General features: G+C 34.8%; 22 protein-coding genes, 4 long non-coding RNA genes and 1 pseudogene across 26 annotated transcripts in view; 14 read left to right on the top strand and 13 right to left on the bottom strand.

The window, feature by feature from the left end:
• Positions 1-815: 815 nt before the first annotated feature.
• On the bottom strand, positions 816-2,973 carry LOC106426782 (protein SHORT-ROOT). The gene has a single exon (XM_013867515.3). The coding sequence runs from the start codon at positions 2,747-2,749 to the stop codon at positions 1,148-1,150; it is 1,602 nt and encodes a 533-aa protein (XP_013722969.1). The 5' UTR covers positions 2,750-2,973; the 3' UTR covers positions 816-1,147.
• A 5,666-nt stretch (positions 2,974-8,639) lies between these two features.
• LOC111213868 (BTB/POZ and TAZ domain-containing protein 5) lies at positions 8,640-10,687 on the top strand. Its single transcript, XM_048745007.1, has 5 exons — positions 8,640-8,926; positions 9,058-9,324; positions 9,425-9,555; positions 9,669-9,975; positions 10,062-10,687. Exons 2-5 carry the CDS (start codon positions 9,085-9,087, stop codon positions 10,506-10,508), a joined length of 1,125 nt encoding a protein of 374 aa, XP_048600964.1. The 5' UTR covers positions 8,640-8,926; positions 9,058-9,084; the 3' UTR covers positions 10,509-10,687.
• A 3,700-nt stretch (positions 10,688-14,387) lies between these two features.
• On the bottom strand, positions 14,388-16,616 carry LOC106426794 (probable N-acetyltransferase HLS1). Its single transcript, XM_013867525.3, has 3 exons — positions 16,067-16,616; positions 15,573-15,748; positions 14,388-15,490 (listed from the first exon to the last, which is right to left on the bottom strand). The coding sequence occupies exons 1-3, from the start codon at positions 16,226-16,228 to the stop codon at positions 14,617-14,619; spliced, it is 1,212 nt and encodes a 403-aa protein (XP_013722979.2). The 5' UTR covers positions 16,229-16,616; the 3' UTR covers positions 14,388-14,616.
• A 3,035-nt stretch (positions 16,617-19,651) lies between these two features.
• LOC125580502 lies at positions 19,652-20,546 on the top strand. The gene is made up of 2 exons (XR_007318213.1): positions 19,652-20,107; positions 20,213-20,546. It is a non-coding gene; the product is annotated as an uncharacterized LOC125580502 (long non-coding RNA).
• A 9,322-nt stretch (positions 20,547-29,868) lies between these two features.
• On the bottom strand, positions 29,869-32,468 carry LOC106426854 (formamidase-like). Its single transcript, XM_013867583.3, has 7 exons — positions 32,138-32,468; positions 31,825-32,062; positions 31,546-31,736; positions 31,159-31,394; positions 30,838-31,081; positions 30,654-30,761; positions 29,869-30,147 (listed from the first exon to the last, which is right to left on the bottom strand). The coding sequence occupies exons 1-7, from the start codon at positions 32,354-32,356 to the stop codon at positions 30,019-30,021; spliced, it is 1,365 nt and encodes a 454-aa protein (XP_013723037.1). The 5' UTR covers positions 32,357-32,468; the 3' UTR covers positions 29,869-30,018.
• Positions 32,469-32,617: 149 nt separating this feature from the next.
• LOC106426855 (formamidase) lies at positions 32,618-34,969 on the bottom strand. The gene is made up of 7 exons (XM_013867584.3): positions 34,575-34,969; positions 34,263-34,500; positions 33,998-34,188; positions 33,564-33,799; positions 33,238-33,481; positions 33,054-33,161; positions 32,618-32,871 (listed from the first exon to the last, which is right to left on the bottom strand). The coding sequence occupies exons 1-7, from the start codon at positions 34,791-34,793 to the stop codon at positions 32,749-32,751; spliced, it is 1,359 nt and encodes a 452-aa protein (XP_013723038.1). The 5' UTR covers positions 34,794-34,969; the 3' UTR covers positions 32,618-32,748.
• A 3,506-nt stretch (positions 34,970-38,475) lies between these two features.
• On the top strand, positions 38,476-39,724 carry LOC106426820 (LOB domain-containing protein 39). Its single transcript, XM_013867551.3, has 2 exons — positions 38,476-38,896; positions 39,017-39,724. The coding sequence occupies exons 1-2, from the start codon at positions 38,713-38,715 to the stop codon at positions 39,502-39,504; spliced, it is 672 nt and encodes a 223-aa protein (XP_013723005.2). The 5' UTR covers positions 38,476-38,712; the 3' UTR covers positions 39,505-39,724.
• Positions 39,725-42,151: 2,427 nt separating this feature from the next.
• On the top strand, positions 42,152-44,789 carry LOC125580503. Its single transcript, XR_007318214.1, has 2 exons — positions 42,152-44,314; positions 44,416-44,789. It is a non-coding gene; the product is annotated as an uncharacterized LOC125580503 (long non-coding RNA).
• A 908-nt stretch (positions 44,790-45,697) lies between these two features.
• On the top strand, positions 45,698-47,367 carry LOC125580504. Its single transcript, XR_007318215.1, has 2 exons — positions 45,698-46,794; positions 47,036-47,367. It is a non-coding gene; the product is annotated as an uncharacterized LOC125580504 (long non-coding RNA).
• A 1,126-nt stretch (positions 47,368-48,493) lies between these two features.
• LOC106426801 (peroxidase 50-like) lies at positions 48,494-49,272 on the bottom strand. The gene is made up of 3 exons (XM_048746096.1): positions 49,075-49,272; positions 48,759-48,959; positions 48,494-48,682 (listed from the first exon to the last, which is right to left on the bottom strand). Exons 1-3 carry the CDS (start codon positions 49,270-49,272, stop codon positions 48,494-48,496), a joined length of 588 nt encoding a protein of 195 aa, XP_048602053.1.
• A 1,280-nt stretch (positions 49,273-50,552) lies between these two features.
• On the bottom strand, positions 50,553-52,274 carry LOC106426871 (peroxidase 50). Its single transcript, XM_048745009.1, has 4 exons — positions 51,936-52,274; positions 51,652-51,852; positions 51,400-51,565; positions 50,553-51,151 (listed from the first exon to the last, which is right to left on the bottom strand). The coding sequence occupies exons 1-4, from the start codon at positions 52,140-52,142 to the stop codon at positions 50,745-50,747; spliced, it is 981 nt and encodes a 326-aa protein (XP_048600966.1). The 5' UTR covers positions 52,143-52,274; the 3' UTR covers positions 50,553-50,744.
• Positions 52,275-55,996: 3,722 nt separating this feature from the next.
• Positions 55,997-58,539, top strand: LOC106426857 (ribonuclease III domain-containing protein RNC1, chloroplastic). The gene is made up of 4 exons (XM_013867586.3): positions 55,997-56,917; positions 57,479-57,683; positions 57,750-57,950; positions 58,026-58,539. Exons 1-4 carry the CDS (start codon positions 56,118-56,120, stop codon positions 58,431-58,433), a joined length of 1,614 nt encoding a protein of 537 aa, XP_013723040.1. The 5' UTR covers positions 55,997-56,117; the 3' UTR covers positions 58,434-58,539.
• Positions 58,540-58,746: 207 nt separating this feature from the next.
• Positions 58,747-60,973, top strand: LOC106426858 (cyclin-B1-1). The gene is made up of 7 exons (XM_022694405.2): positions 58,747-59,021; positions 59,222-59,394; positions 59,463-59,633; positions 59,709-59,831; positions 59,915-60,322; positions 60,392-60,573; positions 60,652-60,973. Exons 1-7 carry the CDS (start codon positions 58,982-58,984, stop codon positions 60,812-60,814), a joined length of 1,260 nt encoding a protein of 419 aa, XP_022550126.2. The 5' UTR covers positions 58,747-58,981; the 3' UTR covers positions 60,815-60,973.
• Positions 60,974-63,586: 2,613 nt separating this feature from the next.
• Positions 63,587-70,099, top strand: LOC106426864 (suppressor of RPS4-RLD 1). Its single transcript, XM_013867593.3, has 23 exons — positions 63,587-63,847; positions 63,922-64,031; positions 64,145-64,842; positions 64,935-64,979; positions 65,116-65,217; positions 65,291-65,371; positions 65,628-65,694; positions 65,806-65,906; positions 66,000-66,107; positions 66,386-66,456; positions 66,546-66,602; positions 66,908-67,013; positions 67,100-67,180; positions 67,410-67,496; positions 67,599-67,805; positions 67,982-68,307; positions 68,444-68,530; positions 68,631-68,730; positions 68,806-68,897; positions 69,009-69,050; positions 69,139-69,229; positions 69,306-69,403; positions 69,483-70,099. Exons 1-23 carry the CDS (start codon positions 63,723-63,725, stop codon positions 69,769-69,771), a joined length of 3,171 nt encoding a protein of 1,056 aa, XP_013723047.2. The 5' UTR covers positions 63,587-63,722; the 3' UTR covers positions 69,772-70,099.
• Positions 70,100-77,070: 6,971 nt separating this feature from the next.
• Positions 77,071-78,038, top strand: LOC106415009 (lysine-rich arabinogalactan protein 18-like). The gene is made up of 2 exons (XM_013855970.3): positions 77,071-77,686; positions 77,829-78,038. The coding sequence occupies exons 1-2, from the start codon at positions 77,240-77,242 to the stop codon at positions 77,916-77,918; spliced, it is 537 nt and encodes a 178-aa protein (XP_013711424.2). The 5' UTR covers positions 77,071-77,239; the 3' UTR covers positions 77,919-78,038.
• Positions 78,039-80,064: 2,026 nt separating this feature from the next.
• On the top strand, positions 80,065-81,061 carry LOC106426823. Its single transcript, XM_013867554.3, has 4 exons — positions 80,065-80,223; positions 80,340-80,454; positions 80,545-80,605; positions 80,751-81,061. Exons 1-4 carry the CDS (start codon positions 80,193-80,195, stop codon positions 81,027-81,029), a joined length of 486 nt encoding a protein of 161 aa, XP_013723008.2. The 5' UTR covers positions 80,065-80,192; the 3' UTR covers positions 81,030-81,061.
• An 8,090-nt stretch (positions 81,062-89,151) lies between these two features.
• LOC106353555 lies at positions 89,152-89,977 on the top strand. Its single transcript, XM_048745011.1, has 4 exons — positions 89,152-89,182; positions 89,311-89,425; positions 89,508-89,568; positions 89,643-89,977. Exons 1-4 carry the CDS (start codon positions 89,152-89,154, stop codon positions 89,913-89,915), a joined length of 480 nt encoding a protein of 159 aa, XP_048600968.1. The 3' UTR covers positions 89,916-89,977.
• Positions 89,978-90,215: 238 nt separating this feature from the next.
• LOC106426787 lies at positions 90,216-92,146 on the bottom strand. Its single transcript, XM_013867519.3, has 5 exons — positions 92,005-92,146; positions 91,609-91,835; positions 91,211-91,518; positions 90,697-91,133; positions 90,216-90,616 (listed from the first exon to the last, which is right to left on the bottom strand). The coding sequence occupies exons 2-5, from the start codon at positions 91,821-91,823 to the stop codon at positions 90,449-90,451; spliced, it is 1,128 nt and encodes a 375-aa protein (XP_013722973.2). The 5' UTR covers positions 91,824-91,835; positions 92,005-92,146; the 3' UTR covers positions 90,216-90,448.
• A 229-nt stretch (positions 92,147-92,375) lies between these two features.
• Positions 92,376-95,746, top strand: LOC125580505. The gene is made up of 2 exons (XM_048745010.1): positions 92,376-92,675; positions 93,230-95,746. Exon 2 carries the CDS (start codon positions 93,235-93,237, stop codon positions 94,969-94,971), a length of 1,737 nt encoding a protein of 578 aa, XP_048600967.1. The 5' UTR covers positions 92,376-92,675; positions 93,230-93,234; the 3' UTR covers positions 94,972-95,746.
• An 874-nt stretch (positions 95,747-96,620) lies between these two features.
• LOC125580847 (uncharacterized protein At3g43530-like) lies at positions 96,621-97,699 on the bottom strand. Its single transcript, XM_048746097.1, has 3 exons — positions 97,619-97,699; positions 97,034-97,529; positions 96,621-96,961 (listed from the first exon to the last, which is right to left on the bottom strand). The coding sequence occupies exons 1-3, from the start codon at positions 97,697-97,699 to the stop codon at positions 96,621-96,623; spliced, it is 918 nt and encodes a 305-aa protein (XP_048602054.1).
• Positions 97,700-98,524, bottom strand: LOC125580848 (uncharacterized protein At3g43530-like). Its single transcript, XM_048746098.1, has one exon. The coding sequence runs from the start codon at positions 98,522-98,524 to the stop codon at positions 97,700-97,702; it is 825 nt and encodes a 274-aa protein (XP_048602055.1).
• Positions 98,525-103,337: 4,813 nt separating this feature from the next.
• LOC106353585 (agamous-like MADS-box protein AGL66) lies at positions 103,338-105,782 on the top strand. Its single transcript, XM_048745013.1, has 8 exons — positions 103,338-104,345; positions 104,505-104,552; positions 104,676-104,697; positions 104,807-104,868; positions 104,986-105,034; positions 105,151-105,212; positions 105,322-105,421; positions 105,571-105,782. The coding sequence occupies exons 1-8, from the start codon at positions 104,161-104,163 to the stop codon at positions 105,652-105,654; spliced, it is 612 nt and encodes a 203-aa protein (XP_048600970.1). The 5' UTR covers positions 103,338-104,160; the 3' UTR covers positions 105,655-105,782.
• Positions 105,783-105,897: 115 nt separating this feature from the next.
• Positions 105,898-109,152, bottom strand: LOC106426780 (cytochrome P450 81F1-like). The gene is made up of 2 exons (XM_048745012.1): positions 108,205-109,152; positions 105,898-106,594 (listed from the first exon to the last, which is right to left on the bottom strand). Exons 1-2 carry the CDS (start codon positions 109,084-109,086, stop codon positions 105,977-105,979), a joined length of 1,500 nt encoding a protein of 499 aa, XP_048600969.1. The 5' UTR covers positions 109,087-109,152; the 3' UTR covers positions 105,898-105,976.
• Positions 109,153-124,292: 15,140 nt separating this feature from the next.
• LOC106426783 (cytochrome P450 81F1) lies at positions 124,293-126,275 on the bottom strand. The gene is made up of 2 exons (XM_013867516.3): positions 125,308-126,275; positions 124,293-125,044 (listed from the first exon to the last, which is right to left on the bottom strand). Exons 1-2 carry the CDS (start codon positions 126,187-126,189, stop codon positions 124,430-124,432), a joined length of 1,497 nt encoding a protein of 498 aa, XP_013722970.2. The 5' UTR covers positions 126,190-126,275; the 3' UTR covers positions 124,293-124,429.
• Positions 126,276-131,714: 5,439 nt separating this feature from the next.
• LOC125580849 lies at positions 131,715-133,630 on the top strand (annotated as a pseudogene).
• Positions 133,631-135,077: 1,447 nt separating this feature from the next.
• On the bottom strand, positions 135,078-136,480 carry LOC106434131. The gene is made up of 2 exons (XR_001286705.3): positions 135,729-136,480; positions 135,078-135,648 (listed from the first exon to the last, which is right to left on the bottom strand). It is a non-coding gene; the product is annotated as an uncharacterized LOC106434131 (long non-coding RNA).
• Positions 136,481-136,885: 405 nt separating this feature from the next.
• Positions 136,886-138,302, bottom strand: part of LOC106369756 (glycosyltransferase family 92 protein At1g27200-like) — a 2,036-nt gene continuing 619 nt past the window's right edge. The window contains exon 1 of the mRNA XM_013809875.3: positions 136,886-138,302. This exon is cut by the window's right edge and continues 619 nt beyond it. Coding sequence (XP_013665329.2) covers positions 137,159-138,302 — 1,144 coding nt within the window. The 3' untranslated portion in view covers positions 136,886-137,158.

Below are 138,302 nucleotides of genomic sequence, written 5' to 3' on the forward strand. Positions count from 1 at the left end.
ATGTGTAACTATTTATTTCAATTATTTACCTTTTATGTGATGTTTTCTAAATAAAAACATGATGGGTAAGGGGGGCAATAAACATTTTTAAGTGTATGCATGTGTAATCCATTGAGGACATAATATATGTGTGGATCAAATAGAAGACTTGTCCCTTTACCTCTTTTATAAAGCAAAAGTTGAAGATGCATTATTAAAAAGCCAATAATTTAAATAAATGGTATACGTTAAGAACGACAAATAAATAAGCCATGCCTTGCTGAGTAATTAATCATCTTACATAGAATTAACGTTGGTTTTTTTGTTTGTTCAGTACATACCAGTCCCACGTATCAGAATGTGAACTGAGAGAATTGTTAATAGATAACACTAACCATTACAATACTGTGATGTTGCCTAAACATAACATTTCTTGCATTGCTTGAACTTAAATATATTAGCCGCTTGCCAATAGTATTTATAAAGTGATAGTTTCAGATTAGATATCATCAAAATTCCAATGTGTTCTAAGTTTGTACATAGTTATGAATAGTCATACTAATACAATTTTAGAAGCGTGCATGCCAGCCATTATAGCTACATTCACGAGATTCCACAGAAGAGATTCCTCAACCAAACTAGCTGTGGAATCTCTTTGCAAGAACCAGAATGAAGTGAAGCAAAATCACCTCTCTTTAATCAACAAAGCTAATTTGAAGTACTGCTGTTTGTCTTATACGTTCTGTCCATTATGAATTCCAGTTAACTGAATCATTCAATGTAACACAGTAACTAATATCAAAGATTCACGTATTAAAAAGGAAAAATTCAGGATATAGTGTATGAAAAATAACTTCATCATAAAGGAAAATACAAAATTATATTCTTTCACATAAACCAAACTAATCACAAAATTTAATCCAAAGTAGAAAGCAAAACAACATATATTAAAAATAAAACAAAAATCACGAATTTGTAAATCCTTGAAACCCTCCACCTCAATGATCATAGCTTAATTAGTTATACTCCAAAAGCAATTTTCAAATTATGAACGCATTATCATCAATAGTAAACTCTCAATCTTTAAACCCATCATCAACCATCACCATACGTGTGAAACTATCTCAACGAACAAGCGTGCAAATATATCAAATAAAAACCAACCCTATTACATTGGCCGCCACGCACTAGCCCAAACCACCGGCTGATCTCTCCAACAAAGGAATATTCCGGTGGCATCAGAGCACGGTACCATCGACCAGACTCCTTCTTTATACCTCCTCAACAAAGCTCTGACGTCATCCGCCACTTCATCACTATACCCCACTGCCCCAAACCCTCCGTTCCTCATCCTCCTCGACCACTTCCTCGCCGTCTCTCTCCTCTCCGTCGAACCCGACGGCTCACAGGCAATCAAATCAACTATCGCACGTCCCGCCACACGTTCAAGCATCAGCCTCTCGTTGCTCGTTCTCGGAAAACTCTCTTCCAGCGACTCGAAGCAAACCCTAAACCAACGCAGACATTCTCCAAAAGATCTCAAGAACTCATCGTCAAAGCCTAGTTCTTCTCCGACAAGGTCAGCTTCTTCTTCGACCACGGTCACAATCCTCGGCCTTAACCGTCGGAAATTGGATATCACAGCGTCTCTAGGGTTTCCACGAGGCATGATCCCATGCATGGCGCCTACGCAGTTGATGGCCAAGACCTCGTCTGATTTAACATCGAGCTCGTTGAGATCAAATTCAGACAAATCTCCAACGTGGTGAATAATGTTAAATTTAAAAGGAACTCCCATGAGCCTAGCGAACTTCTCCATTCGGTTTCCTAGCTCTTTCATCATCCGATGCGACGCCGTTTGATCGTTGACGTATTTATTAGCGACGACTACTGTGGTTAGCCTTAGGTGTGGCGTATCGTCTGACCTCGTGGCTAAAGCTTCTAGAAGCGTTGGCCATTGAGTGCAAAACGTCGAGCTTATGTCAACTATGTGGATCTTTGCCTCTCCGTCTACTGCTTCCAAGATCGCTCCATTTGCCGCCACGTGTCCAAACGTGGCCCACGGGCTAACCTCTTGGAACTTGAGCACGGTCTTGCGTGTTGACTCGAAGGAGCAAGTCTTCTCTGTGGATGCAGCGGTGACCATGGTTCGGTAGCATCGTTCGCCTGAACCGGTCATGCGGTTGAAGAGAGCTTGGAGGAAGTAAGAAGCGAGTTTCTGCTCGGTATCTCCGTAAGGTGAAGAGAGCTCGTTGAGCGTCCAGAGTATTTGTTGCGCACGTGCGGTGTCTTTGTCGGAGAAGGCACGTGCGGCTTCGAGGAGGATCGAGTCTGCCCATTTGGCATTGGATGAGAAGTCGAAGGAAGGAGGAGTTTGAGGGATGGAGAAAGCGGAAGGGTCATTGTGGTGGCCGGAGGAGGAGTACGGTGAGGCCAAGGCAGCTGCTGCGGCGGTGGAGGGAGGGGTTGATGAGGTGGCGGGATGGTATTGGGTGGGAGTAGTGAAAGGAGAGTAGTAGCTATTAGGGTTGTTGTTGTGATGATGGTTGTGATGAGAGGAAGAAGAGGAAAGGTCTTCTTCATCCATGAATAAGTTGTAGCATTCTTCAACAAGGTCGTTTGGTGGGAAGTTGTTGTGGTTGTAGTGATAAGCAGTTTGTGGAGAGCCACTAGTGGTGGTAGAGGTTCTGCTTAACGAAGATTGATTTGTAATAATGCTATCGGATTGTTGCTGTTGTTGGAGACTGACTAACCTAAAGAGAGTATCCATTTTCTCTCTTTTAATATGAATAAGAAAATAATAGAGGACAGACAAGAGAGATGGGAGACCCACAATATCTAAGATTTAATACTTTGTTATGTATATTGCATCAGCATCATGTGTTGTTTATATATTTCACTTTCTTTCCTTTTGTTTCGGTGGGAGTGGGTGAATCTTTGATGAAGATGAGTTGTAGGGAATGGGTTTGGTGGTCTTTGTGAGTTTTATAATTGGTACTAGTAAGTTAAAAGAAAGAATGGAGCATGAAAAGAGGATATTTCTGAATCGAATTGTTGTCCCATGTTTATCTTTTGGACTGAATAGATTGTTTGAATCTAATTGGGGTTAGTGAAGACATAATTAGAGAGAGAAGAGATGAGTCTTATTAAAACAATACTCTTTAACTCTTTTTGGCTAATCAAGAATGTTTTTTTTTTGTTTTTACTATAGCCCTAACTGATGATCAATCAAATTAAGCATGGACATAACAATCCTACTAGTTTCACAGTTTACATTCTACAGAAAATATTTAGTTATTTATAACTTTATAGTGGTTCTACGATTTACCACTTCTTCAATCTTGTCATAATATATAACTTATATATTATTTAGTTACATGGAATGGATTAGTTAGATAGTTTGGAGGTTTCATTAAGTATAAAAAAGTTCTGACAAAAAGAAAATGAGAAAAATTAAAGAATAGTTTCAAAATAAAGAAGAAAAAGATAAGAAGGTCGATATCATGTAATGGTTTTAGTGGGTTTCGCTTTCCTTCTTTTTCACATCGATCCACCCGAGTAACCTCTCCTCTTATTTCTTCTACTACAATACATCTCTCTCATGCAACATTGTATTTACGTGGATCATTCATCACGCATATAATATACATGTATGATGTATCGTCTGAATATGTGATTCTGGATACCTAGAAAAGTTGAAAACGACATACTTGTTGAACAGTTGTATAGCACAACGAAAATATCCCAAAGGCGTATGGCTGTTTGCTTATATATAGGCCAAATACATGAAACCAAAGTTGTTCAAGTACTATCGTAAGTGGTGTAAAATAGAAAAAAAAAAGACTTCTCTATACATGCTAAATCAGCAGAACAAGAGAAGTTATAATGTGTCCTTAGCTACTTATAATTAATTTCAAATTACCGAACCAATCGAAATACAAACTCCTTTAGAAAAATTAGACAATCTACGATAAGTTACACATAAATATCAACAATATGTCATGTACAAAACCACTATTTTAATTTTGATATATTTACGTAATAGTTTCATACATAAATATATATTTAGTCGTAGACGTAGACATATTTTCTTAGAACGTTTGGAATCATTATATCGACCCACATAACTCTTCTTACAAAGTATAACATAAAGACCAACAAGACAATATAGACTTTTGAAATACTATAATAACCACCATTTGAAATACTTTTGGCCTTTTTATTTGGGGGGTGGGGGGGGGGGGGGGGGGGGGGGGGGGGGGTGGAACTGGGAGGCTTCATGAAACATTTTGCATAATACAGTATACCATAAGATATCCTGGTTTACATACATGGTTAGAGAATTTACATAGAGACATGTGAATATATAATGTTTATAGGTGTGAGTGAGTGGGAGCAGGCGTGAAGAAAAGCTGACGGCGTGCATCAACATCATCAAAGTTCCACATTTTCTTTGCCTCCTAACCTCTCCCCATTCACTGCCACCACTTTTTTTCCTTTTCTTTCTTCTTCTTCGTCTACACTTTCTTTACTACTAGTATTTTAGATTTTTTCATTTCATTCGTACTTTATTTTGCTGTTCACATTAACCCGTAAGAAACCAACCCATGTGTCATATTCCATTCCCTTTTATAAACAAAATGGTGTAATTATCATCTCAGGAATCTAGGGCATTCTTCTTTGTTTTCTTCTCCTTCAATCCTATTGTTCTAATTAAAAACAATCTCCACTGAGTCATACCATTTTTGTATAGATTCTGTATGTACCTTTCAATTTCCTCTCTTTGAATTTCCCACCTGATGGTTTTATTATTATTCGCTATATCCTTTTCATATTTTTGTGTGTTTTGTTCATTTTATACATATATGTTCATTGGTTTATTTTATGCATATGCGAAACAGCGAACCCCTAATTAGCCAACGGCACTTAATGCATAGCTCATCATGATTTTCTCGTTTGTCTCGATACAAAGCAACAAAGAATTATTGTCTTCCCCAAGCTCATGCCCTTTGTTGAATTTCGTTTAAAATCCCAAGTCTCAACTCTAGAACTGGATCATTTGACTGACACGTACCACTACAAACGGAAGAAATCATCAGTTTAAAAAATGCCCAACGGAATTGAATAGAAAAATATTTGCTATTAAGAAAAGTCGTGATATTAACCTTTTTTTGGTTAATGAGTAACGATATCACGTAGCTAATTGATTAGTTAGTAAAAAAACCACATGCTCGCGAATCCTGATACTCTTCCGTATGTTATCAAATAAAGCTACGTGACAAAACTTCTGACTAATTCAGATGTATATATGCCATGTCGCCTAGTTAAAATTCTGGACCAATAAATGAACAAAGCGATCAAGTATACTATAAATGTACAAGAATAGATTAGTGCGTAGGCTACACACAATGTCGTAGATATACCTGTCACGAGTCATCACCTCACCTCTCGTAGTCGTAGATCAAGCTCTCTTGAGTTTCTTCTACAATTATTAGAAGGAACCCCACATTCTGCATCGTTGTCCCTTTATTCGAAGCCTATCGTATTTTGCAGTTTAGTTTCCTATATCATTTCTCGAAATCTGTTCTTGCGTTCTAGGAAAAGTCTCATCTTAATCCTGAAGATCCAGCTTTCGGTTATGTGCCAGTGTATCTTATGCATTTGTTTTTGAGTTGGTACATGACATCAACCGACATGGCAAAAATAACTTATGCACACCCCTATGTCTATCAGCATATAAAACATGTTTATGCACTAATAATTTGTTTGTTATACATATATACACGCTAAGATATAGCGGAGTACTATACATAATTTTGCATTGGCAGTGCTTAATTTTATGATTTTTAAGATGTTTTTTTTTCTTTTAATATGGTTTAAATTCATGCTTTGTTTAACTATTGTGTCATCGTTCAGTAAGGCATAGACAAAAAATAACATGTAGGTCTCCCATCAATCACATAAAGGTGAAAAGGGACTTTTGGGTAATCAATTTCGTACCAAATTGATATATATATTGAAACAATATATAACAAATGATGTAGAAAGATCCATCACACATTATTAAGACTAACTCAATCAACCTAACTCGAAAAGTTAATTTTGACATTCCCACTGAAAATGTATATAAGTGACACCAGGTAATGTTTTTCTTCAGTTCTAAGTTCTAACATATACTACCAAATAGTAATCATCAGTTAATGACAGAATGTTTTAGTTGAGTTGGTTTCTCTTTTTTTTTTTTTTGAGTTACGTTTAGGCGAATTAGAGAAGCAAATATGTACCAGAGCCCATAATCTGTAAGGCCTTAAAGACCAATATAGAATTAGGCCGTATGAGCAAAGATCACAGACACATATAGACGATGAAGGAAAACTTTGTTATATATATACAGTAAGAAAGCCCACTTAAAGCTCACTAAATGCCTTCACAATGGAAGTAAATACAGACGGATAGATTTCGATCCGTGCAACCGTTGCAAATTTATAGTTCATATACAGTAACTTAATTTATATGTTTTGAATTTTCAGTGATAGCATATATTAAATCACGTGATATAAAATTCTAAATTGAAAAATCTTATTGATTAAAGATAAAAAATGTAATTGAAAATTATTATATTAAATTAGTATCGTAAATTTAGTAAAATATTGTACATGAGATTAGTTATAATTACAAAAATTAATTAGATATTTTAAAATTTTGTTTTAGTTAAAATGAAATACATATTTAATTTTCAAATAAACACGAAATTAACTAAAAATTAAATTTTTTTGTTTAAGTGAAAAATGAAATATACATTTATTTTAAACAAATACGAAATTTATTGAATATTTAAAAGCTTTATTTTAATGAAAAATGAAATATATTTTATATTGTAAAAAAAATATGAAAAGATTTTTATTCCGATACAATTTGAGAGAAAATATAGAAATATCAATTTGATTTGTTTGTTATAGAATATTCAAATAGTGAAATATTTATACAAAAATTAATTTAAACAACTTTCTAAAGGTGGTCCAAATTAAAAAAAAAATCACACATGTATTAGGTCATGACTTCTGTTTTAATAGTATAGACGAAGGATCTAAAATCCGCTCACGATTTCTTTTTTAAATGACTAGGATATGACACTTTAATTATTATAATATTGATTGAATCTTAAATTATAGTATGGTTTAGTTTAATAAAACAACCAGGTTTATGTTATGGAGCTGCTGACATCGAACATTGTATATTTAAATATATTTGAACGGTTCACATTTAGCAGTATTATTCTAATTGAATGGGCGAGACTTGATTATATATGCTTACCAATCAAGATCTTCAGCGTATTATCCAGAATGAAACATGTTATCCAACTTCCTATCCTCTCTCAGTGCTAAGTTTTGATCATGTTTATATCGATGTCACGAAGCTCACATCTTTGTAAATAAATACAAGATATAAAATTGGCAAGAAACAAAGGAAAATGGGCATTTAATTCCCGAAGTATTTGAAATCGATAGTTTAAATACCCAAGTGTTGCTCGCGCATATTTATTTTCCATCATATTGTTGATGTATTTCATGTTTATATCACTTTAGATGATTTTTAAACTAATTCCAAGTTTAAAAGATTCATAATTTGAACTAATATACAAGATACTAATCCTGGAAAAGGATTTTTTTCTTTTAGTTTTTAAGAGCATATAAGATAGTATAATTACATTTGCACTGTATTGATGTTGTACAATATATGGTTGTCTAGTAGAGATAAGTACATATGATTGTCTAAAGTAGAGATCCAATGTACAACATATAATTATATAAACAATATGAAATAATCCAAAATGGTTTTATAAACATGAAATAAATTAACAATACAAACAATACAATGCAACTATAATAAAATAGTGTTGTTTTTAATTCCTAAATATTTTCAATGGCAAATTAAATACTCAAATATTATATGCGCATATTTATTTTCCAATTAATCATTGACTGCGCAAAATTATGATTAGAATATTCAGCTGTTAAAAAATTGACGGAAACAGTTATTTTATGTTTATGAGTTAACTGTTGACTGTTTCGTTCTCAATTTCGTGTAGTCAACTATTTGTTGCCGAATAAATATGAACGAGTAATACTTAAATATTAAAATTGCCGATTTAAAATATTCCGGGAATTAAATGCCATTTTCCCAAGAAACAACACAATATATGAAATGATTTTTTCGGTCATATATGAATGATTTAGTCAACAAACAATTAAAAGTTTACTTTTTATCCTGAAAAAGAACGTGTCATTGACGAAATGAAAAATGAAAAGTTCAACCTTGAAGATGATTAAATTTAAGAAAACACAGGTGTACCTTTCCAAGAAAGTAGTCGCCAACCATTATGATGCAATTTTGGATTTTTGTTTTCCTTTTAATTATTTTAAAAACACTTGGATATAATGTTTAGACAGAGAGGAAATAAATTAAATATTCAAAAATAAAAGTAAAAATGGATATAGTTTTCAAAAGTGAGTGATACAGAAAAGGTCGTCCTACGTGGATGTGAATCAGCAAGTAGTTATCCCTTCTCTATTTGTAACTAGGTCAGCTGGGTGGGACCCAATTTCGACGTGTTACACAGTTCACATTCCCGAGTTTCCACCATTAAATATACTATTTTAATTAATTTTATCCGACCAAGATAGAATTATAAATTGGTCTTTGCCATTACTTCCTTCCCTCTCCGATTTCTCATTCTTTCCTTCTTTTTTCTATCGCAGATAGATAACGTTTTCTTCCCCGGCAAAATATTTCTACCTTAGATTTAGAAATTCAAAAACATAAAAGAATTATAGTTTAGTTGTGAATATAGAAGAAAATCATTCTTTTTTATTTTCTTCTAATCTGATCTGCAAGTGAAGTTACACAAATTAAACTTACCAATATCAGAATTCAATTACAAAATCTTGTAAGTCCTCGTGTTATTTTTCTTCTTATATAAATTTATCAATCTGTTTCTCTAGATCCTAATTTTATGTTTGTTATTAGTTTTAATTAAGTAACGTATCTGAATCAGATTTCTTCTATAACTTGTTACAGAAGAAAAACAAATTAATAGAAAAGGATATGGAGAACATGGACGTTATCTCACCGGAAAACGCCTCAGGGCCACCATCACCACCTCCTCCTCCCGTAAAGTCAAACTCCGGTACGATGTGGAAGAAGTCAACGCTACAAAAATGCAATATCTTTGCTTCTAAAGCTACAAGAGATGCATGGGATCGTATGTTTGACGAAGCTCATGGAGCTGATGTTTTGATTCATACGGATGATAATGGCTTGATCTACGCGCATTCTAACGTCATCGTAAGTTCTTTAGACACGTTTTAATCGAATAATTGAAATATGAAACATTTTAATATTGAATATTCATCTAATAAAGCATATGTTATAATCTATTAATCAGGGAATGGCTTCAGATGTTATCAGAGGACTGATGAAGCAAGATAAGACAAACTCCCGACGCAAATCAATCTCAATCCTCGGAGTTCCTCACGACGCTGTTCGCGTTTTCATTCGCTTCTTATACTCTTCTTGGTAAATATATCTTCTTCTTAATCACCATAACATCTTTAGTTATAATTATTTTTAAAAAGAATCTTTGGTTATATAACAGTACTTTAACCTAACTCTTTTGGTTTCATGTGCAGCTACGAGAAACAAGACATGGAAGATTTCGCAATGCATCTTCTCGTACTATCACACGTCTACGTGGTTCCGCATCTTAAACGAGTTTGCGAGTCGCACTTCGAAAACACTTTGCTCAACGAAGAGAACGTGATTGATGTGTTTCAGCTAGCTCTTCTCTGTGACGCTCCTCGTCTCGGTCTTCTCTGTCACAGAATGATACTCAAGAGCTTTGAAGAAGTCTCTACTTCTCAAGGATGGATAGCGATGAAACAAAGTCACCCTAGTCTTCATAAAGAGCTCTTACGCTCTGTTTCTTACGAGCTTAACGTAAGAAAAATAAACAAACCTAGGAACTTATGTCTTGTTCTTTTACTTTTTTTTTCTGATTTAGTTATGTCTTTTTGTGTGTACAGAGCTTGAAGCAAAGAAGCAGGAAACAGAAAGAGATACAGACATATACTCAGCTGTATGATGCAATGGAAGCTTTTGTACATATATGTAGAGATGGATGCAGAGAGATTGGTCCAACAAAGATCGAAAACCCGCACGTGTCTTGCGGGTTTCAAGCGTGCAATGGTTTGGAGATGCTGTTGAAACATTTGGCGGGATGTAAACTGAGATCAATCCCTGGTGGTTGCAGCCGTTGTAAGAGAATGTGGCAGCTTCTTGAGCTTCACTCGCGTATCTGCGTAGACTCGGAGCAATGCAAAGTCCCTCTTTGCAGTAGCTTCAAGGAGAGGATGAAGAAACAAAGCAGGAAAGATGAGAAGAGATGGAAACTTTTGGTGAAGAATGTTTTGAGCACCAAGAGAATTGGAGGATCTCCTTTCTTTTTGCAAGCAATTGATGTTAATATGTGACATTATTATTTCATTTCATAATAGAGTTAGAGATTGCATATATGTAATATACATAGGTAGTAGATTCATTGTAAAGAGAGAGATTTTGAGATTTAAACAATCTTCACTCTCTAGTTACATCACAAACCTCGTTTAAAAAGAGTGTATCTGATCATAATACCATAAGTGTTTTGGAAACCCATCAAGCTTAACATGGTACCAAAGCACGATCCACATCGATTCGGTCCAAAGTTGATCCTCGATCCTTGTCCAAGATTAACGCTTAGGGGCGTATTAAAGACAAAATCTCTCACATTGGTAGTTAGAAGAGCTCTTTATTAATTTATAAGATAGATGAACAAATTCATCTATCACCAATTAGTTTTAGATTGAAAACCATCAAACTTAACAGTGACATGGTCTTATGAGCTTCCTTAAGTATCTCAATTCTGCTTCTCCAGATGCCTAGATGACTAAGTCTTCTTCTTCCACTAACAAGAAGCATTAGAAGAAACATAAGCAATAAGAATAAGGAAGCTAATAACAATAATATTAAGAAGATAGTCATTTTACTTAGTCATATAGGCCATAAAGTGCTTGAAAACGCTTCACCTTAACGCCATTGTTTTTGCAAGTGAAGACAATGCTTTGATCGCTACTATTTCTAAACCTTCAGCTTGGCCTTCCTTAAAGTTTTATTCTACAAAGACTATATCCTTACTCCAAGATTTTTTGGATTGGAATGTTCAATTTCACACTCCTAAAGACATCAAAGGAGCTAAGCTAATTGCTGATAGTGTGATCAAAGGGAACCGGTTTCACTCATACATTGCAGTTGGGTTCCCTCTTTGGCTTAGACATTTGTTTAGTTAATGTCTCTAGAATTATTATCTGTTAGTCTGTAATCATTCGGATAATCACATTCTGTGTATTATAATGAGATTCAGTGTGAAAAAAAAAGTCATTTTACTTTTAAAAAAATTCAAATAACCTTCTATGATTCTCCATTAACTTAATAGTTTTGCAACGAATCTTCTCCAAAATTGCTCCGCAAGACTTACTCATCATGTTTTGAAAGAAGACTACTACGGCCCCAGTCGTCATTCAAATAAGACTACTACTGCCCAAGTCGTTATTCTCTCTTGGACTTTTGATTACATCACATTATATAGTCGATGCATGTCTAGCGTCATAATAGTTTCATTGTTTCTTTGTTTTTTTTTTTAATATTTCTATACTCCATATAATAAGAGTTCATTGTTGTTTTGAAAGTACTGAATTCATGATTGCATGAATGAATTTTTAATAGAGTTTTTGAACATTAAATTTGATGATGGGAAAATAGAAAAGGACGCTATTGTGCTAGTCTAAAATTTTATTACATATTAAATAGCATCTTCAATTTCGCTCTATAATCTACTCTAAAATAAAATTTAGAATAAACAATGATCTAATCTCATTCTATTTTCAACTACGTATAGAATAAACATTGATTTACTTCGTAATAGAATTTTTTTTCCATTACTCTATTTTTCATTTCAAAACAGAGTAATTATAAACTCAACTTCATTTTAAAATTATTCTATGTTGAAAAAATGAAGTTTTATATCAGAGATATTCTAAAATATCTAAATAACATTTTAAATATATAATTCTTATAAAATATGTTTTCTTTGAATCACACATCCTATATACTTCTACCATCATTATTCTTTTTTGGTACTCTTGAGGTAGACAAAAATGATACTCTTATTTACTTCGCCACCGTCATTATATTTAAAATCTCCTTTGTGGTTTTTTTTCTTATATTATAAAAAAAATATTTAGCTTCACTAATGTTACATCATTTTCCTTGCGGACGCACTCGCATAGTGAATATTCTCTTCGAATAAATATCGCGGCCATGTTTTTGTGGGGGATATATGAGAATGAGATGTTTGTTTGGGTGTGAACAAAGTGCTCGTAATTCTTTTTTCTCGTCTAGATGTTCATATACTAGTGCTTTTGTGGCCTCGCGTCACATCTACAATATATGGATCGTTAATTTTCCGAAAAAGAAATATAACTATCAAATTGTTGCACTGGGAACTTTCATTATGTTACATTATGATTCACAAGATCTTCTACTTGAGAACATCGTGAAGACTTGCCTCTTCTTTACTACCTACATAATCTTTACAGGAAATTATATTTGGTCCCTAGTTTTCAAAATAGCTTTAATTTACTTGAGTATATACGGTAAATAAATATGATAAAATCCTTCGTAACCCGCCTGTTTCAACTCCATTAAACTTATCATTTGGGCTTTTAGTTTGTACTTGTCGGTGAACTATACACATACACATACACAAAATCACAAATCTTTGAATAATTAAGACTACAACTCCAAAAGAAAAAAGAAACAAACTAATCGGCATCTTTAGCAAAAAAAAAAAAGAAAAGTAATCTGCATGCATGTCCTAATAGAAGTTAGAACCAGATCAAATCGGATCTGATTAACCATCAAAACATCCTTACATATATTGCTAAGAAATGCTAAATGAAATAAACTCACAACAGCTAAAAACCAAACCTCCGGTCAACATACGCACGTACGTATATGTGACAATCTTTATAACTTTTATTTTGTTCAATCTTTATAACTAAAATATAATATTCAAACACAAAGTAGTAAGTTATCTCCACATGTCTTATGATGCGATGAACAAGACCTTATAGGTATAAACTATATCCCTGACTCGTTCAGTGCTCACGACTCGACAATACCTCTTTTGGACAAAGACGCGTTATTAAAACCCGATTCAAAGGTTTCAATCATGCTACTGCAAACAACCAAAAGAAACATATAAATCTATCAGTTTAACATCATTGGATGGAGAAAAAGCGTGGTCCATGACATTGATATTCATATCATTTACACGTAAGACTTGCGATATCAAAATGTGTTTTATCCTCCATCCATCAAGGATCAATCTCGAATTAGCAAAGTACTAAGAACTAAATCCCACCTAAAAAGAACAACTAAACTAATATACATCATATTATACTTTATTTACTCTTAAAAATGTGTCTTTTCTCTATCTAGTTTGAATGGGATTTTCTAGTGGGTGTTCAAAAAGTGTGTATAAATAATGGTTTGGTATTGGTAAGATTATCTTTTAAACCTGGATTTTAAAACCTACTTTTACAGGTTATGACACAATAGTGGACGTTATAATTATTGGTAAAACATTCTGTAGATTCATATTCTCCTACTATCATAATTGTTATTTTGTCTGCAGTACGAGAGCATCATTAACGCTACAACCGTGCGAAAGGATCTTAAAAGGAAAGAAAATTAATATTATAAAAATATATATTTTTTTATTTTTTTTATAAAACAGAACCAATAAATATGTTACACATATATGTGTAGCACCGTTTTTTAGGGCATTCGCAATGGAAATTCTTAAGTAGGAGTCTTTAGGAAAAAAATAATTAAATAATCAGTAGATTCCACCAAAAGTTAAGGATTCAATCCTTAAAATTCCTAAATAATGACTCTTTCTTAGTGAATCCTTGCACTATTTGCGGGTCTCCACGACTACGTGACGGTTCGTAAATGGTCATTTTTTTTTTTTTTTTCAAATCCAAAAATATCCAGGATTAATCCGAAATGCCCTTATCGCTAAGGATTCCAATAAATTTCACCGTTGCGCATGCTCTAAATGTTCTTAATTAAGAACCTTTCAATTTTCTCTTTCCTAATTTTTATTTATTTTAATTATTTAATTTTTAGAAACTCGTGTTAAGATAATTGCGGTAACGCGGCTCTGATAAGATTCGTACAGAATGTAACTACTTCATTCAACGTATTAAAACGTTCATGATACTACTCTATATAATTAAAATATTTTAACATAGCCAGAGAAACAGTATCTTAAAAAGCTAGATCCATTTACAAGACAAGAAGACACAAACCCAAAAGTGGGAGATATTGCCTCTTACCACTACTTTAACACCAACACTAACAAAAACAAAACTAAAAAGACCTAACAAGAGATCTTAAAAGAGTTTAAAGAGATCAACTCCTAATATGACATGGAAGGTTATAAAAACTATTATCAAGCGTTTTAAGTTTTAAAAGACTTTAAAACTCCCTAGGGTCCACAAAAACAGAAGCGCCAGGTGGCGATTTGGTCCAATCACCAAGAGCGCCGTCACTGTAGTCATCTCCAAGTCGTTTAATGCACCAAAGATCCTCTTCGCACGATAACACTTTCCAGTGTGGTATCCCTCGCCGCAACGGCTCTTCTCCGGCGACTTCGGTCGCCAAAACGCCGCAGCCTCCTCCCTTGGCCAGATTGTGAGCGTATCCGCACAGAGACTTCACCATCTTCGCCGCACGTGGACCTTCCCCACCAATCCCGTACATAAAATGAAGCCCAAACGGTTTAAAAACCGAGGGTATCGAAGGGAGTTTCAAAAACGGTAGCGTTTTGTCAACCACACGGGTCGTTTTAGCCACCACACGCCTCAACAGCGACGCACCACGAACCTCTAACCGGAACGAGTCTTTGCAGTTCCAAACGCTCAACACGGCCCATGACTCTAGCGGGTACTCGAGGAACTTAGCCGAACCGGGCCATGATCCAGACCCGGATCCGTAACAGCTGCCACGTGGCACCGCGACGAATGTCCCCAGAGAGAGTTTGTTATTCAGCACCGAATCAATATCTCGCGGGAAAAACTCTGTTGTGTTGAACCGGAGTCGGTACAACGACTCTGCATCGACCGGGTCCAATTTAATAACTGTGACACGACGCGAGACGTTTACTTTGTGAGCGTAAACCGGATTGACCAAAATCGACGGTTTACGAAACTCGGTGTAACCGCATTTTCCGGTGAAGAGGTTAACCGAAGCTTTGTTCTCGTTTTCAGTCGCTATATACGAATATTCTGCACCGTTCTGCATGAACCATGCTTCCATCATCTTCACGAGCTTAAACCCTACGCCTTGCCTCCTGCATAAATAATGAGTGATGATTAGTTTTAATTTACCTAATCATTTTACATGCGTGATTAGTGGGAATAACGGAACGTTACCTATGAGAAGGAGAGACACGGAGCCCCAAAACGTAGGCGAGTTTAGTGTAAAGTGGCTTAACGGTGTCGTTTTGGGACTTATGATTTAAATCGAGTTTTTTGCCACATGTAACGGTTTTGATACAACCTCTAATCATGCCCACTATCTCCTTCTTCTCCGTACCAATCTCGGCCACCTATCACAGCCATAATAAATTTTCCGTTATTAAATTTGTCATTTTTCTTAATCTTTATTAAATACAAAAAACTTTATGAGGGTGGCTACTCCATACAATTAGTTCAGAAAATATAAATGATGGGCTTTTTTATCATATCAAGAGTCGGAAGAAACATATATGGCTACAAAAATAGTTAACTTGAAAAACAAAATTAAAATTCTGTTTATGGAAATGTTTTTAGAAGATAAAAATCGGTTTTGTTTTGTTTAAAAGAGAGTAGGAAGACGGAATAACAGAAGAAGAAAAAACAAATATTGGAAGGCAATAGTAAATTACCAACATAAGAAAATAAGGTGAATGTCGGATCCTACTAATCGGGTCACCCAAAAGGTCGGTGAAGAGAGAAAGCTTGCCGCTTGGACCAACCTCGCACCGTCGCTCAACATCCTCCACACCGGCTAAGTCTCTGCTCGGGTCGTATTCTCTAACCACCGTCATATTTTGCTTTGTTTAGAGAGAGAGAGAGAAAAACAGAGCAAAGAGAAAGAGAGAATAAGTTAGAGGACGAGTGGAGTAGATAGGGTTTTATATTAGATAGGGAGGTGAGTGTGTAACTGAGAGAAGTGAGGGAAAGAGAAGCATTTATAGAAAGCTAGATATATAACGTGAGGTATAAGTAATGAACAGAGAAGCTACAAGAGTTTATAGGATTTGGATTTAAAAAGGGAATCGAAAAAGACTTACAAAAATAAATCGGCTACTTTTTTACTTATGATGAGGTTTAAAAGTTGGAGAAGGCGAGTAGTTCATGATTGAAAGAAGCTTAAAGTTCTTCTTCTCAATCCTATGTATAGCTTCTACAGTACCCATTTTGTTTTACTCCTTTTTCATAATTAATGCTTTTAACCGGTAACTGAAGGGCTCTTCCTTTTGTTTATTTAGCGGATTAGGAATTATTTTAAAATATATCCACCAAATTTTATCTAAAACACTAGCTCGCCAACAAAAAAATGTCATCATCACCAAAACATGTAATCTATAATTACAAATTCTGAGTTAATAACGCTGTAATGTCATCATCACCAAAACAAAAACGATCAAAATTTTGATGTTGGATGGGGCAATGTTTTGATCGAGTTTTCAATATTATACAAATCTTATAGCCATGCATGGATGATTGGCTTGTTTTTGTATATATAATTAACTACGGTTTCAAATAAGAAAAAACACCATGACCGAATATATTCCTTTTACTATTTTCCAAAAATTATTTAGTACTCATTTTACTACAATAGGTTACTGGAATAAATATGTAGAGATGCGTTGTGAAATACAGTAAACGTCTTTAATGGGCATTAAATCTCTAATTATTAGAAACATGAAATGTAGTTTTCCTCGCGAAGTAAAATAGCAGTAATGAGGATGAACAGGTTAATAATGGTGATTAAGACGAGCATTGATGTCGAACACTTCTTTTTTTGAAAAATTGATGTCGAAAACTTGCCCAAACGGAAGTGTTGTAAGTGGGAGTGAGAAGTGGAAATGGCGGCTATGTCTCCGTTAACTCACTATGGTTTCTCTCTCTATCTCACTCTCTCTAATTTTCGTTTTCCTTTGCCCACAAACTCACACATATCACCTTTCACATCATCGCTCTGAATGCATTGCACCATCTCCAAAGTAATGATTTACGTTAACATTTGTTTTTTTATTTTAAATGTTGTATATGTAATCAACCGTTTAATTATTTTCTTCCTATTATATACTACTACTAGATTGCTTACGATAGTTGACATTGTTTGAATGGGACAATGTTATGTTGTTTTATGAGAAATTTGGCGACATGTACGTAACAAACCCAAAAACCAACAATATAGCCATAGCATTAAGAAAGTTATGATATTTATGAAATAATTTTTATATTGTCTTTTCTTACTTTCACCTCTTTCTTTTAATTAACTTCATAAGTTTAAAAATTATTTATTTGAGTTTCTTAAATAACTATAAAAACCATAGATTTTTTTCTGTATATGAAATGTTTTGAATTTTGTAAAACTAACATATATTTATAAATTGTACATATATAAGTTATAATAAAATGTTTGTCTATTCTATTAACGAGACATAGAATATAATTAAAATTATACAATATGTATTTGTTGTATTTTTCCCTGTATTTAATTTTTCAATCTTCATCTCTATTCTTTTCCATCTTTCCTTCTTTCTATGTATATTTTTTTTTTCTTTCTCTCTTATTTTTTCTTTTTCCAATATATAATGTTCAAATAATAGATTGTTGTATTATATTTTATTTACGAAATATAGAATAAAATTGTAATTATCCTCTCTCTCTCTCTCTCTCTCTCTCTCTCTCTCTCTCTCCCTCCCTCCCATATACGTCTACATACTATACTATATGACCATCACATATAGAATAACAAATTGTTTTAATTTGTATTATATCAACCAAATTTGCTTTTTCATATACTATATCATGCTAAACCATCTGTACTATGAACAACTATACTCTTTTATATTAGATATTATGTTTATTCCATTAAACATCTACAAATAAATAATATAAAGAAAATTAAATTCTTCTTTATTGTTAAATTTTTGTTTGAGATATCTATTATATATAGATAATATAAATAGAATGATATATGTTGTTGCGTGTGGCATACAAACGCTCACGCGTTACGGAGGACTTCAATATCTATTTACGGGGTAAAAAGACACGACTCCCAAGTCACACTACAAGAAAAATTGAACATTGTGACTAGATATTATGACAAAAAGTTTGGTCACAATATTGCGACAATTTACATACGGGGTAGTGACTAAATTTTTTTGTCACAAAATCGTGATTATTTTGTCACAATGTTGTGACGAATGTAAAAGTAACAAATGAAACGTTGCTAAAAGTTACAAAAAATGTGACGAAGTGGTTAGTCACAAGTATTGTTACGGAATCGAGACTAGAAGTCGTCCCTACTAGACACGATTTCATGGTTTACATAGTGTCATCCAGGGTGACCAAAAGTTCGTAATCATATCATCTCAACTTGTTACGGGGTTGATGACTTTTAATTTAATCATAATTGTAATATAAAATATTACTATATTCCATCACTATTATAAAAGCGATATTGCTTTAAAATTCAGACTCAAAATTTTATCTTTTCAAATTACTCTCACATCTATAATTGAAACCCCAAACAACTACCCCAAACTCTAATCATTAAATCATAAAGATTAACCTTACACTTTAAGTAATAAATTACAATTGCTAAAATATGCGTAAAACTAATATCTAACACTCATACAAAATTATAACATTATAATCTAAACTTTAACCTCATACTTTATATCTGAACCTCAAAATGTATTCCCCAAACTCTAAACCCTAAATAATAAAGATAACCCTCGACACTTTAAATCATTGAAGTTAAAATCATAATAACCAAAATATAATCACTAATTATATATAAAAATATTTAATAAATTTACATATAAAATTTAATAAATTTAGTTAAAAATATAAATTGAATTCACTACGTATAATATTAATAACCACCAAATTTAATATTTTATAAATCCTAACACCAAACATTAAAACAAACTTGAAATCGTATACCCTAAACTCCAAATTCTATATCCTAACTCTATATACTTGAACTTATAACTTTAAGTCATATAAATTAAATCACAAATCCTTTTAACAAACCTTAACTTTAAACATGTACATGAAACCCTATACCCTAAACTCTAAATCATAAATTATGTCTTAATCTTTAAAAAAATATCATACAATTTTAAATATTAAACTATTACACCAACATATAACCATTGATTAAGAATATTTTCATTAAAAAAAAACATATAACCATTGAATACGTACACAAAATTAATCTATCTCTATCAAGCAAATCAATTAATTAAACTACAAAACCAAAACTTAAACAAAACTAAATAACCATGTTTTGGTTTTGGCTCCAAATTATTTGGAATTGACATTAAATATTTTAGGTTTCCCACGTAAAAAAAAAAGGTTTCCCATGTTTTGAGAATTTGCTCTATCTCATAACCCTATTCGACTCTTATTTGGCGTAGCCTCCATCTACTCTTTTCTCTCTTTCTCTAGCAAATCAACAATCCTTTCAGATTCTTCTTTTTTATTCAGTTCATCCATTTGATTCTAACTCCCTCTTATGTTCTTCTCCCTGAACATCTCTTTCTTTATTTTTATCTCTCAGCGATTTTTAGGATTCAGATTTCAAAGCTCTTTTCACTCACTAATGGTCGAAACTTTTACCCTACTGCTTCTCAACGACTCCAAGGATCTGTAATGCCAATGGAATTTACTAGCTAGTCGAAGTATGTATCTCTCTCAGTTCCATTTCTTTTTCGATTTAATATGTTACTTTTTCAGATTCTAGTTTGGTTCATTTGATTTTATCTGATGTTAGATTTCGGATTCAGATGCAGATACAACCACTACTTTGTAGTAGATCTGACCACTACAGTGTTAAAGGCTTTCATCGGGAGTATATGAACAGCCAATGATGATGGCGGAGGTGTAGACAAGGGCGGAAGGAGAAGGAGGTAGTGGTGTGGGAGACCAGGAGTATACGAATCTCGTTTGGTTGCTGTGGTTTGACGGAGGCAAAGGAGGTGGTGGTGTAGGAGACCAGTTTACCCTAATTTGCTTTGCTTTGGTTTGTATCATATTTGGTTTCTAATACCAGGTTAATTTTTGTAACCAGTTAACCGATATGTAGTTTGGGTTGTCAATAAAATATATTCTAATTACAAATTTCTTTTTTATTTTTAATTAAATTTTCTTTTAACATGAATTAGCTTTTATTTAATTTATTTAAACTAATTAGTTTTATAAATAGAATTAAAACATATAAAAGCCACGCAATAACCATAATTTATTTGGTAAGTATTTGTTAATTGCCACAAATACGAAGTGACTACTTAGTTATAAAATGTAACAGATGTGTGACAGAAATATTGTCACAAATTGTCTCGTACTTACTAACGTATTTGTGCGTAGCACTTTGTGTCAGTTTTGTGACTACTTTATCTAGTAACAGTTTGTAACAAAACTGATACTATTGTAATTGTCTCTATAGTTGTGACATTTTTATGACTAAGTTGAATTTGTGACGACTTTATTGTGACCTTTCAAAACCGTCACATATCGGTCACAATAGATAATTTGTGACAAATTATTTGTATATTGTGACTAAAAACATTGTCACAATATCCATTTATTCTTGTAGTGTCATGACTATATTCTTAATTGATTGGTCTCCTACGAATATACACCAAAAAGACCCTTGTTTTATAGTAGTTTTATTTTAGATCATCTACTATCATTCGCTTTTATGTGTGTTTTTAACCTGAGTTGTTGTATACTCTATCACATCTGGATTATGCAACTATTTTTCACATCAATAACAAAAATTATGATAGTTTTATTTAAAATTTTCCACCACAATAATTTTACATATATTTGCCTAAATCACAAAAATAATTTTCGTCTAATTTGTAATAGTAGCATGTTTGGCATTTGTTTTCGATGTTACTATGATGACAATACAGACTTTCAATATCTGACCACAGAATTAATACTAAGTTACCTATGCCAACTTTGTAAAAGATACACATATATATAATTGATTTTCTGTTGTTATAAACTTTAATATCACTACAAAATAAGATGTATAAGTGGTACAAAAATGTAAACTTAGAGCAATGTATCGGTGGAGTAAAAGAATCTTTAACTCATTGTTATTTTTATTTCTAAATTCTATAACAGGAAAATAGTGGTTCAACCCATTTCTATTTTTCTTTAAATAAAGATTGATATTTCTCCCCTCTAAATATAAAGTTAAGATAGCATTCTGTATTATATTCATGTATATATTTTTTTTCAAAATAATCTTTTAACTTTAAAACTTTTATATCTATAACCAACAAGATACCTTTTTAGAAAAATACAGTTTTTATAAAAATAAAATTACACTTTTTATTCACATAATAGTATTTTTAAATAGTTTAGGGAAAGTTATAATTTTATAAAAATCTTGTAAAAATTAAAAGTAAATAGGGTTAATTATCAACTTTCATGAATAATATGTATTTGTTGTAAAATTAAAATAAAATCTTTTGAAATTATTTTTCTTTAAAGACAAAAATAGAAAAAATATATTGAAAAAAAATATATCTTTATTTTAAAATTATTCTATTTTAGAGGTAAAGATAAGGAAATACACGAAGATGTTTCACAAGATTTCACCTGATCCAAAAGCAACATACAGTTTCCAAAACATCATGTCGTCATCTCCATTAACTTTCCGAGATGATGTTCGGGTATCTCACTACCAATACACTTAAAGACTGTGAATCCATGAATAATTTGTTTGTTGATTGTGCAAAACGTTGTTCCGGAGTATATCGTAACATGCACTCATGCCATCTTTCTAAGAGTGTGGAGGGAACCCCTTTAGAATGCAATCTGGTCCAGGAAAAAAGTTGCTTCAAATTTAGAGCTATAATCGGAAGTGATTATTGAAGGTTCGTAAGCAACTATTTGGTTATAATTATCTGATTATTCACATGTATGCATGATGGTATGTTTGTTGAGTGATCTAACGATAACCAAAGGGTACATATATAATGTGTTTACTTTGATACCCAATATAGATAACGAAGAAATTTTGCAATAATGTGCTAACATATTCGCTTAGCTCCAATACTAACTGTTCTTTACAAATTAAGTAAAAACTGAAATATCATTTCGATCACTACAGTAGTAATGAATTTGTAGTAACTATGTTCTTGAAAACTATCATTCAACGTTTATTGTGTAACATTTGTGTTCTGTCTGCTCTGCCGCGAATTATGCATTTGCAATACATCGTACTATTTGAAACTTCAACAATAAAGCCACGTACGTAGAGCGCATGGGGATCTGATCCAATAACCATGCGATGGTTACACGGGATAATGACTTAGCAACGTAAGACCATGATTAATGGAAGTTCTGAGAGGTGGAGTTATTAGAGCATGATTATTGGAGGGTTTTTATAGTGGAATTCTTAGCGGAATATAAGAACACGTCTCTTAACTTTTAACTAAAAAAATTAAGAATTGGCTCTTAAAACTTTTATTTAAGAAACGGTTCTTAATTTTTTTAGTTAAAAGTTAAGAGACGAATTCTTATATTTCGCTAAGAACCCCACCCTAAAAACTCCCAATAATCATGCTCTTAGGTTGTACCCGCGTGAACATGATCTCCATCCGATAGACGTAAAGCTTTAGCTAGTACACGGAAGTGCATACCATGTATTTAAGAATCGATTCTTAACATTTTTCTTTGTTAAAGTTAAAAACTGGTTTTTAAATTACGCTAAGAACTCATCCCTAAGAACTCCCGTTAATCATGGTCTAACTGTTACATAATTATCTAACATGGAAAAACCAATACATCAAACTTAACTCAAGGAAGTTTTAGAAAAAAAAAAAAAAAAACTCAAGGAAGTTGATAAACGATATATTGAGACTTGAATCTTAAGACTGGTCAAACCATGCAGAAGCCAGACAATAATTTTTGTTTTACCGACTTATGTCGGATAGTGTAAAATGACAATAACGTCCTTTTGTGTATATTTATTTGCTGAGAAAATGTAAATCTCAGCTGCGAATGGCGAAAGAACAAAGCGGCCGGGCAGAGGAAGTGTCAGTTCAAACATTTAAATCCTAACTTTTATAGTAGTAAACTATTTTTATTAGGTACGTGCCTTATGCTTTGGAAGACCACCAAGATAACATTATGTTGGTGTTGGCTATCCAGATCCTGAAACAAGCTTACGAATTATCTCTATACGCATAACGTCTAGGTTTACGCACTTATACCCGAATATGTCAATATGCGGTGATGTAATACCATACGATAGATACATACTTCTACGAGTTAAAATCAAATTTTATCTCTGTTGAGGTAACGGATACATATACATATTGGTTGTATATATTTATTAAGGTTTTTAGCAAGTATTATTGCAAGCAAACTTAAACACACGAACATAAAATTCACATAGAAACTAAAATAACTTTCCTCTGAGATAATGTATTAAACTATCTTGATGTTCGGTACATGTGTTAAATTCAAACGAAGTCTATATATAATACTATGTTAGTGTTAGTTGGAGATATTTGGTCATTAACTTATATCAAACTAAGACCGGATGTTCCAAGAATTACTACCAGCTATCGTCAAAGACATTAACTTTTAGTTTGCGATTATATATATATAAGAGTGAAAATGTAGGAGTGTGTGTAAGAGTGCATTATAGTAGGGAGAATAGTGGACGATAATTAAGAGTGCTTGAAATGACGTTTCATACAGAATCACGATGTTTGTGGCAGGAACAATCAGAGATCTGCTCTATGAGAAAATCAGAGATTTGTATAACCTTTTCCAATATACACTAAAATATCTACTAGTGATTATCCATTCATTTTCTTTTATTTGGAAAAAAGCAAAGTTTATCTATCAAATTAGCCTAGTCTCCTTTATCCAGAAATCTGGTTAACAAGAAGATTTGTTATCTATAAGTTCTTAGCTAAGCAAAATATATGTTTTATCACGAAACCACAAAACTAATATCAATACGGCAGTGTATTTGAATATACTGGTTATGTATAGTAGAACTATATAGTTCGTTTGAGCTATATATTATATACTAGATTTTGATCCGCGCTTAAAAACGCTGAGTTTTTTATTATAAAAAAGTTATATATGAATTAATGTTTTGAAATTGTTATACATTATTATTTCAGATTTCATCTATACATTTTTATCTTACTTTTTCATATGATTCTACAGTTTGTCGGACATGAAAAACTAAATCCGAAACCAACCTGAAAATCCATGTACAGTTCGGGTCTGAGTCATGGGAAAAATACCTATTCAATATCTAACAATTGTCGTTATAATAATTGTTGATCGTGGTTATTTATTAAAATGTAATAAATTTTAAGTTGTTGCTATAATAAAGACATGTTATGATATTTGGTTTTATATTATAGGTTGGACTAAAAAATGAAAAGGTTCAAACAACTTTTATAGGTAGATTTGTTGTGACTCATTCTCTTTTAATAGTATGGATATGGCTCAAACGAACTAAGAGCATCTCCAAAAGACACTCTATAACTTCAAATATGAAGTTTTTTGCTCTCCAAAAGGAAACTTCAAATTTAAAGTTTTGAAGAGTGAAACTCTATATTTGAAGTTTCACTACTCAAAACTTCAAATTTGAAGATTCATATTTTTGTTTGCATTTTGGTCCTTAGAGCATCTCCAAAAAGGAACTCTATTTTGAAGTTTCCAAAACTCTATATTTGAAGTTTCCAAAACTCTATATTTGAAGTTTCATTGTGTTCTTCTCCAAAAGTAAAACTTCAAACCTAACTTCAAAATTATTTATATTTTACACTATGATCCTTATATTTGTCATAGTTGATGTAAATTCATAAAACTTCAATAAATAACTAGTACATATATATGAATATTACAGAAATATTAATTAAAAAAATCTTACACTAAAATATAAAATTATAAATAAGAGTACATAATTAAATATTAAACTGCAAGAAAATACTACATTATTCCAAAAAAATATTTCCGTAATGCTCCCATATATGATCAACTAGTGCATTTCGAAGTAAGAAATGATTCTCTTTATTTTTTATTTGTAGATTACGAGCCAAAAATTGTTGAAATCGGATATCCTCATAATATGGCCGCTGATAGTTTGAAATAATCAAACGAAAAAATCCTTGATCTTTTAAACGAAAGTACAACAAGCAGGGAAAAAGGTCATGAGATGATTGAATTACAACTGAAAAATGAAGCAAAATGTTAGCTTTTAAAGAAGTAAAAAAGGAAAATAAAATATTGCTAAAAAACTTAGCTTCTATCGATGATGTTAATATTCGTGAATACATTCGATCTGAACAAGAAAGAATCGTACGAAAAAGGCGTCAAGAGCAACAATAACAACCATCTTCGGTTACACAAAATTTGTTTGAACAATATTTTGGAGATTTGGGAGGTTCCAGAGCAAATTTACCAGACTATTAGTGTTGTTATAATATTTAAATTTGAATAATAATTATGTCTTCATGTGTCTTTTGAATAAGTTTTTATTATGATTTTTTAAAATATTCTTGTTGTTTAATTCTAGTTTTAAAATATTATAAATCTTGTTTTAAAATTTTTATTTAATTTCATGTGTAAAACTTAAATTTATAAAACAAATTAGAAATATTTATGAGATATAAAAGTTTTAAGGATTAAAACAATAAACAAAAAAATATTTAAGAATTATAAATATGATGTCTAATTGTAAGGACCAATACGCAAATAAAAAGATGAAACTTCAAATTTGAAGTTTTGAAGTTCCTTTTTAGAAAGCAAAAAACTCTATATTTGGAGTTATAGAGTTTCTTTTTGAGATGCTCTTACAATTACATATTACATTTATGGTTCCTAAACATTTTCTCATTTATCATTTTAATCCTTAAAAATTTTATATCTCACAAATATTTTATTTTTTATAAATTTAAATTTTACACATAAAATTATTATTTTTTGCCAGCCACATAAAATTAAATAAAACATTAAAATAATATTTAAAGTATTTTAAAACTAGATTTAAATAACATCTATATACAAAAGAAATAACAAAAGAAAATCTTTTAAAAAATTACATGAAAAAATAACTATTACACAAATTTAAATATTACAACAACACTAATAGTTAGGCAAATTTGATCTGGAATCTTCAAAATCTCCAAATTATTGTTCAAACAAAATTTGTGTAACCGAAGATGGTTGTTGTTGTTGTTGTTTTTGATGTTATCCATATGATTCATTTTTGTTTATCCACGAGTATTAATATCATCGATAGAACTTAAGTCTTTTAGCAATATTTTATTTTCATTTTTTACTTTTTCATGTTTAATGTATTTACAAGTATTAATATCTTCCTATTTCAACAATTTATAGCTTGTAATCTACAAATTAAAAATAAAGAGAATCATTTTTACTTCAAATGCACTAGATGATCATATATGCATTATGTAAATAATTTTATGGAATATTATGGTATTTTCTTAACTTTTAATATTAATTATGTTATTTCTATTTGAAATTTTATATTGTAAAATAATATTTAACTAATTAATATTGTTGTAATATTTTTATATACGTGCTAGTAAAAGTTTTACGAATTTAAATCAATTATGACAAATATAAGAGCCATAGTATAAAATACAAATAGTTTTGAAGTTAACTTTGAAGTTTTTTTTTGGAGAACAATACCTTTAAATTTCAAATATAGAGTTTTAGAAACTTCAAAATAAAATGTTTTTTGGAGATGCTCTAATTCTGAATTTTTTTATAATAGTTTAGATTTTTTTCCGGATGGATATTATATATAACAATATAAAGAATAAAACAGTGATAAAACTATAATCATAAGCGTTGGCAAAAAGGCTTATCTAAAATACTAAAATTCAAATAAACAATCATGTATTTGTTCCTTGAATTTGAAACAGTAAAGAACTCTGGCAATGGCATTAGAAAATGCATAGTTAAAGTGTGAATAATTGAACTCTGACGTCTCTTAGTTTTTTTAGTTAAAATCTAAGAGACCGTATCTTATATTACGATAAAAGATCTAACCTAAGAGACCTACGATAAACATGCTCTTAAGGTTTATTTCTTAATTTGGGTGAAGAAAAAATAGTCAAAGGAACAAGATGGGACTTCTGCTAGCAGTTGCAGGTTTCTTGTTTACTTTAGGTGCCTCTTGGCTATAACTCGGAGCTTCCCTCTTTCTCTTATTCCAGAATCCTATTATTGTACTGCAAATCGTTTATCTTGGCACTATATTTGTACACTCGTATAATAGGATAAACAACCATTATAAATTCAGAAATCGAATTTTCGGAGACTATTAAAGCAACTCCATTAAGAGTATGTGAGTGAACATTTCACTATTAAAATAAATACAAAAAAAAAAAATAGTAGAGAAGGTGAGATGGGGTTTTCAAATGAAAACTTACGAAAAACCTATTAAGACATCTCCGATGGAAGTTTGACCAAAAAAAAAAAAAAAAAAAACATCTCCAATGGAATACTTTTTTTTCTTTTATATTTTAGTGTAAAATATATAGAAAAAAAGTGTTATATTAGAGATGGTTTTTGAACTTTTTAATACCACGTATCTATTTATTGTTTACCCACATTGATTTCATTTTCATGAAAGTTTTAAATTTAATTATATAAACAAATTATACTAAAATAATAGTATAAAATTGTTGAGATACGTGCTTTGAGATACCAAAAAATAAGGTTGCTCTTACATCTTCAATAGCTGAACAAGGTAATCATCTAACATTTAACCTTAAAACTATATGTATCGTACAAATACTAGTTAATTAGTTGGATCCATATGAAGTAACTGTTATCGTGAGATACTATTAGACATTAATGCAATTGACGTGTATTGCAATGCAGAGAACATGCTACTACTTCATAGACGAAACAAATTCTGCTTTAAGCCGTTCGATTTATCTACTTTTTACCTTTCCGATAATTATAATTTATTAATTATCGGATAATTATTTTTCAAAGGTAAATGTATGTAATAGTAAGATTATATATCAATTATCTAATATTTATCAGACTAAATTTTGCACCGGCAGTCGTACACTCGTATGGATGCCAAAATATTTGCAATGTAAATAAATATTTTCGACTTGTCTTTGGATACGGATGATAAAAGAGAGTCATGGAGCGATGTGTACTGAGTACCGACGATAAAAATTGTAGAAATAATTACATATATCCATTTCATCTTCATCTTTGTGTCTCTGGTTCGTCTTGTCAAATCAAAGCCCATTCTATCATCTTTTTCATTATCATGATAAATTTCATCATCCATACACATTTGCGCGTGCATGTGAGAATGAGCAGACGACAAACGTAACCGATTCTCTCGTGCTCTTTCTATTACACATGCCGTAACCATGTTAGCTCAAAATTTGGTTAAACAGTTGGAGAGATATACGGAAAATATTGATTAAACCTTAATTAACGTTAAAAATCTTGATCCTAGGCTAGCACGGTAGCACCGTCAATCTTTTACAAATTATGTTAGAATTGAAGAGTGGGACAAAAGCAGATCTCTCGCACAAGCAGTTCTCCTGCAGTTCAATATTTTTGTTTTTTTGTGAAAAAAAACGGGAAATCTGCGTACAAATCTCATCCGCTAACATTTGGTGGTGTTGATCTGCTTTTTTTCTTTCGATAAATAATTTTTGTTACAAACACTTAACTTAAAATATATTTATCTGATTTTATAAATAATGTACGATGATCAGCTCAAACTATATAGCTCACATTAATACTATTTTTTATCATTTTAAAATTATAAAAATGATGTCCAATCGCCGACAAAACACAACATTTTCTAAAGAAAAAGATATAAATCTTTCTACATAAATATCGGCACGGATAATAATTAATATTTTTTTATGTTTTAAAATAGTTAATATATATATGTAAATGATTGAACAACAAAGTTCTGGAGACAATTGAAAGCCCTTTTTCAGGAAAAAAACAAAGTTCTCGAGAAGTTCAATAACTAATTTTATATTTTAACAGAAACATTTACCACACTAACCTAATGAACCTGGTTGACAAAAAAAAAACCTAATGAACCTAGTATGTAAGAAAATAATTCTTTTTGTAAGCGCAATCATCAATAAATCATTATAAATTTATAATCATCAAGATCTATATCCATTATAATTAAAAGCATAAATTATACTGGATTAGTTAAAATTCTTATTTTCTTTATTATTAAATTACTTAACTTCTTTATTTATTTATACGTAATAGATTTGAGGATCCCCAGTGGGGTTTAATGGGCTCTTACGGGCTTTGCTTGAGAGACATTTATTAATCGAACAGTGCCATCTTCTACGTTGCCAAAACCTTCGGTTAAATCAAAGCAGAGACATTTAAGGGGAGTTTTGATCAAAAAAAAAAAGACATTTAAGGGGAGTTATATAAAAATTTAAGCTTTTTGATGCGATTAATATAGAACAACAGGGTGCATTTGTGACTATAGTAGCATCTTATTGACTTCTCGTTTCTTAGCTATATCTAAATATATGATTGCTTATACGGTCTCTAGGTGTTAGCTATAAGACGAAGAACTTGGATTCCTTGTAGTTTCAAGTTTGCCATCATATGTACTCTTCATAACGTCTGCCTTTCTCACTATCCGAGGTCCTGCTGGAACCTTTCGAGTCTTTGGCCGTATATCCTGCGTGAACACAAGAAACCGTTTAATGGTTTGGCATATGTTTCTTTGTTAAATGTCAAGAACAGAATAAACCCTGGTTCCTCTAAAACTTTACCAAAATTTTGGTTAGTTCAGTTTGATTCGGTAGGTTTTCTAAAATATAGGGTTTTTGTTTGGTTCATCAATCGGTTACTTCGGTTTTTCTCCTTAAAAACAGAAAATTGTATCCAAACCATACCAAAAATTTGAATGAACCAACCAAATTTTGAACCGAATTTAATCGAAATAACAAACTAATTGAATTTAACAGAAATTAATCACATTTAAACCAAAAATCTAACCCAAATAAAAAAAATTTGGAAGTATTTCAAAAACCGAACTGAATTTTATTGTAGGTTAATTCGATAAGATTTATGTTGAATCGAACCGACCGAAAATCAAACTACCCGAACCGTATAATCCGAACCCGCATGCCTGTCTAAAAGGTTTTTGAGTTAAGTAGTAAAAAGAGAGTTGTGGTTTCAAACCTGATCAAAGATGGAAGTGGGTATTGCAAGTGTAGCAACTGCGTTCGGAGAATCTACTATCCCAGATATTCTCCCTTCGCATGGGCAACATGAGAGTAAGAGGTATACCTGTACACACCATTGTTTCTTTAGTAATTTTTCTCTCAAAGACAGTTTTAATGCTGTGTGATAGAAAGATCGGTACCTGTTCTTTTGAGTAACCAAACTTGAACAGATAGTCTATAGCATTGAGAACCGCCCTCTTGTAAGCAACTGTTGCATCAAGATAATGTTGTCTCCCGCTCTCATCTACACTGATACCCTCAAAGACCAGCCACTCTGAGAATCTTGGTTCCACTGGACCTATCTCAAATATCGGGTTTACATGGAGAGGGGTTGGTCCCATTGGTGTAAGGTACTCCTTCATCCCGTTTCTTATGATTTCACACCTATTGGTTCAGAGTTTCTTAGTAACATAGCACAAGAAAAAAACAAGAACATATAAGAAAGTCTGTACGTTACATACTTGAGTTCTAGGAAGCCACTCATCTCAATGGCTCCGCAGAAAGAGATCTCACCATCACCTTGAGAGAAATGCATGTCACCAGTGCTTAGATTAGCACCTTCCACAAACACTGGAAGATATATTTTAGAGCCTCTGCTTAGGTTTTTAATGTCGCAGTTTCCTCCGTTTTCTCTTCCTGGGATTGTTCTTGCAGCCTCCTTCGCAATCCTTTCCCATTCCGGTGTTCCCTCTTCCATCTACATCAGTTCAAAGGTAAGTACCATTTTAGACACTTGGAAAAACTTTCTCATGACCATTCGGACGAAACTAATATTACATGATGTGGTTTCGAGCTCCGCACTAACCTCCTGGTATTCAAAAAGTAAAATAAAATAAAATACAACTTACATTCCCTAGGAGACATCCTTTAGCTATTGGTAGGTTTGCTAGTGGCCTCTGATGCACAACCTCACATAGTGTTAGGGAACTGAGACCACTTTCTTCTAACTGTCTTTCCCTTTCATTCCATATTCTCAAAAGTTCTTTTGATGGTGCAGTGCCAATGATGCCTGGGTGTGTCAAACCTGGAAACCTTACTCCTGCCAAAACGTTATGTGTATAATCAATGTACCGCCTCATAAAAAAAGTAGAGCTAGTAATGTACATGGATGCTGTTTGTGTATGTACCAGGAATCTGAGGAGAGTATGCATAGATCCCTTCAAAGTACCAAATAGCTTTGGTAGCACAAGGGAAATGATCAGTCAAGAAACCGCCACCGTTCTCTCTATCAAACGAAGCAGTGAAGCCCCATTCATCTCCTGGTAATGGACCTAAGTTGCATATCTCAACAGCAAGAAGATCACCTGGCTTTGCTGCAACACCATCCTCATCAACAATCCTAATAGGTCCACTTAGGTAATGAACCTGCACACACAATCACCAATAAAATGTTATCTATATGCAAGGTTTACTTATGTTTCTCCCTTAAAACTTCCTTACAGTGGAGAGGTCTAGGCTCTTAATATCCTCAGCAGAGTCATCATCTTTGACTGCACCTCCAGTCCAGTCAACCATTTCCACCCTAAAGAACTCACCAGCCTTGACCTCACCAACTGGTTGTATCTCAGGATGCCATCTGTTATGCAGAGGCTGTTCCTGCTCCCATGGCCTCTTCTTCAAATCCACTTTCACCACCACTCTCGGAGTTGCAGGAGCCATTAAACCGATTTCAGTAAGTACAGTAACTTCTATTCTCTCTTTTTCTTTTTTTCTCTTGCAATGGGAAGAGAGGAATCATTGGTTTGGCAGATTCCTTATCCACAAACTAAAGGACAATAGACTTTTCTTTATGGCCTTTAACTTTCTTTCATCTTTGTGTCTGTGTGGCAATGCATCGATCACAAGAAGTTGAAAATGACATTTTGTTGACTTATGTCATAAAGAGGGTCTTATGTTATATGATTATATATCCATCGTGACTGAGGAATCTTTTAGTCTATTTTGTTTCATTACTTGAGTTTAGTTTCCAACTTCCAACTAATGAAAACCACATTTGGTCACTTTATTTCAAAACATACAGCTAATTAAATATTACAGACACATTTCATCAGCTATGTTGAACAGCTCGGATTCTTTGTAATCGGAAGCTTTCCATCATATGTGCTCTTCAGTACGTCCGGTTTCCTCACTATCCGCGGTCCTGATGGAACCTTCCGAGTCTTTGGCCTAATGTCCTGCATGAACATACGAAAGAATTAAACATGTTTGACTATTCTTCAATTGTTAACTAACTCTTGAAAAATCCGGACAAAGAACAGAGTAATCTACGGAGTTGCTCCTCGGAGAATGGGTTCGTCTGACCAAAACTTGTCTAAATAAATGGTAGTTGACCAAAAAAAAAAGACCAATCTCATACCTGATCAAAGATGGAAATAGGTATTGCTAGTGTAGCAACAGCATTGGGAGAATCAACAATCCCAGAGATTCTTCCTTCACATGGACAGCATGAGAGCAATAGGTACGCCTGTTCACACCCATTTTCTCTTTTGTCAGTTTCTAGCTTTTACTTCATTAATGTATTAATTATGATTAACCATGACCTGTTCTTTTGAGTAACCAAATTTGTAGAGATAATCTATGGCGTTAAGAACCGCCCGTTTGTAAGCAACTGTTGCATCAAGATAATGTTGTCTCCCGCTCTCATCAACACTGATACCCTCAAAGACAAGCCACTCCGAGAATCTCGGCTCCACTGGTCCTATCTCAAAGATTGGGTTCACATGGAGAGGAGTAGGTCCCATTGGTGTAAGGTACTCTTTCATCCCATTCCTTATGATGTCACACCTATTCATGAGTTTGAAAAAAAACTTACTCTTGCATCAAAATGTTGGAAGAATACTGCAAAAATAAAAACTTATGTACATACTTGAGTTCTAGGAATCCATTCATCTCAATGGCTCCGCAGAAGGAGATCTCACCATCGCCTTGAGAGAAATGCATATCGCCAGTGCTTAGATTAGCACCTTCCACAAACACAGGTAGATATATCTTAGAGCCTGTGCTTAGGTTTTTAATGTCACAGTTTCCTCCGTTTTCTCTTCCAGGTAATGTCCTTGCAGCTTCCTTTGCAATCCTTTCCCATTCAGGTGCTTCCTTGTCAATCTACACAAGAGGGTTGCTGTAATAAGAGTTCCCTAGAGATCTGAGTTAACTACTTTGGCTATGTTCTTTTGAAAGTCGCAGCTAACAGCGACTGGTCATAGGTTGTTGTTCGTTTTGTTGTCTAGATTGCTATTCGCTTTGATGTCGGGCGTATATCGCAATTTTAAGTAACTCAATAAAAGGCTAGCGATCACTTACGTGCCCTAGGAGGCATCCTTTAGCCTTTGGTAGGTTTGCTAGTGGCCTCTGATGAACAACCTCACATAGTGAAAACGGCTTAACACCATTTTCTTCTATCTGTCTCTCCCTTTCATTCCATATCCTCAGGAGTTCCATGGATGGAGCGGTGCCAACGATTCCAGGGTGTGTCAAACCCGGAAACCGTACTCCTACACATGATGATGGTGAGCTACATGAACAACAAAGATCCAATCAAAAGAGATGGAATCTGATGTGATCTCACCAGGAATCTGAGGAGAGTAGGCATAGATCCCTTCAAAGTACCAAATAGCTTTGCTGGCACAAGGGAAATGATCAGTCAAGAAACCGCCGCCGTTCTCTCTATCAAACGAAGCAGTGAAGCCCCACTCATCTCCTGGTAATGGACCTAAGTTGCATATCTCAAGAGCAAGAAGATCACCTGGCTTTGCTGCAACACCTTCCTCATCCACAACCCTAATAGGCCCACTTAGGCAATGAGACTGCAGACACAAAGCACCAAAAGAAAACATGACTTATCTATTGACACACATGATTCTAACTAAAACCATCTTACCATAGAAAGGTCTGCGTGCTTAATATCGGCTGAAGAGCTATTGTCCTTAACAGTACCTCCCATGCAATCGATCATCTCTACCCTGAAAAACTCACCAGCTTTAACTTGTGCTACTGATGGTATCTCAGGATGCCATCTATTATGCAGTGGCTGTTCTTGCTCCCATGGCTTCTTCTTCAGATCAACCTTCACCACCACTCTTGGAGTCGACGGAGCCATCTTGTATCTCTCTGTTTACACTTCCTAACTCAACTTCAATAATATCTCTCTTTGTTACAGTGAAAATAGGGACCATTGGTTGTTGGGGATATGTTATCTTATCTTACCACGGCTAAAACGCCAGTAATATTGCATGTTTCACCATCTCGTGAAGACTTCACTTTGAATCTAAAGAGGTGACACCTTTGTTTTTCTCTGAACCAAGTGGATAGTATCGTAAGATAAGATACACGTGTGTGACGTGTTGATATTTCTGTGGAGGAGAGAAAGTTGAAATTGACATTCTATTCACTTTTTTTTTTTTTTTTTTGTTCAAATGACATTCTATTCACTTATGTTATTGAAGATTCCCTAATTGTAAGAGCATCTTTGTACTTTTAGTTTTTTTTTAATCCAATATAAATATAAATATTTTATTTTAATTTATTTTGTTGTAAATTATAAAATAATAATGTAAAGTATATCATGAAAATATCTATAAAGAGTCTGAAAATATTCAAATGAAAAATTCATCTCATTTGCTAGTTTTCATTATATTTTATTTGTTTAATCATATGATACTATCAATATCATAGCTAGAAGCCTAGAATATCATGGCTACATATTTTTGTGGAGCAGAGGATATGCTAAAGTTTTGAACCTAATAGCATTCGACAGATTTTGTCCAAAATATAAAAGTATCTTGCGAATCTTTGTTCTGGTTTTTGTTGTTCTGCGTTTTATGTGGTTGTGGCTCACACTCTTGGCGTCATCGACTTTTCTTTCCCTTGCTCGTCACAGTCCCGGCTCATTAATTTTTAGTTTAATTGATTATCTTAAAATACAAAGTACTTCTTTTAACACAAATGGATAGTTCATTAATTCATTATGGATAACTAAATTCATGTAAATTTTTATTAAACGTTTCTAAAAGGAGACTTAAGCTAAAGACAGCCTAGAGATCAAAATCACACAAGAAGTTTCACTAGCAAAATGTTAGATATGCCCTTCAAAAATATAAAATAATTGTGGCCTAAAATCCAATGTTTCGTGTGCTTTTAAACAAGGAACGGGCCGCGATCGTATTTGTTTTTTTTTTCTACTGATACTAAGTTTATTTTCAGTTGAAAGCTATTACACGTGGTAATCTTTGTTTGAATGCGCCAATGTGGTAAAATCTCATTGTTAGTAAACAGGTTTTGTTCAGATGAAATTATGCATTCAAATAATTTTCTTAATTATAATTTTCTTTTGGTTAGTCCTATTAGAAAATAAAATACCATAAACAGACATAAATATATATATATATATATATATATATATGCATATGTTCCATTATATCAATCAAGTCAAATCTTAAAAATAAAGTATCATTTTGCCAAATTAACTATGATTTTAAGCAAAAATAAAATAAAATAAAAATAACTATGATCGGTTTACTTTTTTTGTCCATATAAAAAAAAGTCATGTTTACAATTTTTTTCAACATGAAAACGAAGATCTGATATAATAGGATCATTCGCATGCTAATAAAATAGTATCATAATAGTTTGATTGCTACTTGCATGTTACCTTTCAGCCAGTTTCAACTGTACGGAAGACAGAGCTAAAAGCTATTTTGGATAAGTATGCCACATAAGAAGTGATAGGAACTGTTATAGAAAATGTTAAAATTTCATATCTAATTTACAATCGTAAAGCAGAAAGTTAAGATACACTGGAAGATTTTCTTCATGACCATTACAAAAAGAAACTATAAAATCATGTACTAGTTGATCATTTGATTGTCATCATATATCGTTCTGATAAATAATTTTCTTCAATCTGGAGTGCTGGAATGACTACTATTGTATGACATCAAGATTTGAATGAACTCAGTTTGTCTATTATTTCACAAATTATGCAAGTTAAGTTTTGTTATTCTTGAACAATTTTGTTATTATGTCTCTCTATCCAATACTTTTATGCGCTTATTGTATTTATTTGTATGCTTTACATGCATGAGCCCTATATGTGTTGCTTATTACTTCTAAAAATATCAACCAAATACTTTGGACTAGTGTCAATAAACTATGATTCATTTTGCAGGTAGACATGTCGTATCTATAAAAGAATAAACCTAATTATACTTTAAGTAGTAGTTTGAGACCTATTCCGACAAAGAGTGGAAGATGATGTGGGCTAAATTTTCTCTAATTACGTCAGAATTGTTTTTGGAAAATTCGCCACTGATGAATTTGCAGCAAATCACTTTTCCAATTTTTTTAATTTTCTTTGTATAAAGGAAAATAATTTGATTTTAATAGAATACAAAAGAAAATACGAGAGAGACACCACACACACGCAGAGAGAAGAGCTTTTGGACATGGCGAAGGGTCAATAACGGCTTTTGTAGACTCGTAGTTCCAAGAGATTGCAAAAACTTATGCTGTGTCGTAGGTACGTAGAGTCAAATGTAAATAGTAGTCAACATACAATAAACTAAACAGCCTTTTATAGTACTTGAACTTATAAATAGTGATTTATGATTTATATAATCTGGATACACATGAGTTTGTAGAAGGCGACGAGGTCATGACTCATGGGCACCACGTTCCTCTCTCGTTATTAATACATTTCTTTGATAGCTCCAAAGTGATTGGAAGTACATGAAAGTAGACTGATGCAAGTTAAAGCGTTGAGCAATATTGTGGATATTATAAGATTTTATGGACAAGATTTCGAGTGTACGTGATTTTTTTGTCTATTCTTAATTCAAGTTTTGTATATGTGAAAAAACTAGTATTATTGATTGGTTATCCGGGTGATCTTACTGTTGGTCTAGCTACTAGAGAATAGTATATAAGAATACGTATCAACATAACCACAACACTTTGTCGTCTCTCTTGTTTCTTTTTTCTTTCTTTTACACTTTGTCCTCTTGTGATTTGCTTATTAGTTTCATAATCTTTTTTTGTATCAATAATGCCCTCCAAATGATTAAACACTAAAATGCATATGATTCATTCACCACCCAGCACAATCGAATCATCAAGAAACACTCGATAACTACCAATGAACACCAAATAACTCCTACTTTTTTTCATTTTTCTAAACTAAAACATCTCATGAGAATACACACCACAAATTGTACCAATAATTTCATCAAATCCACGTGCACCCCATCGTCTCCTGACGTAAGATTTGTATATTCCTTTTTTATCTCTATCAAATCCCAAATTCAGCTTTGTTCCTTTTCTTTGTAGTACTTACTGAGTGAAAAGAATAGAGTAGTACAACCTAACGAATATTTTTAAAACGCAAGAAAGTAATATTTAAAAACACGAGTCTGAGTCAGCGACAAGTGTTTGCGGAGAAACGGAAACGCTCTCTTTTCCCCCAATGCCAATACCTTTGGAATCACTTCCCAAACGCTCTCCTTGCTTGTAGTGTTGTCCTACTTTATTTTGTTTAGTTACTTGTAAGTACAACATAAATTGTTTAATAGTTTGAGTGAATTACCTACTATATTATACAATTTCTAGTCGTTGTTTCTATCTTACCACGTATTCTTGATCCACGTAAATATTTGAAGGTTTCAAAGTTATATCAAGAATACCATAAGCGGTTAATTAAAGACCAAACTTTTTTGAGTTTCTTCTCTTTCCCATAAATTTGAAATATTTTTATTTATTTATGCATATTATATACAGAAAGGTTTTAAATAATAATAATGGAAAAGAAAGGACAAAGGAATAAAAAAGAAAACAAGTTGACACACACTCTCTTTTATTATTCACTTGCCTCTATAAATCCAATCTAGGCCTCTCTCCATCTTCTTCTTATAACTTGTTTCTTCTCCTCTATCAAATCAGATCAAAACTTGTGTTTCTTGCTCCCAAAATATTGGATAAATATTCTCATAAGTTTTGAAATTGTGTTTCTTTGTTAGCAAATAAATATGAGTTGCAATGGATGTAGAGTTCTTCGAAAAGGTTGCAGCGAAACATGCATCCTTCGTCCTTGCCTTCAATGGATCGAATCCGCCGAGTCACAAGGCCACGCTACCGTCTTCGTGGCTAAATTCTTTGGCCGTGCCGGTCTAATGTCATTCATCTCCGCCGTACCCGAACCAAACCGCCCTGGTACGAGAGTCTTTCTATATTTCAGAATATAACACGCAACATCATTAATACAAGACTATTAGGTTACAAGATTTGATTCCTTTTGTAATAACTTGAGATTTATTTGTTTGTTTTGTTCAGCTTTGTTTCAGTCGTTGTTGTTTGAAGCGTGTGGGAGGACGGTGAATCCGGTTAACGGAGCGGTTGGTATGTTATGGACCGGGAACTGGCACGTGTGCCAAGCGGCGGTTGAAACTGTTCTTCGCGGCGGAACTTTACGACCTATCTCAGATCTACACGAATCTCCTTCGTTGAACTCCTCAGATGAGTCTACCGAGATCTGGCGGATGCAGCGTCCAGAGGGTTCCAGGAAAGAATCTTTGGTCAACCGTAAACGATCTAAGACCGAGCGGTCTGATCCGGAACTGAACCACGGGTTAGCTCTAACCGGTCCGGTTGTCCCGGCTCCTTTTCTTCCACCGCCGCCGTTTAGCAAGGCGGTTAATGGGGATCATCCGGGAAGTCCATCAGAGGAGTCTGTAACGACGACGTCGTGTTATGAATATGGAATCAGCGGCGATGGATACGGAAACAAAAGAGAGAGAAAGTTATTAAACCTTTTTGTTTAAAACCGACGACGCAAACTCTTCGCACTCAGTTTTTTTCGACGGTCCTTTTTAGGGCTTTTTTTCGGGGTGAAGCCGCATAATTATTGGCTAACATAATTATTTTCTCTATCGAGAAATATGATAATTTTGGTGATATAATACTTTGCGGATGATGAGTATTATAAGTTTGCTACTTAGCTAGCTAGCTACACATACAATATAATGGTTCCAACTTCCAACCTTGAATATTGTTTAAATTATTAGCACAACATAACTAAATAGAGAGAGAAAAAACTACGTAGAGAACATTAGGAATCCCAATTAGGAATCCCATTTTAATAACGCATTTTCTCTACTATAAATAATGATTGATCAAGAAAAAAACATTAACGGTTTTCATTCGAACACACATGCAAATTACCTCCAACTTGTATATGGATGCTGTGTTTAATCCTTTTATATAACGGTAACTAGTTACTTAGAAATTTGTTTTAACTTTCTGATCCTTTATTGGCTACAAGAAAATGTGACATTCTTTACTTGACTACAATCTGCCATCGACCAATGAACACTGCGAAAAGTTACTTAAACATTCTTTACTTAATTATTTCTCCGCCAACTTGGTTGTTTTTAATTAAATTATTTTTTCACTATTTATGAGCCGGTTCATATGAAATATAAATATCCTATACGAATAAAATCCTATATATAATTGACACTCGATTTGTTGAAGAAGCAAAACGATAAATTCGGTTCCCATGGATTCCAAATTTTCAGGTGAGTTTAGTACAATAGTTCGCAATATTATAAATTAATTTTAATAGATAATTAAATTTAGAGGATGATTGGTAGTTGCTGTAGGTGCTGCCCACAGTCCTATTTATTTCTAAAGCATCAAATTCAGACCAATCAAGTTTTAAACTTTTTTTTGAAACCACATCTCTAGAAATAACCTACAGCTGTATAAGTGCTCTACAGAGCCAAATATCCAAAGCAATTTTTTAGTGATTTCATAAAATTCTACAGCAATAAAATTTAAAACCACAACAAAAAATCTGTACATTTTTTTCTACAGCAAAAATTTTAAAGTTATATCCATTACCAATCGGATCCTTAATTAAATGGTACGATGGAAATTATGTCTTCCGGGGCCGGACGGTAATTAAATGGTACGATGGAAATTAGGTCTTCCAGGGCCAGACGGCTTTCGGATGTGCAAAGAGTCATTTCTTCTCATCAATTTAGTTTAGAATACACTAGGGCTTTTTAGCAAAAAAAAAAAAAAAAACAGTTATACACGCATAAATAGGTCTGGACAAAAAATCAGAACCAGTTAACTGAACTGGAACCGAACCGAAATATTCGAAATCAGAACCGGACCGAAACCCTCAAATATCCAAATAATTTATGTATTTATGTATCTGAAATAACATAACCGAACCGAAAATCGAATATATAAAATATAAATTATATATGCATATAACATAACTAAATATATATTTATAATTTAAAAATCTGTTAAGAGTATCCAAAAATACTTAAAGAAAACAAATTATTATAAAATATTTGAACTATCTGAAAGTATCTGGATAGCTTTATCCGAAATATCCAAAGTAATCCGAGATTTTTATCCGAGTCATCATAATTGTTCGATATTTTAATATCCGTTATTTTACCCAAACTACCCGAAATAACTTGAAATAACCAAACCTGAACCAAATGAGAACTATTTTTTTCTAGTTATTTCCCAGTTCCTAATTTTACTATATGAAACGAAGCGAACCGAACCCAAAACTATCTGAACTGAACCTGAACCGAAAATATGTCATGTAATAAATAGATCTTCTAGGCCCCTACATTATCTACCCGAAATATCCAAAATATTCGAATTTAACCGAACTGATATCCGAAATATCTAGATCTACGCATAAAGGCTGTTGGGAGGGGGGACGGGGTGCGGAGGTAAAAGAAAAGATTATTTTGTGACAAAAAAATCTTTTTTTCTTTCGAATTTATCTGACATAGCGCACCAAAAATCGTAATAAATATAGCGCTTTTGTTGTATAACATTTTATTTTTATAATTTTTCTGAACAGTAACTTGTATTTTTATTTAACTATTTCTGCCATAGTACGATAGTTATATCTTAAAATAAAATGGATAAATTAAACTATATTAATTTTGAGTACTATGGTCGTGTAATTGGTTGACATATATGTTGAATTATCAAGAAAATTGAATGTAAACATGTGATAATTGAAAAATCTATGCAGAATTGGTTGACATCGTTCATTGATGCGGTTGCTTCCCTTCGACACTAGCCTCCATTGATGATAGCCCATAAAACCTTCCTAGTCACATGTCATACCTTGGTCAAACCACCTATGTTACAATAGATTAGTAGTTACATTAACGCTTTAACAAAAATCAAAATTACAGTAACGCTTCAATTTATATATTTGATGCTAAACATGATATCAAGGCATAATTGTTCAGTGACATAAACCATCAAAAGCATGATTAAAGGTTCCATTATACATTGTGTTCCTTTGACCAAAAAAACATTGTGTTCCTAAAAAGGGGTACCATAAAATGACCCATCCTGCTGAAATAACCACCTCATCTTCTCTATCTCCCATATCCTAGCAAGAAGATTGTTAATGTTATTGCTTGCTGTTATATGTTTTTGATTTTTTCCTATTAAATGGTGAAAAACTAAATGAATAAAAAGAGAGGCTAATCTGTTATTAAGAAAATTATAACTAATAACATGAAGAACAACTTTTTCTACTCGAATAATTGTAGATTTTAGTAACATCATAGCCGTTTTAAAATCAATTTTTTTTTATTCAACGACGATCTACAATACAACTATACAAGTACACAATAGAGTGAAGTGTTTTTCCACTGCGAGGTGTTTCAAGTTTCAACATCTTTACAACGGGCTAGTCTCTCTCCTCTTCGTGCGGAGATGAAAGCCCTATTCTGAGAAATGGAATGTATGAGAAACTTACGTCAATTTCAGGTTACGTTCGCAACGGATTGTTCTCAATTGGTGAAGATGGTTTTGGAACCAGAAGAATGACCAGTTTTTGCAAGTTATTTGGAAGATATTAAGATCTTGAAAGAAAGGACGCATCTATGTACCAAGGATCAGAGGTCATCTATGTACCAAGGATACAAAATTCAAAGGCGGGTAGCCTAGCACGCAGTGTCTGGAAGCAATCGTCTTTCGTCGTTCATATGGATCAAGATCTCCCGGTTTGGTTCACAGAATCAGTATGAATATATAGTTGATGACAAAAAAAAAAGCAAATTCAATTAAAATAATAATTATTCTAGTCCAATGGCTAGTATTTTATTGGACTGTGGGAGGCAACGGCATGCTATTTTCATTTTTTTGTGCAAAAAGGATATTGAGACTGCTGCAAAAAGGAAAATTGAGGCCTATATATATTTGTTATCAGAACGCAAGAATCAATTATTTCCTTTCACTTTCTTCTTCTTCATATTCTTTCTCCAATTACTCGGGGCAGAAAATATGTAGCCAGATATGGAATACATCGTTTATAGAGAAGAGCTCGCACGGCTCAATGTTGTACACAGCAGTGAAGACTAACTCCGTAGCGATTAGAGAGTTGCTTGAAGGAGACGATTCCCATGGAAATAGAGTCTACACGGGTACGCTTCCTCTCTTCTTGAACTTTTTAAAATAGAAACAAAACGTTTTACTAACCATAAACTGATTTGGAATCTATCTATATATATATATATAGACCCAATTTGTTGAGATCGCAGAGAGCATTAACATTGAATCTCTCTTTGTAGTTATGGTCAACTCTGAGGAAAAGACAAAGAAGAGCAAATGTGACTCCTTTCTTGGCATGTTCGTTGTATCTTTGTCACTTCTTAAAGCTTTCAGTTGTACCGTAAGACAACATCATTTGGTCTATTAAATTTTCTACATATTTAGATGGTTTTCACAATCAAATTTATTTTGTTCTTTCTGGATAATTTGTCTCTTGACTCTTGAGTAAGGAAATGAATTAGATATATTCTCCTTTGATTTATGTTTGTATAGATAACAAACTGAACTCCTGCATAAAGTTACAATATCGGAGTTTCATGACTGCCTTTTCATATGTTTTCTTTGTATGCACATGCTTTCATGGCAGAGATAGTGGATAGTCAGGCTCTCAAGTCGCATTCATGATGATGACACCATAGACGAGAGAAGACATAAAGCTAGCTACAGTTTTGAAAACAATAAAGAACTTGAATGTTGAAATTCCATATGTCTACTTCGCCGAAAATACCTTCTCATTACGGCGTTTCTTGCTTCAAGAAACCAACCCAGCAATGCTAGATGCCTGGATGTTTTAAAAACAGTATGTATATGTGTTTCTGCTTTGGCGTATGTTTCTTAACTGAAAATTATTTGATTACTGAATTTGATGCAAGTGTACGTATGATATCTGAATAGAATCTGATGTTTTTTCTTGGTGATGTTTCCTTCCCGGGCCTCTGAGAAATGGATGGAAAAGAAAGAACTTGCAGAGCAGGAAGCAGTCAAGAGCCTGAAAGCTTTCCGCTGGAGAGACTATTGGCAATGCTCCAGTGCGTGCGTTGTGTCTTTAGGAGATTCTTCATTTGGTGAAGAGGAAGTAGGAGAAAAAGAAGATATGGGGAACGACAAAGAGAATAACATGTTGTATGGTATATTCTGCTTCAAGTGTTGAGTCTTGCAAAATTCATAATCAAAAGCCGAAGCCGCCCGTTAGAAGGTTCTTTCAGGCACCGTTCCATGGTGTCTCATGATCCGTCTCTGAAGGTAACACACTTTATTTGCAACTATAGAATCTTATAATCATAGGGTGATACAAAGATAATCTTCTTATGCACCGTGTGTTTTGCCATTGGTTTGGTTTATAGGTTACGAGAAGCCTGAGCTTTCCACTGTCCAAATACTTCTACAGCAAAGTGTGGCAAAAGATTTGACAGAACTAGAGGTATATGTCTTTGTTTCTAAACACAAAAATAATGTGGTATATATTCATCGAAAAGTTGCGATGTGGATGCTATGCATCTAATCAAGATAGGCTTGATTTTGTTATGGGATTCTACGACATTAGAATTTAGTAAGAGTATAAGAATAGCTAAATAACTTTCATCGTTGGCTTATACATATGGCTTTGTTTTTTGTTTGATTAAATGGGCTATATAGTGGATCTTAGACACTGATGATAGTATATTAGTGTTTTCGCCACTATTTTGGACAAAAATTCAAGTAAGTATTTTGGAAAATCGAATCACTTCCATCTTCATCTTTCTTAGGGACCTCGCCACTGTGATGTCGATCTATGTTTCATGTAGTTGCTATGAAGGTGCGGCAAGTTACCGTAGTCTGCATGACTACTTTTAACACCAATGATCCACTTTATCTCATTCAATACACTTATGTACGAAAACTAAACCTATAAATAAGGGTGTTCGATTCTCACAGATTCATCAAATTTTTCTTCTCAATTATTATAATCTGTAGAAAACCAAACCCTATTGCTTATGCTCCCTGAATTGAAAGCAGGTTGTTATTCGATGGTTCCTACTATGACAGCTTCCTCGGACGCCGGTGAAGAACCAGTGATGAGACTCATCAAGAAACATCTTTCCGTAAGAAATACATCTAGATCACTCAAATGGAATAATTAATCTCTCAAAGGAAAAAAAACTAAACAAGGATCAACAAGAAGTCATGTGTTCCAAATTTTGATGTTATATATCAAAAACAAATTCAGAAAAGTAATACCTTAACATTCAAAATATATCTATATAAAAATAGAATGAACTAATTTTATCTATATAGACTATTATATTCTTTATTTTATATTTTAAATTTAAATATGCTTATTGAGTATCTCAAATGAATATCATTTTTAATATATAGAGACAATTATATCATTTATTTCTATTTTAATAATGTACTTATTTAATTTTAAAATGAATATAATTTTTGTCAATTAATTAAAAAAGTTTTTTCATCAAAAATACTAAAAATAATAAAATTTAATACATTTATATTTTGAATATTTCCAAATATGAATTTTAATTTTTAAATAAATATAAATACAGTAACAAACATTTTCATAATTATAATATTTTAAATATGCATATAAGTTTCTTTTAGAAATATATATATATATATATATATATATATATAAGCATAAAAAAAATAATTTTATTTGAGGATAAAATACAATCAATTTTTTTAGTAACATTTATTTAAAAAATTATAATCAATTATTTTGATACAGTGGTTAACTTTATTTTCATATATAATAATACATATAAGATTCTAACAAACATGTATATTTATAAATAAAAACGACAGTTTCAGATTATCTATTTTAAAATATTTAACTATAATGAATAAAGTTATTTCTTTTATATCCTGTAAAGCATTAGTTTTAAGAAAAAATTATAAAGAAAAAGGAAAAAGAATATTTCATGAAGCAAATATATAAATGAAACAGCAATAACTTTATTTTACTTATTCTTTATTAAATTAAAATAAACATTGAAAGAAACTAAATAAGTATAATTTAAGATATTATAATAAGTATCCATCATATAAATTCGAAAATGAATATTAAAAAAATATTGTGAAAAATTTATGAAAAATGCTATTCTTAGTCAAAATATATCAAAAAAATTTAAAATACAATTATTATAATAACTTGATTTATTTGCCCGCCCGTAGGGCGGGTTTACCCTAGTGTATTATAAAACGGTTTTTTTTTGTCAAAGCATTGTTTTCACTACAATTTATTTTTAAAAAAAAAACTTTCAAAATTTTAGGGGGAAAATTCTATATTATTTGATTGATAATGAAAACTTAATGTGTCATTTGTGAAAAAAAATTAGAAATTACATCCTGTCATTAATTGATTGTTAGAGATTGTATATTTCTTTTGTCTTGACACTTTTGATCATTTAGTTCTACTTATCAATCTTGTAATAAAGCAATTTTCCCTCTCTTATTTTCATGTTTTCTAAAGCAGTTTTCTCTCTCGTTTTTTCTTTCTAAAATCAACATCAGATTTGCCTTTTTGTTTTCTACCTAGATTTTTCTTACTTGCTTTTATGTTTTTGTTTCCTTTGATTCTTTTGCTTGTTTTAATTTCTTCTTTGCTTTTACTGGATAAGAGACATTTCTGCTAGTGGGAAAGGGAATGATGTTAATAATGTAAAGAGGATCAAAGTTTATATGGACAAGGTTGAGCTAGAGCATTCAAACATATGTGTTGATATAATGTGAGTGTTGGATGAGCGTCTCATCCTCCTACACACCCTATCAGATTGGGTTTGACCTTGAACTTCTCTGTCTTATACTAAGAGATCATGAACTCACCTGAAAGGTTTTAGAGATTGTTTAGTAACCAGGAACCTTCGAAGATTCATATGTTTCAGGATTTGAGATTGTTTTTATTATTTATATTCAGGGCCACCTTTCTGATAATTAATGTAAAGAGGATCCTTTTTGTTCTTGATGCAGTGAACTGATATATGTGCACCCGCTGCAACGTCACTGGACAAACATGTTTCAAGAATAACTGAACTTGCGGTGAATATTGTAGAGTTCCTCTGTTTCATGTATCATTATTGTGTATGATGATGTACTCTGGTTTGACCGTTTGAGTGTATTGCATCATCCTGATGCATGTCTCAGACACTGTCTCCTTGTTTGTAATTTGAAACTCATTACTGTCTTCAGACACTGTCTACTTTCTTACCATTTGTCATGGATCCAAATGTAAAGTGATAATAACCTCTAAAAGTTTATGTAATTTTTTTTTTGTTAAAATTAAAAGATAATAATTTGTTGAATGATGATGATGACTATGACAGACTTTTATATTTAAGAGAATAGCATATTCTTTAGTCATCTTGTTTCTAATTTATTACTCCATCCGTTTCAATATAAATAATATTTTAGAAGGAATATTTTGTTTCAATTTACATAAAGTTTTGAAGTTTAAGATTAACTTTAACTTTATTGAAAACTAGTCAACCAATTAGATTTTGTAGTTTTTTTTGTAATTAGTTAAATGATTTTAAAATTATATATTTACAAATATGTTTTTTTTTTTAAATGTAACTGTTTTAATCTTTGTGTACAAAGGTAAAACATCAAGTATTATGAAACGGGGAGTATATTTCATTTACGCATATTTTACTTAATTCTTTTTTTTTTGAACTTTATTTATTTTTTACTTAATTATTGTTAACTTGTTTTTTTAACCTATTGCACATCACGATGAACTTCCCAGGGTCGATGTGTCTATTTCACGTTCTCAGAGTTTTGCCGCATATGCCCGAGTAAAAGAAAAATGATATTCATTACTATCCTTTAAAACTCAATAAAATTATATTCTAATTAAGAGTTTCACAATTGCTACGGATATTACCATCACGGCCTGTTTTCACACCAACGCGACCGAGCTTGATCATGGAGTTAACGAAAGCTTGATTATACAACTGTCCATTACTAGCCCATAAGTTAACAGTAGGCTTGGACCTAGGATCGGTAAACAAAGCTTGGTCAGACTTGAATAATCCTCTGCCTTGCTGCAAGTTTTGATAGTATACGTTGTCAAATTTTCCCGGTGTTATTGGATCCATAAATATCTCTTTGCGCGGATCGACGTCTTTAGGGCACAAATCTTTGAGTTGTGGTAAGTAAGTAGCGTTTATACTCGGGTCTTTTTTGACACCGTGAATCCTATCCAAGACATTGGTGCAATGAGCAAGTCCAATCGTGTGTGTAATATCATATATATTACATATATATATATATATATGTAATAAATTTATATCTTAATTTAGTTATTTCTTTTTCTTGGTTGAAGCTCGACTAATCCTTCACGGTCTCAACTAAATAGTCCACTTAAGAGATTTAAACACTATTTTTGTATTGTTGGTTGGATAATATGTATGCCATGATGATGTAGTTTCAATCAAAGGACAGAATCTTAGCGGATAGAGCAAACATATCGTCAAGACTAAGCCCGTTTTTGGCAAAATGTGAAGTGAGTTTGTTAACATCGTCGGTTGGTTGTGGTAGCATTCCCTCGACACTAGCCGCAGTCGAGGATAGACCATCCAACCTCCCCAATTCCACGTCGTACCATGGTCCACCAACCTATATTAAATTAAATTAGTATTTTATGAAATTTTCTTGATGTACGTAAATGTGGTATTATATAGGGTATACGAACAATATTAACAACGTCACGCGTGGCTATCGTGATAATATCGGCGCAAGAAACTTTGTTACGACAATTTGGAACGGCGTCAAGAGCTTGTTTGGCTTTAACGATGGCGTCAAATCCATCTCCTGATAATGATAGATTGTCAGGATGATCCTTCTCCGCTTTATTATATTTAGTAGACTCTATCATCACCGATGCATCACAACCCTATGAAATTAAGCTTATTAGACAAATAAAATGGCTTGGTGTTCAAAAAAAAAAAAAAAAAAGACAAATAAAATGGCATTAAGCAAGAATTTTAAAGATAAAAATATATTTTTACATTGACGAAACAATCATGGAAGTAGAGACGGAGAACGACGGGAACAGTGATGGAAGATTGTTGGATTTTTTGTCCAAGGGCGTTTCTGACTATTTGTTCGACGTTGGGGAAACTTCCGGCGTAAAAATTACGGCGGAGTTGAGCGGAGGAGAGGTTTAGTGACAGAAAAAGAGAAAGAAGAAGTGATAAGAGATTCATCTTGTTCGTGGACGTTTCTCTCAATTGTCAGTCACTTTCTCTCTTTTTATAAGCTTTCAAGTGGGTGATTACAAATATATAGATGCATGAATGGACTGAAGGCCTGAAGGGGTCTTAAATTTGTCTTTCTGTGATGAGAGCACAAATACATGTATATCCAAATAAACAAATGTACATGATCATCATATACAAACACGTTATAGTTAAAGGTTGACCAAAACATTCCATATAAATGGAAGTAAACCCAAATATATTTTTTTGGTCAATAAATAAATAATGCCAGCTATTATAGAAAATCACTTTTTATTTGAACGTGTGAATCCAAAGCACACATAATATTGTCGTAAAAATACAAGATGAATAAACCGTTGCTACAAGCCTGGGCCTTAATATCCCAAAAAATAAGCTACACAAAAAACGTTGAAATTGAAAGTTGAAACACTATATTACTAACGTAGAAGACATGTCTTGTAGCAAAAGCAACCTATCGACAACCACGAAGTGAATTGGGCATTAACGAAAGAGGCCAAGCAAAACCGTTTCTGGAAAGATTAGTCAGTCAGGTCATAGGTGATTGATAGGTCTTAGACTTATTGGTAAAATATGGAATCAAAATAAGTTTGGGAGGCAGAGAGTTCCCCATGAAAGCTCAGAGAAGCTTAAGGAAAGAGAAGATAACTTTATTATGAGTGTTACTCTGCTTGGTTACAACGATAGTGGTTCATTACATTATATAGTAGAGGAATGACTAAGACAAAGGCAATTAGGGCACAGCTCAACATGTGACAGCACACAGCTTTAAGGAATCAAAACGGTTGAATAGCTGAACATCCTGGCTCTAATAGCATGAAAGCTCAGAGAAGCTTAAGGAAAGATTGAAGAAGAAGATAACTTTATTATGAGTGTTACTCTGCTTGGTTACAACGATAGAGGTTCATTACATTATATAGTAGAGGAATGACTAAGACAAAGGCAATTAGGGCACAGTTCAGAATGTGACAGCACACAGCTTTAAGGAATCAAAACAGTTGAATAGCTGAACATCCTTAGCTGGCTGCGTCGTACAGAGACCGTGCTTTGGCGTCATGTGAGTTGTTCCCCTGTTACCGTTATAAGAGTGATCAGTTGGCTTGATGGACTGCGATGTTGTAGACTGGGCTTTGGTAGATGTCGAAGCCTCTGTTGGAGTTAAAGTCTTCGGGCTTAGACCCCCATACATACCATCGAACATTTGTGGTTTGAATCATATTGATGAGATATAGCTTATTTGAGAGTCAATGCATATGAATCAGATTTATTAAGAGACTAGGATTCTAGCAAAGGTATACAACTTTAGGTTTGCATTTTTACTTTTAGCAAACTGAAACCCAAAATTGAGACTTATTATACTGGAGCAGAACCAGCATCATGAAACCATCCTAAACAACAACTGAAATTGAATAAAAATAGAAGAAATCGATGAGTATTTAAATTCAATTGAAGGCTCCACAATCACGACGGATATTGCCATTACGACCGGTTTTAACACCAACACGACCAAGCTTGATCATTGAGTTAACAAAAGCTTGATTAAACAAGTTTGCATTATTGGCCCATAAGTCAACGGTTGTCTTTGACCGACGGTCTGTGAACAAATCTTGATCTGACGTGAACAATCCTTTCCCTTGTTGCAAGTTTTTGTAGTAAACGTTGTCGAATTGTCTAGGTGTTGTTGGGTCCATGTTTATAGCCACCCTTGGGTCTATGTTTCTAGGACATGAAGCTCGTAACTCTGTCACGTAACCTTTGTTAACTGTGGGGTCTACTTGCGTTGTCTTGTTGAAAGTGTATATCCTGTTGAACACTTTGGTGCAATGGGCGAATCCTAATGTGTGCGCTCCTGTTTTCAATATCGAACCAAAATTATATTAGGACCATAGATTTTAAACTAAACGGATGTACTAGATACTATTTAAATTTAAATTTTAAAATTGAAATATATTAAGAATTAAATTAATATTTGGTTTATTATGAAATCACTTTAAAGAAGTTTGTTATTCTAAAACCAAATCAAATCCTAATCAAACTAAACCGAAATATTTGTCATGTTAAGTCACCACATATAAGTTTGGTCCGAATGAACAATACCGGAGAGAGCGATCATCTCGTTAAGATTAAGGCCGTTTTTGGCAAAAAGTGAAGTGAGTTTGTTGACGTCGTCCGTCGGCTGTGGCAGTTTCCCTTCGACGCTAGCCGCCGTAGACGATAGCCCATCAAGCCTTCCTAGTTCCACTTCGTATCTTGGTCCACCCGCCTATAAATATTATATCATTTAGCATTAAAGTTAATGATTATAATTCGTGATTGATGTAGTGAATATGATAGTGATGAGTTACGAACGAGATTAACGACGTCACGAGTAGCTATGGTGAGAATATCAGCGCAAGAAACTTTATTACGGCAATTTGCAACGGCGTCAAGAGCTTGTTTAGCTTTAGTAACGGTGTCGAATCCATCTCCGGCCAGCGACAAGTTATCCGGATGATCTTTCTCCGCCTTGTTATTACCGGTCGATGCTATCATCACCGAGGCATCACAACCCTAAGACATTAAATTAATTTCATAAGTTAGACCCAAAAGAAATGAAAATGAAGTTAAAACAATAAATCAATAAAATGGTTTACATTGACGAAACAATCGTGGAAATAGAGGCGGAGAGTAGCGGGGATGGTGGTGAAAGTTTGCTGGACTTTTTTTTGAACGGCGTCTCTTACGATTTGTTCGACGTTGGGACAGCTTCCGGCGTAGAAGTTGCGGCGGAGTTGAGCGGAGACGAGGTTCACGGTGAGAAAAAGAGAGATAAAGAGCAATAAGAGATTCTTCGCAGCCATTTTGTTGTTTAAAACTATTTAAACTCGCTTTCTGTCTTTTTATTGTGATTTCAATTTTGTGTTTATATATATATAGATTACATGAATGGAGTAAAGGAACTTATACAGTATGATTTTCTATAGTGGGCACAAGTAGCACCGGCCAGCTTGCATTTTCATTATTATAAGAAAAAAAGACTAAATACTATTATAACTTTTGGCATCATTTTAAGGGTCTTTGAACGAATGTTTAAGTATTATAATTTTTATGGTTAATTTCAAATCTATGATTTATGTAATTAAAAACCGTTTTACGTACACGCCATTATTTTTTTGTACTTTATCATTGTTAGCTTGTCGATGTTATATTATTAGTTTGTCTATATATTGTGTGTGTATGATCACAAGGATTATCTATATGAGGGAATAGAAAGTGATGGCGATCGAGATTGATAACGATGCTTCACTTAGCATTGCGAATAATTGTGTCATATAGCCACCTTGAATCTTTCTCATATCTCAACCACTACTCCTGACTGCTATACTTTTCTAGATACATATATTAGTTAATTAGTCTTAATTAACTACGATTATCTTTATTTTGACAAGTAGCAGTATAATGCCTAAAGATAACAGAATGAAGGAATCTCACGGTTTCATAATTTTTTTTACTAACCATACAATAGAGTTTTGGATCTTGTAGTCACCAAGTTACACACGGATTAATTAGCTACATATCTAGGGAAGAAAGCTACAGATTGTCCAAATCAGTTGACATGATAATGGGTTTAATTATGGCTGTCTTTTTTACGCTATATCAACAGCTACTGTTTTATATATATAGTTTTTTTTTAATCTATGGTGGAGCGATTGTTGATTTAGACTTTAGTTGACGTTTTAAAAAAGAAACAAAAATAGTTGACGAGAACAATTCTTCAATTCAGTCATTCAAAAGGGGCTACTCCATGCAATGCAAGTAAAGGCAATCACGCTTCTATTATTTATCATTTAGTATACTTTTCCTAAGAAACCCATGTCCTTTTTCTATTCCACAAAACATGATAAATCATTTCACTATATATGCCTTAAATGGTTTCTGTAAAAAGTAAAGTAAATAAGAATTTTATAAGAATATGCAATGGAATAATTCATTTACATTATTTTAACTTAATTTTTTCAAAGGAAAATAAGAAAACAAAGATGTAAGCTCAGTAACTTGGTCTTCACAATTTTCAAGCTGTCTCCTAGCTCGAGGTTGAAAATTGTAGAGATTGCCAATCAATTCCAGTGATACATTCCATGATATCATCTCTTTTTTTTTTATCATATACAGATATACTATATATATATATTAATCGTGCCTGTATCGAGATAACAATTTCCCATTAACTATAATTTGCTAATTTTGATCGGGTCATCTGGTTATTAAAAATTTACCCCCTGTTTCAGAAAGATGTACTCCATATTTTAAGATTTTCATACTCCCTCAGTTTCGATATAATTATCATTGTAGGAAAAAAAATTGTTTCAAAATAAGTATCGTTTTAGTGTTTCAATGCAAAATTTATTAATAAAATTATCCACTTTATTTTTCTATTGGTTGAAATATAGTTATTTTTATAGGTTGTGTTTTTATTTTAAAAATACACAAAATCATATGTTTTCTTAGTCTGTGTGCATAAACATAGAACGATAATTAAAATGAAACGGATGGAGTACTTATTAAAAAAACATATCACATTTTAGTTACCAATACATTATTTTTCGTAATTAACTATTCCCCGTAGCTTTTAACCAATATAATTTTAATAAACACAATTATGTTTTTTGAAGTTTACAATTTGCAATTAATTTATATATTGAAAATGTAAAAAATGTATTTTTTAAACAATTTTGTTTTTCTAAAACATATATTTTTTAGAAACCGAGGGATTATGATTTATTTATATACTGTATTTTACACATTAAAAGCAAATGGTTGAATCGTCTTCCTCGAATATATGCTTTTATAAAAAAAACAAGTAATCACTGCAGACAAGAGGAAAGAACAGATCAGAACGCAACAAAACAAAAATACAATTCTTATTTATTCTTGTGGAAAGGTCATTTGTTAATATAACATTCAATTTGGATAATAGAGATTAAGCAAGTCAGTCCATAATTGGTATTATTTGTATCCACCAAAGCTTTGGCTATGATTAAGGGATGTGTGCTGAACAGTATTAAAAGCAGAACGGACGCAATTACATGAAATCACCATTCATCACATCACTTTTGTGGATTAGTAAACAGTAGTGGAGTCATCTGCTCTACAGCTCTGTAAGTGGAATTGCAAGTTTTGCAATATGCAACATTTAATCACTTTTGAAGGTGACAATAGTCTGGTCCCTAACTTGATCAAAAGTAAAACAAAGAAACTTTAACCTACCGAACTGGATCCGTGAAATCAGAATATGACAATCAAAATACAATGAAATAGCAATAAGATGAACTCAAAGAAGATACTCAAATATTATATTTTGTTGTTTATTTTTATGTTTGTCCTGTATTTTAACAATCTCCGCCAGGATTACACAGTTTCAGGTTAATAATATATGACAGGCTTTTACCGTAAAAAAAAAAAAAACAAATAGCATTGTTCTACTAGAGGCCCGATCGAAAAAAAGAAGAAGATAGGCATGTTAATTGTATCCTATTACATTATATATTAGATATACTACAGCCAAAAAAGTAACTAGATATATATCATATAATGTTTTGTTAAAAATAATATTCATAAATATTTATTTAAGGAAAATATATTTAAAATGAAGCTTATGCTTTTGCATTGACAAATGTTTTGAATTAAAATAACACAAATGGATGTAAATATACTAAAACGACCAAAATGGGAGGACTCGTGCGTCTTCTAGTGTTTGATATTTATAGTATTTATTTCTATACAATTCGGATTATCATGTGCCATGTGGTCGAGAGAACAAAGAGTAACACGAAAGGGAATCTTTTTCCTGTAAAGTGTATTTTTCAATAATATTGATCACACTATTGAATCTCTGCTCTATTGCCATGATTACATGTTTCTCAACTCTTCACGGTTTAGTTTCACTTGTCCTCGGAAGTTACTCGTGCTGTAGAGAAAGTACGAGTATCCAATGTAACAGAGATTCGAAGAAAAATCTAACTTATACTGGATTAAAGAAAAAAAAACAATTCAAACCATATTTGCTGCAAAATTATAAATTACAAAACTTTGTTACATCGTCAAATTCACATCTCTTGTTATATCGGGTTCACCAAACGGCGCATAAATCTGCTTATGTAATAATATGCCTTTCGGAAATTGTCTACTGATGTTAGTTTATTCCAAATTTGTATTATGAGTTTGAGCAGTTCTATCGGCAAGCTCTTCAATGAGTTTTTAGCATTTAAGAAAAAAGAAAAATAAATTAATTTTGGTGAGAGAACGTTGAAAGGTTCTGATTACAGGGTTTTAAGAATCGGTTCCAAACTTAAAAGGACAGATGTCATTGCAGTAGTGTTTCAACTGGTTTTGGAAAATTAATACATAATTAAATTACTATAATAACATTATTTTTTTTGTTTTAGAACCTTTCACAGGTTGTAACCGATGGAAGATCAATAAAATTCTAGTTCTGTCGGGAAAAAAATTACAAAACTACTTATTACGAAGGCGAACTGAATCCAATAAAAAATAAAACCCATAACAAACAAAATTTTCGATAAAGATGGTATGCAGGCTCAATAAGAAGAATCCAATATGTCTCACTGTAATATAATGGGCTTTTAAATGGGCTTTATGGACCCAAAACATTACACTAAAAAACCTTTGATCCAGCAAAGAATCTACACGGTATCGCGAAAATCTACACCTTATCCAATGGAACACAGAAGCACTCACTCCTATTCACCATTTCCTTTCTCTCCCTCCGCTGCAATCAAAATCGCGCCTTGCGCGACCCAAGTTTCTACAACTCAATGGAGCTTTGTTCTTCATCATCTCCATCCTCTTCTCTCCACCGCGTCTCACCCGAAAAACTCTCCTTCTCTTCCTCAATCTCTCAGTTCCAGCTAAAGCCCTCGACTTTCGCCAAACCCAGACTCCAAATCCTCCGAATCCACGCCTCCCTCGCTTCAGAGACTCAGGGACTCCCACGAGACAGCCCTCAGCGTCTCCTCAAGGAGCTAGCCCAGCGCAAACAATCCACCGCCACTCCCTCCAAGAAGAAACTCCCTCCCAAACGCTTCATCCTTCGCCCGCCACTAGACGACAAGAAGCTAGCGGAAAGGTTCCTCAACAGCCCGCAGCTCTCTCTAAAGTCTTTCCCTTTACTCAGCTCCTGCCTCCCTCCTTCGAACCTCAACTCCTCCGACAGAACATGGATCGACGAGTACCTCCTCGAAGCCAAACAAGCCTTGGGATACTCCCTCGAACCTTCCTCCACCCTAAGCGACGAGAATCCTGCGAAGCATTTCGACACGCTTCTCTATTTAGCGTTTCAGCATCCTTCTTGCGACAGGGCACGTGCGAGGCACGTGAAGAACGGGCACTCGAGGCTTTGGTTTTTAGGGCAGTATGTGATCGAGCTTGCGATTACTGAGTTTTTCTTGCAGAGGTATCCGAGGGAGCCTCCGGGGCCTATGAGGGAGAGAGTGTTCGCTTTGATTGGGAAGAGGTTTCTCCCCAGGTGGATCAAAGCGGCTAACTTGCAGAATCTTGTCTTTCCTTATGATGATATCGATAAGTTGCTTAGGAAAGATCGTGAGCCAGTGGTTAAGTAAGTTTCCTCTCTTGTTGAAGTTGAGAGTTGAATCTTTAGTCAAGAGTTTGAGTTTGAGTTTTATCTACTTTTGTTGTGACATGAAGTGACTGTTGTCTGATTCTCTTTAAAAACTTGTTTAAGGGAGTTATCTTTAATGTTTAGACATGCCTAAGTATTTATCATACTCTTGTATGTAACTTAGTTGCTAAGAGCTTTTAGCTGGTTTGAATATTTATCTCTTATGATAAGTTCAATAATATAATAAAAGTGTTTCCTGAATGTGACATATATTTACTACTTATCCATAGTTTAGGTTGATTTGAGCTGAGAATTGGATCTTAGACGAGAAATTGAGTTTGTTGTAGCATGAACTGATTGGTGTCTGATTCTATTCAACAACTTGATTAGTGAATTTAACTTTTATGTTTAGTTGCTAAGATCATCGTTTGTTGCCAAATATGAACATTAAACTCTTTTGATATGTTCAGTATATCTGCTTCCCATTATACTATTTTGTATCCCTGTGACATATACTTGCTACTTATCCATGTTTACTTTGTCTTGTTTCCACGCTAGATCTGTGTTCTGGGCTTTGTTTGGTGCAATCTATCTATGCTACGGGATGCCGGAAGTGTACCGTGTGCTTTTCGAGGTGTTTGGGATGGATCCGGACGCAGATGACTGCCAGCCTCGAGCTAGGAGACAGCTTGAGGATGTAGATTATGTCTCTGTTGAGTTCGAAGGCAAGAAGCTAGGCTGGCAAGATATTGCTACGTACAAGGTAAATGAATCAAAAGCTACAAAACACACTGTTTAAGTACTTAGACTGATGTTTGGTTTCTTTCAGCCTCCTGAAGATGCTTTGTTCGCACACCCGAGGCTGTTCAGAGCCTGTGTTCCACCTGGAATGCACCGTTTCAGAGGGAACATTTGGGATTTCGACAGCAAACCCAAAGTCATGCAGGCCTTAGGATACCCTTTACAGATGAACGATAGAATCCAAGAGATAACCGAAGCGAGAAACATCGAGCTTGGACTCGGTTTACAGGTAAAGAGATCAATGAACTTTGTCATGCACTATGTTAAACTTTCCTTCTTTTTTTAACATTTTCACTTCCTTCAGCTCTGCTTCTTGCATCCTTCAAAGCACAAGTTCGAACACCCTCGGTTCTGTTTCGAGAGATTGGAATACGTGGGGCAGAAGATACAGGACATAGCGATGGCGGAGCGTTTGCTGATGAAGCACCTAGACGCGCCTGGCAAGTGGCTGCAAGAGAAGCACAGGCGTTTGTTGATGAACAAGTTCTGCGGTAGGTATCTGAGGGAGAAACGTCTTCACAACTTTATAATCTACTCGGAGGAGGTTCACGATCGGTATGAGCATAACCGGAGACTTAGGAATCCTGCGACGACAGCTGTTCAGCAAGCTATTCACGGACTAGCGTATACCGTCTACGGAAAGCCTGATGTTCGGAGGCTCATGTTTGAGGTTTTCGACTTTGAGCAGATTCAGCCTAAAGCTATCGTCTGAAAAAGTCTATTTTACGTGTAGCATCTCCATATTTGGTATATGTTGGTGTATTTAGAGATACTTAAAGACATTTGATTTGACTATTTACGTTTCTTTTTTAGAACTACAGAGTTAATCGTGTTTGATATGAATCAATTCAAAAATGAGATGCATTACATCAAAAGCCTTTTGTTACTTGTGTAGGTTGAGGGAACCAAACATTCAAATTCAGACAATGGAGCTGCCAGGTATAATAACTCTCTCTACATGCTGCCAGCCAGTTTTCATCAAACAGACCAAAGCACTTAATGGGCTTTTGGGCCTTATGCAAAAAGATATTCTCGTTATCTATAGCCCAAGATATTCAACCCTAAACGGATGAGCATCAGTTTTCCACCGTTGGATGAAGACTCCATCGGCACCGTTGAAATCAAAATTAGAAAAATCAGACCGTTGGGAGAAACCGCTCATCTTCCTCAAGAAGCCTCCTTTATAGAGGCCCCACTATTTTAGTACTAATCATCGGAAGAAGAAGAAGAAGAAGAAGAAGAGAGAAAATACTAACGAAAATGATGGCGTCTCGATCGATTGTTCCTCAGCAAACCACTGGTACAGAGATTGATCCGAGATGTTCTTTTGATTTTTTTTGTTTTAAATCGGTTTTATTATCAAAACTCATATCTATAAATCTGAAACTCTTGTTTCTGGGTTTTGAGTTCTGTTCTTGAATTTCTTGTTATTTATAGTTGTGAATTAATTTTTAATTTACTGAATCTAAAAAGATGTGAACTTGGTTGTTGTGTATGAAGGTGATGTTGTTGTGATAGTGGAAGATGATGATGACAAGAAGGCTGCGAAAGGAAGAAACCGCCAGGTTCTTCGTGATATAGGCAATGTTGTTCGACGAAATCACCCAAAGAACAACGACCCGGCTAAGATCAACCATCCTCGTACACGCTCTCAACACGCCCCACTCGTTGAGGTAACACATCTCAAAGTTTGTGTAGATCTGTTAATAGCTCATGTTAATATCGTTTTTGGCATTTGCAGCTTGTTAAACCTGTGGCGGTACCAAAGCCAAAGAAAAGAGCTGAGAAACCAAAGGACGTAGAGGTTATAGAGATAAGCTCAGACAGTGATGAAGAACTTGGTTTAGTTGCTGTCCAGGAGAAGAAGAAAACAACAGTCTCTTACACATCTGTTCTCACCGCTAGAAGCAAGGTTAACATTTGACTAATGATTCTTTTCATGTTTGGTCTCTTCTGTAAATTTCTGTTTGCTATTTATTATTCACAGGCTGCTTGTGGTGGTTTAAAGAAGAAAGAAGAGATTGTTGATATCGACTCTGTTGATGCTAAGAGTGACCTTGCAGCTGTTGAGTATGTGGAAGATATCTACAGCTTCTACAAGTCTGTTGAGGTTCCTACTTAAACTTACTTACTCATTCATGAATCTTTCCTTTTGTGACATTGTGTTAATGAAACTTGTATAAACATTGGCAGAGTGAATGGCGTCCAACTGATTACATGAGGTCACAGCCTGAGATTAACGAGAAGATGAGACTGATTCTCGTTGAATGGCTGATAGATGTATGCGTCAGATTCGAGCTAAACCCTGAGACGTTTTACCTCACCGTTAACATCATGGATCGGTTCTTGTCTGCTAAGCCTATACCTAGAAAAGAGCTTCAGCTGGTTGGTCTCAGTGCGCTTCTCATGTCATCCAAATACGAAGAGATCTGGCCACCACAGGTGGAGGATCTAGCTGACATTGCAGACCACGCATACAGTCACAAACAGATTCTGGTGATGGAGAAGACAATACTGTCTACACTCGAGTGGTACTTGACGGTTCCGACACATTACGTCTTCCTCGCACGTTTCATCAAAGCTTCCATTGCAGACCAACGAGTAAGAGATCTTTTATTACAGACTGGTTTTGTCAGTTTCTCAAACTGGTTCTTGTTTTATGTCTTTCAGATGGAGAACATGGTGCACTATCTGGCTGAGTTAGGAGTAATGCATTACGACACGACCATAATGTTCAGCCCATCACTGGTTGCTGCAGCTGCAATCTACGCAGCGAGATCAGCTCTTCACCAAGTTCCCATTTGGACTAACACTCTCAAGCATCACACCGGCTATTCTGAGACTCAGCTCATGTGAGTGTGTGTAAAACAAAAGATCCTTTTCCATCTTCATCAAGCTGATTGATTGTTTACACAATGATGATGAAACAGGGATTGTGCGAAGCTATTGGCGTTTCAGCAGTGGAAGCAACAAGAAGAAGGGAGTGAGAGTAAGAAGGGAGCTTTACGAAAGAAGTACTCCAAGGAAGAAAGGTTCGGTGTGGCAATGATCCCCCCGGCCAAATCTTTGTTGACCGGAACCGACTCTGCTTAGGAGTTATAAGACCACCCACCCCCATGAAGAAGAAGAAGAAGATGAAATAATCTACTACTAGATATGGCTTTTCATTAGATTTAAAGTTTTGTACAAGTCTAATGAGTTACTTTGAAAACATATTCTCTATTGAATGAATCCAAATGCTTCTTCTTATCATCATGAATATTCGTATTTTTAGTTGCCTCAAGAACAAACGAGGAGTTATATAACTTATAAATAAACCGACCGGTCGAGATTTGGTTCAATTTCCACGTTTCACATCAGGTCTGAGGTAATTAATCCATCGAGAAGACGACAACTCATGCCACACCTCAACAATCCTTCATTACATGCATACATGGATAGACATAAGATTACAGAACCAGAAGATTTCAAAAAGCCCAAGGAAGACCAAGGCTTTAAGATCAGAAACATTACCAGCTTGGTTAGGGAGAGATCTCCAGTTCTTATGACCATACTTCTGAATGAAAGAGATGAGTTTCAGGTCTTCGTCGTAGCTCCATGGTCCTCTCTTCACTTTGGTTTTGTCACAACATGGCGCTCTTCCTTTGCCCATTTTCTCTACTCTCTCTCACACACACTTTTTAGTTTCCTTTTACCAAATCAAGTTGGTCCTATGTGTATTTATACAAAAAATTGGTGTGTGATCCTGACTTTTAGAAATATGTTATAAACAAAAGACAATGACAATGGTCAAATCAGATTTGTTTAAATTAATTACTATCTATATTTGTGGTTGAATGTCACATGATTCCTTCTTTCCTAATTGTACACTTACCATTTGTATGTCAAAATAAATAGTAATTATGTTATAAAATATTATCCCACATTGAATTATCAATATGTTTTGAAATTTCAGTTGAGTCTCACAATTCCTAGTCAATCTAAAACATCTTAAAATGCCTATGATGATATAATTGTGATTATATCGTTCTATAAAAAGAATTGACTATTATTAGAGATAAAGTGCTCTGATACTTATCTTTTGTTTTTTCATGATTACTATTAGAGATAAAAATTGCTCTGAAGTTCATTACTTTTCTTTATGCCAATGAAGGGAAGAAATGCCATTCTTTGAGGTTTGCTTGACTTGAATGTGAATTGTGAGACATGTTCCTTCTACTCCCAACCCTTTTTCTTCTTGGGTCAAGTTAACCAAGCCAACTTAACATAACTATCTTGGACATTAAAATATATTTATCTTTATATCTAATTTGGATATTTTTATTTGTATGGGGATGTAGTTTATACGACAGTGGATAGATATCATGCGTTTAGAAAATCGATCGGAAGGTTAATAAATTCACTTTCAATTGATTATATTTAAAGTATATAATTGTTTGCTTTATATATTAACTGTAGTATTTTATGACAAGTAAGTATATTCAATTCGATTTTTATAGGTGCATAGAAAATTTTGGCGATGAGATTCGTTCTCAAACTTGATCAAATGTATGTCGATAGATGTTTTTTTAATTATTTGGAACTACTTTCTATAAAGACAGCTACTTTATGTATGATTTTTGTTTAACCATTCAATTCTCTCTTAATAGGAGATCAACGATAAAATCTTCAAATGCAATGGAGAATTGGCGAAAGTGGAACAGCAATATTCATCTTATTGGACATTATTAGTACATTTTTAGAAACATACTGATATCAGTCAACAATATACCAAGACTTGGCTGAAAGATTGGAGAAGGGATGTTACAAAGGTAGAGATCTTATCCTGATGTCTGGTGATAGGTATTTTCGCAGCAAAGTGGAGCTTCTTAGAAGATCATACATGGTTGTCAACTTCATTAAATCAGAATACTGTGGTTTACTTACCAGCCACGCTGCATCTGTCGACATAACTACAGTTTTTCTGGGAGCTCCGATATGGCATTGTATCCTAAAGATGGCATCACAAAAGAAAGAAGAGAGAAAAAAAGGCCAAGAAAGAGAAGAAGAAGATCGTTTTGGAAACCAGCGACGACGAAATCTGAAGACGACTTGAGCGATGAGGTAGTCATAGAGAATTGAGTAATGGTTTCTTTGTTCTTGCAAAACAATTATATTATGGGCTATATAAACTTATGAACCAAAGATTTTTTATTTAATTATATTATCATAATACGATTTATAAGCAATTAATTAACAAAAATTCTTAATCTATACTATATTAAAATTGAAATTATAAGCCAAATCACCAATCATATTATGAAAAATTATCATGTTAATTTTTTATTTTTAAAAATGTTTATATTACCAAAAATCATTTATTTCAAAATAAAAATATCAAATATATAAAACTTACAAAAGTAAAAATTATTTAGAATCTACCAGAACTTTTTGTAACTCTTCAAAAGTGATAATGACAATGATTCTTTGTTAGCATAAAGATTGACTTCATCTTCTTGAGAGTCTTGATGAGCCGTTGGAGTCAAATTTTTATAAGGTTGTTAGAATGAATCTGAACCATTAATGGAACTCCATGTGTCAGGATCTAATCAAAAAGTATTTTCCATCAGCTCTCGTTTGTCTACGTCTTGTAACATCCTCGTAAATCCGTTGTAATCTTCTAAATATTCAAACGTTCATCCTCTTTGCTTAAAATGTAGCATTAAGACATGACTCTTTAATTCGGTTTATCGGTTGGAGAGGCGTAGTATACTGGGCTGGGCCACATTTAAAAAAACAGCGATGATTAGTGGGCTGGCACACGTGAGAGGAGACTTCACACGTGTGGGAATTTTCACTCAAGGATTTGATTTCCACCACAGGAAGAAGCACCCCACCCATCATCGTTAACTTTTAATCTCTTCCCAAAAGTCTTCTTCTCTCTTGGCAGTTTTCACCACTCTTTGTAGTTCCCGTTTTACCCCTCATCCCAGGGCATCGGAGGCGGACGCGCTCGTAGCTAATGGAGACGGCGGCGGCATCGGAGCGAGTCGAATTGGCAAAGCACTGCAGCTCGCGGAACTGGTCTAAAGCGATTAGAGTTCTCGATTCGCTCCTTGCTAAGCAGTGCTCGATTCTCGATATATGGTTGGTTCGCTGATCTTCAATTCAATTCAATTCAATTCAGATCGGTATCAATTTGATTCTCTTTTCAATCTCAGCAATCGAGCTTTTTGTTATAATCAATTGGAGCTTCACAAGCATGTGATTAAGGACTGTGACAAGGCACTTCAGCTTGAGCCTTGTGCCATTCAAGCTTACCTACTCAAAGGTTAGTTCAACTTACTGCTTCAGAGTATCGATTATCTGTTGCCTCTGGTGGTTGAGTATGATTCTAAGCCATAGCTTTGGGGAAACGGTTGCTTAAGCTTTGTTTCCATGTAGGACGCGCTCTTTTGGCTTTGGGGAGAAAACAGGAAGCTCTTCTTGTTTTGGAGCAAGGTTACAATATTGCTTTGCAGCAGACTTCAGATGTGAAGCAGCTACTTGAATTTGATGAGCTACTTAATGCTGCAAGGCCAGAGATTGATGTCACTCTGAACCATCTTGCCGCTGAGACAACAGGGCAAGAGACCCCTGTCTCGTCTATAAGTTCGTGTGCTACTGAGAATTCTGATGAGAAAGTACCCTCGAGTATGACTGTTACCGAGTCAGGAGCATGTAGCAATGGAAACACCCATGAGTCGTCTAGGGAATTGGGTGAGGAATCAAAGATTAATGGTGTTCCAAATGATGCATCCAAGCAATCTGGTGGTGCCTCCGAGTCACGTAATGGATTAGCTTACAAGGAGAAAGAGAATGTAAAGTCTGGTAGCCAAATGAATGGTTCTTCATCTAAACCATGTAATGGTTCTGATTTGCGTGATGATTTATCGGAAACTTCTGATCGGTTAGGGGATCTGTCGGTCATTGGGAATAAGTTAAGTAGCAAGTCCGGATCTATTAGCAAATTGAGCCTTAAAGCTGAGGCACGTTGTGGAGTTAGCGATGAAACCAAGATAAATAAGAAGTGTACCATAGCGAGAATATCTGAAACCCATTCTATAAGTGTGGATTTTCGACTTTCTAGAGGCATTGCACAGGTATAGCAATCTGTATTTTACATTGTATCTTACTGGTGTTGAGGTATAGCTTCGAAACTCTTAATCAATTGACTTTTTTTTTCGTTCAACAGGTGAACGAAGGAAACTACATGAAAGCTATATCTATTTTTGATAAGGTGATTTTTTTCATGTACTCCACCGAGTTTCTTTTGCTTTTCGTTTCTCCGTTTTACTTTCTTCTTAGAGGTTGTTTGGTAAAAATGAATGGATCTATTTGTTTACCATTTTAGTTTATCTGTGTGCACTCTGTAGGTGCTTAAAGAAGAACCTACTTACCCTGAGGCACTTATAGGAAGAGGGACAGCTTATGCATTCCAAAGAGATCTTGAAAATGCTATTGATGATTTTACTATGGTATTCTTCGTATATTTGGCAAGAGTTGTTACCACAGTGGGTTAAGTTCACCAATTCTTCTCCTATTGGTTAGGCTATTCAATCGAATCCAGCAGCAGGTGAGGCCTGGAAGCGGAGAGGACAGGCTCGTGCTGCTCTTGGGGAATTTGCTGAGGTTAGTGGTTCCACAACTTCGCTGCTTATGTTCTTATACTCAGAGCTAAAAGCACAAATAATAAATGTATTTGACGGGGCTCTGTTCGACCCTGCACATTCATTGATTGATAAATAATATTTTCTGATTGATATTTAATAATTTGGATTAGCCTGTGATTGATGTCTGTGTTTAAGCCTGTTTAGTGCTTGCATTTTGTGGGTAAAAGTTCAGAAACGTTTCTTGTGCACACTCTTAATCTACTCTTTGGTGATAGGCGGTTGAAGATTTGACTCGAGCACTGGAATTGGAGCCAAAGTCACCTGATATTTTGCATGAAAGGGGTAAGGGTCTTTATGATGTATTTCCTTTTAAATCTTGCTACCTATTTCAGTTTTGACATCTTAATAACTGCATTCAGGTTTTATTACCACTGACAGTCTCAATTAATTCAGGTATTATTAATTTTAGATCTAAGGACTTTACTGCTGCTGTAAAAGACTTATCTATATGTCTGAAGCAAGAGAAAGATAACAAGTCCGCATATACTTATTTGGTAAGACTATCGTCTGTTGTTATTCTTGGTCTCCGAAGTGACCATGACCAAGTCCGCAAATGTTTTCTTAACAAAACTTTGTGATCTTTCCAGGGACTAGCTTTTGCATCTCTTGGTGAATATACAAAAGCTGAAGAGGCGCATTTGAAGTCCATCCAGCTGGATAGTAATTATCTTGAAGCATGGCTACATCTCGCCCAGGTAACACGCATTACTAATTTATATTTCTGTAGAACTTTTAACTATTTAGCTTAATTGTCATGAAAATAGTATTTGGTCATTGCTTTATTCTTCTTTTTTTTTCAATTTGGGTTTCCATGCATATGATGGTGAATAAGGTTTTCCTGAAAGTTACTTCTGTTCTGCCATTGGAAAATGACCTTAATTTAGCTGGCCCATCCTAGTTTCTTGCTTAAATCAATTGTCTATGATACACTCACACTTTTTTATTCACTGTACTTGATGTTGTTTCCTGGCAGTTCTATCAAGAGTTGGCTGACCACAGCAAGGCTTTGGAATGCATTGATCAGGTTCTACAAGTTGACAACAGGTAGCTCTTAGTTGAGATGAACTATCACATGTTGCACAATATTTCTGGGTTTGCCATCGTATTCATGGAATTTTTCCTTTCTTAACCAGGGTTTGGAAGGCCTATCATTTGCGTGGATTAGTGTTCCATGGATTAGGTGAACACAGGTATTTATCGTTAGGCTATACTAAGATTACTGGAAACTGAAATTTTGGTTAAAGAGGAAAATATGCCTTGGTTAATGTGCGTGTTACCTAAAACTCACGTATATCTCAATGTGTATATGTACTTCAAGATATGATGTCTGATTAAGATTTTCTTTCCTAGTTCTTGGTGTTAAAAGATCTCTGTTAGAGCAACCGAGAATTTTGATGGTCATATTCACCTTGGGATTTATCTACAAGGCTGGTCTTTAAAACAGTTTTATTATTCACCTAATCACCTGTAGTTGTTTTGGTATTTGAATTTTCAGGAAGGCTATCCAAGAATTATCTATTGGCTTGAGCATTGAGAGTTCAATAGAGTGCTTGTACCTACGAGGTTCCTGCCATCATGCTGTAGGGGAGTATAGAGAAGCGGTAAATGATTAAATATTTATATGTCAACATTATTGCTGCAGTTTATAAGGAGACTCTCTCTTATTATTACTCGCATATCCTCACAGGTGAAGGACTACGATGCTACAGTGGATGTGGAACTTGATGCAGTGGAGAAATTTGTTCTTCAATGCTTGGCATTTTATCAGGTTCCAAAATATGTTTTGTCTTTGTTAATAATCCAAAGGTTGCCTTGATTGAAAGCTTAAATTGAAATGTTATGTGCAAAATTACTGTCTTGGTACATTCTCTTTGTAGCAAACCTGTAATGATAGGATATTGCGTTGCTACTTTCTAATATTGGATGCTTCATATGTTGCAACGCTGAACATTTCCTTCACAATTAATATTTATGTTATCCTTTTTTTTATTCCGCAGAAAGAGCTTGCCTTGTATACGGCTTCCAAAGTTAGTAGTGAGTTTTTCTGCTTTGATATTGATGGTGACATAGATCCAATGTTCAAGGTGATATATATCTCTGTCGATATTTCTGATATCTCCTTTATGAGATGCCTATGAGTGCTCTCAAGTGATGTATGTGATTTTTCTTTTCCTGTGGGTTTACAGGAGTACTGGTGCAAAAGATTACACCCAAAAGATGTATGTGAAAAGGTTTACAGACAACCTCCCCTACGAGAATCCCTTAAGAAGGGTAAACTGAAAAAGCAAGATCTTGCAATAACCAAACCTAAGGCGAATCTTCTGCGTTTTACTGATATGATTGGAAAGAAAATCCAATACTTTTGTCCTGGATTCTTACCGAACAGACGCCAGGTAACTTGGAGTAGTTACCTCAACATTCTCTTTTTTTCTTGTCCCTGCTGCATCTATCTATATATATATATATATATATATCCCCTCTATACTCTCTATTATGCATATAATTGTACGCCTAGCCTCTCCTGGCTAAACTATCATGGTTACGTCCCATTAATCATTTGTGTTTACAGCACCGTATGGCAGGATTAGCTGTGTTAGAAATTGCTCAAAAGGTTTCAAAAGCTTGGCGCATAGAGTGGAGGAATTCAAACAAAGGCATGGCAAAAAATGGGAAGAAAAACCGTAGGAGAGAGAGAATCAACATGCTTAGCCAGAATAGAGGTGGTGCCGGATGTAGTACGAGCACTTCCAGTGAAACTTCAACTGGATATGCCTCACTAGAAGATCGATCATCTGGCCGCTCTATCTTGTCTTGGCAAGACGTTTATTCTTCTGCTGTCAGATGGAGACAAATTTCAGAGCCTTGTGACCCAGTTGTGTGGGTTAACAAACTAAGGTACATGTTCCATTTCGATTGCTATATAAGTAGGTGTATCTAATGATTCTTAGAACAGAAGCCTCTTGCCATCTTCAAGTCTCTGAGCTTCAGTTTCTGAACTTAACTTTCATTTGATTATTTATGCAATTTGCAGCGAAGAGTTTAATTCTGGTTTTGGTTCTCATACGCCAATGGTACTCGGACAAGCTAAAGTAATACGCTATTTTCCAAATTATGAAAGGTACAATGTTTACATAGAACGTGAGCATTTTTTCATGTATTCAATCGTGGATTTTTCTCTCTCCCATGGAATGATCAATTTCCATAATATACTATTGTAGAACCCTGAATCTTACAAAGACCATCATCAAGGAGAAACTCTGTGTACGCAGCAAGGCAGATAAAGTGATTGATCTATCTAAAGATGATAAGATAGAAGAAGTCAGTCTTCCTTTTCTTCTTGCGTAAATGTGAATGATTCTCGTTATCTTACTGAAATTGCCCAACGGGATGCAGATAATGCGTGCTGAAACGTGTGAAGAGCTGCACAAAATTGTTGGTGAGGATTTCTGGGTGGCTACTTGGTGCCACAGTACCGCATTCGAAGGGTAAAATTTGTTTGTTTATTACTATAAAACCACAAGTCTTCTCTTCTCACCGTTGCTCTTGTTTTTTTTTTTTTGCTTGACTATTCTTCCTCTTTTGGTTACTATCTTCAGGAAACGGCTTGAAGGAACTAGAATCACCTGCATTAGGAAACCGTAATCTATCCTTCTACGCAAACATTTTTCACATAAACTCTGATTACCACTTTCCTTGGACTAATATCTCTTTGTTCTCTTAATCCAGGGGAAGTCTTGGGTATGATTTTGCGATTAGAACTCCATGTACACCTGCGAGGTGGAGTGATTTTGATGAAGAAATGACCTCAGCTTGGGAGGTAAGCATTATAGTTTACTTTTATGTTTTTCATTCCGAGAAAACAAACTTCAAAAATCTCCTTATGAATCCCACAGGCTTTATGCAATGCCTACTGTGGAGAGAATTACGGTTCTACCAACCTCCAGGCTCTAGAAACCGTCAGAGACGCTATCTTGCGCATGACATACTACTGGTAAACTGATCAAACTTAAAACATATGGTCGTTATTGATTGATTACTCAGAACGTGTTGGGTGTTTTTGTCTTTGGCAGGTACAATTTTATGCCGTTAGCTCGAGGGACAGCGGTAACGGGATTCGTAGTGTTACTAGGACTTCTGCTAGCTGCTAATATGGAGTTCACCGAGAGTATCCCTAAAGGGTTACAAATCGATTGGGAAGCTATACTTAGTGTTGAACCGGATTCCTTTGTTGGTTCGGTTAAGTCTTGGTTATACCCGTCCTTGAAAATCAACACCTCGTGGAAAGATCACCCGGAAGTTTCCTCGGCTTTTTCAACGACCGGATCGGTTGTCGCGGCGCTTAGCTCTTACAATGATTGAGTTTTGACAATCTTTGTCTCTTCTTGTCGTAAGAGGTAGAAGAAAGCTAACCAACCCGAATGAGCAGCGAGAAAACTTGTGTTTCAGTCATAAATCTTCGGGTTTATGATATGTTTGTGTCTTAGAAAACAAACAAAATTGATAGGTGTTTTTTCTTTATTTTACATAACTCATATAACTTTATTTTACAGTTTGAATAATGTATCTCTATATTATATGAACTCTCTTTGCAAATCACAAGTTCACATGAGTGTGTTGCTTATGATTAGCGAAGCCTTGTACTATTACTAGTCTAAAATAATGACATTCACCATTAATACCGTGATTAGTATGAAGCTTGTTTATTCTGAAATTATATTCCTGATTGTTTTTTTTTTTGAAAAAGGGCTTACTGTTATGAAATAACTTATAATTTATAGTATCGAGAAATTTAAATAAGAGTAGAATTTAATACCCGTAGGAAGCAAATAACACTAGTATAAGGGAGAGAGTTTATTATAAGGAAGAAGAAGAAGATGTAATGGTTCTTTGATTATAAACTCTTGTTCTTGTTTTTTGGTGTACAAAAGAGTGAGATGAGTGATGGTATTTATAGTGAACAACAATACATAAAATAACAAAGATGGTGCTTAATTTGGTAAATGAGTGGGTGATCATAATGCTTGATGAGTAGATGATCATAGTGCTTGAGTTGGTAAAGGAGTGGATGATCATAGTGCTTGAGTTTGGTAAAGAAGTGGATGATCATTTCAATGCTTAATTTATAACACTCCCCCTTGATCATCCATCTTGTATTACGTGGTGCCTCGTTAAAAACCTAGTCATGGAAAACCCAATGGGAAAAACCGTAGTAAAAGTAAAAAGAGTACAACTACGTAAGCTCCCCCTCGAATGAGTAGTCATAGAACCTTTAGAACAATGATAGATTTTCATCTCTCAAATTGTAACATTCTCTTTGGTTGTCTATCTTTTGTATGTTCTTTGTTGCCTCGTTAAAACCTTGTCATGGAAAAACCCAATGGGATAAAAAAAAACATGATAAGGAAAAAGAGTACAACCACACTTACTATCATATTTCTTTCCCTGGAAACAATATCTTCAGGATATGCATTCCAATCAACTCTCTTCAGAGAATTGAGCTTAAGAGAATAAACTCTATTCATTTCTATTATGATATCTAGGGCCTTTAGACTTCTTGTCCATAATTCTCTTTTGACTTAGACAATAGTTTATTGGTCTATTTGGATTTCAAACCAAATTTCTTACATATAATCGTATAGAAATTCGTCTCGTACATACGAATTATTCATTTGTAACTATAGAAGTTACTATTATGATTTTCTTTCTTTTCATATGAAATTACATCTTTCAGTAATGAAAAAGATTAATAATTTTCTTAAATAACACTCTTACGTATGGTATTTCAGGACCAAACATATACGAGCGTCTTAAATAAAATACTTTAAGGATCTTTATGATAACATCTCAGTTTTAGATCTCCAGTTTAGAATACATAAAAACAATATGGTATTGTCAAGAGTTTTCTTCCAAAATATAATTTTTCTATAACTCTTCAGGAGTTTTGATTATATTCAAATCATGATTCTATTGATTTATAATCTCTTGATAAATACAAATGGATACATTTGTTAACCTTATAATATTTCATATATCCCATAAAATAGTTTGTTTCAATTCGATCGAATATGCAGAGTTCCCGGGAACATGATTTTGATATCATCAATCCTTCATGGATTATACTTTCAGGGATTAACATTTTTCAAGTGGATTGTTTTATTCAAGTTCTTCCTTTATTACCAGACTATAAGGAACTTGAAACTAGTTGCATCTACCATATGAAATTATGTCTCTTCACAATCAATTTCATATTGATCCTTCTTTGTGTGCAACGGTTCATTTACATCTCACTTGTTTCACACTTTTAGTGTATGGACTACTGGTCCAAATACTTCTCTATTTCACAAGAAGTTTATATCTTTGTCTATTGCATCTTTCTGATTTGGCCAATCATTTCTTTGTGTACACTTTTCAATAGACTTTCTTTCATGATCCTCTTTCTCATTTATTATATCAACTGCTACTTTGCATGTATAATATCATCGACGTCAATTTTCTTATCGGTTCCATTTTGTTTCATACATGACATAACTTATTGAGATCTCTTCATTTGTCTCAGGTACCTGAATTTTCGTCAGTCATGTTTAATTTCTCTTCTGGAGATCATACAAAACTATATTGCCTCGTTTTGACCATTATCAATATATGCTCCTTTTCATTTACGAGGATTTATCTTGGGAACCAATCTGTCTACCACGCTGCAGGCGTGACTAGCAGTTTGATATTGTTCTTGTAGAACATTTATTTTTATTGGAGCATTTACAGCTGGTATATGTGACTTGATCACTATATTTATATGGGTCGTGTCTGGCAACTGCTTTAGTAAGTTTTGAAATGAATTATCTTTTGGACTTCTATTTCACATTGTGTTTAGCCCGAGGATCAATGATAATTCATTTCAACTTATTTTCTTTTCCAGCTGTTTATTTTCTCCCCCTTATGTTGGAAGTACTAACTCACTTTTAGAATTCATGTATAGCCTTACTTATATTTTTCGGGGATGGCTCTGGATTCTTAAGTGTCAATAGAGATTTATATCCAACATATATTTCCAACCTCATTTGAAAACACATCTTCATTTGAAGCTCTGTGGCGGAGCAACATCCAACATTCTTAGATGAAAATGATTGGTTTCTGATCTATACCAATGATGGGGAGAACTAGTGAATATTTATTGGCTTGATGCGAACCAGTGTTGCTCAAAATGTTTAGCACTTATCTCAGTGAATGTGCTATAGTCGTTAAAGACTTTAAGAAGTGAATTCACCAATATTATAAAAATGCATAGTGGGTGATCAGTCCACTAACATCTTCGTTATTTATGCCAATATCTTATTTTGGCTGGTGAAAACCATATTACCCTTTTATCTTATGGGTAAGCAACATATGTCAAATCATTCGGAAGAATCTTCTGGTTCTTATATGACTATGCATATGACCTTTAAGTATATATTCGCATTATTAATGAACCAAAATGGTCTAACTGATTCATGCCAAATGTAAACTTCTAGTTTACTATACATTTATCTTCATTATACTAATCTTTGTGTAGTACAATATATAAGAGGCTGTAGATATTTTCTCTAAAATACTTATACTGCTTTGAGAATTATTTCTGATTGAAATGTATATATCATTTCGTTTGCTTATTGTCTCAACATAAGTGTCTCAAAATCTTACGGATTTACTTTGAGAAAAATTCATCAATCTTAGTTTTAGTGTAAACATAATCTTCTGGATGTTTGACTTATCATAAAAAGTGAGATTCTTTAACTCTTCCCCTCGAGATTATAATACTACAGGTTTATCAATCTCGAATGTATCTCATTTTCTTAATCAACAACATATCCTACATGGGTTATGTATTTTTCGTAGATCCTTTTAACTTTTGATACTTATAAAAATACAATACCTTAAGAACTTTAAATTGCATTCTTAAGAACTTTAAATTAAATTTTTATGTGCAGTAATACTATGTATACTTCTGGAGCATCATATATATCCTCTTTTTAAGCATTCTATAAGTTTTTACTACCTTGTATTGTACACACAATAAATTTTCTTTCATCTTCAGATGAATTCATAATTTCTTTTCTTTATTACCATGTTTATTTTCTCAACTTTAAGTGAGAGTATGAGTTCTATAAAGAAACTCTTTGGACCTTGACCTCATTTATGCTCACGTCTAAAACCACTATTTATGAGTTTTTTAAATGTCATATTCTCTTCAGGAGAATGAATCATAATCAACTAGACGTGATTTATCAATAGATATTTTTCAATATATATGCATCATAAAAAAATTTCTTGAAGAAATTTTACTTTTAAACTTAACATCCAACATAGTTGGCTTTATTTACAGACTTCAGGTCTTGTAATCTTTAAATGCAAAATACAAAATGAGCTTTAGGTAATCACTTCAGGTGATAATACATTTTATATATATTATTCTCCAAAACTTATGGATCTTTTAGAGTCAAGCTTTAAACTTAAAATCCTCAATATAAATGGTAATAAAATCAAAATATTTCAAATATATATAAATATGTATTAACAAAGGTGTCTTATTATATCAGAAAATAAATAAAACTTTCATAGTAATTATTATATAGACTATATTATTACTCTCATGCTTTTTAACAAAGTTTAACCTATCAATCAATTTAATGAACAAATTTATATCACTGCCAACTTCATGCAAATTGATTTATCTAATCAAGTTTGTTAAACTTGTATATAAAGCATAAAAATACTTATCTTATAAACAGAAGTATATCGGCGATGAAAGTTTCAGCTGTTCACGTTTCTGAATTGGCTGATAACTTGTACATATCTTTCCGAGAGAATACACAATCCTGAAAACTTTAAATTTTGCTCATATAAATATGGCCATTACATTAGTAAATATCAACATATAATCCAAATTCTTTTATGATATTAGACCAAAGACTAATCGACCACAAAACTAACCGATTACAAATAATTTCTTTTATGATGTAGACCATGAATCATAAAGTATGTTTCCTTAATACCATTAAACCATGAAGCATATTAAAGTATAATAAGCAAAATTTAATTCATCAAATAACTATTATTCTTACATATAGACAAGCGTTGATATATATATATATCATCGTCTAAAATGACTATATATATATATATATATTTAGAATTTCGCAATTTTAAAATGAACCATTTATTATGAACTTCATAATTTAAAAACCGTTTACATTAATCATACAAGCAATTACAAGGAGAAGCGATGTAAAGAAAATTAAACCGATAATCATCTTAAATTCACTCGGAGTAAATTCTCCATCGAATAAACCATAAATAGAAACACAAATAAAAATGGCACATAAAAACAAAAGCGCGCGAATCATCTTTCTTGAAAAATCGGAGGAGAGCGATTTTGAAATTTTTGAGAGAAGATGAAATGTTTTGGATGATGAAATGAAGTGAAAATGAGTTGTATTTATAGATGAAAATTACTGTTCATGACCGTTGGAGAAAGGGGAAATTTTTGAAAAAAAATTCTTTGTGACCGTTGGGGTTAAATCGAGTGCACCAAAAATTAGTCCGAAAATATCGTATTAAACGGTCAATCAAATCTATAAAATTTCATAAAAGTGAAAAATTATGACAATGAAATATTTATGTTATATGACAATAAATCATGCGACGGCTCAGCCGATCAATGCATAATATCAAATAAATTATACGGCGGCTCGGCCGACCAATTAATAATAAACAGAATATAAGGCGGCTCAGCCGACCAATAAATAATAAACAGGATATAAGGCGGCTCGGCCGACCAATAAATAATAAACAGAATATAAGGCGGCTCAGCCGACCAATAAATAATAAACAGGATATAAGGCGGCTCGGCCGACCAATAAATAAATTAAATTAATAGTAAATAATATAGGCGGTATTCCGGCCATTATAACATGATATAAATAATAGTAGAGGCGGTATACCGACCATTATAACAGGGTATAAATGATACAAATAAATTTTACCGAATCGCAGAGTGATCGTGCTGATAACGTGTTATGAAATAACTTATAATTTATAGTATCGAGAAATTTAAATAAGAGTAGAATTTAATACCCGTAGGAAGCAAATAACACTAGTATAAGGGAGAGAGTTTATTATAAGGAAGAAGAAGAAGATGTAATGGTTCTTTGATTATAAACTCTTGTTCTTGTTTTTTGGTGTACAAAAGAGTGAGATGAGTGATGGTATTTATAGTGAACAACAATACATAAAATAACAAAGATGGTGCTTAATTTGGTAAATGAGTGGATGATCATAATGTTTGATGAGTAGATGATCATAGTGCTTGAGTTGGTAAAGGAGTGGATGATCATAGTGTTTGAGTTTGGTAAAGAAGTGGATGATCATTTCAATGCTTAATTTATAACACTTACAAATTTTTAATTGTTTTTCATACCAAATACTAATTTGTTTAAGATTTGAGTCAAGACCTGTAAGAAAGTCAACGGACGAGCCATTCGGTTGGGTGTTCTCCACCACCGACATGGCCGCTCTCGAAGTTTCGGCCGGGGTCTATTGTCTTTACTCTGGAACACTTTTTGTAATAAAAACAATGTCAATCTTAATGCTTCTTCTGTTTCATAAAATTACATGTTTTAGAAAAAAAAGCTATTCCAAAAAAAATATTATATTTTTAATGCATATTTTATTAATTAATTATGATTAATTCCAGATTTCAGATTTCACAAAACTTAATTACACTTATTAAATATTTATTGGTTTAAAATAATAAAAACAATAATCATAAAAATTCATATATATATAAATAAGATTTAATATATTTTATTAATATGTGTGAGAAAATTAAAATATGTATTATTTTGAAATAAATAGAGTACTAAATTAGTCATTGGAAAAATGGTAAGAAGCAAAATCTTAATTCCTAAGCAATACATGTCTTCGTAGACAGTTGATTCGGTTTCCATTGTTGTATGCATATTTATTTCCAATCTATCGATTACTCAATACTCATGGGATGAGGATTTAATGAAAATAAGTTTTTGAAAAATATAATGAATGAAAGTGTTAGTTGGTATAGAAGTCATAATGAGCTGTAATTTTTTTTTAAGTAATGCAAAGAAATAAATTTAGGAAAAAAATATTTTCTACCAACACAAAAAGGAAAAGAAGATTTGAGAAAGATAGACAATGCCAAAATATTATATTAGTAATTGAAAGAAATCTTGATATTACTGCTAGAGGAGATGTATGTGTGGTATCAATCAATGATTTGTCTTTCCTTCTATACATTTCAACCAAATACATTGTTTGTTTAAACATTTTTATTTTTGCTTTTTTCGTTGTTTTACTAGATTAAATTATTTTATTTTTTGACCAAAAAAAAATATTTTATTTTGCATAAGAATTTACATAATTTTTATCGGTGATAATATTTCCACACTTGTCATGAAAATCAGACGCTTAGTTTTTTTTTTTGATAAAAAATATCAGACAATTATAATAGAATAAAATAACTGTAAAAATAAAGCTAGTGAACCCTACATAAATAAAATACAAAAAAGATAAAGCTATCGAACGGCCCTACGTTAATTATTTACAGGATATAGGTCTACACTCAACGGCTACATCTGTCTGTGATATTTTTCTGATCAACGGTCCGAATCTCTTTTCATCGACTATATATTAAACACACACCATTCTCTTTCACCAACACACAACACTATTGATCAAAATCATTTACTTACATCCTTTACTCAATTATTTTCTAAGTTCTTTTCTTTTTTCTTTTGATTGAAATACTAAGAAAAACATGGAACGTAATGTCCTCCTAACGGTTACATTGATCTGCATTGTCGTCGCCGGTGTCGGTGGCCAATCTCCGGCCTCCTCTCCGACTAAATCTCCCGACGCTCCTTCTACTCCAACTAATTCTCCCTCCCCCCCACCCGTGGAAGCACCGAAATCACCACCTCCCGTAACCTCGTCTCCGCCACCAGCTCCTGTTCCCGAGAGCGCTCCTCCCTCGCCTTTACCAAAGGCTTCGACTCCGGTGAGCTCTCCACCGGCTTCAGTACCCAAAGCTGCTACACCTCCATCTCCGGTAGCCGATGCACCGGCTCCAAGCAAGGGTAAGAAGCATCAAAACGCGACGGCTCCGGCTCCTGAACTTGACAGCCCACCTTCACCACCGATGGAAGCTCCTGGTCCTAGCTCCGACGCCGTGTCTCCTGGTCCGGCCACATCCGCCGACGAAAAGGTAAACTAGCATGATATTAAATCAACAAAATATTGAAACATGAAAACATTCATTCTCCTTTTATTAGTTTAAAAAGAAAACATTCATTTCAATATTCGTTGTAATTATGTTGTATATTAATATGGAATTATTATTAATGCAGAGTGGAGCCGAGAGCACAAGTGTATTGCGGAATTTAGCAGCGGTGGGAGCGGCTGCAACCGCCTGGGCCGTTCTCGTTATGGCCTTTTAAATTATTTTAGTTATCATTTCGCTCCTTCATTTGTAGCTTCTTTTTTTTGAACCAACGATTGTCTTTTCGCGTTTGAGTGATGAGTATTATTTAATTGATTATTACAGTTTGTTTTCTTTATTTTCATTTGGCAGACAAATTGATTTTTCTTATTTTGGCAGCCAAATATAGTCTTCTTTAGTGATGGGTACGATTTCTTCATCGAAAATGACACATTAAAATTTGATGCAGACCTAATATATCAAACTGTGAAATTGTTCTAATGTTTATTTCAACGTATATGAACAATAAGCAAATCAGTGTAACTGTTTTTAGATGTTTATATTGCTGAGTGCATTAACTAATTTACTGGTACCACATGTGGATGCAAGACGTATTATGGAAGGCGTAGGTTCATTTGCCTCCAATAGATTTAAATTTTTTTTTTTTGGTAAATTTCGGATGATTGAAGGATCGATTCTCTGAATGCCAAATTGTCTCTACTCAGTTACGATTCTTTCCATCAAATCCTTGTTTTTCCTTTTCTTTCAAATATTTGTTTCCTAGCAATCCTAAAATAGCTACATTGAACGCTACTATATGTCTCGTTTTCTATAAATATCTAAAACTCATTGATGTAACATATTCTGTATACGATAACATATCTTAAATTTTTATGCTCCCAGTAATATATGCTAATCTGTCAATGTGAATCAAAATTAATACATGATATTTTCCTTGCTAAACTTTTGGCTAGTTTCTTCAAATGACCAAATTATTATACCGTTTGATTGAAAGTACAAAGAGAGAGGAGGGTGAGAAGTACACTTTATTACCGTACTTTGATTAAAATTACATTACTGCATTTTGAATAATGAAATACTAGGGTAAGACCCAGGGATGAACATTATATATCAATTATTTTTATGTATTATATATCATTTTACATATTGTGAAATAATAAATATATATTAAATAATTAAAAATTCAGTAAATATTACATATATAATTAAATTGGTGCAAAAACATAAATAAAATTTTCTGATCCAAACAAACACTTTTTATATTTGCTATGATATATACTTAAATTTAAATAATATTAACAAAAATATATAATATTTTTTTAATATTGATATCTACTAAATAATAGTTTCTACTCATATTGTTTTTTTTTATCATTTGTAAGAGTGTTAAGATTAATATATACATATATTTTAGCTACATTAGACAATTTCAAAATTAAATTATTTATGTACTCTTATATGGTATGATAGTTTAATTTGAATGATATTAATATATTCATAAATATATGTATACATTAATTTTAATATTTACATATATGTAAATATATTAATTTTAATATTTATTAAATGAGATCTTCTTGTATCTTGTCATAATAAAAATTTTAAACCATAGATCAGATAAATTTTAATATGATATTTTTAACAGTTTTAGTAATTTATAGTCTTTTTAAAAAATTTAAAATATAACATATGTGGAAAATCTAAATTTTTTTATATGGTTAATTTTATTGTTTAATATATTTTAATAAGTTAAAAAAATTTAAAAATAATAAAGGATACACTAATTTTTATCAAATCTTTATTATTCAAAATCATTAATTATCATATATATTTTAGCTAGATTAGGTAATTTTGTAAATTTTTATTTAAGGAAAGAATAAAAAATTAATAATTTATTTATGGTTAGTTTAGTAAAAGTTTATTTTATTGTGGAAATGACATATGGATACCTCAAATGTTGAAAATATTTTTCTTTTTGTATACGAGAGATATTCATAGAGAATAGTAGGTAAACTCAATTTTCAAGCAAAGTTATTCTAAAAGCTTAAAAAGTATTTACAGACGTTACAAAAGACTGTCCACACAAATAAAAACGTTACAAAAGAGCAAAGAGAACATCTTTTAATGAAAATGCCTTTGTTGTTGTTAAGTTTTCCATGGGAAAAAATTTAGTAGAATATGAACAAAAGCTTAATCTTTCAGATTAAGTAAAGTGTTATAATAATTCTTGTAATTAATTAATACAAACTAGACAAATAATTTTGTTAGTGAGCTTAAATCAAAGGCTAAAAAAAAGTTATTTTTATCATCTTTAACTTTTAGAAAGCACAAGTTATACTTAAACCAAGGTCTTGTGCATGAGATTTCGAGATTCTTAGCTTTGCAAAAGACCTAAACCCACCAAGCCAAGCCACTGATTCCTCCACATCAAATACAAATATGCTTGACAGTTCACTATCATATTTCTTCTTTAGACTATCTTCTAGACGATATGGGAGGTTCAATGGGCTTTCTCGGAAAAGGTTTTGTGTTTCTTAACCTAACAATCAACGATTAATATTATATAAGACCGTTTTAATGGCATTCCTTTTATTTATTAGAAAGAAAAATAAGTTTTTCGGTATGTTTTGGCATATAGGGGTACCACCGACGCAGATGATGAATATGGTTATGGGTTCACTCTACAAACAATTCACCAAGAAAGCTATCAACAACTTTGACGACTTCCACGTTGCTGTTTTAGACATCTTCAAGTAAGAATCACTCGATGGTTACATTCCATTTGATCAGTTCTTCTTTAGATAAGATATGATCAACAATATAACTATATGTTTGATGTGTAGCAACTTCAACTCGGCTTTACCAGGCCGACACTTTGATCTCCCAACACCTGACGAAATAAAGGCAAGAATTGACCTTTTTAATTCTCCACGTAAAATTGTTAACGAATGAATGAAGCCCAAGTTATCGCCAATTTGTTTTAAATTAGTCCATAAGAAACTTTAAATCATTATAACTATTTTTTCTAATACAATGTTGATTAAGTTAGGCATGTTTCTTGGGGTGGAAGGAAGCTAAAGACGAGGAAGAGAAGAAGAAAGTGTTCACAGAGTTCATTGCAAAGAAAGTGAAGCCAAGTAAACTGGATGACGTCACTATGATCACCGGAATAGCATCTCCTCCGGCGGCTATGGCGGCTAAGAGAGCAGGAGAGAATGTTCCTCAGCTAAAGTTCATCAAACTTATACCTGATGTTATATTCGTCCCTACGGTCACCATTTTGGCCATTGTCTCTGCTAAACTCTCAAGAAGAATGTATTTGAAATAATGCTTTTAACTTAAACATTCTTAATTCTCCTATTTTAACTTTCTAAGTTAGAAGCAAACTCCAAAGTTGATTTATAACACCATTAAAACGCTGCAATTCTATATAATATCTCTGTACTTTAAAGCTTAAGGATGCCTAGAAGTCAACACATAAATTATTAAACCCAAGGTCAGTCTTGTTTTATTGAAACTTCCCAAACCATTTTTAGGATCTTTTTTCTTGATCCAGCAGAGCCTGACCTTCGTTTCCCTCGCTTTCTCTGCCTCTTAGGATGCTTATTAGGCCTAGAAGGCATCGAAGCCCAAGATTGCGTGGCTTATTGAGTTTATTGAAAAAAGGATATGAGAAACAAAAGGTGTAATGGAGTTTTTTGTAAAGTTTTGCAGAAACTTACAGGTCTTGATGGACCTTCCCCAGCTGAAGCTTGTTCTGTCTTCTTACCGAGAACAATGCCTTTCCCTTCTCTTTGCCTTGAAGACATCATTTCAGACAATATATAAGATATCTGTTGTCCCATCATCGTCTTCAGGTTGTTTCTCTTCAAAGTCATCTTCGTTTTTAGTAACCAACTGGGGCTGCTTGTCCCCACTCGGTTCTAGCTTTACTGCTTCAATCTTCAAAAGTATCTGTTCCAAGAATGCATCACCTTCTCTAAACAACTCCAGAGGCGTTGTCTTCCCACAGAAAACTGCCTCTTCCGTAAAGTTCTTGTTCTTTTTATCATCATTCATCTCTACCTTCGACTCCATACCCAAAATCCCTAGAAAATGCCAAAATCAGCAGATACGCTTATGCCCAAATTTGGAAAGACACGAAACCCTAACCAAAGTTTGAAGCTTATTTATCGTATGATCAAACAAACCAATTTAGATGCAAAACAAAAGATTCTAATGGAATCTTCACCAATTCAGCGGCGGACCGAAACGGAGATGGATTCAAAAACCGGCGGTGAGAATCATGACGGAGAAACCATATAACCAAACGGTGGTTCAAGGTTTCCCAAATCACAAGTGGGGTCCACTTCACTCCGGGTCTTTGACTTTTTCTGTTTTATCTTTTTGACAATTAATTGTTGTTGTGTATTATCGTACACAACACTTGTACAATATATTTGTAGTAAGACCATCTTTAACGCTGATCCTTAATGGGTCTTTAACTAAAATTGGTGATTTAATTAAATCAAAACAAAAAGCAGATTATTGATCCTTAATGGAGTATTTTAGAGACCGGTTGTAAACGTGGTTGAAAAACCACGTGTTAGCACCACATTTTTCCTATCTTTTTTTTTTCTTTCTTTCTTCGTCTTCTCCTTCTGTTCATCTTCGAGTTGTATACTAGGAGATGATAGCCGCCGAGATTCTCAGCGAAAGGCAAAGACCTCTTACTCTCCTGCGATTTGATGGAGAGAGAGTACTCAACGACCGTCTCTCCGGCGAATTCTCCTCCGCTGAACCTCTTTTCCCGTATCTCGTCGCCTGCTACCGTCGCGCCCACGACGAGTCGAAGAAAATCCAATCGAAGAAGGACAAGAGTCTCAGATCGGAGATGGAGATCGTGATGAGAGCAGCGAAGAAATTCGTGTGTCGTTGTTTTAGTCATGTTTTCACCACTCATGTGTCGTTGTTTTAGTCATGTTTTCCTTACTTTTAAAATGGGGGCTTTCTGTGAAATAGAATCGCTGCATTGTTTGGTCTTGAATGCTTGCTTGATACTGCATTGTTTGGTCTTTTTTTTTTTAACAACAAAAAATAACATTTTTTAAGAGCTTCTGAACAAAAAATTACTATTGGAGGGTATGAATAAAAGTGCTTCTTAAACAAGGTTCTTAATTATATTTAATTAGTAAAATATTTATTAAAAACCTAAATGGAGTTATAGGGATAGTGATGTTCTAAAATTATTATGTTTGGATTCTGTCAGAATATTATATTCCCTTTCTCAAACTAGGGCACGTGAAAAATCTCTTTCGCAAATTTGACTGACCCCATAGTTTTATTTCTCGCCTGTAAAGGATGAGTGCTCTGAACCGAACCTTGAGCTCATCAATGTCGTTGAAACTCAACACCCCCACCCCTTTCCCAATTTTCGCGTTCCCAAATTCGAAACCAAGCGAGATTCGATTCTCCAACAGATACAGATGGGGGCAGCGAAAAGTCGAACGATCTCTCTCTCACTCTCTCCCTCTCTTGGATCATCAAAGTTGCACAAGAAGAAGGGATCAAATTCGTTGTTGCGGAGGAGGAGGTCGGTAGATTTAAATGGATTCAATTTTCCTTGTCCCTAGATTAGATATTTTAAATGCTTGTGTTTGGTTAGGTGATCATCATCATCATGTGTTAGAAACGACAGTGTGGTGGGACCTGAACACGTGTCCAGTTCCGGCTGGTGTAGACCCTCGTTGTGTCCGTGCGTGTATAGAATCTGCCTTGGAGAAGCAGATTGGTCGTCGTTCTGCAGTCAGCATATCTATGCCTTTGGAAACCTAGATTACATCTCTAGTGACCTCTTGCAAAACATCTCTTCCTCTGGAATCATTCTGTCTCACGCCCCCTTCGGTACGCTAAAATCTTATCGATTTTTTTTTTTTTGTTTTGCACGGATGATCTGATCTGGCCTTACTTCTCTAGGTGTGCACGACTTAGTTGAATTTCTGGACGATGAGCTTAACAAACCACATCTGGATTCACTACTTTTGTTGCATATCCAAAACGTGCTCGCCTAGCTGTCCCTCTTCCCCAGCTACGAGGGTTTGCCCAAGACTTTGACAAAGTGTTTGCCAAAGGGTTTGTCTGGGAAACTTTATTGACTGATCATTTCCGTGAGAAACCTCTCTGCATTTGCAACATATGCGATGATGTTTACCAAGCATGTGACGAATTCATCACTCATCTCAAGAGTGAAGAGCACAGAAACGAGGTAATTAAGCAAGCAAGCAAGCAGCATCCTCAGCTTTTTTTTTTCTTGTAAAAATTTTCATGTTGTGTGCAGTTCCTTGCAATTGACCACTACGGTAAGCCTACACATTTTTGCCAAGTCTGCAATTATCCCGCCTACGACGAATATAACCTGATCCTCCATAACCAAAGTGAAGAACATAATCGCAAGGTAAGCCCAGCTTGTAATCATTATTAACAATATCACTAAAATTTGATCCCATTTTTTGGTTTGTTTTCAAGCTGGTTGAGAAACAGGCTCAAGAAGAGGAGGACTACGAGAGCAGGAAGACTAATCCATAATTGGATCTCTGACTAGGAGAGAAACAAGAAGCAATCTCTTTGAACGAGGCAGCCTAAGGAAGACGAAGAAGCTAGAGTGCGTGCTTCCCATGGGGTCTTTGTGTTGAAGAGTTTACTAAATAATGGACTACTTATTTATTATTATTATTAGAGCATCATCAACAGTAAAGCTCTCAAAGTGTGTCTCTCACAATTATTATAATATATATTTAGTAAACAAAAAAAGACTTGAATCAATTAAATCAAGACGAGTGGAGAATTAATGAGAACATGTTCTCTCTATCATTTATTTTTGTAATATCACTTTTGTTGAGAACACAATCAAGAGCTTCACCATTGGCCAAAATAATTAAGTAGAATGTGAGAGACTAGTCTTTACTTAAGAAACTGTAAGGGGCTATGCAAGGAAGCAATCTTGTAAAATATACCTTAACCGCAAGTTGATTGCCCAATTTATTTTTCTATGACTCATAGATTTAAACTTTGCTGAAATGAAGATTGACTCTGTACTCGCCTCCATCATCACTCTCTTCTTCCATCTAGCGCTGGGCACAAATACTTGATACTCAGCTTATACTCGCTATTTGACTCGATTCGGTTTGAAAAAACAAATACTTGATACAATCAAGTCGAGTAATTTTCTTACTCGCAAGTACAAATCAAGCATCAAGTTTATTTTTATTTTTAATTACTTGGCTTGTTAATTGTTATTCTTTACTTGTCCTCTTACTTGCTATATATTACTTGGTTTATTAAATACTTAGTATCAATTTCACTACTTAATTAAAATTTATGTATTGCTTTTGATAAGTGGCCACAATTACTTGTTACTTGCTTCCTAATCGCTACTTAACCAGTACATGATCCCTAAAGTTTTTTGACCAAGTCGATATCAAGTAATCTATTTAAATCATTTGAAAGTACAAGAAAATATCAAATATTAAAATAAAATTAATTACTTCATGTTGTTATGTTGTTTGGTTCATTACTAAGAGATATACATTTTCTTAAATCATAGTAAAATAATTTGTTTATGTTTCCATTTTCATAGAATCAAATATAAGTGATATATTTATATAAGCATTTTGAAATTTTCTCTTTTTTATATATTCCAATTCTAGAATTGACTAAAATATATGAAATTAGTGACATTATTTAAATATAACAGAATTATTTACCTTTAAATTTCAACGAACTAGCAAATAATTTACTCATAATTATCAAGTAATTTGCAAATAATAAGTAATAAAACAAATCAATTAATTCGCAAGTCCTTCATTTTTTGACAAGTACCTTGAAACTCTAAGTACACGTTTTTAGTAAACCAAATACAAATCCAAAATTTTACTACTCGGGCAAGCCAAACCAATTACTAAGTACATCGAAAATGCCAGTGCCCACTATCACGTAATTAATTTTTTTGTTTACCTACAGATCCTCTGTACTTCAGCAACTTCAGCCTCCAAACCAACGAATCAGACTTGATATACTCACTGAACTCTAGCTGTGACATGAACCATACCACCATCTTCAGCTATTAAAATTCTCAAGTCTTCTTAGATTGCAAAACAAGAGTTACACAACCTTGTGGTATACTCCACTTCTTCACTGATTCTCCTTTGGCATTCTCCATAACCTGAACCTTAGGTGACCACACAACAACATCACCGAGATGAAACCATAAGCTCCACCTTTAACTGTTGCTGCTACAGACGATCACCAACTATACTGCCCAAAAAACTGTGAATCCAATGCTAGCTTGAGACTTCTCGAAGAACTGAACACCTCTGCCTCTGCCTGCTTGAACGTACTGGACTTGAACATTACCCTACACTGCTGCTATCGATAGCAGGACACGCCGCCTAACTCAACTCGGATAGGAAGACTTTCGATGTATAGAATCTCTGTTCATCTTCTGCTCAAACTGATCCGCATCAACAAATCTTCAACCAACAAATCTACCACTTGATTTCTTTAACTCTGTCTCAACATCACAAGACCGCAATACCCTGAGACACTTCTTCTGATGCAGTGACCTGCAATGGCTTTTACCCGCCTGAAAAATACCAAAAAACTCGTACTTGCATCTCTGATTCTTCCAGACTTCACTGCAACCTCTCTCTGTCCATCAGCTTCATTTTACCATGCTTCTGATGTTTATACCTTCACTTGATTTACCTCAAGCGCCTTTACTGAGAAGATTACTCCAAGCCTTCTTATGATGCACTTAAAACAACTCGGAAGTCCTTTGTAGTTGTCCTTACTACAAGCAGAACAATCTCTGACCTTCATTTTCTGTCTTCAGAGAACTCTGCAAACCACTTCTTTAGTTTGCTATCTTCTTGCTGTAGCTTATCCTTGAGAATCTGAACTAGATAGAACTTGATCATCTGTTAAAACCGCTCCACCTTGAACTAAGTATCTTCTTCTTGTTCTGTAAAACCTGGAAAACAAAACTTTAGTTTTATTGCAGAATTTATTTACCACTACCTGCCTTGACGTCTCTGGACTGACGACTCTGTGCTGCATTCTTCTTATGAACACACATCTGACAGACTGATTACACACTCCTCAGTATCCAATAACCACTGAACTCATCTGCACATAACCGTTGGTTGAGCTTTTAATCTGTCGATGTCAATGTCTGCACTTGCTTCTCTGTTCATCTTATCACACTGAACCAACCAGAATCTTCATAACTCGTGCAAGCTGATCATCACATCCTAAAAGCCATTCTCAAACTGAAAATAGTCAGTGAGACCTTCTGAATAAACCAAGCTCCCACTGAAGTCAACAAACCATGTAGTAACAGGACTCCACCTGAAACAAAACCCATTCAGACTTCACTTTTAATTCTCACACTTAGCTTCAATTCTCAGAACTTAAACCTTCTGCACTTTAACTTTGAAAACCCAGTATATGCTTGTATTTTAGAATGTTTGAACCACTGATTATTGCTTGATGATATGTGTCAGACCTGATGATACACACGTCCTCTAACTGCAGTCACTTCAACTGTATCTCTTTTTACCAAAAGACCCGTCAGAAACCTCGCTTTGCTTCACTGCTCCACTCTACTGTACCAGTTTTGAATGTTCTGACCATTCTTTCCTTGAGTGACTGTAACTGTGATAATCTCTGACGTCCTGACTCTCTTTGCTGTACCTTCTGATGAACAAAATTTCTCATCTCCTTTTGCAGAAATAATGATCTTCCTTGTAAACAATACTGCAAAATTACCCAAGATGAATATCCTGTGACTCCTCCTTGCTGTCTTGAGTCTTTCCTGTCATCCTTAAACACCAGCCAAGCTTCCGTTTTCTTGACTCACGAGCTTGTGACAAATAACAGTAGAAACCTTCTATCCACTGATTTTTTTTTTGTAAAAATTTTCATGTACCTGTGTGTGTGTGTGCAGTTGCTTGAACTTGTGGTCGACCGCTACGGTAAGCCTAAACATTTTTGCCAAGTCTGCAATTATCCCGCCTACGACGAATATAACCTGATCCTCCATAACCAAAGTGAAGAACATAATCGCAAGGTAAGCGCAGCTTGTGATCATTATTATACATTTTTAACAACTCTCTGTATCACTAAAATTTTATCCCCATTTTGGTTTGTTTTCAAGCTGGTTGAGAAACATGCTCAACAAGAGGAGGATTGCGAGAGCAGGAAGACAAATTCCAGAATTGGATCTCTTCTACGAGAGAAACAAGAAGCAATCTCTTTCAACCGAGGCAAACAAGAAGAGGCAGCCTAAGGAAGAAGAAGCTAGAGTGCGTGCATCCCCTTTGTGTTAAAGAGTTTACTAAATAATGGAACTTATTTATTATTATTATGCTGAATACTTTGTTCTTCTACCACTCAAAATATTTCCAAGTCTGGTTTGTTTTTCTTTTTTTCTTTTTAATTAATACATGAGAAGATTTTCGGTTGGTTGTTTTATAGTTTGACATAGCAGTATATTAGGTTTTTGTTTTATAACTTATAGGGTATTCCCATTCATGAAGCTGCTAATAGGAATCAGAAGGCTTCTTGGTCTACTGTCGACCAACTTGTTTGATTGGTTACAGACTTACAGTCAGCTGTGTCTCGAATAAGTTAATGATTTAGAGACTTGTGGTTTATCAAAGGACTAAAATCCAAGACTATATTCATGCACATTACCTATGTATTTAGGGTTTTTTTAGCAAGATTGATTGTGTGTAAATATGTCTAGTGTCATTGTGTCAATGTAACTTGGCTGCTGTGAAGAGCAGCCTTACTCAGCCATTTTATGAAATCAAATATCTAGTTTTGGTGACAACTTAAATTGTCTTCCTTTTCATTTTTCTTTTGCGTTTTAATAAAGTCCACTGAAGTAGTTTGATGAGAAACCCACGAATAGTGTGCTCAGCAACAATTGCACTCCAATCCATTAATTTAAGAAACAATTCCTGACATATAAACACACACAGAAGTTAACTATATTAATCAACCAATGCCCATCAAGGAGATACGTATACACGCTTAGACGTCTAAACAAACTAAATCACTTGGACTAACACCAATGATATATTATAATGCATATCCTGTGCGGTTAAAAAAAATTGAAATCACACAAAGAAGGAGCAATCAATACAAACTAAAAAATGATTTAGTTACTAAGATTTAATCAAAGGCTAAGAAGTTCTTTTATTATAATCGTTAACCTTTAGAAAGCACAAGTTTATACTTAAACCAAGGTCTTGTGCATGAGATTTCGAGATTATTTGCTTTGCAAAAGACCTAAACCCACCAAGCCAAGTCATTGTACTGATTCCTCCACATCAAATACAAATATGCATCAGCTGATATGCATGAAAGTTCACTATCATTTTTCTTCTAAAGACTATCTTCTAGACGACATGGGAGGTTCAATGGGCTTTCTCGGAAAAGGCTTTGCGTTTCTTTAACCTAAAAATTAACGATTAATATTATACAAGAGTCACCATTTTAATGACATTCCTTTTATTTATTAGAAAGAAAAAAAATAAAAGTGTTTTGGGTAATATTTGGTATCTTAGGGGTACCGCCAACACAGATGATGAATGTGGTAATGGGCTCACTCTGCAAACAATTCACCAAGAAAACTATCAACAACTTCGACGATTTCCACGTTGCTGTTTTAGACATTTTCAAGTAAGAATCACACTCAATGGTTAGATTCTACTTGATCAGTCTTTCTCTAGATCAACAACATAACTATATGTTTGATGTGTAGCAAATTCAACTCGGCATTACCAGGCCGACACTTTGATTTCCCGACCCCTGACAAAATAAATGCAAGAAGACCTTTTTAATTCTCCAAGTAAAAATATTATAACTATTTTCTCTAATACAGTGATAATTAAGTTAGGCTTGTTTCACACGGTGGAAAGAAGCAAAAGACAAAGAAGAGAAAGTGTTCACAGAGTTCATTGCAAAGAAAGTGAAGCCAGGTAAACTCGATGACGTCACTATGATCACCGGAATAGCATCACCTCCGGCGGCTATGGCGGCTAAGAGAGCAGGAGAGAATGGTCCTCAGCTAAAGTTCATCAAACTTATACCTGATGTTATATTCGTCCCTATGATCACCATTTTGGCCATTGTCTCTGCCAAACTCTCAAGAAGAATGTATTTGAAATAATGCTTTTAATTTGAGCATTCTTGGGCAAATGATTTAGATAACACAAAAAAATTATGACAAAATTAGCATTAAGAAGAAAAGTGACTAGTTTGACACTAATTAAAAGATAAAATGACTAAATTACTCCAAATCCTAAACATTTATCCTAACCCACTCCCTAAATACTGGATGCTAAACTCTAATCACTAAACCTAAACTCAAATATAAAATAAAAATATTTTTAACTTTTAAGTAATTCTCATTTTCCCTTTATGTGCTAATTTCTCAACATTCTTTATTCTCCTATTTAACCTTCCAAGGTAGAAGCAAAGCTCCAAAGTTATTTATTTAGTCAAAAGAAATACATGAAGACCATCATGTAGTTTGAATAGCTATGATGATTGAGTTCATAACACCAAGAATCAAACAGCTGCAATTCTATAGATCTATCTCTGTACTTTAAAAGCTTAAGGATGTCTAGAGAGTTAAAAAAAGAAAACTTTAATTATTAAACCCAAGTTCAGACTTGTTTTATTGAAGTTTCCCAAAGCATTTTAGGATCTTCTTCTTGATCCAGAAGAGCCTGACCTTCTTTTCCCTCGCTTTCTCTTCTTGTTGGGACGCTTGGTAACATTTGACTTTGGCTTCTCTTTTGAAACTCTACGTCTCTTTGTTTTAGTCTCTTCCTTTACCTCAAGATTGCGTGGCTTCCTGTTCCTTACCTACATTTGAGTTACAAAAAGAGGCATATGAGAACAAAAGCTATACAACGATGTTTGTTTGTTAAGTTGCAGAAACTTACCGGTCTTGATGGACCTTCCTCAACTGAAGTTTGTTCTGTCTTCAGTAGCTTCTTATTAGGAACAATAGCTTTCCCTTCCCTTTGCATCATTTCAGACAATAAGATATCTGTTGTCTCGTCATCATCTTCAGAAACTGAAGCAGACTTAACTGTCTTTTCTTCGGAATCATCTTCGTTTTTAGTAACCAAAAGGGGCTGCTTTTGTTGCTCCAAAGAGAACCTACATGGATTCTCATTCACCACCTTGTCTACTCTGTTCTTCAAGTTAAGAGCTTCCACCTTTACTGCTTCAATCTTCAAAAGCATCTGTTCCAAGAACGCATCACCTTCCCCAAACTCAAGAAGCAATGTCTCCTCAGAGAAAACTGCCTCTTCCTCCTTAGAGTTCTTATTCTTTTTATCACTGAGAGCAACATCGCCAAAAGATCTTCGGTTTTCTGTAATTAAAAAAAAAAGTATTAAAGTAGTAATAATTAATGGTAGATAAACAATGAACACGACCACGAGAAGATACCGTAATAAGAGAAGAGGTTATGGTTAAACGTATAGGAAGAAACATCTGAGGCTTCTTCTTCTTCAACTCGCTTTCTCTTTCTCCTCTTCTTGACTCTGGTTCTCTGAGTACGACACTGAAGAAGAGATCCAACTTCTTCTGATCTGAGATTTTCCAACTCTATCTGCTTGGCTTGGCAAGATTCTTGGAGTTCTTTGTCGTACTTCCCTGCTTGGTTCTGAAGCTCTCTGACTTTGAGTTCAAGCCACTTGCAACGCCACGTTATAGGGTGTATGAACCTCCTCCAGTGATCAGTCAGCTTCTTCTTTCTACCAGAAATAAAAAAGGAACCAATCTCACAACAGAACAAAAAGGAATAATAATCATTCCCAAGTGAGAGAGATAAGGAGCTTACTTACCTCACCCACAAAGGATCAGTACACATGATGGAGTCAGCTTCTTGATCATTACAAGCTGTTTCCTCAGTCTCATCACGTTCAGAAACAGTTCCACTAAAGGAGGAGCTAGAAGAAGAAGAGCACACATCATCATCATCATCAGTGTCCTCATCATTGCATTCCAATATATCAACAACAACCTCTTCATCATCATTCTTCGATTCCTTCAACTCCATAACCCAAAATCCCTATAAAATGCCAAAAAAATCATCTTTTTCGTTAACGATCAACAGATACGCAAATGCCCAATTCGGAAAGACGCGAAACCCTAAACGAAAGTTCGAAGCTTTATCGTCGATCAAAAACAACAAACCAATTTCAGATTCAAAACAACAGATTCTAAAGGGGAAAATTTACCAATTGGGCTTCTTCACCGATTCAGCGGCGGATCGAAACGGAGATGCGGTGGTCGAAGTTTTTTTTTTTTTTTTTCTTATGGGCAGGAGAGCTCAAATCACAAGTGGGGTCTACTTCACTCCACGTCTTTGACCTTTTCTTTTTTATCTTTATGACAATTAATTGTTGTTTGTGTATTATCGTACACACCGTTTATACAAAGATATTGTCCTAAAGATAATGAGCTCGCTCCTCTCCTCTCTGTTCTCTTCTCTACGTATCTTTCACGGACCACAATCTGATTTGGACTAAATGGACCAAAACATAATCTAGAACATACAAAAAAAATCTGTATAGACCAAAGGACGTAAAATGACCATTTTATCTTTAATGATAGATCAATGTTGATCATTAGATCAAATTATCTATTTTATAATCTGAACCCTCCAATTTCTCCCTTAAAATCGAATCTCTCTCTCTCTCTTTCATCTGGGTCCCACCGAAATTTAATACATTTTCTTCTTCTTCATTTCAGTTCAACTACACGATTAAATTCACTCATTTCACCAACCAAAATTCTCTTCTTCAATTCTTCATCTACAAACCCTTAACTCTGTTTCTTAAGGTTTTTCTACTGCTTATGACGCTTTAAAACATCACATGTACGACGTCCTTGGTTCAGAAATCTTTAGGTAAGTGTATGTATACTCTCTCCCTCTCTTTCTCTTTCACTCTTCTCAGTCTTTTTTTTTTTTATCATTTTCTGTTTCGGTTTAGTCACATAATATGTCTGTTAACGTTATGAATCATGTTGTAAGGTTTAATATAATGTTGTTGAAGTATGAAGCACAATATTGTAGAAAAAATCGTTTTTGCTTACGGTACAACTGGTACAACTTTTAAAAATTCGTTAAGAACCAGTGACACTGATACAACTTAAAAGTGAAAGTAGTAATACTGGCAAAATTAGTATTACTGATATTATTCATACGAAACGTACAACTAATACACCTGCTATAACTCTAAGTAACATTAAATAAAAATATGGGTAGAACTTGTATAACTTATAGTAGTCATGTGCCGAGTGAACATAGTATAACTGGTATTACTAGTATAACTTATAACTACTGTTACTTGTAAACCAGTCTAACTGGTAATACTAGTATAACCAGAATTTTAGCAATAGTAAAACTCGTATAACTGGCATAACTATTAAGCGGTAATGTTGGTTTTTACTCCTTTTCAGGAACTATGGATAGTAGTGGAGCTGTGGTGATACATTTTGATCATGGTGGAGACCGGCATATTTCTACATTAGTGATAAAAGGAAGATATGAGGAGATTACTTATTCTCACTTGGTTGATAGAATATGTAAGAAAATGAATATCGATGTAGCTGCGACAAAGCTTCAACTGAGTTACTTTCCTCTGGTCGTGGATAATAAGAGGCCTTGTTATATTTTGGATGATGAAGATGTTTTAGGATATTTAATGGAGGTAGACAAGAAAAACCGGCGTAGTGTCTTGCATGTGGAGCTTTCCGAAATCATCTCAGAAAATCAGAGTAACGAGCATTTTTCTATGAATGATGAAATTATGAGTGATGCCAGAGCTAATTATGGTATGGTTGAAGTTGAGGAGTTGGCAATTGTTCCTCAAAAACAATCAGATGGGTACGACCATGAGAAAAGCAATGGAGAGGGTGATGAAATGGATGATAGGGAGGAGTTGGCAGCTGTTACACCAGTTGAAGAAATAGTTGTCATTGTTGAGTGGGATGATGGTATTGATATGAGTATGGATCAAGAATTTGCAACTAAGAAGGAAGTGAGGGATTTAGTGGACAGAGGAGTGCATTCGAATTGTTTTGAGGTCGATATATTGAAGTCGAATCCTGTTCTTTACGTATTGAAATGTCGTGGGGTTGGATGCAGATGGTATTTACGAGCTGCAAAGCTGAAAAACTCGGCATTTTTCACTATCAGAAAGTATAGAAAGATGCATACGTGTTTTCGGGGAGAGGGAAGTATAATCAAAAGGGGGAAAAGAGGTACACCAAGCTTGGTCGCATCAGTGGTGCACGCTGATTATCCAGCCCAATTCAAGACTCCAGATCCAAATACTATCATAAATTTGGTGAAGAACAAACTAGGAGTCAAGGTTTCATATTCTACGGCTTTGAGAGGGAAACACCAAGCTGTCAGTGATCTGCGTGGTAACCCTGAGGAGAGTTTTGCTAGACTGCCATCTTACTTGTACATGTTAGAAAAGATGAATCCTGATACCATTACACGATTAGTAGTGGATGAGACTAATCAGTTTAAGTATATGTTCTTTGCGCTCGGAGCTTGCATCGAAGGGTTTAAGGCGATGAGGAAAGTGATAATAATGGATGGAACTCACCTAAAGGGTGTGTACAAAGGAGTGCTTCTCATTGCCACTGCTCAGGATCCAGACCATCATCATTATCCCCTCGCTTTTGCGGTAGTAGATGGTGAGAAAAATGCGAGCTGGGAGTGGTTTTTGACTATATTAAAAACTTTGATACCAGATGATCCCCAGCTTGTATTTTGTACTGATAGAAACCAAAGCATCATCAAGAAAGTACACGAGGTGTACCCATCGGCAATTCATGGATATTGCAATTATCACTTGTCTAATAATGTCAGCGGAGCATGCAGCAATGTTAACAAGAAAGGGGTTGCCAAAAAGTTCAGAAAAATTGTTGGTATGTACACAGAGATAGAGTTCAGAAAGTGCTACAATGATTTCAGGAGCACGTATCCTCAGGCCGCCGCTTATCTAGATGACAGTGTTCATGAGACCAAATGGGCAAGATGTAAATTTCCGGGAGAAAGGTACAACATAGATACAACCAACACTGTTGAATCTATCAATGGTGTTTTAAAAGAACCAAGGAAATATGCGTTGTTGCCAATGATTGATGTGGTGGTGGGGAAGATTGTAGAATGGTTTAACAAATATTGACAGTTATCTTTACGTGTACCAGAGAGGCAGATACTAGTCCCGTACGTGCATGGGATATGGCATCACAATTATCCGAAGGCAAAAAAGCTCGAGGTGAGGGAGCTAAACAGATTTGAACGTCACTACAATGTGATTGGGAAGGACGGTCAAGGTTATTTTGTTGATTTGAACAATGGAACATGCTACTGTAGGTGTTTTGATATTGACCGGTATCCTTGTGTGCATGTACTTGCTGCCATCATGGCGCATGGAGAAATGGCTGAACATTATTGTTCTAGGTATTACTGGATGGAGCAGTGGACTTTGGCATATTACAGGACAGTATATCCAGTGCCTCATCATTCTTCATGGGAGAGTTATAAAATTCCTGAAGAAATCCGATCTCAGGTTGTCTTCCCTCCTTATGTTGAAAAAAAGAAAGGAAGACTACAAGTTACTAGATTCCCATCTGCAGGAGAATATCGGAGGAAGAAAAAGAAGAAGTATCCACCATTGGTCGGTGAAAATGACGGAAGTGACAGCGATGAAAGTAGCAGCGAGGGAAGTGGCAGCAAAGGAAGTGGCGACGAGGGAGGTGACAACGAAAGAAGTGGTCATGATGGAAATGAGAACAATGAATGAGCCTTGATTATGTTTTTATGTATGTGAAACTTATTTAAGTATTGTGGACCTTGTTTATGTGTATGTGAAACTTATTTAAGTATTGTGGAACTTATTTTATGTAATGTGTTGTTTCTGTCAAGTACTACAGGTACAACTGGTAAAACTTCATATATTATCACTTGTCTAATAACTACATTATATATATGAGGAAATAAATACTAGTATAACTGGTACAACTGCTTCGGTTATAAAAGTTTTAAATTCTATTTGGCTTTCCATAAGTAAATAACAATAGAATAGACAAGTAGGAAGATACTTAGAGTGGTCCATCCTAATTATTCAAAAAAAAATTATCAATTTTTTTTTTACAATTATTACATAATCACATAAGTTTTCATGATCTACCTTATACTTTAAAGGTTTGTTTACTAGTTTGTTCACTATATTTTTGAAAAACATACACCAAATATGTTTTAACAAAATTAATGATTTTATTGCATGTGCGCATATGTATCTAAATAAATGAGAGTTGTACAACTTAGGTATACATATTTAGTATGTGGTACAACTAAAATTTTCAAATTTTCAACCAAAATACAACTATGTACAAACTTGTACAACTCAAAAACTGGTACAACTATATATAAGATTGTAGAACTAGAATACTCGTACAACTATATGTTATTACGTTTATCATGTTTTAGTTGTTTATCACATTTAAAATGTGTTGCATGTTCTAAACATGATGGTTGTTCCTTCTTTTGTCTAGTTGTACCAGTTGTACCTGTCAGAGTAATTTTGCCATATTTAATATGGTTGTACTAGTTATACCAATGACCTGTTACAATCAAACAAGTTGAAAACCACTATGACAAACACAATAACAATAAAATCACAAACATAAGTAAGTCTTAAGTTTTACACATACCAAAGCAACATAAGCAACACAAGTTCAGAAAGACACAAGTTTTAAGTTTGACAAAAGCATCACCAACATCCAAAAGCAGCATAAAAGTTCCAAGTTTCAAATACAAGAAACACACAGATTATTTTGGGACATATGGAGACTGATGTGCACGAGAAGGCTTTGCCAACCTCTTCGGCCTCGTCAAGGGCTCTCCATCCTCGGGTGAATGATCTTCAGCATCTTCATTCACTTTCTCCGCAGCTTTTTCTGCAGCTTCCTTCTCCGCAGCTTCCTTCTCAAGCTTCTCGGCATCTGCTGCCATCAGTTCAAGCTCATTATCACCCTCCTTAGTAGCCTTCTTATCCGCGTCAATCTCTGCCATGTGCTCAGGCTCATTCTCGTCATTCTTCTCCGCAGCTTCCTTCTCGCCTTCCTTCTCGAGCTCTTTCTCGCCTTCTTTCCCAGGCTCTTTCTCGCCATCTATAGAAACATATAAGAATTAATCATCTGTCTTCAAAAACAGAACCAAATAAATAAGATAACAGTTTATACCATTTTCTTTGGCTCCAACGGGGTCAAAACGATCATGAGCAAAAAAGTCATCCATGTTCCCAAATCCGTCCCTTGGATTGCGGTCGTCTTCCATACTCTTAATTCTTGCTTCCAATTGGGCAATTTTGTCATCCCTCACCTTAAGCTCTTCTTTCATTAGCTTGGTCAGCCTTGTTTCCAAACTCTCATATCCTTCCTCTGTTTCCTCGCACACCCTCGGACCCTCAGTTTCTTTGCACACCCTCGGACTCTCAGGTTCTTCACAAATCCTCGCAGGCTCGTGTTCTTTCTTTCGGGTTTTGATATCCATCTTGTACAGATCGTCCCAAAGAATCTTAACTCTGTCCTCGATAACAATCTTGTTCCAACCATCGACAATTGGGTCAGACTTATCCCCATCATCTCCAAGCTCAAAGTCATCCCATAACCCATCATCAAAGATCTCAACCAATAGATCTGCCTCGTTTCCTTTTGGTTCCAAAATATTAGATATTTCCTGAAAAATTAACCAAAATGTCACACATTAAGGTAAAATTATGAAGACTCAAACAAAATAACACAAAAATTACACTTCAACTGTATCACCTTTGTCTCGTCAAGCTTCTCATATATCTCTTCCAATGCATATCCTGACGACTCATTCGCTACAAACCTCGACTTGCACATTCATGGACAGCTATCATCAAATTCTTCAACATTTTCTCTAAAATTTTCCTTCAACACTTGTATACTTTCAAACGCCAATATCTCTAGTGGGTTGATAAACCCAGGAAATGTCCAAGCAGCTTTTGATGGGATCTTTCCTCGAAAATGCTTCACCATATGCATTATCTCCTTTATGGAGTCGTCGAAGGTGAAACGGCCCCAAGGAAACGTGTGGCACACACGAAGATCATTAACCATTTGGAGAAGAAAAGGCTCTATAGGGGTTCCATGTCTTGATCTTCCTCTAATGACTGTGGCCAAGAAGTAAAGTACTGCCTTCTTCAACCGATCATGACTACCATCATATGTCATCTTCTTTAGCTTATTTAGGACATCAGCCGGTGTCACTCTTAGTTCAGGAGGATCCTCACCCTTATTCTTTGGTTTTTTCTGAAAGTACTTCTTTGCAAACCTCAGACTCCCAATGCTCTCATAGTTCTCTGGATATGTGTGGCAGTATAGTCCTGATAGGAGGCCATGTTCTCTGATGGAGTAACGAATGGGAACCCCGTTTACCCCAAACCAAGCCTGTCTCTTCTTGTCGACTTTTATGGTGCGAAGCAACAACATCCATAATCCCATGACCTTTTTTGTTGGGGAGCAATCCATATGGAAAAGATGCTTGAACTGTGGGTGCCCGTGAAACCACTTCTTCTCAGATGCATCAAAATGTTTAATCAACTTGATGAAACGATGTTGATGACACCTTGAGGAGAGCTTACATGGCTTCCCATACTCGGCTGGTTGGAAGTAAAACCTGTGTGGTTTGATTGCTCCTCCAGCCATCTCCTCACCCTTCACAGAGAAAAAATATAACATTAATACAATTGGAAAATTAAAGAGTTGTACGAGTAACACAAGTTATGCATATGCAAATTATACTAGTATTACAAGTTCCAGTTGTACAAATATTGCAAGTTTTATACTTAAATATGTTACAGTTATAAGAGTTATACAAGTTCAATATCTCGTAGTTGTACGAGTAATACAAGTTTTACATATAACAGTTGCACAAGTAATATTTACTTTAGTTTAACAGTTGTACAAGTACTACTAGTTAGATAAATACTAGTTGTACGAGTGATCCAAGTTTTACATATTACAATTGATTTAGAGAAATATGAGTGATACACGATTGATAAGTTCTACTTGGAAGTTAAACTTTAAGTAGTTGTACTAGTTACACAATTTTACATTTCATAGTTGTATTAGTAATGCTAGTTAAACTTATTTCATTACTACTAGTCACACTTCTCTTAAATACAACTAAATCTACTAGAACAACTATATACAATATATATCCTAGTCGTACCATATTACTAAAATTGAATTCAAGTTGATCCGATTTTTACCTCTGTAGCATTATGTTCTTGAGATGTGCGAGTGTCACCATGATTCGATCCAATTTCCTCAGGAATTTCTCCTTCTTCCGAAGAACGTGTCCTCCCCTTAGTGGACGACCCAGAATGAGGTTTAACCGGAGGGTCTTGTTGTGTGCTCGCCCTTGGAGGATCTTGTGACCTCGCCCCCTCTGCTGACCGTGTTGCTTCAATGCCGTTCTGAGTAAGAGAACCGGCCGGAGTAGGAGAAGCGGCTGGAGTAGGGTCTGCCGGAGTAGAAGAGGCGGCCGGATTTCGACGCAGATTTTTAAGGTTAGGGTTCTGATCCTTAGGGTTCCGCCGCGGCCGCTTACTGGGTTGAGATGACGACCCACCGTCGCTTTCTCCGTGTTCTTCTACCGGAGATGGACTATCTCGTTTCTTCTTCGCAGGTTCAGTGTTCTTCTTCGGAGGTGGAGACTTCTTCTTCTTCGCCGGTGGAGATTCATTCTTCTTCTTAGTTTTTTGGTTTTTAGATGCCATTTTCGTGACAGAGAGATGGACAGAACGAGAGAGATATAGTTTGATCGTGAATGTGTTAAGAAAGTGGAAGAATTATGTTTCGATGGAACCTCTTTTGATTTGGGGATTTAGGTTTCCAGTCGGGTCGGATCGGGTTATGTGTCGGGTAGGATAGTAATGGCACGGATCGTAAATAAGTTAGCGTCTTCTGATTTTTTAGTTATTTACTTATGTTTTATATTTAAATTTTAATGTAAAATTAATAAAAATTATGGATAGGTCATTCTAGATTTTTTTGACCCCTTGTGGTCCATCCTAGAATTTGATTCACCTTTCACAGAGAGGATGAGTTGAAGCTTGAGACTTTCTTTTGTTTATAGCCGGATCTTGTATGGTTTTTTGACTCCCGATGTCTCGGGCCTTCGACTCTGGCGGTTCTCCATCTTTTGGTGTAGCCGGCCGGCTTTTAGCTCCGGCGATTCATCTTCTTCTCCGATGATTTCGTCCGGCCTCTTGCTAACCATCGATCTTCTTCGATGTTGTGTAGTTCTGGATTCTGTCCGGATTTTTCTTTTATCTCGTCTTCTTCGCTTCTCTATGCTTCTATTGGGATTCGAATGAATCTCGATCTAATCACTGGATTGTTTCATCCTCCCCTTGGATAGGGCTTTCGCATCTTTAAGCTTATATGTATCTTTAAAGATGTTCATGTTACATGTTCAGGATAATTTGGTGTTCTAAGATCGATTGAATGCAATCGTTTCTTCTCTTTTCTGGAAGCGAAGATCTGTTTCTTTTCTCAATTGCCTTGGGTCTTCTTCGCAACTGGTGCTCTATTGAGCTGTTATCTCTTCACTGTGGATGCTCTGATTTTCCGGTGAATCGGATCTCCGGCGAAGATTCTCTGTCGGCGTTGAGTCGGTGAAAGTTGTATTTTCTAGACACGTGTCTTCTTCCGTTGGTGCACGTATCTCAGCGTTCCTGTTGACTCAGCTTTCCCGATAAGCCATGGGGCTATAAACAAATGGGCCTATTGTTTGGGCCGTCCTCATAGTCCCTTTTGGGCTGTTCTAGTTGCTCTCTTGTTTGAGCTTTTGTTTGCCTAGGGACTTTTGTGGTATATTATGGACTGTTTGTATCTCTTTATTTTACGTTTTGCCTATCTTTGGGCTTCCTTGTAAAATTTGGTTTCATGTTTAATAAATTTCAGATGACAAAAAAAAAAAAAAAAAATGTTGTCCTAATTATGTTGGATTCTGTCAGAATATTTTATTCCCTTTCTCTAACTAGTGCGGGCGCGTCAAAATCTTTCTTGTTGTATTGATCATAATCAAATTAATTTTACTTCTATTACCTCTAGTTGTGCATATTTGGAATCACATAGAGCGAAGATGTATAGGAGATATATCAGCTAGCCATCCATGTCAAGGCGATTCAGTGTCGCTCATTCTTCAAGTAGCGGGAGGTATCACAACTTCCAAAACTATCTATGTTTTGCGAAACAAAGAAGAATGGTTCTATTTTATAGAAACCCTAGTTCAACAATTTAGAAGACAAATAAATATCACATTCTCGATTAACAGGACCGGTTCGATAATTTTATGAATCATAATGCAAAAAAGAATTTTAAACCATTAAATTTAATATTATTTAAAAAGTGTAATAGTACCTGATAAACAATGTCCGATCCTACTAGAGATATCTTGTAAAAAGCATTTAATATTGCTCTTTTAATCGATTAAGAATATGAATGAATTATGTTATGTTGTGTTAAAAAAAAGTTTGTAATAATATTTTTTTTTTAATTATTAGTAGACTCTTATAAAATTTATGTTGAAAAATATGTTTATACAAAAAAAAAATAAACCTTTTTATTATTATTTTGAATAAATATATATATATTTAAAGAAAAAAACAGACTTTTATCTTCTAAAAATGGAAAGACACAAGATTGGATTACGAATGATTGTACCGTTGTACCCATCTAAACCGGCATTGTCGATTAATCTCGTTTGGAGATGGTAACTAAATTCCTTGTAACTTTGCCCATCTTATTCACTATACTAACGGTTCGGACCATTAGCAGTATAACATATCTAAACATTAACATTATCGATGACATATATTTTCTTTTTATTCAACTATGTGAGCAGCAAAAAAAAATATATGCAAAATACAATTATCCACACTTTTGAATCGCAACTAAGGGGACTGGTGATATGTGAGGAGAATCAAAAGATGATTTGTATATATGCTTTATTTTTTCATGTAAGTAACAACTAACAAGGAAGCAGTGTTTTCTCTTCATTTTGGCTTTTCACTGGTGAGAGCAATGACACTGGACACTTTCTATCTAATTTACGTTCTCTATCTGATAACTATTCAGAAGAACCTACGGGGATATGGCATGTGCTTATTATCTATGAATAGTACTTATATAGCTCATTTTACTCGACCGTGTGTGCAATGTAATATATATATGCTATCTTCCAATACTATTTTTGTAACACTCAGACCGCCCATGCTAATGGGCTATCCACGTCTGCTCACTCGGTCCGTGGGTCTCAATATGTCCGACGGGAGGTGCGTTAATCTTTTCAAGACCCAGAAGTCTTGTTTACTGACCCTGCAATCACCATCCGACATTTCCTCGTGTTTTGACATCACTCGCACGGTATCGCGAATCACTTCCAGATAGGTCACACATCATTTCACTACCCAAGCACACTTAACTCTAGAATTCTAAACGGATGTGTGACGAAAAAGATAAGTCAACTTTGGTAACAGAGATAGCCAAATCAATTCTTTTAAGCATTTTCCATATATCATAGTTGGAAATGTTACAATTCACCCCCTCTCAAAGAACGCAACGCTCTCGTTGCGCCCCACGACAGGTTTCAAGACGCCTTTCGGGTCAGAACCGAGATGGCTAACTAGCTCTGATACCACTTGTAACACTCCGACCGTCCACGACTAATGGGCCACCCACACCCGCTCACTCGGCCGTGGGCCCATCCTGTCCGACGGAGGTATGTTAATTTATCCAAGGCCCAAAAGTCTTGTTTACTGACCCTACAATCACCACCTGACATTTCCCTGTGTTTTGGCCTCACTCGCATGGTCTCGCGGATTACTTACCGATATGTCACCCATTCTTTCACTACGTCAGCCCAAACACGCTTAACCTTGGAGTTCTAAACGGATGTGTGACGGAAAAAATAAGTCAACTTTGGTAACATAGTTAGCCAAATCAATTATTTTAAGCATTTCAATATATCACAACTCGAGACGTTACAATTTTATTTTTTTCTCTTTTTCATCTGATATATGTTGCGTTTTATATAAGAACAATTGCAAAAAGATATATAGTTAAATATCAATGATAAATGATGAAAGTCTGTTGATAAGTGGATGAACCACTTTTTCTTTGGCATCTTTCTGGATGAACAAAAGTTTACAGATGATAATTACATTATTTTCATGATATGATAAATCTTTTTAAAAAATCTATTTTATTCTAAGTTTCAAGAATAAAAGTAACTAAATTTTGAAAAGAAATTAAAAAATTATTATCCTATTTTTAGGTTTAATATCAAATTTAGTTTGTTTTCTGAAAATTAAATATAACTTATTTATTTTTCAATTAAAATTAAGTTTATTTCTAAATTTAAAATTTTAATCTATAATTTAGTTACTTTCATGAAGATTAAAATAAAATTAAAACTTTTTAAGATTTGTTTTTGAATTTTGAAGATTTTTTAATTTCTTTTGAAATTTATTAAGATTCTTGATTAGCGTGAATATAGTTTGGTATGAGCATGGTTTTGAAATTTGGTGTATTTAAATGGAATAAAATAATTATTCTGTATATATTAAATTAGGTATTTAAAAAGTTTGGATATTAAAAAAGTTCATAAAAGTTAATTTGGATATTTATATGGAATTTTCTTGCTTATATCATAAGTTACTTGTTTAGTATATAATATATTTTATAATTTATATATAATAAATATACAGCAGATAATTAATAGTGACTATTTATAAATTGATTTTAATCTATCCACAATTACCATATACATTTTAATTTTACAACAATGATAAAATCTGTATTGCCTTTGAACCAATCACCCCTCTATTAATTATGACCAATGGCGGATCTAGGTGGAACAAGAAGGGTGCAGCCGCCCCCAATAAAAATTACAACTAAAATTATATACACCAGAATTTATATATATTTTACAATTTAGTTGGTTAAATTCTTTTATTTGCACCCACTAAACTAAGGTTCAAACAACCCTATATCTTTTTTCACTGTTTTTGCCTCCATTCATTATATTTTCTAGATTCACTGCTTATGACGTGGTGGATAAGAGATGGATTAAAAAAAAAATTTAGTAACCTTATCTAAATTTAATTTATTAAAATTTAATAATATTATTAAATACAAGTTACTGCTAAAATCTACAAGCTTTTGGACATATTAAGCCTTCTCAGAACTATATAAATACTATTATAAACGCAACTGGAAATGAACAAGTGAAGAAAAACATTGTAGAAATAAGGTGAAACCTAAAGAAAAAAATGGGGAGAGTGAAAATACAGATGAGAAAAATAGTGGATAGACAACAAAGAAATATTGCATTTGCGAAAAGAAAAAGCGGGCTTCTGAAAAAAGCTTATGAACTCTTTATTCTCTGTGATGTTCAAATGGTTCTCATTTTTTTCTCACCTTCTGGTAAACTTTTCATGTTTGATACGAAAACAAGGTATTGTTTCCTTGTCAAAACTTTGTTTAAATCTCATTTATAGTCTTGTAATTCTTATATTTACTATTTCATCAAAAGTGGGTTTTTGATATCAAATCATCCCTATTCTTTTAATTTTTCTTCCGAATCAATTTTAATATGTTGTTAAATATATAATAGGATGGAAGAGACTATAAAGAAGTATGTGGATGTGCCCATACGTCCAAGGTAAATTTGTTGTGTTAATGCATCAAGGAACTTACAACAATAGCCAGTTTTATTATGCTAACTTAATAAACATCTATATGTGCATGGCCTATTGGAATTGTAACTGGTCGGTTCAACTAACAGACTCCAAGTCCAAGAGGAAGCGGTAAGTATCCTCATAATAACCAAGCCAATTACATAATTATTTTGGACATTAAAATATCCTTATCATTATATCTAATTTGGATCTTTTTCTTATTGATATGGGGATATAGTTTATACGACGGTGGATAGATATCATGCGTATAGAATCACAATATCCTGAATCGATCGTGAGGTTATAATGAATTCACTTTAAATCGATTCTATTTAAATTATATAATTCTTTGCTTTATACTTCACTTATATTGTAGTATTTTATGACAAGTAAGTATGTTTAATTCTATTTTAATAGGCCCAGAGAAAATTTTGGCGATGGGATTCTTTCTCAAGCTCGATCAAAGGTATGTGGATAGACGTTTTTCTAATTATTTGGAATTACTTTATATATAGGAATCCACTTTATGCATGGTTTTATTTAATTCGTTTATAGTTTAACCATTCAATTCTCTCTAAACAGGAGATCGAAGACGAAATCTTCAAATGCAAAGCCGAAATGGCGAAAGTGGAACAACAGTTAGGGTATTCATCTTATTGTATACATATGATTAGTACATATTTTAAAAACATACCGGTATCGTTCATTTGTATATCTTTAATGCTATTTATTCTATTTTATTTTCAAATTAAGGTACTTTTTAAAACATCCAAATCAGTGGGCAACAAGAGATGACATTGAGTATCAAGAGAAAATACTCGAGGAGACGTTGGATAAAGTTCGATCTCGGAAGGTAAATTGATTATAATACAAAAATGGGTCTTAAACTTAAGTTTTAGTAACATTGTTAAGCCAAAAAAAAAAAAGTTTTGGTATTGCTTTTTTTTTAAATGTGAATACACCATCTATATCTTGACAGTTTTATTCTTCTCTTTATTTCAGAAATGCTTGGAAGCTCAAAATGAAGCCTTTGATGCTTCTAATTGCCTGCTTCAAACTGATGTGGAGATTTCGCCAAGTGGATAAATTTTATTTTATTCATACCATAATGTCGAATAATGTTGAGATCGTCTGTAATATATCAATAAATCTATAACTTATGTATTGTACATTTGTTCAGTTGCAAAAGTACATTCTACCCTAACTATATTATTGAAAATATAATTTTAGTATAATTCGAATCTGTCTTTTATGAAAATTTCCTAATTTCGAATTATGATCAGTACCTTAAAATGACTCGAAACGTTTTTTTTTTTGACAAAGTAGACATTAAAAATCAATCAAAAATAATAATAATCCCTTCCAATAGTCATTTCATTATTATTTTTCTTTTAACATAGACTTCTAACTAGATTAGAAGTTTAGACATAATAGGCCTGGGCCTACACATAGCACGTAAAGGATCCATTTTGCGCATACCCAACCCAGCACTCTCCGACATATCAATCTCTTCGCCTTTCACACTCTCCCAATCAAAACATTGAATTAACGATCCTAGCGCCAACGTCACGATCCTCCTCCCTAGTCCTGCACCGGGACAAATCCTCCGACCGTTTCCAAACGGCATCAGCTTATAAGCATAGTACTCGCTGCCGCATCCGTTGTCAAACCGATCGGGGTTAAACCTCTCCGGTTCGTCCCAGAACTCTGGATCTCTCTGTATAGCCCAAGCGTTAACCAACACTGTCGTGTCGCGTGGCACGTCGTAACCGCCTATCTTCATGTCCTCCGTAGGTCTTCTAGGGATAAGGAATGGCGCCACCGGGAATAACCGGAATGTCTCCGAGACGACGTTTTGGAGGTATGGAAGGACGGCGACGTCTGGTTCGTCGATGAGACGGTCTTTTCCGATCTTCTCATCGATCTCTGATCTTGCCTTCTCCAACACTTCGGGATGTTTCACTAAGCTCGTCATGGCCCATTCTAAGGTTACGGCGGAGGTCTCGGTTCCGGCGAGCATCATCGCCTGCAGCGGCAGAGCCAAAAAAATTTTGTACTGAGGTCAAAAAAAAATCAAAAGCATGCATAATGTTAAACAACCAAAATACTAGTCATGTATTACTCAAAAAAAAACTACAAATGTATTCGACGCTCATTTATAGCTTAAAACATTATTTTTAAGTTTGTTTATTTTTAATGTTTCTATAAACTAACATTAACAATGTTTAAAATTACAAAATATGTTTAGTGATTTACTAAATTTTTGTAATTATAGAAAAATAAGATTAAAACTAATATAAATCTAAAGTTTTAAAAATAAAAAAATATTAGTTGTAATTATATTTTGTCTTTAATGTTTTGTACTTATTTTTGTGGGGTCAAATTTATTTTATAAATGGGGTCAATACAAAAATTATACAAATTTTATATAAAATTTTTTTTTACAAAAAAGAAGTGGGGTCAGCTGACCCCCCACCCACTAAGCTGCCTCCGCCCCTTATCGCCTGTGTGTTATCACAAATTAGCAGTGTTCTTAAATTTTTATAATTACCTTAGAGTTATATCTAAAATAAGAGATATAAGAAACATTTCTTAGTTTTTTTAGTTAAAAGTTAAGATACCGTATCTTATACTCCCTCCGTTTCAATATAGATGATGTTTTAGAAAGATTAATTTGTTTCAATTTACATGAAGTTTTGAGATTTTAAGGTTAACTTTAACTTTATTGGAAACTGTTCAACCAATTAGATTTTACAGTTTTTTTTATAATTGGTTAACAGATTTTAAAATTATATCTTTAAAATAATTTTTTTAGAAAAATGTAGTTTTCTTAATCTTTGTGCACTAAGGCAAAACATCAAGTATTATGAAACAGAGAAAGTATTACGTTAAGAGACTCAACCTATAAAGATGCTCTTATAAACTGTTTTATTTTATCAACCTACCTTATAAACTGTTTCTTTTAAAAATGTTATAATATAAATAGTACATAATTTATTATTTATAAATTCTAATAAATAATATTTTATTTAAAATGTTATAATATAAATAATACATACTCCCTCGGTTTCAAAATATATGATGTTTTTGAAAGTTTTTGATGTTTCAAAATAGATGATGTTTTGAATTTTTATATTAATCTTAGTTTTATTGAAAAGTGTGTGACCGATGATGTTTTATATTTATCTTTAAGGATTGACTGAATTAATTTTGGTTTATATTTTCAATGTTACTTTTTAGGAAAAAGTGTATACCTTAATTCTTGTGCATATACCGAAAACATCAAGTATTTTGAAACAAAGGGAGTAATTTATATTATGTATTGGTTAACATTTATTCCGCATTGGTTAACCAATATGCTTTGTAATGATTACATCAGACATCATTAATAAAGTTTGATTTGTTGACAAAATAAATAAATAATAATACTGTAATACATAATTAATTATTTATAATTTGTAATAAAAAATAAAATATAATTTATTATTTATAAAGGTAGTATAATTTGATTTTATTATTTAGAATTTTATATGTTGTTATAATCTGTAACGTACGTTTTCGAAAACCACAAAAAAGATTTAATTATCTCTCAACTTTAAATGTTTTTAATTAGATCGAAAGTTTGAATTTCTATACCATCATTAGTCCTTTGATGATGACGTCAGTGTAATAATCAGGCTCTTGTTGTTGTAATGAAAGCAAGTGGTTGACCATTGTGTTACCATCTTTGTCTCTCCTACACTCATCGAGCAAACGCTGCAAGATATCGTCCATGGATTTTCCGAGAGCTTTGACTTCCTTCTCGAACTTGTTTCCGAACAGTTTCAGCACCGGCAAGTAATCCGCCGTGTGATTCGCGCCGCTGTACACGGCGATGTCGTAAACTAACTTCTTGAAAAGCTCCGCTTCTTCCTTGTTGTACACGTCATCTCCGTAATACGTCTTCCCCGTGACCATCCTAACGATGTTGTTGAACGTTAGATCCGAGAGAAGCGGCTCCAGCTCCACGTGAGTGAAGCGGCTCGCGTCGTCGGAGTGTGTCGTGGCACGCGAGAGGCGCGTGAGCATGCGGCGGATTTCGTCTTTGCGGATGTGGAGGAAGTTGGTGATGCGGTTGTTGGAGAGGATTTCGTTGGCGCAGATGCGGCGGAGGTTACGCCAGTGGTCGCCGTAAGGAGCGGTGCCGACGGTTGTGTGGTTGTAGGCGACGTATTTGGCCGTGAGCTGGAGCGGGCGGCTCGAGAGGATGAGGTCGTTTTGGCCGGTGAAGGCTTCTTGGGCGAGTGAAGGTGAAGTGATCACCACGACGCGGCGGGAGCCGAAACGGAGGGAGAAGATTGGACCGTATTTGTCGGAGTAGCGTTGGAGGAGACGGTGGATGGGTGGTTTCATGAGGTGGAGATGGCCAACGAAAGGACGTGACGGTGGTCCAGGGGGGAGGTTAAAACGCTCCGTTTTGGAGAAGAGGAACTTGTAAGCCAAGAAGAGGAGGAGAGGGAGGAGGATGAAGTAGAACATTTTTGTTCTCTTTCTTTGGCTAGTTTTCAGAGTGTTTTTGTGTGTTTCTCTATTCTGTGGTGGATTATAGCTTATGGTTTGTTTTGTTTATATAGAGAGAGAAAAAATCAGTGACAACAAAAAAGAGAAATAAAATAAAATTAAGTCATTGTTTAGTGTATTTTTTTCTTAAGATTATTGGCTGAATATACCATATTGGAGCAGAAATTTAGAAACTACTCAAACCCATAAAAAAACCCTCTTCCACCGTACACAATTGTGTACTACTTGACTATTTTACCCCTAGAAGAAAGACACGTAAGGCAGAAAAAAGACTATTATTGGATTTGGTTTGATCTCTCCAAGGACAAGCGTAGGTTACTGTTCTGGGGTAAGTGTGCAGCTAAATAGGTGTCTGTAACTTTCTGTGCACTAGCTAAGAATAGGTGATTCTAAACCACAAATTTTTTTTTATCTCTTTAATAATTAGTTCTTTATCATCTCTTTCCTCCATTTTTGTCGATGTTCATTATCTTTGTCCTTCTCTTCATCTTTTCAAGAACATATTTGTTACTCATTTTCTTCTTTGTGTATTGACAACTTTTTGTAATAATCTCTTTTTTTTTGTAGAGATTTAACGATGAATCTTAGTATGACGTCATAATAAACTCATCAATTTCTTCATGCCCCAGCTATGTTCATGGTGGCGGTTCATTAGCAATGAGATCAAAATAAGTGGAAAGACAACTAATTAGATTGTGAGATTCAACAAAGCACGAGGAATTCTCGTATGTCTTGTGAACCAGTGTATTTAACATGCGATAACAACAAAGTTTACTTATTGGATGTCTACCATAACATATTATCATCTATGTTTAAACTTATAGTTTAACAGTTTTAATAGTTATCATGTGATCTTAGCTGCTAATTGGATCAGTAGTGACTAGAGTCCTTGCGTGTTTGTGTTGATGACATACAATGTTAGATGTAATGAACTTGCAAATGATCTAATTTCATCATATTTATGTTCTTAGTGGTTAACAATTTTCTTAACTATTATTCGAACATTAGTGAAAATGGAGAGGAGGGAAAAGTGTGAGAATTAGTGATTGTAGTTCATAGTGTATTAGTAAATATAATTGTTAGATGTTAACTATTCATATTATATGTTAATAATGCAACATAGATCAAGTTCTTTTGTCAACAAATCGAGTCTTATTAAAAACAATATACAAATATAGAAAATTTCAACGGTTATATACAATTTTAGTTAGTGGTTAAGATAAAAAGTAAAGTATATGTTATATTGATAACATGTAAATGAGACATAATCTTAGCTGTTAATTCGTTAAATAGTTGCTAAATGTTTAGTATATACTGACGAAATTGGAAATGCAAGAAAATTGGTTTAATATTTTCCTTTACTAGGTAAATGTGTGGTTAAATGTATTATTTTTGTGTAATCTCTAATTCTTGTGTTAAAAATACATTACATTGATCGATTTAGACGAACATGAAATAATATCATCTAAAACATTAAATTGGATAACTAAAAAAGTGCCAGTTAACATTAATGGTATTGCGATGCCTCCACGTTAGCCACCATGTTCTAGATTGGCGAAAGCGGAACGATGTGTCTGATATTACCATGCATCTCTATAATATGTGGCGTGGCTCACACATTCCTCTCATATTTGTTGTCTTTTTCGACCACCGCACTGGTCCTCTATACCTGGAAAATTGACAAATGGATAGTGACTGAGAACAAAGTTAGTCATATAGAAGCGAGAGAGTGTGAATCGTCACAAAAGGAAAACAAGGATTTGAACTAACCTGATAGCATATTCGTCCATTCTCGTAGTTCTTTATACGTGCATTCTAACAAAACATTTATTATTGTCTCTAACCTATTTTGTAGTTGTTAACAACTTCTGTATCATTTACAACAATTATTTACGATATTTTACAACCACTAACCATCAGCGGCAACATGTTTTGTAACATCTAATCTAACATGTACCAGCTAATGGCAATATATTTTGTAACAGGTAGCACACCATGTGACAACTAACAACAGCTATCATGTAACACCTTTCTAGCCATTTTATCGATTAACCACAAATTTATTTCGTAGAAACTAACCAAACAAGTATCAGCAAATGGTACCTATTTGTAGCATCAAATCAAACATTAAAATATGTATGAAGGGGTTAACTCATATGATATCCTTCATAAATTACAAACAATGATATGCGACAATAACCACTACAAGATGTCAATGAGGTAGAAATATCTGAGTTATGTTTAACCAACTCGTGTAATAAGGAAACGAGTCACTCAAAAGAGATGGAGACGGAAGAGTTGACCTTTGAATAAGAGTTTATCCAGAGCAGATGCGGTGGATTTGTCAAAAGTTACAGTGGCTTTGCAGTGTAAAAACTCTCAGATTGGCGGTGGAAAGATGGTGTCGGAGACGTTGATGAATGTTGATCTCCATGTATGTAATCGTCGTCACAATTGACAGACATGTTCTTATTTCACGTTCTTGCAAATTGCTAGATAGAAAAAATATAATGTAAATTAGGATAATTGACTAAGTTAATAGATTAAACAAGTGGTCCCACAGTCTAAATTTTCTGACATCATATCTTAGGAGAATATTTGGAGAGAGTCTACAAGATTAGAAGTATAGGGATATTGAGGAAATTTTGAAAAAGTGTATAATGCCACGGGTAGATCTCTAATTATCATCAAAAGCGTGTATATGGCTCCTAAATTCTCTTTTTTCTTTTCGATATTGTTTGCTGTCATTGACACTGTCATAATTACAACGTGCAACGTTAACAACTCTCAATGTGGTTTTTTTTTTCCAATTTAATCCGCAAAGTCCAAAACCGACGGATCAAACTATGAAGTCGCAGTCAACCCGCAATATAAAACATCTGTGTGTAGTGATGATGTGGTGAGTATTAACTATTTAACAGAGATGAAAACTACGTCGTTTTGAATTTTTTTTAAACAAAAAAATTGTATCCAAAAAGATACGAAGCTTAATCCGCGAAGTCCAAAACTCACGGAATCTCCCTAATTCCATAAGTACCAAACCATTTCGGCCGCCTAGCCAACACGTTCATTTATAACACTAGTTAGGCTCTTCTTCCTCACATGGAAATTTGATCCGTTTGATTGTTTCTTCTTCTTAATTTTTATGTTTGATGTGGTTACGGAAAATCTTCAAGGCTACCATCACTATGATTAGCTCGTCTGTAAACAATGGCGAGGAAGAAAAGGTATTCTGGTATTGCCAAAACTCTTTAACGAATTTGAATTCATCTCGTCGTTGTCGTCGGGGTTTGATTTGTCGAGTTCGTTTTAGAGGAAGTGGAAGGTGAGATCTATGTTCACGAAGACTGCGTCAGAGATAATGGCGATAATTGAAGGGATCGGGAAGGAGATGGGTATGAAGGTGTAGAAGATGAAGGATTATAAGGTCGAGTTAAATTAAAAATGAACGTGGCCGAAATGGCTTGGTACTTACGAAATCAGCAAGCGATTCGAGCTTCGATCGGTTTTGGATACAATTTTTTTGTTTAAAAAAAAATCAAAACGACGTAGTTTTCATCTCTGTTAAATAGTTAACACTCGCCACATCATCACTATACAGATGTCTTTTATTACGGGTTGACTGCGACTTCGTGGTTTGACCCGTGGGTTTTGGACTTCGCAAAATTAAATTGCAAAAAAAATCCACATTGATGATTTTTTTTTTACAGAAAACCCTTTCATCAAATGCGCTCTATGGAGTCAAGTCTTAAAGTATGGTATATCAATCTCTCTCATCGTTTCCTCCAACTTCTCAGTACAAACAACTTTCGAGTATAATCTGTGTAATCTGAGCGACGTCGGAGGGCTCCTTTAGCCTCGACGTCGGTCGGATCTCCGGTTCGCTTTTTGCCCTTCTCCGGTTTCGGTGTAATCCGACCGGCTCTGCCTCCAGCGTCGCACCCTACAGATGGTGGTCGTCTGGCTTTTGACTCCGGCGTCCTTGCCTTCTTCTCCGGTGATGGGCGGTCGGCTTACCTCCGCGTCACACTTTCCTTAGGTGAAGACGGCGGCTTTATATATCTAGATTCCGGATGTAATCAATTTTCTCAGGCGTTTCCGTTCGGTGGAAAGCTTTAGTTTTCTTGGGTTATGAAGGGTTGTTGCGGACGAGATCTCGATGATGGTTGAGTGACGCTCTCCGCTGGGTACTCCGATGTATGTGTTGTTTCTTCTGTGTGGGTGAGGCTTGGATGAGATCTCAACATAGGTTGATTGAATCTCTCCGAGGGTTAGTAATCTGGCGAGGATGGTGTACGCCGTGAAGATGTGGTGTCTGTGATCACGAGGTTTGGTCCCGGTGAGGCTGGTGGTTTCCTTGTGTCGGCGACGATTTGTATGTCGGTGAGGATGATGGTGTTGGTCTTCAATCACGTGGTTCTCTTTTAACCTAATTAGAACACGTGGTTGCGTCGTCACTGCTTCCTTCTTTTGTGTAAGGGAGTTTGTTTAATGGGTTGTTGTTGGACCTTCTAATGTTTGCCGTGTTAGGCTTCAATGCCTTTTGTAATGGGCTTACAAAGTTCCTATTATATAATCAATAAAATCTTAGATGGAAAAAAAAAAAAAGTCTTAAAGTATGGTATAAATAATCATCACCCCAAAATAAATAAGTATGGAGTCAAGTCTTTAATAAGATAGATGTTAAAAATATTCGTCCAACAATAAAAAGTGTTGAGCAGGTTCTAGTAGTCGACGATGACTATGGATATACGTCATTATGTGACAGCGGTATAAAATATGTTAAAAAGGGCAAATATGACACGAGTATTTGATGATTAATACTCTTATTTATGTTTCTTCTTCTTTAGTATATAGTATATACATGGAATATAATAACTGAATTTGGCATGTTTCTGTGCTGTCAAGGTCATAGTTATATAACGTGCCAACGTCAATGAGTGAAGTGAAAAAATATTTTAGGTTCGTCGAATGCATGTCGTGCACATTAGGCTAGTGCAGATCAGCACATGTATATTCTGAGAAACAAGACAGAAATTATGATCTATATATTTTTTATTCTCCTTTGTAAGTTATATTTAGAACTGCTAATTAAGCTCAACACTTTTTAACCTTTCACATGGGAAATATCGAACCCATGCAAGCTGGAAACGCTGATTAACTTTGGTCAATGTTGCTATTAATGTGGTAGTTATTTGTTATAATGCCGTTGCTGATTAACTTTTGTCAATGTTGCTATTAACATGGAGATTAGTTTACGATTGTTTTATTCAGTGAAACTGTTTTTTTATATGACAAGATGATCCACTAAACCATTTTCAACTCTTTGCAGGAAAACGAAATCAAGCTTCGGTGAAGAAGACTGCGTACGTTAACTTTTGATCAAGTGTAATTCATTATAAACATATATTCGATAAACTAAATGGAAAATAGTTTATATATAATAGTTCTGTTTAATAAGACGCAGCGCAAGTGACTAGTTGAAATGTAGTTCTTTGTTTGTTTTGTCACAAGTTATAACGTGCCAAACTAACTAAAAGACAAAAGAGGTCATAAATCAGTTCATCAAACGAGGGAATTTACGAATATTTTATCAAAAGTTGATATTAAATCCCAGCAAGCTAACCGGGCCTCGTAGCCTGGTGGTAAAGGAACCTCGGCTGAGGTGCCCGCCACCCGACTTCGAGCCCCGGCCACGGGGGGTATTTACATGGGCTGCCTCCCGCCCTCCAGACCACTTCGCGTAACCAGGGGCCCTTAAGTGGACGCTTAAAAATCCTGTAATGGCTTGGGCTTCGGCCCGGTGGACTAGTCGATCACGCAAAGTGATCCCAGCAAGCTGCAATCTGCAATCTGCAAGCTGCGAGGTTGTTAAAAAATTGATAAACAAAGTACGATTTTGATTCTATCAAATCAGAAGTCGCGAAAACGATACTAAACAACTCGTACATCAGTATATTTTATCAGAAAATCGATGATCCCACTTTCGAGGTGTTGAGAGAGGTATAAAAATAAAAAGTTATACAACTCATACATCAATAGTTAACATTATGATTATATGATAAGATGAGTTTTCACCACATCCTGTAGTATTAGAGACTGGTGACTCTGCTAAAAGAATAAAGAGAGAGAAAAATCCTCCAACCTCTCTATAGAAAAGATTTTTGGAAAACGATCTCTGACCGGCGGTGTGGTTTCTCTGTACCACTGTCGGTCGGGAAAAAGTGTTTTACGGCGATGCTCAATTTTCGATTCTTGCGTTCTCTCCCCGGCATAGACGGCTCCGGCGGCGTTGCGTGTCCGGCGGCTTTGACTCCAGAGACCACACTTTCTTCTTCGGTGATGGTTTGTCGGCACTTAGTTTTTTGTTGGTGGTGGTGGTTTTATTTTTGGGTTTAATCGGTCTTTGCTTGATTCCTTTAATCTGTGGCTCTGGTTTTAATCTCGGATCCGGTGGCTTGGAGGCTGTGGATGAAATCTCGAACAGATCGATGATGCTCTCTGCTTAAGGATTCCAAGCACCGAAGGGTTGTGATGTAGTTTCGAGTTTCCGGTGAGTTTTCCGGCGCCTTTTAGTTTCTCTGGCGTGCTCTCTAGGGTGAGGAAGGTGGAAGGCATGGGTGACGCGTGTACCTCGTTTGGTTGAGGGCTAACCACGTGTCATATTCTTGATAAAAATCTCGACGTATGTTTGTCGAGTGTTGATGTTTGATTACGGTTTAGTGTAACTGGGCTTCGAAGCCCAACTGTTATCTCTTTAACTTTGTCATACAGTTTAAGCTTTGTATCTTTTGTATGTTTTTTGAGTGGGATTTGTTTTTTTTTTTTGTCATTAGAAATTCAAACGAGTTTCATCTCAAGAGTTTATGGCCAAAACAATGCCACACTTAAAACAAATAAAATGGAAACCAATAGGCCCCAAAAGGAAACACCCAAACAGTCGGCAGAGAACAGAACCTCGCCTTGAAACTCAAGCTAACGCAGAAGGCAGCTAAAAAGGCCAAATAGATCAACAAGTAGATGCCTCTCTAATTAGTAAATCAGACAACCAAGGGAGGCCACCCGCAACGACATACGACTGAACCCGATGATCCCTGGTAACACTATCAGCAATAGCAGCGGCTGCCTGGTTGCAGGTGTCAGACACCAGAGATAAACTACTCTTTGGCACCGAGTAGATATTTTTGAAAACATCATAGCACATATAGTAGTAGGATGGGAACTCTACCGGGTTATTAAGAGCATTTGCAGCTTCCTGCGAGGAGAATTCAAAAACTATATCCTTGAGCTTGAGATCCTGGACTGCTGTTGATGCCCAAGACAAGGCCAAAAGGGAAGCATGAGCCTTTGAAACAACTTCACTAAAGGACCTTCTACTATGAAATAAAACCTTGCCCCTTGTGTTCCGAATGATCCAGCTTGCACCGCTAACAGAAGAAGGAGCCGCCCAAGATGACCCGATGTTACATTTCAGGAATGAACCTTGAGGACGTAACCAAGTAATTGTGTCTCCCGGGCCAATGGGTGAAGGCTTTAGGCACTCTGGAAGCAAATCCTGTAAATTCAGCCAAATAGTAGCTTCTTCTCTCGCCTTGGTGATAATCTCAAGCGCTGACGACTGTACTTGTTCAAAACAGAGCTTATTTCTTGCTTTCCAAATGTGCCACAACACCCAGGGAAAAGCCAGACGAACCAAACCACCTATGGTCTGTCTCTGACTGCAAGATATGAGATGATGTATGTTCAAGAACACTGAATTGGACGACCAACCCGCAGGAGGGACGGGAACTTGCGATAATTCCCATACTTCTTTGGCTGCTTGACATTGAAAAAGCATATGACATATAGTCTCTTGACCTTGGTGACATACATGACAAGTGTTATCAACCGGAATGCCTCGAGTCTGAAGCTGAGCTTTCACAGCCAAAGCACCAGAAACCACACGCCAGAGAAAGTGACGAAGTTTAGGTGAGTTTTTGGTCTTCCAGAGTTTGGACCACAGTTGTTTTTCAATAGGAGGAATAGTGACAGGAGCTCCTGACCTGATATTGCTAAGAGATTCCAGAAATTTATAGCCACTCCGAGAGTCATAGCGTCCGTTCTTTGAGAGGCCCCAAATGACAGAATCCCCTCTGGACATAAGGATACTCGTATTTAGAACCAACTCAACATCTTCTTCTGCAATCAATTGATGGACCAACTGCACATTCCAAGAGCTCGTTTGTGGTATCAATAGATCATTCACTGATAACGTGAGATCCACCACTCCATTCTGGCGATAACATGGAGGTCTAGGAACCAAGTCCAACAACCAATTGTCTAGCCACACTTTTCTGTTCCTTCCATCACCAACCCTGTGAAACAAAACCTCCTTTAATAACTCACGTCCATGCATTATACTGCGCCAAGCATACGATGGCCGCACTCCCATGCCAACCTCCAGAAACTCAGACTGCTGGAAATAACGATGCTTCAGAAGACGGGCCAGGAGAGAGTTTGGTGATGACCATATTCTCCAAGCTTGCTTAGCCAAGAGAGATTGATTAAACTTCTCAATGTCTTTGAAACCCATACCACCAAGTTCTTTCTCCGTACAGAGTTTTTTCCAGGCTACCCAAGAGATTTTCTTCTTGTTGTTACCACTGCTCCACCAAAACTCAATCATAGCACTTGTAAGCTTTTCGCAAACATCTTTCGGAAGTTTGAAACATGACATAGCAAAGACTGGGAGAGCCATTGCAACAGATTTCAACATTATCTCCTTCCCACCCTGAGAAAGAGATTTAGAAGACCAACCTTGTAGCCGGCCATGGAGTTTTTCACAAATAAAGCTCAGAAGTTTCCTCTTTGAGCCGCTAAAACATTCCGGCAAACCAAGATAGGACCCCTCGCCTCCTTCTGTATCAATTCCAAGAATCAACTTCACCTCTGTTTTTGTATCTTGCGGCACAAGAGAACCAAAAATTACAGAGGACTTCAACTGGTTAACACGTTGGCCTGACGCATCACCGTATAATTTAATACAATCCAGAATTTCTTTGGCCTCTTCAGCGTTGGCTTTACACAGTAATAAGCTGTCATCAGCGAACAGCAAATGATGAACTGATGGGCACGCTTCAGTAAGCTTGATACCATGGAGACGACCAACGGTTTCAGATGAGTTGAGACAACTAACCAAGGCCTCAGCACAAATAATAAAGAGAAATGGAGACAGAGGATCTCCCTGTCTAATCCCTCTCTCCGGTTTGATGTGTCCGTGTGAATTGCCATTCAGTAACACTGAGAAGGAGACTGAACTTACACATTCCATAATCCACCGGATCCAGATTCGGTCAAATCCCATACGCTCAAGCAGAACCTCAAGAAAGGACCATTCGACCCTATCGTATGCTTTCGACATGTCTATTTTTATTGCCATCCATCCCTCCGCCACCTTAGTGTTTGTACGCAAGCCGTGTATCATCTCATGGGCGATGAGGATATTATCAGAGATAATGCGTCCAGATACAAAGGCTCCTTGAGTTTCTGAGATAATGTCCGGGAGAATCAGTTTCAAGCAATTGCACAATATTTTTGAAATGATTTTGTACTGAACAGAGCACAAGCTGATCGGCCTCATGTCCTGCATACGGCTTGGGTTAGTAATTTTTGGCAAAAGACTGATCTGCGTGTGATTCCAACCCTCTGGCATGATCGACGTCTGAAAAAAATTCTGAATCTCAGCTACGAGACCCGGCCCAACAATGTGCCAAAATCTCTGGTAGAAGATGCCATTCAATCCGTCTTCGCCTGGAGCACTGCTACCTTTAACATCAAAGGCTGCTTTCCTGATCTCTTCGCTGGAAACCTGACGTGTTAGGAGCTGATTCATCTCACCGGTAACTCTGCTTTGAAACCCAAGAAACAAAGATTCAAGATCAACTGGATTTGAACTCGTAAACAGGTCACGAAAGAACTCCACTGCAAGATTTCCTTTGGCCCCTTCAGAGAAATGCTCCTGACCAAGATCATCAAGCAACATTAAGATACGGTTTTGAATTCTTCTTCCTTTAACACAGTTATGGAAGTACTTCGTGTTACGATCCCCCGCCTTAAGCCATTCTTCCCTACACTTCTGTCTCCAAAATAATTCTTCCTCACGTAAGGCCTCAGCAAGCTCCTTCTTTATACGATCCATGGTACCGTAGGAAGGACATAGTTTTGACACCTCTGCTTCCAGAGCACCTCGCAAGCGAGTAATGCGGTCCCTAGAATTCAAATCAGACCTCCTTTTCCACCCCATAATTGAGCTCCGACAACGACGTATGCGATCCATAGTGCTACTGAGATCTCCTGTGCCTCTTTCCCAACTCATACGAACCATGTCCTCAAATCCTTCTCTAGACAACATCCTTTTATCAAAGAAAAACCTTCCCTTCATCGGATTATCCCTTTCCAGCGAGAAACAGACCCTAATAGGGCGATGATCTGAGGCCCAAAGATCCAAATACTCCACGTTAGCACGAGGAAATAATGAAAGCCATTCACTATTCCCAAATCCTCTATCCAGACGACATTGTACCCAGCCTGTTTCACGTCGACCTACCCAAGAGAGACTGTTCCCCGTATGTCTCAACTCTCTTAACTTGCAGTTTTGGACCATACTTCTGAAATTCCAGAAAGAAGATTCCTCTCGCACAGCTCCTCCACTTTTATCCTCATTCGAAAGTAACTCATTAAAATCTCCGACTAAAACCCACGCTTCATCTCTACTTTTGGGATCGAGTGGGATTTGTTCTGTGTTGACTTTGGTCTTTTAATAAAATAAGATGGCAAAAAAAAAAAAGAGCCCGGTGACTCTGGTCCAGGCTAATAAAATTAAGTTATAGTTTACACCACATCTAGTAGTGTCTTATCATTCGTATTTGATTCCCCATCCCTCGGTGGGTTATTCTTTTCAACCTTAAATCGGTGAGTTGACATCACATAAGTACAAAACCTGTGGGCCATCTTCCGAATGCATTGATATGAAATCTGTGGTGGAACATAAAACATCAAATGCATCGTTGTTATAACATCAACCATTTCTTGGTTATCCTTTTCAACCTTGAATCGTGTGACTTCAACTAATCTTTGGGCTCATCCTTGAATAGAGACAAAAGAAGTTGTGGAACTCAAAAAGACAACGTGTGTTTTAGAACATTATTTAACCCCATTGGACCTTTAAGCCATGACTTTACGGAACCTTTGTGTCCATCCTTGACGGTGATGTTAGAGCACCAATATCGGCGTATCTAAACCCAAGTCCCGATCCAATATTAGCCCAAAAGAAAATGAAAAATAAAGTAAAATCGGATAAACGTTTTCAGAATAAGAAGTTTTTAACAAAGTCCTTGGGAGTACGTGGCAGCTCGGGAAAGGCAAACCGAAGGGGAGAGAGAGAGTCTGAGTTTGGTCGGGATTCATTCACTTCGTCTCCTTCTTCTCTCTTTCTCAACAAGGCGATATCGGGAGGAAAGAAAGTCGTCGCAATCCTTTCTGTTTTCTCGTTTAATCGAGTACCAAAACCGACGAATCGAACACCCAGAAGGTTCGTGTTCCTTCCCGTACCTCCCTTTTGTGATTTTCGAATTGTATAGACTATATAATCGATCTGGGTTTGTGTTTATACCGTATTTGGATTTGATTAGTTTATGCATGTTTATTTGTAGGGGAAACTCGAGTTCCGGCGCCGTTTCTCATCATCTCCCTATTCTCTTTCTCTGGACGGCGATTTCGACCACAACCGTCTTGACCCGCTCACTCCACACGGATCTCGCCTCAGTTGTGCTCCGAATCGAAACGAATCGAGGTTTGTCTTTCTCGGTTGATTAGTGTTTATTGATTAGGGTTAATTGATTAGGGTTCTAAACTGAACCAATGGGTTAAGAACTGAAGCTATGTCTGATAATTTACAAGTTTACTATAGTTTCGTTGTTTTCTGTCTTCTGTCTTCTTTATAGTTTCGTTTGTTGTTGTTCTCGTTCAGTTAAGATAAAGCTTAAAGTTGAGCTTTGTTGTTATTACTGTAATAAGTTCTGATTAGACCCTGGTAGTTTGTGGTTAGGTCTTTAAGAAGGTTACTTATTACATCCTCACTTTTCACCTATTAAAACACATCAATCTTTCACTTATTGAAACGCAGCAACCTCTCTTCCTCTCTTCTGTCTCGTATAATCTCAATGGATTCAAGTGATCCATTGAATCCATTTAGTCAGCCTCGTCCTAGTTTCGTCGGCTTTCTTAACAGCCGACCTTTCCTTATGAAAGTTATGGTTCTCCTCATCAGTTTGGAGCATCAGACATCCCAGCTTTTAGTTCACAACCACCACAGGCTCCAGTTGCACCCGAAAACCCACCAGTTGCCTCTAGGGAGCGAAAGAACTGGACTCCAGCCGATGATGAGGTGTTAATAAGTGGGTGGCTAAACACATCCAAGGATGCTGTAGTTGGAGTTGATAAAAAATCAGGGACTTTCTGGAAACGAGTTGGTGAGTTCTATGCGTCAAGTCCCCATGCTAAAGCGAGTGGTGAATCACGAGAGCATCTCCATTGTAAGCAGAGGTGGCACAAAATCAATGACTACACGAACAAATTCTGTGCTGCATACGCGGCAGCTGAGAGACAGATGAGTTCTGGTCAGAATGACAATGATCTTCTCAAGCTCGCCAAAGACATCTACTTCGCCGATCAGAAGACAAAATTCACGCTTGACCATGCCTGGTGTGTGTTGAGGTATGAGCAGAAATGGCTCAGCCTTAACACTCCTAAGCCTAGTGGGAATTCAAAGCGAAAAGAGACATGCTCCCAAGCTTCAAGCTGCCCCGTAGGTGATCCTGAGGTCCGTCCTGAAGGTATCAAGGCGGCGAAAGCTAAAAGGAAGAATACCGCGCCAGTGAGGTCTATGGAGGAGTGTCAGACCATTTGGGAGATGAAGAAGGATGATCTCTTGATGAAGGAGAGACTAACAAAGCTTGCGATTCTTGACACACTTCTAGCCAAGAATCAACCACTTACTGAGGCTGAAGAAGTTGTCAAGAATAAGCTATTGGCGCTGTATTTCTAAGGATTAGCTTGTTAAGATCTAAGTTCCCATGTTTCTTTGTTTCTTTGAATCAATTGTTTCCATGTTTCTTTGCTAGAAATAAGTCTAAATGTCTCTGTTTTCTATGTGAGTACGATGTATCCTTCGATCTAATGAATGAAAGTTGCTGTTTTTATTTAAATTCTTATGTGTTTCTGTTTCTGTGTTTGCTATGTTTCTGTTTTAATTAAAATTTGCTGTGTTTATTTCTGTTTTACCATGAATCAAAGTTTCTGTTTTAATTAAAATTTGGTGTGTTATGTTGTTTAATGACTTGTGTAATATTTTGTAACAACCACGAGATATTAATAATTTTACATAACAAGACAAGAGGCTACTAACACGACAGCGTAAAAGACTAGTATCACATGATACACTTCTCGTGACCATATATCCAAAATACACTTCACAAGATGCTAATAATTTTGGAAGACACATTCACAAGATACACTTCTCGTGACAAACTTTCCAAAATACATCTCCTCACTTGTCGTACAAAGACTAGTATCACAAGGTAGACACACTTCTATAAATATAAGACATTGTTACACAAAAATTTTCACAACTTCTCCTCTCTTTGACAATTTCTTCTCATCTTTTAAAACATTGGAATGGCTTCATCTTCGCATTATTATTACCACAATGAGAGTAATGATGATGAATTTGAATCCAACATATTCAACCTGTTTATTCTGGCGCCGGTTTAGAATGAACAAATCTTTGTTCATGGGTATTGTGCATCGTCTCTCTACAGAAATACTGTATTTTCGACTAACAGAAGATGCAACCGGACGGACAAGTCTCTCACCTCTGCAAAAATGTACTGCAGCTATTCGCCAATTGGCATACGGTGGTGCGGCCGATCAGCAAGACGAATATATCCGTCTTGCTGAAACAACGGCTAGAAAATGTTTGCACAATTTTACCGCCGGAATTATCACCTTGTTTGGCGATGAATACCTACGACATCCCACACCGGAGGATCTGGAAAGACTACTACATACTGGAGATGACCGTGGATTCCCGTGAATGATTGGAAGCATCGACTGTATGCATTGGGAGTGGAAGAATTGTCCCACCGCTTGGAAAGGAATGTATTCACGGGGAACCGGAAAACCAACAATTGTGTTGGAGGCTGTTGCTTCAAAAGACCTTTGGATTTGGCACGCTTTTTTTGGAGCTCCAGGTACTCTGAACGATCTTAATACTCTTGATCGATCACCTGTTTTTGATGACATTATTAACGGGGTCGCCCCACAAGTTAACTACTATGTCAACGGAACGGAGTACCATCTCGCATATTACCTAACAGATGGTATATATCCGAAAGGGGCGACTTTTATTCAGTCAATCCGACTACCACAAACCGAAAAGCAGTCATCGTTTGCTACATACCAAGAATCAGTTCGAAAAGATGTTGAGCGTGCCTTCGGAGTCCTAAGATTTGCAGTTGTCAAAAATCCATCTAAGTTATGGGACAAAGAAAAAATAGGAAATATTATGAAGGCATGTATCATACTCCATAATATGATTGTTGAAGATGAACAAGATTCAGACACTATTGAGGAATTTCAAGATGAGGAGTTTACGTTTACCGTAAAAAGGCCTACAAAGGCCGGGAATGCAATTGGTCGTCGGAAAGAAGTTCGGGATTCACATACCCATCAACAATTAAAAAAGGATTTGATTGAACATATATGGGATAAATTCGGACATTTTCAAAATAATAATATATAATATTTTAATTTCTTTTAAATGAATAAAATGTGTGTTTGCTTTTAGGTAAGTCTTTTCTTTAATAAATGGAATGTAATAAAATGTTTCTAATTTTCTATTAAATAAATAAATTTGTTTTTCTTATTAGTTATCCAATTTTTAACTATTTATATGATTTTTCTTATATTTTATAATTCTGCTTATTTAAAATAAAATAATTAACCTAAGGACCAGCCTAAAGTCCTACCAATAATCACAAATTTCATAAAAGTCCCACAAGAAAGTCCTAACCTACAAATATTAATAAAAATTTCTTAGGACTTGCATAAATGTCCCAGGGATGTGGTTGCTCTATCAAAGATGCGACTGATAATAACATTACAACATAGTTTCGTCATTTTGTGCAAACATTATAATTATTGAAAATAATAAAGTACGTATAACAAGTCTGCTTTTGTCCTCCACATTAAGACACTTCTCCAACTAAACTAGAAGCTTAGCCATAATGGGTCTAGGCCTACACATGGCCCGTAGAGGATCAAGCTTGTGCATACCCAACCCAGTACTCTCCGACATATCAATCTCTTCACCTTTCACATTCTCCCAATCAAAACACTGAATCAACGATCCTAGCGCCAACGTCACTATCCTCCTCCCTAGTCCAGCACCGGGACATACTCTTCGGCCGTTTCCAAACGGCATCAGCTTATAAGCGCATAACTCGCTGCCGCATCCTTTAAACCTATCCGGGTTAAACCTCTCTGGATCATCCCAAAGCTCAGGATCTCTATGTATAGCCCAAGCGTTAACAATCACTATCGTGTCACGCGGTATGTCGTAACCACCGATCTTCATGTCCTCCGTCGGCGTGCGAGGGACTAGCAGCGGTGCCACTGGAAACAATCGAAATGTCTCGGAGACCACGTCTTGGAGGTAAGGAAGTACGGCGATGTCTGGCTCGTCGATAAGACGGTCCTCTCCGATCTTCTCATCTATCTCCGATCTTGCCTTCTCCAACACGTCAGGGTGTCTCAGCAAATTCGTCATCGCCCACTCTAGGGTTATGGCGGAGGTCTCGGTTCCCGCGAGCATCATGGCCTACGTAATGTTAAAACCACGTGAATAATTATGATTATAAGTTATTTGTTTTGTATGCAAGAGCATCTTTATCCAAGTATACTGGATTTGTCGTAATTTTTAAAAAATCACAATTCAATACTAATATTTATACACATATGTATATTAAGAAATTTGTAAGAGAACCGCCGTTGGGGTGCTCTAATATATTCTATAATTTCCGTAAGTTTTCATCATTATAATTTAGAATTTTGTTTTAATCATCATTAAATAGAGATTAATACCATCATTAGCCCTTTGATAGTGACGTCACTGTAGTAGTCTGGTTCTTGTTCTTGCAAAGACAGCAAGTGAGTGACCATTGTGTTACCATCTTTGTCTCTCCGACAATCATCGAGCAAACGCTGAAGAATCTCATCCATGGATTTTCCGAGAGTTTTGACTTCCTCCTCGAACTTGTTTCCGAACAGTTTCAGCACCGGCAAGTAATCCGCCGTGTGATTCGCGCCGCTGTACACGGCGATGTCGTAAACGAGCTTCTTGAACAGTTCCGCTTCTTCCTTGTTGTTCACGTCATCGCCATAATATCTCTTCCCTGTGACCATTCTTACGATGTTGTTGAACGTTAGGTCCGAGAAAAGCGGTTCCAGCTCGACGTGGGTGAAACGGCTCCCGGCGTCGGAGTGAGTTGTGTCACGTGAGAGGCGCATGAGCATGATGCGGATTTCGTCTTTACGGATGTGGAGGAAGTTGGTGAGACGGTTGGAGGAGAGGATCTCGAGGGCGCATATGCGGCGGAGGTTACGCCAGTGGTCACCGTATGGAACGGTTCCGACGGTTGTGTAGTTGTAGGCGACGTATTTGGCCGTCAGTTGGAAAGGCCGGCTCGAAAGATTGATGTCGTTTTGGCCGGTGAAGGCTTCTTGGACGAGTGAAGAGGAAGTTATGACCACCACGCGGCGGGAGCCGAAACGGAGGGAGAATATTGGGCCATATTTGTTAGCAAAGCTCTGGAGGAGACGGTGGATCGGCGGTTTCATGAGGTGGAGATGGCCGACGATGGGACGTGACGGTGGTCCCGGTGGGAGATTAAAACGGTGCGTTTCGGAGTAGATGAATTTGTAAGCCACGAGGACTAGGAGAGGGATGAGGATGAAGTATAACATTTTTGTTCTTCTTCCTTCGTAGTATTTGTTTCTCTACTAGTGTAGGATTATAGCGTATGGTTTGTTTAGTTTGTAACATGTCACATTTATAGAGAAATTTTACTCAAACCAATGTCTTAATTTAGTTTCAAGCTTTCTATGTTGTCAATATCACAAGACTCATAGCAATTACGTGCCGGCGATGACTAGTGGAGTGAATAATTGAGTTAGAATATATAAACGGTGCAATTGTATTTTGAAGTTATAGATTTCTTTCTAATATGAAAAAGGTTATCTTCTGCATTTCAAGTTCTCAAAACTCCAACATTCAGCTAATCTAAAAGCTTAAATTTCTTTTTCTAGGATCAGGAACCATTTTTAAACCTTTACGTAGAAATTCGAACTCAAACATATTGGAACTGACTATTGTAATAACCATTTTCAAGATATGTTTAGAGAATAATCATCGCGCGCTTGGATACTAAAAAGATAATCCAAGTGTATTAATTATTAATTTAACTAGTATTAAATTTTAAAACAAACTAAATTCTTAAACTAATAGAGTTTCACTTATGAAACTTATAGAGTTTTCGTACGTTTCTTTTTTCATCTCATTTTTTTTCTTCTTTCTTCACAATCTTGCTTACCTATTTGTGTTTACAATTTTTTTTTCCAGCGATGCTTGTATTGCCATCTGAGTGTCATGTCATGTGAATAGCGGGACAAGTTAGAAATCATATTTTCGACCCACTATGATTTGGACTATTCTAATTGCGTAAACGATTTTGTGGTGTTGAGCTTATTAGTGTATTTGGGAGTTTGGACCAATCTAATAAAAGTTTGATTACGCTCAGTCTTTTGATTTTAATTGATCACACCGATCTAAGGTTTGGTCTAAATAATCTTTTTGCGGGTTAGAGCAGAACCATTGGGTCCAAACGGGACCGGTTTAAAGATAGTGGAAACCTAAACTCCAATTATTTTGTCTTTCTTATTTGTTAAAACTTTGATTCAACAATAATTCTTAAAAAGACTTTCAAGTTTGAACGTTGACACATGCCTTTGTCAAAATTTCGAACATACCTAAAAATAAGAAAATGTACTATACGCAATGTCAAATATGGATAAGTACACATTGTACTTGGAGAAATGTTACACTACCATTATGACAGCTGCTTTGACAAATTTTATCAAAACTGTAAAGGAAACAAAAAAACAAAAGAAAAAGAAAAAAAAACTTATTCAAATTCGAAAGAGAAAACATAAAAGGATTAGTCTTCCTCGAATGTTGAACATGTGTGTTGTTATAATGACATGATAGTGTATTATTAACAAACCATAACAAAATTGAGTAAAAAATATATAAACGACGCTTGTGGTGAAACAAGCGTCGTTTATATATGTATCACACTTGGATCAGTGTACATGTGCATTAGTGCATATGTACTGATATGTATACCACCCTTGCAAATATACATTGCAGTTTTGCAATTATACATAGCTAAACGCATCAAAGAAGTTGTGGAGATACCAAATAACTCAAACAATCGTGTCAATAATTAAAAAGTGAAATATACAAGTTACCCTTTTAAAACCACACAAACATGTCGGCTATGGGTTCATTGGAGGCTTGTCGGTTAGTGAGCTCCGACGAACGAGGATTTCGATGGTGTTGTTCCGGCGGCGTAGAGGCAGAAGCGGTCAAGTTGAGGCGGTTACGACGCGTGACGCGTTAATGGAGCAGATCTCTCCACGTGTCGAGCCAGCCTCCTCGACACGCTATCTGACTGGATAGTGCGGCTTCTGAGTTTGGGTCGAGGGCCCGTTTAACTTTTTCATTTAGCCCGTAATCTTTTGGGCTTGTAGCCGTTTTTTGTTGTAATCGGATTTCGGCCGTTTACTGGGTCTGACCCATTTATCTAATTTAAAAAAAAATCGTGACGGAAAAGAAAAAACCTCACAAACATTATCTTTACTTGTGCTAACAGTAATGAATGGTTTACATGATATGTGATCTGACTCAACTCTTACAGCTCTCTAGTCTCTATAATAGACACCAATCATAGTCTGATATGTACTGATATGTATACCGCCCTTGCAAATATACATTACAGTTTTTGAAACTTCTCTTATTTTTTTTTGACAAAAAAAGATTAAATCCGGATCTATTAAAGATTCAGACCTAACCCCTGGGTGGGAAGTGCAGCCACGACAGATCCTCTCCCGGGTTTTCATACGGACGTATCCGCAGTCGTGGTGAGCAGAACAATGTGAATTAGTTTCCGCAGCAGGAGGATCGAACCCGGAATGTGTTTGCATCCAAGGTCCGTCCACTACCACTGGACCACAAGACCCGTCCACTGCCACTGGACCACAAGGCCCGCTCAAACTTCTCTTATTAGTCTAGTCATTTGGTGTTCTGATACATTTGATACAACCTTTGTTAATGTATTTTTTTAATCCTGACCGATTTTTGAAAAAGCTCATGTTCTGTGTAGAAGGACTATGATATCGACCTGCAACCACTTGCCCGCATATACGTCACTGGTAGTGGTACAAATCCCTAATGAACTAAACGCATCAAAGAAGTCGTGGAGATACCAAATAACTAAAACAATCGTGTCAATAATTGAAAAGTGAAATATACACGTTACCCCTTTTTTTTTTTGAAACTCACACGTTACCCCCTTTAAAACCACACAAACATTATCTTTACTTGTGCTAACCCTAATGAATGGCTTACATGATATGAGATCTGACTCAACTCTTACATCTCTCTATAATGAATGGTTTATTAACCCATTTGTTAGTTCATAATAGAAACTAAAGATATATTCGTTAAATCTGTTTCTACTTAATAAATATTTACTATAGTACCCGCGCCTTGCGCGGAATTAAGTTATTATTTTTATTATATTTTGGAGAATGAAACAATAGTTTGGCTTCATTTGGATTAGGGGTGTTCAATCCAGATATCGGGTTGGTTTCGATTCGGTTCGGTTTTTTTCGGTATTTTAGTTAGTAAAATATAACTACTATTCTAAATCCATATTTACTTTGACTTTAGTCTTTCACATACTTTTGAAAGATTTCAACTGGACAACTAAATTGATCAGCCAATCTTTTTGCTTTAAATCATTAGTATATATATATATATATATATATATATATATATTATTTAGTTTGAATATTTATTAAATAAAAATTCATATGCGTTATATTTTATGATCATTTGTAACTTATTATAACAAAAAAAAAAATCTATTGATCACAAAATTTTCAGAGTGAGAATCTTCAAATTTCTAATAATATATAGACGTTTTGAAAAATTCAAAATATAACATATAAGAAAAAATATAAATGTTTTTATTATATATTTAATGTGATTTTTTTAATATCTTTTAATAATATAAAATTAAAAAAGAACTAAGATACCAAAATTGTTATCAAATATTTATTATTCATAATAATTAATTTTCATATATACGTTAATCATATTAGGTAATTTCGTAGCTTCTAATTAAGGAAAGTGCAAAAACAATATTTGGTAGATTATTTATCAATTCGAATATTCGATAGTTAGTTTAATAAAAAATATAATGTAAGTTAAGATGGACCAACCTATTTTTTTAAGAATAATATATTTTATATAGTCATTTATTAAATGAGAATTTATAATCATACAATTCTATGATCATTCATATCGTTTTATAACTGAATATTTAAATCATCGATAACAAAATTTTCAATGTGAAATCTTTAATAAGTTTATAATTTATAAATGTTTTTGAAAATTCATTGAAAGTTTTAATATTAAAATATTTATGTAATCTTATGGTATATAGTTTAATCTATATATATGTTTTATTATTAAATGATATTTTTTACTCATATAGTTTTAAAATCATGTGTATCTTCTTATAATATTAAATAAAAGTTCATATTAATACAATTTTATGATCATTTGTAACTTATTATGACAAAAAAAATAATCTATTGATCACAAAATTTTAAGAGTGGTGATCTTCAATTTCTAATAATTTATAGACGTTTTGAAAAATTCAAAATATAACATATAAAAAAATATAAATGTTTTTTATTATATATTTAATGTGATTTTTAATATCTTTTAATAATATAAAATTTTTAAAAAGAACTAAGATACAAAAATTGTTATCAAATATTTATTATTCATAATAATTAATTTTCACATATATGTTAATCATATTAGGTAATTTCGTAGCTTTTATTTAAGGAAAGTGCAAAACATTTTTTGGTACGTTATTTATCAATTCGATAGTTAGTTTAATAAAAAGTGTAATATAAGTTAAGATGGACCAACCTATTTTCTAAGAATAGTATATTTTATATAGTTATTTATTAAATAAGAATTTATAATCATACGGTTCTATGATCATTCATATCATTTTATAACAAAATATTTAAATCATCGATAACAAAATTTTCAATCTGAAATCTTTAATAAGTTTATAATTTATAAATGTTCTTGAAAATTCATTGAAACTTTTAATATTAAAATATTTATGTAATCCTATGGTATATAGTGTTTAATCTATATATATATATTTATTTTATTATTAAATGATATTTTTTACTCATATGGTTTTAAAATCATGTGTATCTTCTTATAATAAAAATGTTAAACCATTGATCATTAATTTTTAACATAATAATTTTAATAGTTTTAGTCATTTATTGTCGTTTTAAAAAATTCAAAATATAACATATACGAAAAAATCTAAATTTTACTTTTATAGCTAATTTGATTGTTTAATTTATTTTAATAATATAAAATTAAACAAAAAATGATGGAGGAGATATAAATTGTTATCAAATCTTTATTATTAAAATCATTAATTGTCATATATATATTAGTCATTTATGGTAATTCCGTAGGTTTGATTTAAGAAAAGAAAATAACATATCATATCATTATATCATATAGTTTTACCAACTTATGTATCTAACAACATATAAAAATCGAATGTGGACCTACTTATTTTTCAATTGAATGTAATTGACTACCTAATTGAGTGTCACCTATGCATTGGGGCCTATTTTAATTAATACAAAATTGAGGTTACATCTTTTCAAATGTTCCTCAATTAATATATAGGGGATTCGATTAAATAACCTGGAAAACAATAGGGGAATTGTGACTAATACCAGTTTCTTTATACCACTTTTCACTTAAACATTAATCAACTATACCATCAAATTTTTAATGGTCGAAATACCATTATACCCTTAAATAGTTAAACCTAAATTACTCTTCTTCTCACCCACGACAGGGTTCTCTCGCCGGAGGTATCGTCTCCGATCGGATCGGTGACTGTGAGATCGCAATTGAGTACGCCTCTCATTTCAGGTAACGATGAGTGAGGGACTCGGACTGTTCTCTTTGCCACTGGATCTTTTGGTCTATAGTAGGCCTTCTTCACACCTTTCATTGTATTGTTGGTTTTGATCTAATGATTTTAATTTTAATTTCCTGTTCTATAAGTACACAGGTCGGAGCATCAGAAATGAGAGAGAGCTCCGATATTAAAGATTTAATCTCCTACGGAGACGATTTAATCAACTTACCGAACTCCAAGAACGGATTCGGCGTCGTATCGCAAAGCTTCGACCACTCAAAAGCTCTCCACTTCGCTTGCGATGAGGATTTCAATCAGATTCAGGAATCTTTCAAAGGTTAGTTTCTTCACTTGGGTCTCTAGAAAACTTCGAAAGACTGATACTTTACAAGAATCAACAATATAAAAGTGTTCAATTTGTTTTGTTTTGTTTTTTTTTTTAAATGCAGATTGTAAGAAGAAGCTAGAAGCTTGCAAGAAGAAAACAGAGGAAGCTTATTCAGATGAATCATCAGGAGACGATGACATTGAGCGTCTTCAGAAAGAGCTTGATGAAGATATGGAACTAGAAAGCAAGATAAATGACGAGCTTAGATAAGTGTATATACTTTAGTTTCTAGTCCCTTTGGTTCAGTGACATGAAAAAGTCTTTGTTCTGTCTGTCAATACAGTCGTTGCTGATTAACTCAAAGACCTGAATGCACAATGGACATCGGTTGATGAAAAGAGGCAATCTTTAAAGAGTAAAGACCGGGAGGACTTGAGAGCTGAGTAAGATGCAGTAGCTTCTTCTGAATGTTTGGTAAGATATTGGGCTTCTCAACTCCTCTTTTTATCTGCAGGAAGAAGCTTTCTATGTATGCTTGTGTCACAAAGGTTATACCAGAAGCAGACGTTAATGATCCATCAAAGATCTCAGGCTGTATCCTTTTTCTTTTCATCATCTCTCTACTTCACGAGTCTCATTCCTTGAAAGATATATAACCTTGTAGATTAATTTATAAATTCCGCAACTTGTACAGAATAGAAAGATTCCACAACTTGTATAAATAGATTTATAAAGTCTTATAAATAGATATATAACCTTGTAGATTAATTTATACACTTTTAAATAAATGTATAAACTCTTATAAATAGCTTATAAGTTCTTGTAAATAGTTTTATAAACCTTTTTAAATGGTTTTATAAACCTTTATAAAATGTTTATATATTAGTTATAATGGTTTATAAAATGTTTATATTAGTTATAATGGTTTATAAATTATTTGTAAGGAATTATATATAATTTATAAAGGTTTATAAATAATTTCTGAAGATTTATAGATCATTTGTAATGGTTTCTAAGTTATTTATAATGGGTTATATATACTCTGGTCTGGATGATCTTGCAGCAGCCTGCAAGGCAATGGAAGGTGTAGAAGTAATTAATGGCCTTGGGTGCAAGATGTCTTGCTCTTCCTACAAGGTAAACAGCGAATCTATTCTTAAACCAAACCGGTATGAGGTTTCATGTTTTGATAATCTTGAACTAGAAGAACCAATATACACACATATATATAAGGGCTGGTTGCTTCATCTCGCTCTTATGTATTCATAATAGATTTCGGAGGATTTCTTCCACAGGAAGAAGAAGCAGAAGAAGAAGAAGAAGAAGAGCGAGAACTTGGCACATGACAAATTTCGGAGGATTTCTTCCTCAGGCTGGTGCTTGGCACGTAACTTTGAAGTCATTACTGAACTCTGTTTTAAGAGAGGAGAAGCTCGAAATGGCTGAAGATGGATCAGAAACAACAACTAGAACAACACCTGCCCCAACCCCAAAACCAAAGGAGACAAACATAAAACCCGGCAATCATACATTAATCACCCTTCGGTTTCACAAGAGATGATCGACGAAGCAGCAATAACCGCCGCATGTAAAGTTGTAGAGGCGGAGAATAAAATAAACGTTGCCAAAGCAGCAGTGGAAGAGTTGGAGAAAACGACTAAGCTTGCAGATGAAACCGAACTTTTGGTTAGGCACTGGAACATGTGGCCTTGGAATATTTAGTAGTTATTGTATTCATATGTTTCTTTATGAAAGAGTTTTTTGGTGCGTAATCTAATATATTTTTAGGTTATGAACCAATCATTTTGATTATCAGAGATATAATAACGAGCATCCATTTACTTGAAAGTAGAACTAGAAATTTTTGTTTTCAAGTACGAAATAGCTGGGAATTGCACATAGTGAGGGATTTGGGTAATTTAAATTCAAAAGAAACAATAAAATGATTTATAAAGGTTTATAAATCATTTCTCAGGATTCATAGGATTCATAAATCAATTTGTAAGGGTTTATAACTTATTTTATAAAGATTTATAAATTAGCTATAAAAATTTATAAATGCTTATAAATTATTTATAAAGGATTATAAATTATTTATAAGAGTTTTAAATCATTTAAAATATTTTAATACTCAGCTATAAATGTTTATACATCATTTTGTAATGATTTATAAATCAATTATAAATATTTAAAATGAGTCTTATAAATAATTTATAAGCCTTTAAAAAAAATTATAATGATCTAGTAAGTCTTATAAATCATTTACAAGTGCTCATTGATAATTTTATAAGCGTTTACAAATAATGTTATAAGAGTTGATAAATGTTTATAATTAATTTATAAGAGTTTATAAATTAGTTATGAGAGTTTATAAATTATTTTATAACGGTTTATAAATATTTATAAATCATTTATAAGAGCTTAGAATTCAGTTATAATAGTTTATAAATAATTTTATAAAAGTTTATAAATTAGTTATAAATATTTAGAAAGGCTTATAAATCATAAATGAGTATAAAGGTTTATGAATGTTTATTAGGGTTTGTGAACCGGTTTATAAGGCTTATGAACTAATTTATAAAAGTTATATGTACTTATTTATAAGCGTTTATGAATTGATTTATAATGGTTTTAAATCGATTTGTAAGTGTCCATAAACTGATTTATAAATCTTCATAAATGATTCATAAACATTTATAAATTATTTATAATCTTTATATAGCCTTATAGAAAACTAAGTTCAAGTTTGTTATACATATCCTTATAGACTTATCTTATAAAGTCTTATAAATGAAATATACTTTAAAAGATATTTAGAAAGCCTTATAAATTGTTTTGATAACCAATTATAAATAGATTTATGAACCTAATAAATGGTTTTATAAATTCTTATATGTGATCTATAAATTGTTTTATAAAATCTTATAAATGTCTTAATAAAAGATTTATAAACCGTTATATATAATCTATAAATAAATTGTCTTATAAAAACTAATAAATTTCTTTATAAACTCTTGTGTTACAGCGCCATGGTTTCTTTCCATCTTCATCAATATGCTTCCCTGGGAAAGTGGTCAGGTTCCAAACTTGATCTTGCCAGATTTTTTATTGATCAGTTCTTTATTTTTTTCTAACGTTTCTTTTTGCTATAACAGTTCTCAGAGTGTGGGATGTGCTTCTGTTTGAAGGAAACCGTGTAATGCTTTACAGAACAGCACTTGGAGTTTTATGGTACTCGGTTAAACCTCAGTCAGTGTCCATATTGATATATAATGTGATTAAGTCTTATGGACTTACTAAACAAACCCAGTAAACACAGGTCCTACACTAATTACAACCAAGGACGCTGGAGATGCGATTACTTTGCTTCAATCAATGATTGGCTCAACGTTTTATAGCAGCCAGCTAGTTTTCACTGCTTGCATGGGTTACCAAGATTTAAACGAAAGTAGATTGCAGGAACTAAGAAGCAAGCACAGGCCAGCTGTGATGGCTGCATTTGAGGAAAGACTAAAGGGGCTTCAAGCTTGGAGGGACTCGAAAGACCTCGCAACCAAATTATATAACTCTAAGAAGACCCAAAATCAGTTGTTCATATGACTTTCATCATCCAACCACCGTGGTGTATGCCATCACGAGGGTCTTTCTGAGTCTTCACACCAATCATCATAACCTATAAAATCGAGAAAAACACGAAGTTCCCTAAGCTGACACGCAAGACAGCATCAGTCTCAAACCATTCCCGATCAGGTGTATTGTGAAAATGGTTAATCCCTACACAATAATGTCAATCATTAACTCCATAAGCTAAAAGGTTACAGTGACATAATAAAAGAAAAAGAGAAAAAACTTACAAGGAAGCTTCTCCATGAGAGGAGCAGCAACCTCACGGAGAATCCATGATATGATTAAGGAAAGTGCGAAGAGACCACAGTAAGCAATCCTTGCAGAACGTCTGCTGATACTAAAAATTTGCCGGTTCTCGAGTCTGAAGCCAACATCACCTCAATTCGCCGGTTCTCGAACCCAATGAGAGCAAACGAGGATCGATCTGAACCTTTAACCACACAAATATACTCTCTCAAACTAGATCTGCAGCCCAAGCCATCGAGAACGTCGCGAAAACAGAGTTAAGATACGCAAGACAAAGTGATTCTCGTAATCTCTCGTTGCCGGCTGTGTGAGAGAGAGTGACGATGGATCTCGACGGAGACGACGACGGATCGACGATGGATCCCGACGGATCGACGATGGATCTCGATCAAAGACAACGATGGATCACGACGAAGACGAGACATCGAAGCTGGATGAAGACGACAACAGCGAGGCTGGATAAAGACGTCGACGGCTAGGTTAGATGAAGACGACGATGAAAATTGCTGAAGATAAGGGAAGGATACTATTGTCTTTTGTGCATTAATGAACATGGTATTTATGAAAATGTCCCTAGACTTGTGGTAAACTTGAAAACTGGTATCAAACAAAGTGTAAAAGTAAAATTTTTCCAAAACAATAACTGAAAAATGTATACTCATTAATTGGTTTAGAAAAATAAACTTTATTTTAAGATCTTAAATATTTATTTAAAAATGATTAAAAATTGTTGATTAAGATTTATGTCTGACAAAAAATAATTAAGATTTATGTAGAATTATAGCTTTATAATATATTTAGGAAATTTTTGTAATATCAATTTAGAAAAATATTAAATTTAATTTTAAAACATATCTATGAAACTTATTCTAGTATAATTAAATAGAAAGTATAGATTGCATATAATTAGAATCATTATCATTCAATAAAAAATATAGAAAAATTAGTTACTATAAATACATAAAATATTAATCAGTGGCATTTCTTTGTAAATATAAAAGTAAGGGCAAAATCTTATTAGGAATTTTGATTTAATAGTATAGATTTATATTCTCTTATAAAGAAGCCTAAAATTATAGATTCATGTCCTAAACAGGCTTACTTACTTTTTTAGGCAAGTGATAAATAGTTTAAATGCTGCAAAGTAAAATTTGACTATAAATGGACATATCAAAATCAAGTTAGATAATTTTTCTAATTGTTGATTTGTTTCTATGACATTTTGGTTAGTACTGTAAACATTATTGTACATTCTAAACACTGAAAAGTATATATGTCACAATCATATTTTTTGAAAAAAGTCCTAATAAGATTGTGAAGTAGTTTAGCTTCAGTATTTCTAACGTTTAGAAAAATAAACAAAAAAATTGTCACCAAACAACTATTCTATTAACACAATTAACAACCATTTTCATCTTTGCCACGCCATTCTATACCCGTTTTTCTCTGGGTATCCAAACCATTTCTCGGTTAACCTCTTCAGTCTCATGTCCATGACTTCACAGAACTTTTGAGGCCATCCTTCTGGCTCAATGGGCTTAAAGCCCAATCCAGGAGTCCGATCTCTCGACGTAGGATTTGAAACTCTAGTCCAATCCACAACATAAGCCGACACACGCCGTTTAAACTTAGCCTTAAACTCCCGCCACGCTTGGTACTTGTAATGATTCACCACCCCCTCCTCCTTGTCCGCCACTCGCCACTCGTACTCTCCCTTCAGACTAAAGTGGTGGATCGCCGTGTACAGCGAATGCTCCACCGCGCTCAGCAACACGATCGACTTATGCCGCTGCTCTTCCTCCCGGCGACACGTGTACCCTTGCGTCACACCGCCAGCTGGATGCCTTGTCTGATTCGAAGGCCCAAACTCGAGTGACTTAAACGACACTTGTCCAATCATGCTTTGATCCGACGGTAGAAGAGATCTAATCATCTGATCCGACGGTTTAGACTTGTTACTCCAAACCGGAGAGAAGAGAAACTCATCAACGTCGAGATACATCATCCAAGTGCACATATCCTTTCCGTACACCGCCGCGTGGGAGAACCCAGCCTCCTGCGTCTTGGGCCATATCCATAACACTTTCGTCACGTCGTATCTTTCGCTCTTCAACCCCTCAACGACGTCGTTTAGCTCATCGTCGCTACCATTGTCATATATAATGAATCTTTGTATTCCGATCGTCGCATGATACATCACCCACTCTCTCAGATACTTGGCTACATTGTACACCATCGTCGTCGCGCACAGTAGCGACTTCTCTCGTGGCTCCACTAACGTGCGCTTCGGGCTAAAGTACGCCACGGACGGAACCACTTTCATCGCCTCCTTCTCCGTCGCCACCCTCTCTATGTATATTTTCACCGGATAATCCATCGTCACGTTAGGAAACGGACATCGGAAAACCTCTTGCACGGAGCTAGTCACGGTGGTTCTAACGGCGGAGTCAGACTCCTCGCCGAACACGCACCGAAACGTCCCCGGCGGTTTGTTCGACCCCAGCCCTCGGTTCGGCCCCTTGACGAATAAAACGACGTCGTGCTCCGTGGAGATG

This window comes from Brassica napus, chromosome C1 (assembly GCF_020379485.1).
Source record: "Brassica napus cultivar Da-Ae chromosome C1, Da-Ae, whole genome shotgun sequence".
Lineage (NCBI taxonomy): Eukaryota > Viridiplantae > Streptophyta > Magnoliopsida > Brassicales > Brassicaceae > Brassica > Brassica napus.

What these genes read in the sequence shown, in the direction of transcription:
- LOC106426858 (XM_022694405.2), top strand. Translation starts at nt 58,982, where the DNA reads ATGATGGCGTCTCGATCGATTGTTCCTCAGCAAACCACTG. An exon ending in AACACGCCCCACTCGTTGAG is followed by an intron (nt 59,395 to 59,462) that starts GTAACACATCTC and finishes TGGCATTTGCAG; the next exon opens with CTTGTTAAACCTGTGGCGGT. An exon ending in TTCTCACCGCTAGAAGCAAG is followed by an intron (nt 59,634 to 59,708) that starts GTTAACATTTGA and finishes TATTATTCACAG; the next exon opens with GCTGCTTGTGGTGGTTTAAA.
- LOC106426823 (XM_013867554.3), top strand. Translation starts at nt 80,193, where the DNA reads ATGGGAGGTTCAATGGGCTTTCTCGGAAAAG. An exon ending in GCTGTTTTAGACATCTTCAA is followed by an intron (nt 80,455 to 80,544) that starts GTAAGAATCACT and finishes TTTGATGTGTAG; the next exon opens with CAACTTCAACTCGGCTTTAC. An exon ending in CAACACCTGACGAAATAAAG is followed by an intron (nt 80,606 to 80,750) that starts GCAAGAATTGAC and finishes TGATTAAGTTAG; the next exon opens with GCATGTTTCTTGGGGTGGAA.
- LOC106353585 (XM_048745013.1), top strand. Translation starts at nt 104,161, where the DNA reads ATGGGGAGAGTGAAAATACAGATGAGAAAAATAGTGGATAGACAACAA. An exon ending in ATGTTTGATACGAAAACAAG is followed by an intron (nt 104,346 to 104,504) that starts GTATTGTTTCCT and finishes AATATATAATAG; the next exon opens with GATGGAAGAGACTATAAAGA. An exon ending in TTTCTCAAGCTCGATCAAAG is followed by an intron (nt 105,035 to 105,150) that starts GTATGTGGATAG and finishes CTCTCTAAACAG; the next exon opens with GAGATCGAAGACGAAATCTT.
- LOC125580505 (XM_048745010.1), top strand. Translation starts at nt 93,235, where the DNA reads ATGGATAGTAGTGGAGCTGTGGTGATACATTTTGATCATGGTGGAGAC.
- LOC106426782 (XM_013867515.3), bottom strand. Translation starts at nt 2,749, where the DNA reads ATGGATACTCTCTTTAGGTTAGTCAGTCTCCAACAACAGCAACAATCC.
- LOC106426783 (XM_013867516.3), bottom strand. Translation starts at nt 126,189, where the DNA reads ATGTTATACTTCATCCTCATCCCTCTCCTAGTCCTCGTGGCTTACAAA. An exon ending in CTATCAAAGGGCTAATGATG is followed by an intron (nt 125,045 to 125,307) that starts GTATTAATCTCT and finishes AACATTACGTAG; the next exon opens with GCCATGATGCTCGCGGGAAC.
- LOC106426854 (XM_013867583.3), bottom strand. Translation starts at nt 32,356, where the DNA reads ATGGCTCCTGCAACTCCGAGAGTGGTGGTGAAAGTGGATTTGAAGAAG. An exon ending in AGAGCCTAGACCTCTCCACT is followed by an intron (nt 32,063 to 32,137) that starts GTAAGGAAGTTT and finishes TTGTGTGTGCAG; the next exon opens with GTTCATTACCTAAGTGGACC. An exon ending in ATACTCTCCTCAGATTCCTG is followed by an intron (nt 31,737 to 31,824) that starts GTACATACACAA and finishes ACGTTTTGGCAG; the next exon opens with GAGTAAGGTTTCCAGGTTTG.
- LOC106426855 (XM_013867584.3), bottom strand. Translation starts at nt 34,793, where the DNA reads ATGGCTCCGTCGACTCCAAGAGTGGTGGTGAAGGTTGATCTGAAGAAG. An exon ending in AAGGATGCCTCCTAGGGCAC is followed by an intron (nt 33,800 to 33,997) that starts GTAAGTGATCGC and finishes CCTCTTGTGTAG; the next exon opens with ATTGACAAGGAAGCACCTGA. An exon ending in AATGGATTCCTAGAACTCAA is followed by an intron (nt 33,482 to 33,563) that starts GTATGTACATAA and finishes ACTCATGAATAG; the next exon opens with GTGTGACATCATAAGGAATG.
- LOC106426857 (XM_013867586.3), top strand. Translation starts at nt 56,118, where the DNA reads ATGGAGCTTTGTTCTTCATCATCTCCATCCTCTTCTCTCCACCGCGTC. An exon ending in AAGATATTGCTACGTACAAG is followed by an intron (nt 57,684 to 57,749) that starts GTAAATGAATCA and finishes GGTTTCTTTCAG; the next exon opens with CCTCCTGAAGATGCTTTGTT. An exon ending in AGCTTGGACTCGGTTTACAG is followed by an intron (nt 57,951 to 58,025) that starts GTAAAGAGATCA and finishes CACTTCCTTCAG; the next exon opens with CTCTGCTTCTTGCATCCTTC.
- LOC106426794 (XM_013867525.3), bottom strand. Translation starts at nt 16,228, where the DNA reads ATGACGGTGGTTAGAGAATACGACCCGAGCAGAGACTTAGCCGGTGTG. An exon ending in CACCTTATTTTCTTATGTTG is followed by an intron (nt 15,749 to 16,066) that starts GTAATTTACTAT and finishes TGGCTGTGATAG; the next exon opens with GTGGCCGAGATTGGTACGGA. An exon ending in CGTGTCTCTCCTTCTCATAG is followed by an intron (nt 15,491 to 15,572) that starts GTAACGTTCCGT and finishes TTATTTATGCAG; the next exon opens with GAGGCAAGGCGTAGGGTTTA.
- LOC106353555 (XM_048745011.1), top strand. Translation starts at nt 89,152, where the DNA reads ATGGGAGGTTCAATGGGCTTTCTCGGAAAAG. An exon ending in AATGGGCTTTCTCGGAAAAG is followed by an intron (nt 89,183 to 89,310) that starts GCTTTGCGTTTC and finishes TTGGTATCTTAG; the next exon opens with GGGTACCGCCAACACAGATG. An exon ending in CGACCCCTGACAAAATAAAT is followed by an intron (nt 89,569 to 89,642) that starts GCAAGAAGACCT and finishes TAATTAAGTTAG; the next exon opens with GCTTGTTTCACACGGTGGAA.
- LOC106415009 (XM_013855970.3), top strand. Translation starts at nt 77,240, where the DNA reads ATGGAACGTAATGTCCTCCTAACGGTTACATTGATCTGCATTGTCGTC. An exon ending in CCACATCCGCCGACGAAAAG is followed by an intron (nt 77,687 to 77,828) that starts GTAAACTAGCAT and finishes TTATTAATGCAG; the next exon opens with AGTGGAGCCGAGAGCACAAG.
- LOC106426780 (XM_048745012.1), bottom strand. Translation starts at nt 109,086, where the DNA reads ATGTTCTACTTCATCCTCCTCCCTCTCCTCCTCTTCTTGGCTTACAAG. An exon ending in TCATCAAAGGACTAATGATG is followed by an intron (nt 106,595 to 108,204) that starts GTATAGAAATTC and finishes CTGCCGCTGCAG; the next exon opens with GCGATGATGCTCGCCGGAAC.
- LOC125580848 (XM_048746098.1), bottom strand. Translation starts at nt 98,524, where the DNA reads ATGGCTGGAGGAGCAATCAAACCACACAGGTTTTACTTCCAACCAGCC.
- LOC125580847 (XM_048746097.1), bottom strand. Translation starts at nt 97,699, where the DNA reads ATGTGCAAGTCGAGGTTTGTAGCGAATGAGTCGTCAGGATATGCATTG. An exon ending in AGAAGCTTGACGAGACAAAG is followed by an intron (nt 97,530 to 97,618) that starts GTGATACAGTTG and finishes TTAATTTTTCAG; the next exon opens with GAAATATCTAATATTTTGGA. An exon ending in CGTTGGAGCCAAAGAAAATG is followed by an intron (nt 96,962 to 97,033) that starts GTATAAACTGTT and finishes ATGTTTCTATAG; the next exon opens with ATGGCGAGAAAGAGCCTGGG.
- LOC106426820 (XM_013867551.3), top strand. Translation starts at nt 38,713, where the DNA reads ATGAGTTGCAATGGATGTAGAGTTCTTCGAAAAGGTTGCAGCGAAACA. An exon ending in ACCCGAACCAAACCGCCCTG is followed by an intron (nt 38,897 to 39,016) that starts GTACGAGAGTCT and finishes TGTTTTGTTCAG; the next exon opens with CTTTGTTTCAGTCGTTGTTG.
- LOC111213868 (XM_048745007.1), top strand. Translation starts at nt 9,085, where the DNA reads ATGGAGAACATGGACGTTATCTCACCGGAAAACGCCTCAGGGCCACCA. An exon ending in CGCTTCTTATACTCTTCTTG is followed by an intron (nt 9,556 to 9,668) that starts GTAAATATATCT and finishes TTTCATGTGCAG; the next exon opens with CTACGAGAAACAAGACATGG. An exon ending in CTGTTTCTTACGAGCTTAAC is followed by an intron (nt 9,976 to 10,061) that starts GTAAGAAAAATA and finishes TTGTGTGTACAG; the next exon opens with AGCTTGAAGCAAAGAAGCAG.
- LOC106426787 (XM_013867519.3), bottom strand. Translation starts at nt 91,823, where the DNA reads ATGGAGTTGAAGGAATCGAAGAATGATGATGAAGAGGTTGTTGTTGAT. An exon ending in ACTGATCCTTTGTGGGTGAG is followed by an intron (nt 91,519 to 91,608) that starts GTAAGTAAGCTC and finishes TATTTCTGGTAG; the next exon opens with AAAGAAGAAGCTGACTGATC. An exon ending in TAACCTCTTCTCTTATTACG is followed by an intron (nt 91,134 to 91,210) that starts GTATCTTCTCGT and finishes TTTTAATTACAG; the next exon opens with AAAACCGAAGATCTTTTGGC.
- LOC106426864 (XM_013867593.3), top strand. Translation starts at nt 63,723, where the DNA reads ATGGAGACGGCGGCGGCATCGGAGCGAGTCGAATTGGCAAAGCACTGC. An exon ending in TGCTCGATTCTCGATATATG is followed by an intron (nt 63,848 to 63,921) that starts GTTGGTTCGCTG and finishes TTTCAATCTCAG; the next exon opens with CAATCGAGCTTTTTGTTATA. An exon ending in CTATATCTATTTTTGATAAG is followed by an intron (nt 64,980 to 65,115) that starts GTGATTTTTTTC and finishes TGCACTCTGTAG; the next exon opens with GTGCTTAAAGAAGAACCTAC.
- LOC106426871 (XM_048745009.1), bottom strand. Translation starts at nt 52,142, where the DNA reads ATGGCTGCGAAGAATCTCTTATTGCTCTTTATCTCTCTTTTTCTCACC. An exon ending in TCCACGATTGTTTCGTCAAT is followed by an intron (nt 51,853 to 51,935) that starts GTAAACCATTTT and finishes TTAATGTCTTAG; the next exon opens with GGTTGTGATGCCTCGGTGAT. An exon ending in CTCGTGACGTCGTTAATCTC is followed by an intron (nt 51,566 to 51,651) that starts GTTCGTAACTCA and finishes TAATATTTATAG; the next exon opens with GCGGGTGGACCAAGATACGA.
- LOC106426801 (XM_048746096.1), bottom strand. Translation starts at nt 49,272, where the DNA reads ATGAATCTCTTATCACTTCTTCTTTCTCTTTTTCTGTCACTAAACCTC. An exon ending in TCCATGATTGTTTCGTCAAT is followed by an intron (nt 48,960 to 49,074) that starts GTAAAAATATAT and finishes TTAATTTCATAG; the next exon opens with GGTTGTGATGCATCGGTGAT. An exon ending in CGCGTGACGTTGTTAATATT is followed by an intron (nt 48,683 to 48,758) that starts GTTCGTATACCC and finishes AATTTAATATAG; the next exon opens with GTTGGTGGACCATGGTACGA.